The 144,179-nt window shown below is 44.4% G+C and overlaps 3 protein-coding genes, 1 long non-coding RNA gene and 1 pseudogene across 9 annotated transcripts; 3 read left to right on the forward strand and 2 right to left on the reverse strand.

Moving 5' to 3' along the window:
* Window positions 1-9,288: 9,288 nt before the first annotated feature.
* Window positions 9,289-13,885, reverse strand: LOC142748709 (uncharacterized). Of its 2 annotated transcripts, none has more exons than XR_012882289.1 (2): window positions 13,792-13,885; window positions 9,289-10,174 (listed from the first exon to the last, which is right to left on the reverse strand). It is a non-coding gene; the product is annotated as an uncharacterized LOC142748709 (long non-coding RNA). The 2 variants fall into 2 exon arrangements; XR_012882288.1 differs by lacking the exon at window positions 13,792-13,885 and adding an exon at window positions 13,557-13,779.
* A 1-nt stretch (window position 13,886) lies between these two features.
* MRPS33 (mitochondrial ribosomal protein S33) lies at window positions 13,887-25,796 on the forward strand. Of its 2 annotated transcripts, none has more exons than XM_075855891.1 (3): window positions 13,887-13,993; window positions 18,509-18,743; window positions 25,466-25,796. In XM_075855891.1, exons 2-3 carry the CDS (start codon window positions 18,529-18,531, stop codon window positions 25,569-25,571), a joined length of 321 nt encoding a protein of 106 aa, XP_075712006.1. In that variant the 5' UTR covers window positions 13,887-13,993; window positions 18,509-18,528; the 3' UTR covers window positions 25,572-25,796. The 2 variants fall into 2 exon arrangements, with proteins under 2 accessions (XP_075712006.1, XP_075712007.1); XM_075855892.1 differs by lacking the exon at window positions 13,887-13,993 and adding an exon at window positions 14,017-14,102.
* Window positions 25,797-35,608: 9,812 nt separating this feature from the next.
* Window positions 35,609-111,317, forward strand: BRAF (B-Raf proto-oncogene, serine/threonine kinase). Of its 4 annotated transcripts, none has more exons than XM_075855873.1 (20): window positions 35,610-35,813; window positions 51,260-51,361; window positions 52,956-53,207; window positions 54,008-54,111; window positions 54,469-54,571; window positions 55,362-55,510; window positions 56,796-56,915; window positions 61,654-61,807; window positions 62,666-62,705; window positions 68,441-68,560; window positions 70,263-70,402; window positions 70,488-70,605; window positions 71,228-71,312; window positions 73,098-73,274; window positions 73,362-73,408; window positions 73,672-73,790; window positions 74,180-74,311; window positions 76,031-76,165; window positions 77,034-77,187; window positions 111,239-111,316. In XM_075855873.1, the coding sequence occupies exons 1-20, from the start codon at window positions 35,691-35,693 to the stop codon at window positions 111,280-111,282; spliced, it is 2,418 nt and encodes an 805-aa protein (XP_075711988.1). In that variant the 5' UTR covers window positions 35,610-35,690; the 3' UTR covers window positions 111,283-111,316. The 4 variants fall into 4 exon arrangements, with proteins under 4 accessions (XP_075711990.1, XP_075711988.1, XP_075711989.1 ...); XM_075855874.1 differs by lacking the exon at window positions 111,239-111,316 and adding an exon at window positions 82,002-85,106; XM_075855875.1 differs by lacking the exon at window positions 68,441-68,560 and having other exon boundaries at window positions 35,609-35,813; window positions 111,239-111,317.
* On the reverse strand, window positions 95,661-98,318 carry LOC142748697 (E3 ubiquitin/ISG15 ligase TRIM25-like; annotated as a pseudogene).
* Window positions 111,318-136,947: 25,630 nt separating the features above from the next.
* Window positions 136,948-139,110, forward strand: LOC142748696 (E3 ubiquitin/ISG15 ligase TRIM25-like). Its single transcript, XM_075855879.1, has one exon. It carries the CDS (start codon window positions 136,967-136,969, stop codon window positions 138,566-138,568), a length of 1,602 nt encoding a protein of 533 aa, XP_075711994.1. The 5' UTR covers window positions 136,948-136,966; the 3' UTR covers window positions 138,569-139,110.
* The last annotated feature ends 5,069 nt before the right edge of the window (window positions 139,111-144,179 follow it).

Raw genomic sequence — 144,179 nt, forward strand, 5'->3', positions numbered from 1 at the left:
CACAGCGAAAAGGTAAGTAACCCAGGATAGGACAGTGTATACCAATTTGGACGTGAAGCCAAATTATGCAAAACGTCAAAAACAACGTATATTTCAGTATAACGCACATATAAACAGACAAATGTGAATGAAATATAACATTATGACAAAAGACAACTTGAAGAAGCATGAATGCTAAATAACACTGCGGTGAAGAAATGATGAAATAATGTGATCCGTGAAGTGATACTGAATGAATTTTAATGAATCGTGAGGAAGAAGACAAATGCACTGAAAAACAGTGCGTAAGTATTAGAAGCAAGAAAAAATGAATAATAAATAAATTCCTGCGTCAGTAGGGTGATAAATAATGAGTACATACAAAAATACGTGAAGAAAAAGTATATGAATGAAAATGAAAAATATATTAAGTGAGGGAATGTGTGTATGTGTCTGTGTATGTTGTGAAAAAGTAAGTGAAAGTGAGTAGAGTGAATAATGCCCAATGAATGAGCAGTGCAATAGCAGAGAAAAGAGAAGAATAATTGCGTTTATATGTATGTGTTTATAAGCACAAAAATGAGGTAAATAAATATTGAAAAAGTGACAATATAGAATTAAGTTTAATCTAACATCTTTTAATAAAATAGGTTAGAGGTGCACAAAATATTACACTAATGGTTGTATTGACGAAAAAACCAAGATGACACACAAGTGTAGATGAAAATTTGTATGAATAACTGGTCACTACGCATCATGAGTAAACGAAGTCGATGGAGAAATATGCTGGCATCCCAAGGAGTGGAAAACAAGGAATCCAAGTAATAAAAGGAAGAGAATCACATCAAAGATCTAATCTGTAAATGAATAAAGAAATGTTAAAATCATATAAACACATAGGATCCAATATAAAAAGATGAACTCCAACACCATTAAAAGCTGCTGACAGTCAGAGAAACGATGAATATCCAGCGGTCTCATTGAGACCTGCGGGGTACATAGTTTGGAGTCTCCATATCCATTTGCACTCACGTTGCAATAAACATTTTTTGAGATCACCCCCACGCATCCCAAGATTAATATGGTCAATGCCCCTGATTTTAAGCATCTTGGAGTTACAGGCATGGTGTGATCGGAAGTGCCTAGGGATTGTCTTGAGCTGCTCGATATTATCAGCCGTTTTCGCATTCTCGATATCCCGTACGTGTTCCCTTACCCTCAACCGAAGCTCACGGGTAGTCATACCTACATATATTTTCGGACAGGGGCAGAGAGCATAGTATATGACACCCTTAGTACCACAAGATATGGGCCAACAGATTTTGAAATCTTGTTTACCACTAGAGTCCGTGAAATTTCCTATTCGTTCGATATTAGGACAACTGATGCAGTCACCGCAAGGTTTGCAGCCCCATTTAGGTCCCTTAGTCCCGAACACCCTACCAGGTTGAATAGGTGAAAGATAGCTACGTACCATGGCATCACGCAGATTGGGAGCTCTGCGGGGTGCCATGGCAGGATAAGGAGGAAGAACTTTCGACAAAGTGGGATCGCTCAACAATATAGGCCAGAATTTATACAGGACACTACGCATTTCTGTCCACCGAGAATTGAAGGTGGTAACAAATCTCACCTTAGGTTCTGTGCCCGACCTTTGGGTAACTTGCAACAGTTGTTGTCGGTTGGTCTTAGACGCTCGATCCCGAGCTTTGCGTATACTGCGTTGACTGTAACCCCTTTGAGTAAATCTGTCGCCTAGTTCTTTAAAGCGAAATTTGAGATCTTCATTGGTAGAGCAAATTTTCTTTACACGTAAAAATTGACCCACTGGAATAGCATCGATAGTATGGCGAGGGTGCGATGAAGTGGCATGCAAAAGTGAGTTGGTTGAGGTTTCCTTACGGTATAAATCCGTCTGTAAGAAACCATTGCCATCTTTCTTGATTAGTATGTCCAAAAAATCGACCTTAGAGTAACTCCACTTATATGTGAGTTTGATATTAAGTAGGTTACAATTCAGAACTTTAATGAAATCCGAAAGATCTTCAGGAGTGCCCTGCCAGATCATGAAAATGTCATCAATGAACCGTGCCCAAAAGGGGACACGACTCATTGACGGCCCATGATCTGACAGGAAAAGATCTCTCTCCCACAGCCCCAGGAAAAGATTGGCATATGAGGGTGCACAGGCTGCCCCCATCGCCGTCCCCTGGAGCTGTAGGAAAAACGATCCATTGAAGGTGAAAAAATTATGTTTGAGTGTGAAATCCAACAACAGCAATATGAGTTGAGAAATTTCACCTTCAATGTCACTCATGGATAGGAAACTCTTGACTGCATGTAGACCATCGCTATGTTGGATGCTAGTATAAAGGGATTCAACATCACATGTGACTAATAAGTGATCTGAATCAATGTGAATCGCTGGATATTCATCGTTTCTCTGACTGTCAGCAGCTTTTAATGGTGTTGGAGTTCATCTTTTTATATTGGATCCTATGTGTTTATATGATTTTAACATTTCTTTATTCATTTACAGATTAGATCTTTGATGTGATTCTCTTCCTTTTATTACTTGGATTCCTTGTTTTCCACTCCTTGGGATGCCAGCATATTTCTCCATCGACTTCGTTTACTCATGATGCGTAGTGACCAGTTATTCATACAAATTTTCATCTACACTTGTGTGTCATCTTGGTTTTTTCGTCAATACAACCATTAGTGTAATATTTTGTGCACCTCTAACCTATTTTATTAAAAGATGTTAGATTAAACTTAATTCTATATTGTCACTTTTTCAATATTTATTTACCTCATTTTTGTGCTTATAAACACATACATATAAACGCAATTATTCTTCTCTTTTCTCTGCTATTGCACTGCTCATTCATTGGGCATTATTCACTCTACTCACTTTCACTTACTTTTTCACAACATACACAGACACATACACACATTCCCTCACTTAATATATTTTTCATTTTCATTCATATACTTTTTCTTCACGTATTTTTGTATGTACTCATTATTTATCACCCTACTGACGCAGGAATTTATTTATTATTCATTTTTTCTTGCTTCTAATACTTACGCACTGTTTTTCAGTGCATTTGTCTTCTTCCTCACGATTCATTAAAATTCATTCAGTATCACTTCACGGATCACATTATTTCATCATTTCTTCACCGCAGTGTTATTTAGCATTCATGCTTCTTCAAGTTGTCTTTTGTCATAATGTTATATTTCATTCACATTTGTCTGTTTATATGTGCGTTATACTGAAATATACGTTGTTTTTGACGTTTTGCATAATTTGGCTTCACGTCCAAATTGGTATACACTGTCCTATCCTGGGTTACTTACCTTTTCGCTGTGTCGCTCCTTCTGATTGGTAGAGGGGTGCCCGGCCTCCGTTCCGCCCTCATGATGCGCCGGGTTTCGGATCCACGTGACCGCGTCCTCTGACGCGATGGCGTGCATCCGACCCTGGCCTCTCGTGATTGGCGGTCCTGGTAGGTGCGGCCACCGGCTTCACCACGAGGTAAGCGACCGGTAAACATGCAGCGAAACATGTATTATTACATGTTTATACTTGGGCTTCTCCCCCCTCTTTTTTATTCTACGATCGGCTGGTCCATCCTCATATATAGTGGCATACACATCATTTAAAACGCTACCCCCAGACGAAGGCAGTTGCGCCGAAACGCGCGTTGGGGCAGACACATCGCCGTGCTTCCATCCGGTTGATCTATGGGTATGTGCTTGATGTTCACATATTTTCTTGCATTTTTTCATTAATGTTTCATTTCATACTCATGCATGTATGTACCCTGATTATTAGATCATATCTCTTGGTTGTTATTATTACACGTCAACTTCAGACGTTACCTTCCTTATACATTGTATGGCGGTTTGGTCTTTTTAACCTGTTGGTTCATGGATTCTTTTTATCATTCTTGTATGTATATGTTATTTTGAATAAAATATTTTGCTCATTTTTCTAAATGTTCTTGTGTATTGGCATTTGTTCTCTTCTCGGTCATATATTATGTTTTGGATGCCTTATGGGTATACACCCCTGGATCTGGTTCATATTTAACATGCTTGCTGACAGCCGCATTCTTACTTTATTTTGAACCATTCTGGATCCATGCTGTGCTTTTTGGTCATATCATTTGCTTTGTTTCTGTTTTTTACAGATATTTCCAGCAATCCAACCATGGATTTTCGGGCCAGGGAACAATCCTGGCTTTCTCAAATTTCTAATGTTTTTAAAGACGGATCCATGGCCACAGGTGCTGGCAGTCAGAGAGATGTCAGGGAGTCTCAAAATTATTTTAAGAATCTTATGCACAAAAGAATGAAGATATGGTGGAATCGCGCTTTTCTTCAGAATTATTTGCAGTACAATCTTATACCGAGGGGCCTGAGGGTCCAGGTGTTCCCATCGTTTCCCATTGAGGATGAGTCCTTCACATCCTCATGGGAAAACAATTGTAACGCCTGTTCCCGTAAGATGATGGAGTTGCTCATTGACCTCAACACTAAATCCATTAATACAATGGATGTTGAGCTAGAATTGATTCAGTCACGCTTTAAATCGGAGATGCCTAGGGAAAGTCTTGAGACTTTTAACATCCATTTGGAACAACAATGCACCATCTGGGAGAAGGAAATCGAATCAATTAAAACTAAAAAGTTGATTCGTGATCACGATGATTTCACTCAAAAACGGATGTATAGATGGAACCGCCGTGGACCTTCTTTGAACACTAGTCGCTCTCCGTCTGTTTCATCCGCATCATCCCTTAGTGATCACTATGATATAACTACACACAATACAGGCCCCGGACGTATCAATACCAGACAAAAACGCAAAGTCAACTATACTAATTCAGTTTATCCAAAAAGAAGAGTCAATAGAGAAACTGATTATAACTCTAGACAAGTGCATTCCACTTTTACTCCGGCTTCCAATTTGGGTCCTCCACAGCTTAAGGTAATTAATCTGTCTCAACACTCACTCACATCAAGTGACATGTCTCTTTTGGAAAGGGGGTTAACTTTTTCCCCCGCCTCTTCTTTTGATCATTTTTCAGCAGTAAAGGATCTGCAACTCTTCGGCAGATCTCTGATTTTTAAAAAATGGTACTTTAGAGAGGAGGACAATATCTTTACGACAGTACAAGAAAAGGAGACATTGCGTATCTTAGAAGAGTTACTTGATCAAGATGAGAGTACATCCCGAGGTAAGATACCATCATGTATTAGGAATAAGTCAACCAAATTTCCCCCTTTGTCCATTTGTCCAGCAGTTGACCTATTCGTCAAACTTGTTTCTAAGGATTGGGGTATCATACCTAGTGGCATCGATCATGACAATCTGAATCGGTCCGAGCGAGCAAGTCTCAAGAAAATGAAAGCTTGGGACGATATTTTGATAAAACCGGCGGATAAGGGGGGTAACGTGGTACTTTGGCCCCGCCAATTATACATTCATGAAGCTAACCGCCAACTAAGGAATATAACGTGTTATCAAAAGCTTACTTACAACCCCTTGTCTTCCTTTAGATCAAAGTACTATGGAATTTTGCAAAATGCTGTGGCAAAAGGCACTATTACAAAACCTTTGAGTGAGTCTTTATTCGTATCAGACCCTACTATACCAACGATGTACTTATTGCCCAAAATTCACAAGGATGCCAAGAACCCACCAGGTAGGCCTATTATTTCGGGCACCGGAGGCCTTATGGAAAAAGCATGTAGGTGGATTGATTTTCATCTGAAACCCCTTGTTGAGTGTTTACCATCCTATTTGCGTGACTCTGCCGATCTTTTATTGAAGGTCGAGGGGATTCACATTGATTCAGATCACTTATTAGTCACATGTGATGTTGAATCCCTTTATACTAGCATCCAACATAGCGATGGTCTACATGCAGTCAAGAGTTTCCTATCCATGAGTGACATTGAAGGTGAAATTTCTCAACTCATATTGCTGTTGTTGGATTTCACACTCAAACATAATTTTTTCACCTTCAATGGATCGTTTTTCCTACAGCTCCAGGGGACGGCGATGGGGGCAGCCTGTGCACCCTCATATGCCAATCTTTTCCTGGGGCTGTGGGAGAGAGATCTTTTCCTGTCAGATCATGGGCCGTCAATGAGTCGTGTCCCCTTTTGGGCACGGTTCATTGATGACATTTTCATGATCTGGCAGGGCACTCCTGAAGATCTTTCGGATTTCATTAAAGTTCTGAATTGTAACCTACTTAATATCAAACTCACATATAAGTGGAGTTACTCTAAGGTCGATTTTTTGGACATACTAATCAAGAAAGATGGCAATGGTTTCTTACAGACGGATTTATACCGTAAGGAAACCTCAACCAACTCACTTTTGCATGCCACTTCATCGCACCCTCGCCATACTATCGATGCTATTCCAGTGGGTCAATTTTTACGTGTAAAGAAAATTTGCTCTACCAATGAAGATCTCAAATTTCGCTTTAAAGAACTAGGCGACAGATTTACTCAAAGGGGTTACAGTCAACGCAGTATACGCAAAGCTCGGGATCGAGCGTCTAAGACCAACCGACAACAACTGTTGCAAGTTACCCAAAGGTCGGGCACAGAACCTAAGGTGAGATTTGTTACCACCTTCAATTCTCGGTGGACAGAAATGCGTAGTGTCCTGTATAAATTCTGGCCTATATTGTTGAGCGATCCCACTTTGTCGAAAGTTCTTCCTCCTTATCCTGCCATGGCACCCCGCAGAGCTCCCAATCTGCGTGATGCCATGGTACGTAGCTATCTTTCACCTATTCAACCTGGTAGGGTGTTCGGGACTAAGGGACCTAAATGGGGCTGCAAACCTTGCGGTGACTGCATCAGTTGTCCTAATATCGAACGAATAGGAAATTTCACGGACTCTAGTGGTAAACAAGATTTCAAAATCTGTTGGCCCATATCTTGTGGTACTAAGGGTGTCATATACTATGCTCTCTGCCCCTGTCCGAAAATATATGTAGGTATGACTACCCGTGAGCTTCGGTTGAGGGTAAGGGAACACGTACGGGATATCGAGAATGCGAAAACGGCTGATAATATCGAGCAGCTCAAGACAATCCCTAGGCACTTCCGATCACACCATGCCTGTAACTCCAAGATGCTTAAAATCAGGGGCATTGACCATATTAATCTTGGGATGCGTGGGGGTGATCTCAAAAAATGTTTATTGCAACGTGAGTGCAAATGGATATGGAGACTCCAAACTATGTACCCCGCAGGTCTCAATGAGACCGCTGGATATTCATCGTTTCTCTGACTGTCAGCAGCTTTTAATGGTGTTGGAGTTCATCTTTTTATATTGGATCCTATGTGTTTATATGATTTTAACATTTCTTTATTCATTTACAGATTAGATCTTTGATGTGATTCTCTTCCTTTTATTACTTGGATTCCTTGTTTTCCACTCCTTGGGATGCCAGCATATTTCTCCATCGACTTCGTTTACTCATGATGCGTAGTGACCAGTTATTCATACAAATTTTCATCTACACTTGTGTGTCATCTTGGTTTTTTCGTCAATACAACCATTAGTGTAATATTTTGTGCACCTCTAACCTATTTTATTAAAAGATGTTAGATTAAACTTAATTCTATATTGTCACTTTTTCAATATTTATTTACCTAATTTTTGTGCTTATAAACACATACATATAAACGCAATTATTCTTCTCTTTTCTCTGCTATTGCACTGCTCATTCATTGGGCATTATTCACTCTACTCACTTTCACTTACTTTTTCACAACATACACAGACACATACACACATTCCCTCACTTAATATATTTTTCATTTTCATTCATATACTTTTTCTTCACGTATTTTTGTATGTACTCATTATTTATCACCCTACTGACGCAGGAATTTATTTATTATTCATTTTTTCTTGCTTCTAATACTTACGCACTGTTTTTCAGTGCATTTGTCTTCTTCCTCACGATTCATTAAAATTCATTCAGTATCACTTCACGGATCACATTATTTCATCATTTCTTCACCGCAGTGTTATTTAGCATTCATGCTTCTTCAAGTTGTCTTTTGTCATAATGTTATATTTCATTCACATTTGTCTGTTTATATGTGCGTTATACTGAAATATACGTTGTTTTTGACGTTTTGCATAATTTGGCTTCACGTCCAAATTGGTATACACTGTCCTATCCTGGGTTACTTACCTTTTCGCTGTGTCGCTCCTTCTGATTGGTAGAGGGGTGCCCGGCCTCCGTTCCGCCCTCATGATGCGCCGGGTTTCGGATCCACGTGACCGCGTCCTCTGACGCGATGGCGTGCATCCGACCCTGGCCTCTCGTGATTGGCGGTCCTGGTAGGTGCGGCCACCGGCTTCACCACGAGGTAAGCGACCGGTAAACATGCAGCGAAACATGTATTATTACATGTTTATACTTGGGCTTCTCCCCCCTCTTTTTTATTCTACGATCGGCTGGTCCATCCTCATATATAGTGGCATACACATCATTTAAAACGCTACCCCCAGACGAAGGCAGTTGCGCCGAAACGCGCGTTGGGGCAGACACATCGCCGTGCTTCCATCCGGTTGATCTATGGGTATGTGCTTGATGTTCACATATTTTCTTGCATTTTTTCATTAATGTTTCATTTCATACTCATGCATGTATGTACCCTGATTATTAGATCATATCTCTTGGTTGTTATTATTACACGTCAACTTCAGACGTTACCTTCCTTATACATTGTATGGCGGTTTGGTCTTTTTAACCTGTTGGTTCATGGATTCTTTTTATCATTCTTGTATGTATATGTTATTTTGAATAAAATATTTTGCTCATTTTTCTAAATGTTCTTGTGTATTGGCATTTGTTCTCTTCTCGGTCATATATTATGTTTTGGATGCCTTATGGGTATACACCCCTGGATCTGGTTCATATTTAACATGCTTGCTGACAGCCGCATTCTTACTTTATTTTGAACCATTCTGGATCCATGCTGTGCTTTTTGGTCATATCATGGACACTTTGTTTGCTGCTTGCCGTTATCGATGCATTTGTGTTAATGTTTCATTTTGGTTTTCAGAAATTTTAATCCAGAATATTTGATAATCTGGCACCTATCAAGTCCTGGTGGTTCCGGAGTAATGGACTTGTATGTTCACACTGAGTTTTTTGCAGGCAGAAAATTGTGCCTGGAAAAATCAGCTCCGTTTTTTTTAAGTGGTTTTGCACAACAGCCGTTTTTTAACGCGTCAAAAAATGTGTCAAAAAATTGCGTCAAAAAGCTGCATTTAATTCTGTCTCCCATTGAAAACGATAGGGCCGGAGATCCATCTGATGTCACTTGTGATGGCGGGAGATCCGTCTGATGTCAATTGTGATGCCCGGAGATCCGTCTGATGTCACTTGTGATGGCCGGAGATCGGTCTGATGTCACTTGTGATGGCCGGAGATCGGTCTGATGTCACTTGTGATGGCGGGAGATCCGTCTGATGTCACTTGTGATGGCCGGAGATCGGTCTGTCACTTGTGATGGCGGGAGATCCGTCTGATGTCACCTGTGATGGCCGGAGATCAGTCTGATGTCACTTGTGATGGCCGGAGATCGGTCTGATGTCACTTGTCATGGCCGGAGATCGGTCTGATGTCACTTGTGATGGCCGGAGATCCGTCTGATGTCACTTGTGATGGCCGGAGATCCGTCTGATGTCACTTGTGATGGCCGGAGATCCGTCTGATGTCACTTGTGATGGCCGGAGATCCGTCTGATGTCACTTGTGATGGCCGGAGATCCATCTGATGTCACTTGTAATGGCCGGAGATCGGTCTGATGTCACTTGTGATGGCCGGAGATCCGTCTGATGTCACTTGTGATGGCCGGAGATCGGTCTGATGTCACTTGTGATGGCCGGAGATCCGTCTGATGTCACTTGTGATGGCCGGAGATCCGTCTGATGTCACTTGTGATGGCCGGAGATCGGTCTGATGTCACTTGTGATGGCCGGAGATCGGTCTGATGTCACTTGTAATGGCCGGAGATCCGTCTGATGTCACTTGTGATGGCCGGAGATCCGTCTGATGTCACTTGTGATGGCCGGAGATCCGTCTGATGTCACTTGTGATGGCCAGAGATCCGTCTGATGTCACTTGTGATGGTTCTAGAAGACACATCAGACATTATTATAGTCACGTCATGCAAATTTTCTAAGAATTTCATCCAACTATTGCACAACAAATCTATCAATACCAGATGTGATGAAAAAAAGTTGACTATTAAGGCTATGTTCACACAGGGAGGATACGCTTTGTAAAAATTACACAGCGTATCTGCCCTGATCCCCACAGGGAATTCCAACCGAAAAACCACACCAAATTGTGGTGCAGTTTTTCATCCAGAATGTCCGCTGCAGAAAACAGCATGTAAAAAAAAAGCCTATACTTACCCATAGCCATGGCGACGCGTCCCACTGCCGTCCTGGCCTCCTGGGATGATGGTTGCAGCAGTCACATGGGATGAAACGTCATCCCTGGATGTCGGGCTGGACGAGAGTTCTGGGTAAGTATAATCTTTTTGTTTTCTGAGTTGCGATTTTTGCGGCGGAATCACAGTTTTTCCGTCGCAAAAATGGCAACGTCTGCTATTTGTTGAGGGTTTTACCTCCCCATTTAATTCAATGGGGAAAACCCACAACAGAAAACCAGCGATTCCGCAGCATAAATCGACATGCTGCGGATTAAAAAAACGGACCACAGGTCAATTTATGGACTTCTTTTCGGCAAGTTTTTTATGCAACGTGTGGATAAGATTTGTTCAAATGTCATCCACTCTGCTGCGGATTTTCGGCAATGAAACCCGTTGTGGAAAATCCGCCGTGTTTAAGCTACGTGTGTAATTACCCTACGTGTTGACTTCTCGGGATAAAAGTTGGCTGAAGCGGATGATTTTGGCCATTTTGACAGACCATTGTTTAAAAAATTTACGTGAATGGCCAACGGTATTTATGTCTGTCGAAAATGTGATTTGAACAGATTGGAACATTTTGGTTGTGGCCGAAACTACACGTGTATGACATTTCTCTCTATACTGTGCATAGGCAGAGCCTGTCAGTCAGCGGCGGGGGAGCCGCAGCTCGTGAACACCGAGGACGACACAGCGCGCACTCATCATCGAGCAGACAAGCAGCGCTGCAGCAGACAGACGGTCTTTATATAAAAACTACAGCAAGAAACCCAGGAAGTGACCCAGCGCTGGAATCAGGGTCTGACACTACTTGATGCTGCCCTCTGATCCGGCAGAATAAACCTGGTGACAGAAACTTCTCAGATCATTACAGAGCTTGACCAGCAGGGGGCCCTCTGATTATTATGACCTGATTGATGAATAAAATACTGGTTAGGCCTCATGCACACGACCGTATTTTTTCCCACCCGTAAATACTGGCGTAAATACGGGTCCGGTGTCACACGTATTCGACCCGTTTTGCACCAGTATTTACGAACCCGTGCCCGTAAATATGGGTCCGGTGTCACCCGTATTCCACCCGTATTTACGGGCACGTTTTTGGCAGCCCCTTCTCTCTATCAGTGCAGGATAGAGAGAAGGGACAGCCCTTTCTGTAATAAAAGTTAAAGAAATTCATACTTACCCGGCCGTTGTCTTGGTGACGCGTCCCTCTCTTCACATCCAGCCCGACATCCCTGGATGACGCGGCAGTCCATGTGACCGCTGCAGCCTGTGATTGACCTGTGATTGGCTGCAGCGGTCACATGGCCTGAAACGTCATCCAGGACGTCGGGCCGGATGTCGAGAGGGACGCGTCACCAAGGCAACGGGCGGGAGACGGGACTGGAGGAAGCAGGAAGTTGTCGGTAAGTATGAACGTCTTCTATTTTTATTTTTTACAGGTTTATACTGATCGGTAGTCACTGTCCAGGGTGCTGAAAGAGTTACTGCCGATCAGTTAACTCTTTCAGCTCCCTGGACAGTGACTATTTACTGACGTCGCTTAGCATCGCTGCCGTAATGACGGGTGCACACATGTAGCCACCCGTCATTACGAGAGCTCCATAGACTTCTATGGACTGTACATGCCGTTATTACGGCCTGAAATAGGACATGTTCTATCTTTTTCAACGGCACGGGCACCTTCCCGTGAGAAAACGGGAAGGCACCCGTCGCCAATAGAAGTCTATGAGCCCGTTATTACGGGTCGTAATTACAACCCGTAATAACGGGAGTTTTTACGGTCGTGTGCATGAGGCCTTAGAGGTAGAAGGCAAAACGTGAAAAATATAAGACCACCACTTGTAACCGATGCGGATTAACCCCTTCCCGCCGCAGCCCTTTTTCAGAATTTCATTTTCGTTTTTTCCTCCCCACCTTCCAAAAGCCATAACGTCTTTATTTTTCCATCAATATAGTACTACGAGGGCTTGATTTTTGCGGGATGAGTTGTAGTTTCTCGTAGCGACATTTATTTTGCCGTATAATTTACTAGGAAACAGGAAAAAATGATTTGTGGGATAGAAAATGAAAAAAACAGCGATTCCTCCATGGTTTTTTGCGCGCCGTTTTTACGGAATTCACTGTGAAATTAAAACAACATGTTAACTTTATTCTGCGGGTCAATACGATTACGGCGATACCAAATATATGTAGTTTTTTCTATATTTTACTACTTTTATAAGCAAAAACCTAAGTGTAAAAAAGAAAATTTATTTGGCGTCGCCAAATTCCGAGAGCCGTAACGTCTTTATTTTTCCGTCTATTAAGTGGTATGAGGGCTTATTTTTTCCGGGATAAGCTGTAGTTTTTAATGATACCATTTTGGGGTACATGCGACAGTTTGATCACTTTTTTTTGTGGGAGATTAGGTGACCCAAAAAATAGAGATTCTGGCGTTTACAATTTTTTTTTTTTACGGCGTTCACCGTGCGGGTTAAATATTGATATGTTGTAATAGTTCAGACTTTTACGGACGCAGCGATACCAATTATGTGTATTTATTTTTTTACTATGCTCTAGGGGGAAAATGGGAAAAGGGGGGTTTTTGAACTTTTAATTTTTTTTACATCAAAAAAAAACTTTAACTAATTTTTACCTTTTTTATTAGTCCCCCTAGGGGACTTCAACCAGCGATCGTTAGATCGCATGCACGATATACTGTAATACTAATGTATTGCAGTATATCGTGATTCTGCCAGGATTCTATTAAGCGCTGCCGGAGGCTTAATAGGTGTACAAAGATGGCGGACCTGGGGGTCCTCATTAGGCCCCCAGGCAGCCATAACAACTATCGCCCCCCATTGATTGCATTGCGCCCCCCTTTTTCTAACTATTTAAATGCTGCGGTCGCTATTGACCGGAGCATTTAACGAGTTAAACGAGCGGGATCGCACTCGAGCGCGATGCCGCTCGTTACTCTGAAGTGTCGGCTGTAACAAACAGCCGACACCGGCATCGTATGGATACGTCAAATGTCAGGAAGGGGTTAAGATGTGATTTAGGCAGATTTCTAATGACTTTGGATGCCCCCTTACCTGAGCGGCAAACATTTTCTCTGATGCCAAAAAGCACAGTGTCCCCATAACAGCACAAGTCACAGTGCCCCCATAACAGTGCCAACAACTCCTATCTCTGCACCACCTATAGCTACACCTATCTAATCTATCTAATCTATCTATCTATCTATCTATCTATCTATCTATCTATCTATCTATCTATCTATCTATCTATCTATCTATCTATCTATCTATCTCTATCTATCTGTCGCACATCGTGTATTCAGAGCCAATCACGTGATCGCATTGCCTGACGTCAGCTCAGCTGTGATGCAGCGTCGTTAGGAGAATCCGTTGCCCGGCAACATCGGCCGCCGCCAAGTGACAGATCAGCGCATGCGCATTGCTGAAATCCGGTCAGGGAAGCACTTCCGGGGCAGGCTGGCTGCATGTGAGTCTGTGGAGAGGTCACCCAGGTAAGAAGTGGTTGTAGGGCAATTAATTAACCCGTAGTATGCTGGAAGACCTGTTAACCTTTACCATGCTGGCATAGTGCGGGCAGCAGAGGTGACTGCAGGACACTGGGTGAGTGAGACTTATAATTGCATGGCATTGGGTCCTGATGCTGAGTGACACCGGCTGTAGCATCGTGCAGGAGGATCCTGTGTCTGCTGACATGTTTATGATCTGTCAGTCATTATTGGTCATGTCATATGTTTTGGGACACCTGATGTTTATAAATCCATTCACTCATTTGATTCTCTGGATCAGCCGAAGCGTTTCAATTATCTTTTCCAATGACATAAGTATAAAAGGATAATAGAGTGGTTGTCCAGGATGAGTAAAATATGGCTGCTGTCTTCCATAAACCGCGCCACACCTGTGCACAGGATGTGTGTGGTATTGCAGCTCAACCCCATTTACTTCAAAGGAGCTAATATGCAATATGAGACATAACCTGTGGACAGGTGTGGCGCTGTTGTTGGTAGAAAGCAGCCATGTTTTTCTAATCCTGGTCACTCCCTTTAATAAGTATTGTATCGTCGTGACACCATTAACTATTTCATGGTGCTGCAGATGAATAAGTGTAAAGTATTTAAAGAGAACCCGTCACCTCTCCTGACATGTCTGTAAATAATTGTATTGCCCTGTAATATAAATTCTGGAGCATCTTTTCTTAAAACTTGTGTTGTCCCTCTGTTATTCCTCCTAGAAATGTATAAATAAATTGACAACTGGGTGTTACCAGTTGGGGGGGGGGGCTGTCTACACAGACTGACAATGTCCAATCAGTGCTGGCAGAGAGAGACTATGTAGGGAAGCGCCCCTTTTGACAAAGGGAAATGGTAACAGCCAGTTGTCAAGTCATACATTTATAGGAGGAATAACAGAGGAACGGCACAACACAAAGTTCTAAGAAAAGATATTCCAGAATTGTTATTTCATGGGGAATACAAATATTTCCTTAAAACAAAAAAAGCTGACAGTTCCTCATTAAACATCATCTGTTTAAGGACAAGTGCCCTTTAAATATGGTTGTCTTAAAGATGCTTATAAAGGGTTAAACTAGCAGGTGCCCACTACATAGTCCCTGAGCCACAGTCTGAGGGGCTGCACACTTCTATTGACTTTTTATGGGTGGTGCACTGAGAGGGAACCCATGCCATGAGCTTGCCCAGCCAGGATTGCTGATGCTGATTGGCCAAGAGCCCGGAGATCGAGAGGGAGCAGGAATACACAGCTAAAAGTTGGCGCTACATCCATCTGCCCCTAATTTCACGAGCTGCAGAACTGTTTCAATTACTCTCCTATCTGGACATATGACTATGCTCATCCTGAGCGTCCTGGTGAATGAATATAATTCCAGAACTACAGTAAACACTGACACTTGCACAGGCAAGCACTGAGAAAGTGCGAGCAGATGTGGAATGTAATTCTATCTTGCATTGTAGACTTATATGCTATTCAGGGTCAGTGGAAAGCTGGATTGCAACTCCCGTAGGGCCCTGTAATCACAAGGCAAGAGCTGATATCGCTGGGGAACTGCCCTGTGACAGAAGGAGCATCACAAGTAATGAAACTATAAACAGCGTCCATGGGTGTCCATAGATTTCAATACACGCTGTCACGCAGGAGATGCTGTGCGTGGCTCCTTATCAGAAGGATGTAAGGAATTGACCTTCAAAACGCACTTTGACCTTGGAGGTACACAGCCCAAGGCTACATGCACACGACCGTTTTTAGTTTGCGGCTCGCAAACAATGGATCCGATGTCCGTCTTTGCGGTCCGCGTGTCCTCCGCATCCGTTCCGTATGTCCACAAACACAGCCCAAATGTCATCATTCATGGATCCGCAAAAAAAATGGAAGGCAGGAAATGATGTCAATCGCTTGTCCCAACCCCAAGAAGGGTATGTGATCCCCCGTCGCCTAGCAACTCACCCGCAAAAAAAAAACCGGCATTCATGTGCCGTCCATAGTTTTCACGTCACCATAGACTTGAATGACCGAGCCGCAAACAAGGACCGGAATAGGACCCGCTCTGAGTTTTGTGGCCCGGTCCCACAGCCCCCCTGTGAAAAACATGGTAGTGTGCATGGGGTCATAGAAATGAATGGGTCATCGTGCTATCCGTTGAAAAAAACGTATAGCACACTGACGAAAAAATGATCGCGTTCTTGTAGTAATATGAACGCTCCCGATTGTACGTCATTCCTAGACGAGGCCTGAATGTGTAGATTGCAGCCGTGCCCTTCACGTCTATGTGGCTGTGATAGTCTGTGATTGCGTCTTTTAAGACCTCGTCATTTCATAAATGGGAATCTCGCTTAGTTTGACGTTCCGGGAATGTCTGTAAATCCCGTCCAGGGCTCCACCTGCGTCTGCTTCACACCTTCCCAGTCATGGGCGTTCTGCTGATGCCACTTTTGATAGATTAGTGACAAATTTAAAGAAAATTCCTGTCGGCGTTCTTGTAAATGACTCATTTTATAGTTCGCCACCACTGATGTTTAGGGCCAGTTCACACGTAGGGTAAATACTGTGGATTTTCAGCAACGGATTTCATTGCGGAAAATCGGCAGCGGAGTGGATGAGACTTGAACAAATCTCCTCCACCCGCTGCGTAAACACTGAGCGGAGAAAACGTTCAGAAATTGACTTTTTTAATCCGCGTCGTGACGATTGTATTTGCGTAATCGCTGGTTTTGTGTTGGAGGTTTTCCCCATTGAAATCAATGGGGCGGTAAAAGATGTGTAGATTTTTTTCGGCAGAAAAAATGCGACAAAAATCACAAATCAGAAAAAAAACCACGTTTGGTTTTGATTAAAATGAGTAATAATAAAAAAAAAAGTAAATACTTACCTGCGGGTGTTGCTATAGCTACGCGTTCCTCTGTTCTCCGTCCAGGACGGCCTCTTGGGATGATGTTTTATCCCATGTGACTGCTGCAGCCAATCACAGGCTGCACGGTCACATGGACTGCAGCGTCATCTCAGGAGGCCGGGCTGCACAGACAGCAGAGGGACGTGTCGCCATGACAATGCCGGGGGGTACTTGTTAACTGTCCAGCAGTGATTCTGCCTGAAAATTTGGTGCAGCTTTTCAGTCAGAATTCTCTGAGAGTCCCAGGACGGATACGCTACATACTTTTACTCAGCGTATCCGCCCTGTGTGAACGTAGCCTTATTTTATCCGCATATCAAATCCCTTATGAATAACGTTTTATAATCTGTGTATTGTTAACTATTTGGCCGTCTCTTAGCTGTACGAAGTCCTTCTGAAAAAGACGGGTGTAAACCAATATGGCCGCCATTATCGTTTCAATGGGGGATGTCACCAAACCTTCCCATAATTCAGCCGAGGATGTTCCGCGTATAACCAGACAAATTTGCCATTCAGGAGTCTGTAAAAGCTGGGTGACCATCTCGATGGAAACTTAAGGCCTCATTCACACGGCAGGGTTTCCCGGCCGGGTGCCGGCCGTTCATAAATCGGCCGGCACCCGGCTGCATTAGGAATAATAGACCCCTAATGGGGCTATTCACACGATTTTTTGACGGCCGGAAAAACTGGCCGTCAAAAAATAGGACATGCTCTATCTTCGCCCGGGTACCCGGCCGCCCGGCTCCCATAGAAGTCTATGGGGTCGGGTAATACACGGCCATGACCGGAATGTGTTCCGAGTGATGGCCGGGTTTTCCGGCGCTTGCGCTCTATCTCCTCCTCCTCACAGCGCAGAGTGCATGTGAGGAGGAGGAGTTGATGCCATTCTGACGAATGGCATCGCTGTACACGGTGTGGCAGGGCCGGGGTGTACAGCAGGTGGAAGGGAGCGCTGCGCTGGCTCCCTTCCCCTGCTTGAAAAGCACCCTGGCTCGGCGACACCTTCGATGGCGCCGCTAGCAGCTGCTGCTGCTGCGGCTGCTACTACTGTAGCGACGCCACTATAGCAGAGCAGGGCAAGGTATCTCCCCGCTCTGCTATGTGCTAGCCGCACTTTAGCTCATTGAAGGAGCGGAATCCCCGTGTTTTCGGGGATTCCGCTCCTGGACAGAGCGCTTGATGTCTCTGTCCATATCTGGGCAGTGACATCAGGGGAAACTCCTGAAGCGGAATCCCCGAACACATGGGGATTCCCCTTCAGGAGTTGCCGCTGATGTCACTGTCCGGATCTGCCCGGCCCGGCACGGATGCAAAACTGAATGCAAACCGGCCGGGCAAAATGGCAGATTTTACCGGCCGACACTTAGGCTCGGGAACGACCCGGTCGTGTGAATCCCGCCTTAGGGGCTCACCATCTTTCCCTGAAACGGATCAAACCAAAACTTCTAATGACATAAGGATTTATTGCAGTCACACCCCATTCTCCTCTCGCCGGCTTATTATATCCGTATTTCCTAGGAATGATTGACCTCGGGTTAGAATATCTGTGATAGACATTTATATGCGTTGTCGCTCTGGCTGCTTTATGTTGTTCTCTGTTCCTCAGGGTGTTAACACACGGCCGCCATGTCTTCCCTGTCCAGTTACGCCATCCGCATGTCTCGTCTCAGCGCCAGAATCTTCGGAGAGGTAGTGAAGCCAACGAATACTTACTCGATGAAGGTGGTGAAACTCCTCAGTGAACAACCCCTGGCGAAAAAGAAAGGGGTTTACGACTGGTACCCGCCGCACCACATCTATGTGCCACTCATGCGCAACCTGAGATTTCTCGGCCTTTATAGGTAAATTATTAGTGAGCGTCAGGCAGGGGTGTAGCTATATGTGGCTCAGAGAAAGCGGTCACACCGGGCCCTGGTGTCAGAGTGTGGTCCCTGTGCCACATAGGAAGACACCAATATTATATATGACATGTGGGGGGCCCGAATACAGATTTTGCGGAGCTTCAAGCTACGCGTTTGGCTTTGGTAGCTAGTTTATACCTAAGCAGCATAAAGGGAAAGTATCACCTATTTTCTCTTTTTCCAATCTGTTTTTCTTTTCTTTTCTGTACATGATTATGGGGGCGGCCATCTTGTTAACAGCATTTAGACAGATGCTTTACAGCAACCACATGGAGCATGGGAACTTGTGAACAGGATGGGATCCATTGATTTCTATGGTAGAGTGTTGTGGGCATGCTCTGTGACCTGTACAATGGTCATGGTGTAGGAGAGGAGCTGTGTCCATCACCTATTGTCAATGGTTGATCCTGTATTCTCTATATAGAGGTGCTACCCGGCATTGTAAAATAAAGAAAAATCACCAACAATTCTTATAAAATATGTTTAAATGGATTATGTGGAGACCAAAAGTTGTTAGCAGTGTAGTCACCGCAGTATGTCATACACCCGCTAATATACATGCCGGTCCCCCGTCACGCTGATTCTGAAATGTTCATAGATTTTAATAGCGCTGCCGGGGGACCGGAAGTCTAGATGCACAGTCCTCTTTGATGACGATACGACTCGTCTTCATGTGACTGTCCCCGCTGTACTCTATGTACGAGCAGTAGTGCTAATACAGCGAGTACATGGAGTACAACGGGGTTGGTCACATGGCGAAGAGTCGTGTCATCATGAAGGAAGACTGTGCAACTAGACTTCTGGTCCCCCGCCAGCGCTATAAAAATCGATGATAATTTTAGAATGAGCACGACAGGAAACGGAATATATATTAGCGGGTGCACTCACATACTGCAGAGTGTAACATCCACGGCCGCGGACCGTCTGGACTACTCGCCCCCAGACGGCTGCAGCCATGGACTTGTGAGCGCTGGTCCGCATCGACTCCCCAGGAAATGCCAGCGCTCACTTCCGCTCCACTCTGCTGTGGCCAGTAGGGCCAGTGCGCGCACATGTTTAACATCACTAATTAGCCCATAATCCCCCTGGACTTAAGTAGGGCCCTTTTGCTCATTGCCTGAGCGTTGTTCGTATTCCTCTGTTAGTCTTGCAAATGGTCCCTTAGTGTTATCCTGTTCCCGTTATTCCCGTGCCCGGCTACCTGTATCCCGTGTTGTAGTTGTTCCTGTGCCCGCTATAGCGTTGGACTCGAGTTCTGCCATGTTTGCTGTGTTACACCTCGTCTGGTGTCATCTGTCCCGTCTGCATCACCTGCCGTCAAGATCCCATCTGTACCTGCAGTTGCTGCTGTCTGGACCATCACAGGTTCCCTTGTGCGTGGACTATATATGTTAACTTGGTACACTGTAGTTTGGCCAGCTGCCATCCCGCTACGGTGGTGCGGCCCAGTGGGTCCACACACCCACAGATCGTGACAGTACGCTCAGACCATGAACCCCGCTGGTCAACCCAAGACCATGACGATGTCACAAGCCTGGATGCGCAAGCTTCAACTGCCACAGCACCTGTACCTGCTCCTTTTGCTCCGGCCGTTCCTCCTGTCAGTGCCAGTGCCGACTTCCGATTCTCGCTGCCACTACCTACTTGCTACGACGAAAACGCGAGGTCCTACAGGGGATTTCTAAACCAGTGCCAGATCCACTTCAGCTTACGTGCCAGAGCATTTCCTTGTGATGGTGCTAGGATTGCATTCATAGTCTCTCTCCTAGCTGGCAAAGCCCTGGCATGGGCAAATCCCATCTGGGAACGTCAGGGACCAGAGACCACTGACTTACAGTGCTTACTACAAACTTTCCGCACAGTATTTGAGGAACCTGGACGAGTCTCTCCAGCAGCTGCATCCCTGCTGACCCTGCGCCAAGGAGACACCTCTGTGGGCGAGTACTCCATTCTGTTCCGTACCCTGGCAGCCGAGCTGAACTGGAACGACGACGCATTAGTGGCCACATTCTGGCAGGGTCTATCCTCTGAAATCAAAGACGAGCTTGCTGCTCGAGACCTGCTCTCTACCCTGGATGACCTCATTCTTCTAGCCACTTGGATTGACATGCGGATTCAGGAACGGTCTCAAGAGCTACGTCGCTACAGAAGACTTCCTAGGCTGGCTCCTACATTTCAGCAACCCCTGTTGCCCTCATTAGCTACTCCACCTGAGGAGCCTATGCAAGTAGACTGCCTCAAATTGTCTGTCCAAGAAAAACAACGCAGACGCACTTCGGTACTATGTCTGTATTTCGGCCCCGGAGGCCATTTTGTGCGTCTGAGCCCCCCAAAAAAACTCCAATGCCTAGGTTTGGTTGGAGAGACAACCCTAGGTGGAAGGGCGCTAAATAAAAGACTCTCTCCCAAATTGTCCATCCCCGTGACCATAGTGTCTGGAGAAAAGATGCGTCGGGTCTCTGCCTATCTGGACTCAGGATCTGTGGCAAACTTCATTCAGCAGGATCTAGTGTATCATCTCCAGTTGCCCACTGTTCCTCTGGAGACGTCTTTGGCTGTTGCCTCGTGAATGGTCTTCCTCTGCCCAATTCGATCGTGTCTGAGGTCAAGCCACTGAAGCTCCAAGTTGGAGCTCTTCACACAGAATTGTTTACATTCCTTGTCTTGCCTAAATCCGTAAATCTGGTTTTGCTGGGTCTGCCTTGGCTCCAGTTGCATGCTCCAGTCCTGGATTGGAATTCAGGAGAAGTTCTCCAATGGGTCCCCAAATGTCCCGATCACTGCTTGGTACAAATCCAGCCTCCCCTGCCTCAGTCATTAGCGGGATTACCCACTCATTTTTCCCAGTTTGCAGACGTCTTTAGCAAAAAGAAGGCTGAGATGCTCCCTCCACACCGGTCTTACGACTGTTCAATTGAACTGGTTCCTAGCACTTCTCCTCCCCGTGGACGGGTATATCTTCTCTCCTTGCCAGAGACTCAGTCCATGTCGGCCTATATAAATGAGAATCTGGAGAGGGGTTTCATACGAAAGTCTTCCTCCCCGGCCAGAGCCGGGTTTTTCTTCGCTAAGAAGAAAGACTGATTCTTCGACCCTGCATTGACTACCGTGGTCTCAACCAGATCATGGTCAAGAACAAATACCCGTTGCCACTAATATCCGAACTCTTTGACCGTTATACGAGGAGCCAGGATTTTCTCGAAACTAGACTTGCGTGGGGCTTACAATTTGTTCCGAATCCATCAAGGTGACGAGTGGAAGACTTCATACAACACTCGAGACGGGCACTACGAATACCTGGTGATGCCCTTCAGTCTGTGTAACGCTCCCACGGTCTTCCAAGAATTCGTCAATGATATCTTCCGAGATCTCCTCTATGTCTGTGTTGTGTCTATCTCGATGATATTTTGATGTTCTCTCCAGATCTGACGACTCATAGGAAGCATGTTCGTCAAGTTCTGCTGCGTTTACGGGAGAATCGCCTGTATGCCAAACTGGAGAAGTGCGTCTTTGAAAAAATTCTCTGCCCTTCCTGGGCTACATCCTCTCGGATCTGAGAAAGTATAGTCAATCCCGGAATGGCCACGTCCTCAGGGCCTGCAGTCCATACAGCATTTTTTGGGGATTCGCCAACTTCTACCGGCAGTCTATCCCAAACTTCTCATCACTGACGGCTCCCATCTCTACCCTTACCAAGAAGGGTGTGAACGCCAAGGTGTGGACCCCAGTGGCAGAATCTGCATTTAATAGCCTTAAGAATGCCTTTACCTCAGCCGCGATCATCCATCATCCTGACGTCTCTCGACAGTTCTCGTTGGAGGTGGACGCCTCCTCTGTTGGTGCAGGTGCACTTCTGTTCCAGAGAAGCTTCAAAGGAAAGGCAGTGGTGTGTGGCTATTACTCTAGACTTTTTTCCTCCGCTAAGCGCAATTACTCTATTGGGGATCGCGAGTTATTGGCCATCAAATTGGTTCTGGAGGAGTGGAGACATCTGCTAGAGGGCGCAGCGCATCCTATCCTGATATACACCGACCACAAGAACCTCACTTATCTCCAGTCGGCTCAACTGCTAAACCCCTGTCAATCCAGGTGGTCGCTGTTCTTCACCCGTTTCCAATTTGTGCTCCACTACTATCCTGCTGACAAGAATGTGAGGGCCGATGCCTTATCCAGGACGTTTGAGACAGAGGACATTGTGGAGTCCCCCCATTGTATCATAGACCCGTCCTGCATTATTACGGCTAATCCCCTGCAAGTTAGAGATATCCTACCGGGTAGGACTTTTGTGCCTTTGGCAGACATGAGGAGAATCCATCACTGGGGACACCGCTCCAAACTGACTGGACACGCGGATGTTCGTAAGACTCGAGACCTGATAACTCGTCATTTCTGGTGGCCCACGTTGCCCAAAGATGTTATGGACTTTGTCTCTACCTGCACTGTGTGTGCTTCAAGCAAGTTTGCTCACTCCAAGCCTGCCGGCGGATAGAAGAAGGAAGCTGCCCCAGTATTTTCCGGGTACCACAGTCTGGCTGTCCTCCAGGAATATCCGTCTGAAGGTGCCTTCATGCAAATTTGCTCCCAGGTTCCTCGGACCTTTTGAGATCCTGCAACAGATAAACCCTGTCTCCTATAAGCTTCAGCTGCCTCCTACCCTCAGAAGCCCCAACTCCTTTCATGTGTCCCTCCTGAAGCCTGTGGTCCTGAACTGCTACACTAAAACCCCTAGCCCTGCAGTTGCTCCCAGCGGTTCGTCCGATGTGTTTGAGGTAAAGGAGATCCTGGACTTTAAGAAAGTAGGAGGAAGAACTTTTTATTTGGTGGATTGGAAGGGGTTTGGTCCAGAGGAGAGGTCCTGGGAGCGAGAAGAGAACCTCAATGCCCCTACCCTCATGAAGAAGTTCCTCTCTCGCTGTGGCCCCAAGAAGAGGGGGCCTAAGAGGGGGGATACTGTAACATCCACGCCCGTCGGGACTACTCACCCCCGATTGCTGCAGCCATGGACTTGTGAGCGTTGGTCCGCATCTCCTCCCCAGGAGACGCCAGCGCTCACTTCCACTCTGCTATGTCCCGTAGGGTGTGCGTACACGCTCGCGCCCGGGCTTAAAGGGCCAGTGCGCGCACATGTTTAACATCACTAATTAGCCCATGATCACCCTGGACTTAAGTAGGGCCCTACCCTTTTGCTCATTGCCTGAGCGTTGTTTGTATTCCTCTGTTAGTCTTGCAAATGCTCCCTCAGTGTTATCCTGTTCCCGTGCCCGGCTACCTGTATCCCGTGTTGTAGTTCCTCCTCTGCTGTGTTACACCACGTCTGGTGTCATCTATCTCGTCTGCATCACCTGCCGTCAAGATCCTATCTGTGCCTAGCAGTTGCTGCTGTCTGGACTATCACAGGTACCCCTGTGCTTGGACTATATATATTAACTTGGTACACTGTAGTTTGGCCAGCTGCTATCCCGCTACGGCGGTGCGGCCCAGTGGGTCCACACACCCACAGATCGTGACACAGAGAGTGCACTGCTAATAATTTTTGGTCCCACCTTTAACATAAAAAATAGATTTAAACTATAGGTCATTTCCTGATGGTACATTCCCTTGAAAGGGATTGTCTAATGAAAACAACCCCTTTTCTATCTCCGTGGGTCTGACTTCTCTGACCCCTGTCAATCATCTTCGCTTGTCTATATATTTCCCTTAGGCCGGGTTCCCACGTAGCGTAAACGCTGCGGAATTTCCGCAACAGAATTGTGTGCGGAAATTCCGCAGCATTTATAGTAGCAGCAAAGTGGATGAGATTCAGAAAATCTCATGCCCACTCTGCGGCAAAAAAAACGCAGCGCAAATGTTAATGAATTGACCTGCGGTGCGGAATTTACTTCCGCACCATGTCAATTTATTCTGCGTTTTAGTTGATTTTACGCTGTGGGTTTTCCCCATTGATTTTAATGGGGATGCAAAACCCGCAACAGAAAGCCAAGTGTTGTGACTTTTGCGGTGTATTCACCGCGATTACGCTGCAAAAATCACAACTACGGAAAATAAAAATCATACTTACCCAGAATGCCCTCCTTCCTGCAGTCCGGCCTCCTGGGATGACATTGCATCCCATGTGACCGCTGAAGCGTCACATGTCCTACAACGTCATCCAGGGAGGCCGGAGCGGACGTCAGAGAAGGGAGGGGATAAGTATGAGCGGCTTTCTTCTGCAGCGGAATTTCCGTCCGAAAAATCACACCACAATGTGGTGCGATTTTTCGGACGGAATGACCTGTGGGTTCCAGGTTGGACGCGCTGTGTGATTTTTTTTTTTTATGCAGCGTATCCGTCCCGTGGGAACCCAGCCTTAGGCTGAGTTCACACGTTGCGGATTTTGTTGCAGTTTTGATACAGCTCTCACTCTTTTTGCATTCCAAAGTGTAAAATCTGTGCTGAAAATCGGCGTCAAATCCGCGACGTGTGAACCCAGCCTTATAGCGCCCACTTTATGCATTATGTAGCATTACATGCCGGTTAGTCAGTGTAAAGCATGGACCGGTCCGGTCATCCAGAGTAAGACGTCTCTTAAAGAGCAGCTCTCTAATCTGGTTCCTCTATGACGTCATTATACCCTTGAAGGGCAGGGTTGGTTGCGTGTTGAAGTAACTTGTTACCCTTTTCAGGGATGAACACGAGGACTTTAAAGAAGAAATGAAGCGTTTGCGGCGACTGCGCGGTAAAGGAACACCCAAGAAGGGTGAAGGCAAGAGAGCGAAGAAGAAGGCATAGGCTCCACACTGCTTAGACGCTGCAGTGACTGACACTTAAAGGGACGGTATTTGCAGTGGCACTCTATGTACATGAAGCGCGGTGCAGAGCTGCCCTGAGAACATGAAGCTTTTATATAGAAGAGATGTTACGTAATATTGTACAAATGTCACTTCTCCATGTTATATTGATCTGTTTGACAAAATGGAGAAATGTTTCCCTCGAAGAATAAAGAGATTCTACATATTTGAACATTTCATTACTTATCTGACGTACACCATAACTGACATACCCGCCCCACAGTCCCTTAATTCCCGGACGACAGAAGAGGCGGGGTGTATGCACTTGTGAGTTGGGGGCATTTTGTGTTGTACAAGGGAGGGGCATCTACACTCTCACCGTGGACAATTAAAGAAGTTGTAAATACCCATACATGTACATAGGGGGCAGTATTATAGTAGTTATATTGTATATAGGGGGCAGTATTATAGTAGTTATATTCTTGTATATAGGAGGCAGTATTATAGTAGTTATATTCTTGTATATAGGGGCAGTATTATAGTAGTTATATTCTTGTATATAGGGGGCAGTATTATAGTAGTTATATTCTTGTACATAGGAGCAGTATAATAGTAGTTATATTCTTGTATATAGGAGCAGTATTATAGTAGTTATATTCTTGTATATAGGAGCAGTATAATAGTAGTTATATTCTTGTACATAGGGGTCAGTATTATAGTAGTTATATTCTTGTAATATAGGGAGCAGTATTATAGTAGTTATATTCTTGTATATAGGGGCAGTATTATAGTAGTTATATTGTACATAGGAGCAGTATAATAGTAGTTATATTCTTGTATATAGGAGCAGTATTATAGTAGTTATATTCTTGTATATAGGGGCAGTATTATAGTAGTTATTTTCTTGTATATATGAGCAGTATTATAGTAGTTATATTCTTGTATATAGGAGGCAGTATTATAGTAGTTATATTCTTGTATATAGGGGGCAGTATTATAGTAGATATATTCTTGTGTATAGGGGGCAGTATTATAGTAGTTATATTCTTGTGTATAGGGGGCAGTATTATAGTAGTTATATTCTTGTGTATAGGAGCAGTATTATAGTAGTTATATTCTTGTATATAAGGGGCAGTATTATAGTAGTTATATTCTTGTATATAGGGGGCAGTATTATAGTAGTTATATTCTTGTATATAAGGGGCAGTATTATAGTAGTTATATTCTTGTATATAGGAGGCAGTATTATAGTAGTGATATTCTTGTATATAGGAGGCAGTATTATAGTAGTGATATTCTTGTATATAGGAGGCAGTATTATAGTAGTTATATTCTTGTATATAGGGACAGTATTATAGTAGTTATATTCTTGTATATAGGAGGCAGTATTCTAGCAGTTATAGTCTTGTATATAGGAGCAGTATTATAGTAGTTATATTCTTGTACATAGGGGGCAGTATGATAGTAGTTATATTCTTGTATATAGGAGCGGTATTATAGTAGTTATATTCTTGTATATAGGGGCAGTATTATAGTAGTTATATTCTTGTATATAGGAGCAGTATTATAGTAGTTATATTCTTGTATATAGGGGCAGTATTATAGTAGTTATATTCTTGTATATAGGGGCAGTATTATAGTAGTTATATTCTTGTATATAGGGGCAGTATTATAGTAGTTATATTCTTGTATATAGGGGCAGTATTATAGTAGTTATATTCTTGTATATAGGAGGCAGTATTATAGTAGTTATATTCCTGTATATAGGGGCAGTATTATAGTAGTTATATTCTTGTATATAGGAGGCAGTATTATAGTAGTTATATTCTTGTATATAGGGGGCAGTATTATAGTAGTTATATTCTTGTATATAGGAGCAGTATTATAGTAGTTATATTCTTGTATATAGGGGCAGTATTATAGTAGTTATATTCTTGTATATAGGAGCAGTATTATAGTAGTTATATTCTTGTATATAGGAGCAGTATTATAGTAGTTATATTCTTGTATATAGGGGGCAGTATTATAGTAGATATATTCTTGTGTATAGGGGGCAGTATTATAGTAGTTATATTCTTGTGTATAGGGGGCAGTATTATAGTAGTTATATTCTTGTGTATAGGAGCAGTATTATAGTAGTTATATTCTTGTATATAAGGGGCAGTATTATAGTAGTTATATTCTTGTATATAGGAGGCAGTATTATAGTAGTGATATTCTTGTATATAGGAGGCAGTATTATAGTAGTGATATTCTTGTATATAGGAGGCAGTATTATAGTAGTTATATTCTTGTATATAGGGACAGTATTATAGTAGTGATATTCTTGTATATAGGAGGCAGTATTATAGTAGTTATATTCTTGTATATAGGGGGCAGTATTATAGTAGTTATATTCTTGTATATAGGAGGCAGTATTATAGCAGTTATAGTCTTGTATATAGGAGCAGTATTATAGTAGTTATATTCTTGTACATAGGGGGCAGTATGATAGTAGTTATATTCTTGTATATAGGAGCGGTATTATAGTAGTTATATTCTTGTATATAGGGGCAGTATTATAGTAGTTATATTCTTGTATATAGGGGCAGTATTATAGTAGTTATATTCTTGTATCTAGGAGCAGTATTATAGTAGTTATATTCTTGTATATAGGAGGCATTATTATAGTAGTTATATTCTTGTATATAGGGGGCAGTATTATAGTAGTTATATTCTTGTATATAGGAGCAGTATTATAGTAGTTATATTCTTGTATATAGGGGCAGTATTATAGTAGTTATATTCTTGTATATAGGAGCAGTATTATAGTAGTTATATTCTTGTATATAAGGGGCAGTATTATAGTAGTTATATTCTTGTGTATAGGGGGCAGTATTATAGTAGTGATATTCTTGTATATAGGAGGCAGTATTATAGTAGTGATATTCTTGTATATAGGAGGCAGTATTATAGTAGTTATATTCTTGTATATAGGGACAGTATTATAGTAGTGATATTCTTGTATATAGGAGGCAGTATTATAGTAGTTATATTCTTGTATATAGGGGGCAGTATTATAGTAGTTATATTCTTGTATATAGGAGGCAGTATTCTAGCAGTTATAGTCTTGTATATAGGAGCAGTATTATAGTAGTTATATTCTTGTACATAGGGGGCAGTATGATAGTAGTTACATTCTTGTATATAGGAGCGGTATTATAGTAGTTATATTCTTGTATATAGGGGCAGTATTATAGTAGTTATATTCTTGTATATAGGAGCAGTATTATAGTAGTTATATTCTTGTATATAGGGGCAGTATTATAGTAGTTATATTCTTGTATATAGGGGCAGTATTATAGTAGTTATATTCTTGTCTATAGGGGCAGTATTATAGTAGTTATATTCTTGTATATAGGAGGCAGTATTATAGTAGTTATATTCCTGTATATAGGGGCAGTATTATAGTAGTTATATTCTTGTATATAGGAGGCAGTATTATAGTAGTTATATTCTTGTATATAGGGGGCAGTATTATAGTAGTTATATTCTTGTATATAGGAGCGGTATTATAGTAGTTATATTCTTGTATATAGGAGGCATTATTATAGTAGTTATATTCTTGTATATAGGGGGCAGTATTATAGTAGTTATATTCTTGTATATAGGAGCAGTATTATAGTAGTTATATTCTTGTATATAGGGGCAGTATTATAGTAGTTATATTCTTGTATATAGGAGCAGTATTATAGTAGTTATATTCTTGTATATAGGAGCAGTATTATAGTAGTTATATTCTTGTATATAGGGGGCAGTATTATAGTAGATATATTCTTGTATATAGGGGGCAGTATTATAGTAGATATATTCTTGTGTATAGGGGGCAGTATTATAGTAGTTATATTCTTGTGTATAGGGGGCAGTATTATAGTAGTTATATTCTTGTGTATAGGAGCAGTATTATAGTAGTTATATTCTTGTATATAAGGGGCAGTATTATACTAGTTATATTCTTGTATATAGGAGGCAGTATTATAGTAGTGATATTCTTGTATATAGGAGGCAGTATTATAGTAGTTATATTCTTGTATATAGGGACAGTATTATAGTAGTGATATTCTTGTATATAGGAGGCAGTATTATAGTAGTTATATTCTTGTATATAGGGGGCAGTATTATAGTAGTTATATTCTTGTATATAGGAGGCAGTATTATAGCAGTTATAGTCTTGTATATAGGAGCAGTATTATAGTAGTTATATTCTTGTACATAGGGGGCAGTATGATAGTAGTTATATTCTTGTATATAGGAGCGGTATTATAGTAGTTATATTCTTGTATATAGGGGGCAGTATTATAGTAGTTATATTCTTGTATATAGAAGCAGTATTATAGTAGTTATCTTCTTGTATATAGGGGGCAGTATTATAGTAGTTATATTCTTGTATATAGGTGGTAGTATTATAGTAGTTATATTCTTGTGTATAGGGGGCAGTATTATAGTAGTTATATTCCTGTATATAGGGGCAGTATTATAGTAGTTATATTCTTGTATATAGGAGGCAGTATTATAGTAGTTATATTCTTGTATATAGGGATCAGTATTATAGTAGTTATATTCTTGTATATAGGGGCAGTATTATAGTAGTTATATTCTTGTATATAGGGGCAGTATTATAGTAGTTATATTCTTGTACATAGGAGCAGTATAATAGTAGTTATATTCTTGTATATAGGAGCAGTATTATAGTAGTTATATTCTTGTATATAGGAGCAGTATTATAGTAGTTATATTCTTGTATATAGGGGCAGTATTATAGTAGTTATATTCTTGTATATATGAGCAGTATTATAGTAGTTATATTCTTGTATATAGGAGCAGTATTATAGTAGTTATATTCTTGTATATAGGAAGCAGTATTATAGTAGTTATATTCTTGTATATAGGGGGCAGTATTATAGTAGATATATTCTTGTTTATAGGGGGCAGTATTATAGTAGTTATATTCTTGTGTATAGGGGGCAGTATTATAGTAGTTATATTCTTGTATATATGAGCAGTATTATAGTAGTTATATTCTTGTGTATAGGAGCAGTATTATAGTAGTTATATTCTTGTATATAGGAAGCAGTATTATAGTAGTTATATTCTTGTATATAGGGGCAGTATTATAGTAGTTATATTCTTGTATATATGAGCAGTATTATAGTAGTTATATTCTTGTGTATAGGAGCAGTATTATAGTAGTTATATTCTTGTATATATGAGCAGTATTATAGTAGTTATATTCTTGTATATATGAGCAGTATTATAGTAGTTATATTCTTGTATATAGGAGGCAGTATTATAGTAGTTATATTCTTGTATATAGGAGCAGTATTATAGTAGTTATATTCTTGTATATAGGGGCAGTATTATAGTAGTTATATTCTTGTATATAGGAGGCAGTATAATAGTAGTTATATTCTTGTATACAGTGAAGGAAATAAGTATTTGATCCCTTGCTGATTTTGTAAGTTTGCCCACTGTCAAAGACATGAACAGTCTAGAATTTTTAGGCTAGGTTAATTTTACCAGTGAGAGATAGATTATATAAATAAAAAAAACAGAAAATCACATTGTCAAAATTATATATATTTATTTGCATTGTGCACAGAGAAATAAGTATTTGATCCCCGACCAACCATTAAGAGTTCAGCCTCCTCCAGACCAGTTACTGCTCCAAATCAACTTGGTACCTGCATTATAGACAGCTCTTACATGGTCATCTGTATAAAAGACTCCTGTCCACAGACTCAATTATTCAGTCTGACTCTAACCTCTACAACATGGGCAAGACCAAAGAGCTTTCTAAGGATGTCAGGGACAAGATCATAGACCTGCACAAGGCTGGAATGGGCTACAAAGCCATAAGTAAGACGCTGGGTGAGAAGGAGAGACAACTGTTGGTGCAATAGTAAGAAAATGGAAGACATACAAAATGACTGTCAATCGACATCGATCTGGGGCTCCATGCAAAATCTCACCTCGTGGGGTATCCTTGATCCTGAGGAAGGTGAGAGCTCAGTCGAAAACTACACGGGGGGAACTTGTTAATGATCTCAAGGCAGCTGGGACCACAGTCACCAAGAAAACCATTGGTAACACATTACGCCATAAGGCGGGATTCACACGACCGGGTCGCGTCCGAGCCCGAGTGCCGGCCGGTAAAATCGGCCATTCTGCCCGGCCGGTTTGCATAAAGTTATGCATCCGTGCCGGGCCGGGCAGATCCGGACAGTGACATCAGCGGCAACTCCTGAAGGGGAATCCCCATGTGTTCGGGGATTCCGCTTCAGGAGTTTCCCCTGATGTCACTGCCCAGATATGGACAGAGACATCAAGCGCTCTGTCCAGGAGCGGAATCCCCGAACACACGGGGATTCCGCTCCTTCAAGGAGCTAAAGTGCGGCTAGCACATAGCAGAGCGGGGAGATACCTCCCCGCTCTGCTATAGTGGCGTCGCTACAGTAGTAGTAGCAGCAGCAGCTGCTGCAGCTGCTAGCGGCGCCATCAAAGGTGTCGCCGGGCCAGGGCGCTTTTAAAACAAGCAGGAGAAGGGAGCCAGCGCAGCGCTCCCTTCCACCTGCTGTACACCCCGGCCCTGCCACACCGTGTACAGCGATGCCATTCGTCAGAATGGCATCAACTCCTCCTCCTCACATGCACTCTGCGCTGTGAGGAGGAGGAGATAGAGCGTAAGAGCCGGAAAACTCGGCCGTCACTCGGGACACATCCCGGTGATGGCCGGGTATTACCCGGCCCCATAGACTTCTATGGGAGCCGGGTACCCGGGCGAAAATAGAGCATGTCCTATTTTTTGACGGGCGGTTTTCCCGGCCGTCAAAAAATCGGTCGTGTGAATAGCCCCATTAGGGGTCTATTATTCCTAATGCAGCCGGGTGCCGGCCGATTTATGAACGGCCGGCACCCGGCCGGGAAACCCTGCCGTGTGAATGAGGCCTAATGGATTAAAATCCTGCAGTGCCCGCAAGGTCCCCCTGCTCAAGAAGGCACATGTACAGGCCCATCTGAAGTTTGCAAATGAACATCTGGATGATTCTGAGAGTGATTGGGAGAAGGTGCTGTGGTCAGATGAGACTAAAATTGAGCTCTTTGGCATTAACTCAACTCGCCGTGTATGGAGGAAGAGAAATGCTGCCTATGACCCAAAGAACACCGTCCCCACTGTCAAGCATGGAGGTGGAAACATTATGTTTTGGGGGTGTTTCTCTGCTAAGGGCACAGGACTACTTCACCGCATCAATGGGAGAATGGATGGAGCCATGTACCATCAAATCCTGAGTGACAACCTCCTTCCCTCCACCAGGACATTAAAAATGGCTCGTGGCTGGGTCTTCCAGCACGACAATGACCCGAAACATACAGCCAAGGCAACAAAGGAGTGGCTCAAAAAGAAGCACATTAAGGTCATGGAGTGGCCTAGCCAGTCTCCAGACCTTAATCCCATCGAAAACTTATGGAGGGAGCTGAAGATCCGAGTTGCCAAGTGACAGCCTTGAAATCTTAATGATTTACAGATGATCTGCAAAGAGGAGTGGGCCAAAATTCCATCTAACGTGTGCAAACCTCATCATCAACTACAAAAAACGTCTTTCTGCTGTGCTTGCCAACAAGGCTTTTGCCACCAAGTATTAAGTCTTGTTTGCCAAAGGGATCAAATACTTATTTCTCTGTGCACAATGCAAATAAATATATATAATTTTGACAATGTGATTTTCTGTTTTTTTTTTAAATATAATCTCTCTCACTGGTAAAATTAACCTAGCCTAAAAATTCTAGACTGTTCATGTCTTTGACAGTGGGCAAACTTACAAAATCAGCAAGGGATCAAATACTTATTTCCTTCACTGTATAGGGGCAGTATTATAGTAGTTATATTCTTGTATATAGGGGGCAGTATTATAGTAGTTATATTCTTGTATATAGGGGGCAGTATTATAGTAGTTATATTCTTGTATATAGGGGCAGTATTATAGTAGTTATATTCTTGTATATAGAAGGCAGTATTATAGTAGTTATATTCTTGTATATAGGGACAGTATTATAGTAGTTATATTCTTGTATATAGGAGCAGTATTATAGTAGTTATATTCTTGTATATAGGGGGTAGTATTATAGTAGTTATATTCTTGTATATAGAGGCAGTATTATATTAGTTATATTCTTGTATATAGGGGGCAGTATTGTAGTAGTTATATTCTTGTATATAGGGGGCAGTATTATAGTAGTTATATTCTTGTATATGGGGGCAGTATTATAGTAGTTATATTCTTGTATATACGGGCAGTATTATAGTAGCTATATTCTTGTATATAGGGGGCAGTATTATAGTAGTTATATTCTTGTATATAGGAGCAGTATTATAGTAGTTATATTCTTGTATAGAGGGAGCGGTATTATAGTAGTTATATTCTTGTATATAGGAGCAGTATTATAGTAGTTATATTCTTGTATATAGGGACAGTATTATAGTAGTTATATTCTTGTATATAGGAGCATTATTATAGTAGTTATATTCTTGTATATAGGGGACAGTATTATAGTAGTTATATTCTTGTATATAGGAGCATTATTATAGTAGTTATATTCTTGTATATAGGGGACAGTATTATAGTAGTTATATTCTTGTATATAGGGGCAGTATTATAGTAGTTATATTCTTGTATATAGGAGGCAGTATTATAGTAGTTATATTCTTGTATATAGGGGGCAGTATTATAGTAGTTATATTATTGTATATAGAGGGCAGTATTATAGTAGTTATATTCTTGTATATAGGAGCAGTATTATAGTAGTTATGTTCTTGTATATAGGAGCAGTATTATAGTAGTTATATTCTTGTATATAGGAGGCAGTGTTATAGTAGTTATATTCTTGTATATAGGGGGCAGTATTATAGTAGTTATATTCTTGTATATAGGGGGCAGTATTATAGTAGTTATATTCTTGTATATAGGGGGCAGTATTATAGTAGTTATATTCTTGTATATAGGGGCAGTATTATAGTAGTTATATTCTTGTATATAGGGGGCAGTATTATAGTAGTTATATTATTGTATATAGAGGGCAGTATTATAGTAGTTATGTTCTTGTATATAGGAGCAGTATTATAGTAGTTATGTTCTTGTATATAGGAGCAGTATTATAGTAGTTATATTCTTGTATATAGGAGGCAGTATTATAGTAGTTATATTCTTGTATATAGGGGGCAGTATTATAGTAGTTATATTCTTGTATATAGGGGGCAGTATTATAGTAGTTATATTCTTGTATATAGGGGGCAGTATTATAGTAGTTATATTCTTGTATATAGGAGCAGTATTATAGTAGTTATATTCTTGTATATAGGGAGCAGTATTATAGTAGTTATATTCTTGTATATAGGGGGCAGTATTATAGTAGTTATATTCTTGTATATAGGGGGCAGTATTATAGTAGTTATATTTTATTATAGTTATTGCTGGTAGGTCACAACTCGGTCAGGTTGTGAGGGCAAGTATTAACTATGTAATTACTGTTTTTTGTATGTATTGTGACTGGAATTGCCCTTTAATGTTTGTAACCAGGAGTACAAAATAGGCTGTAAAAAAACAAAACAACTGCATCTGTGACAGAATGGAAGAATTAGGATTCGGACTCCCGTGGATTTCCATGTTATTAAAATAATCTGACTGTTCCATAAAGAAGCAATGGAGATAATGTATAAACACCTCTGTCTATACCCCTCTCTGCCCTGGGTCTACCTGCTGTGGACGTGTCTGTGTCCGTCTTATCCTCTGTCTATCAGAAAGTGAAAAGAAGAACTGTGACGTCACGGCCGCAGGGTACAATGACGTCAGAGCCGCAACGGGGACGCGCTTACTGCACCTGAGTGGGGGGCGGGACTAGCGATCGAGGGTTTCCCCTTGCGTGACGTCACCAACACATCTCTGATCACGCCCCCCTCGTCTCCGATTAGTCCAAGGGCTACGAGAGCGCGTACGCTGACTGTTCGCCTCTCCCCTTCAGGTGACGCACTGGACAGCTGGGCCGCTTGTCTTTCGTGCTCGTTCCCGCGGCTCCGGATCTCTTCAAGATGGCGGCGCTAAGCGGGGGTTCGGCCGAGGGGCCCTCACTGCTCAACGGGGACCTGGAGTCCGAGGCCGGGAGCTTGAGCGGAGCCGGGGAGATGTCAGCGGCTGGGGGTTACCCGGAGGAGGTGAGGGGGGATGCAGGGGAGAGTACCCCAAACCAGCGGGGACCTGTCTGTCAGATGCTGCATAGATAGGATGCCCCTGCATGTCGTGACATGGGGGTTACTGTACACTTGTGTGTTTTCTTATGTCGGTGTCGTTACCTGCGGGGATCTGTCATCACGGTATTGTTATTGTATGTGACATGTTCATTGTATCTATAGGACGTGTAATAGCATCTCATCGTGTAGTATTACGTGCTATCGTGACACCGGTGTATTGTTTGTATGTTGGTTGTAGTTTTTTTTGTACATATCGTGACATAATCGGTGTCTGTGACGTATTCATAAGGCTTGATAGTGTGTTATGTCCCCCTCTATTTTATATATATATATATATATATATATATATATATTACATCGCTACAATGTCATGACACAGACACACACACACACACACACACACACACACACACACACACACACACACACACATTTATTTCTTTTGTCTGTCATGAACATTGTAGTATTGTCTATGGTATTTGTATATGTCATGACATTGTAGCGCTGTATTGTCTATATCCTGTTTTCTTTTGTGTATTTCATTATACTGTAATATTTTCTTGTGCTTTTGTGTCATGACGCTGTGTTTGTGTGGCTACATCTCGACCGTCTACCGGTATATATGGAATACGTCATGACATTAAAATGGTGTGCGCGAGACCTGTTATAAAAGTGATTTTGTAGTGTTTGAGGTATCACAATAGCACGGTATTGTGTGTAACAGATTTAGTTGAAATGTTTTTGTATGTCATGACATATAGTATTTTGTGTTTGTGACAAGTTAAAATCTGTTTTGGGTCATAGAATGTGATGTGCCCGTCATGACATGCTGCTGTTGTACATGTTTGTCATGATATCTAAGTATAATCCATGATACAGAACATATCATGTGGTGTTGTATTGCAGGCCGTCATGATAAGCAAATCTACTAAGTATTGTCATCGTGTGATGCTGTTGTACCGATATCATGACATTGCGGTATTACATCTGTCCTGTTATTATATGATGATGTAGTATTTATTGTGTGTGGGTTTGACAGCTGAGGCTGCATATATCATGACATTATGTTTTGTGATATATCTATATTTTAATTTGGTAATTGCGCTAAAAATGGCGGCATCCGTAACGCTTAACTAATTTATTCCCAGCAATTACCGGATTATCTTTTTCTTATTGATGGTTTCATTGCTTATAGTTTATAATCATTCCGTCCTGCTTATGGTGGAGAACTGCTCTCCATGCACTGACTTCCTGCAGGGGGGAGAGCTTGTGCTGATACACAGGAGCCAATCAGAACAAGCAGAGCTGCAGTTTAAGTCCAGGAGGAGGAACAAAGCATCAGCTTTAGCCGTGGATTTGAACCTACCAACGATGCCATTAAACAATGCAGCTACTGTAGATCCTGATCATAAGCCGTGCCCTAAGGATCTAACACAGACTAAATGTCATTGTTGCTTATAGCAACCAATCCGAGCACAGCTTTCATGTTCAAACCTGCTCTGGAATAATGAAAGCTTGGATCTGATTGGTTGCTATAGACAACAGTGATATTTTTGATCTGCACTAGTTTTATGCAGGAGGTCAATTCTGAGGAGGCTGTGGCCTTGTTGCCCATATCAACCAGTCATCGTTTCATTTTTCCATTACTCGGTCTGCGCCTTTTGTCTATGAGCTGGGACCCCCGCCGTCACTACAATAAGCAGGATACGTGACAGCGACAGGATTAGTGTCAGATTGGTAAGGATCTGACTGCTGGGACCCCCACCAATCATGAGGGTCCCTGTAAATGGAGGGGTGATCGAGCATGCGCGCTACCTCTCCATTCAAAGTCTATGGGACTACCGGAGAAGAGCGATGTAGTCCGGTGTCTCCGTCAGTCCCAGAGACTTAGATGAAGCGGCAGCTCTGCCTCCACTTCATTCCAACCAGGAACACGGAGCCTCCTGATCGGTGGGGGTCCCCACGGTTTGACCATCACTAATCAAACATTGATCACCTATCCTGTGGATAGGCAATTTTAGTTTCATTCTTGGGCCAAAATCTTTTACGGGTCCATAGATTGTATTTTGGACCCCCTGGTCCTCCTGTGAGGCCTCCTCTTCTTTCCTAGAGGTAGTCCTATGTGACCTCCGTAATACGCCGTGCATTGGAGCATACAACACGTATATATTGCAGGCAGGCTAATTCAACAAATTCTGAGTTAATAGAAAAAGGGGTGTCCACCATTCAGGACCCTCCTCTATTACCCAGAATGCATAGCGACTGCAGAGGATCACTGGTGGGCTCTGCGTGTCCGTGTAGTACATGGACAGTCCATTGATTTCAATGGGAACTGTGTAGTGCTCTATTTTCCCTGTGGTGGCGCTGCAGGGAAATCGAACAATTGCTGCCCCGTTCCCGCACAGATTACAGGTGATCGGCTCGTCAGTGGAGCCATCTACCAAACTGGACAACCCTTTGGTTTTAAGAGCGCTGTCTGTATTTGTTTCCAGGGGGTCGTGCTTTGCTTGACTGGGGAGACCAGTTTGGCCCGTGGTATCTCATGGGTAATGGGTCAGATCCAGCCTGTGCACTGCATCATGGGAAATATGGTGGAGTTTTACTTGTACTATCATGTCGTTTCCACAGGTGACGAGCGGCGCCAGTTTTTGTCTATAATTGCTCTTGTTACTGAGCTAATAATTCTTCCTGGCCCCCGGTGTGGTCAAGTTGGCTCTGAAGATCTACAGAATTTTGCCCATTTCATATTTATATGGCATTTTTAGTCTTGGGCACATGCCCATGTTGGCGACCAGTAGAGATGAATCAAACCTCCAACCTATAGAATACAATGGGGGAAGCTCCAAATATTGAATGTAACCCAATGGCTGTACAGCCCGAGCTACTTGGTGATGTCAGACGGTCGTTGTCGTTCTGGGTGGCAATGCAGTAAGTTGGAGGTTGTCCAGTTTAGAAGACCCATTTCCATTCCCCCTATTTGGGAATTCTGAGTTAATAGAGGGGGGTCTTCTGTTCAAGATCCTCCTCTCTTGTAACAAAGAGTGATATGAATGGACACTATGTAAGGGCCTGTTCACATCACCGTTCGCTTTCCGTTCCGGGGTTCCGTCTGAGGTTTCCGTTGTGTGAACCCATCAACGGAAAGTGGAAGTGACAGCAGGTTTCAGGTTTTCCGACGGAATCAATAGCGTAGTCGACTCTGCTATTCCGTCGGAGAACCGGAAACCTGCCGGAATGGCGACGAACGGAAACCATTAGCGATGTTTCCGTCACCATTGAGATCAATGGTGACTGAAACGGAAGCTGTGCTGTCACTTTCACTTTCCGTTGCGGGGTTCACCCGACGGAAACCGCCGACGGAACCCCGGAACGGAAAGCGAGCGGTGATGTGAACAGGCCCTTATACTTCATTTCCCCCGTGCTGGCGCTGTTGGGAAATCGAACCCTTACTGCCAGGCTTCTCCACAGATCACAGCTGATCAAGCTGGGGGGCCGTTTTGTGATCTTATTGTCAAGAGACCCTTCTAACAAGTGGAGAACCCCTTTAAGCTAGGGTATAAATGCTTCTTTGTTGGCGTGTGGCAAATCTGAACTTGCAAAGACTTGTGCAGTTCTTGGCATATGGCTGCCATTCGATGGTTCTTTAGGCCATGTTCACACGCTGAGGATTTAGGAACGGATCCGCAGCATGTTCATCATTGAATCTGCATGTGAATGGTCTTCACCCTCTCTGCTTGCTGTTACTTAGTAGGAACATCAATTGTTTACTTCTGAGGGATAAAATTCTGTCCATAGTCGTGTGATGGCCACTCGGGTGCATCGCTCGCTGCAGGGTCATGAGATGGACACGCAGGTGCATCGCTCGCTGCAGGGTCATGAGATGGACGCGCAGGTGCATCGCTCGCTACGGAGTCATGAGATGGACACGCAGGTGCATCGCTCGCTGCAGGGTCATGAGATGGACACGCAGGTGCATCGCTCGCTGCAGGGTCATGAGATGGACACGCAGGTGCATCGCTCGCTGCAGGGTCATGAGATGGACACGCAGGTGCATCGCTCGCTGCAGGGTCATGAGATGGACACGCAGGTGCATCGCTCGCTGCAGGGTCATGAGATGGACACGCAGGTGCATCGCTCGCTGCAGGGTCATGAGATGGACACGCAGGTGCATCGCTCGCTGCAGGGTCATGAGATGGACACGCAGGTGCATCGCTCGCTCCAGGGTCATGAGATGGACACGCAGGTGCATCGCTCGCTCCAGGGTCATGAGATGGACACGCAGGTGCATCGCTCGCTCCAGGGTCATGAGATGGACACACAGATGCACGGTTCGTTACAGTGTTGATCAGATCGGTGTTTTCAAAGGATCCCAGCACCTGTGTGCACGTCACATGACCATGGACAGAATATTATCCACTGGAAGAAAACAATGTTCCTACTGAATAACAACAAGCAGAGATATTGAAAACTGGATAGCCTATTGGAAAATGTTATAACTTTTTTAAAAATAACAATTTGCTGAAAGTGGAATATCCTTTTAAGACTGTTGGACCATAAATTTCATGGTGTTTAAAAGGTGGAGATTCGCTTTTTAAATACAAAATATTTTATATAAAACCTCTGTATTGTATCGTTTCTGCATTTTTCTAATATACTTTTTATATCAATTCTTCGTATTGAAGATCTCTGCTTGCTTTCAAGAAAAGGGGATGTTCTAAAAAATAATTTATCCAGTCCACACAGGCCTATGGATGTATTTTACATGTGACATTTTGTTTTGTTTTTATTGCCGATTTTTACCTGCACTAATACATTGTAACAAACTCTCAGTTTCTTAAAGGGGAAATGCACTTAAAAGACCTGACAACCCTTGCGGAAGTTACAGAAGCGGCTACAATGGTAGTTGTCAAGAAGTATAGTCCCTCTCCAGCTAATTATTGCCTGACCGGGTTAATATACTCACCAACCTTTTGAGTTCCAAATCGTGGTGCGTATTAAACCCCACCCCTTTTCTATTCGACAACACCCCAAAATTATAGAACTGCCCTTTAAATGCAAATTAGCATAAACCCTGTCTGCTTTGTGAGACCTTCGTGATGATATTGGCGCGGTGACTCCCTGTGATGGATTTGGGGAGTGCACATAATACGGTATGATTCCATTAATCCAGCATTAAAGGTACCTCCATCGATGCCAGATTATCAAGTTTTTTGACGCTCATAGAAAAGTAAATAAAGATCTCGTATGGGCAGAGCTCCTCTATAAAGCAAAGCCGGATAACGTGCTGTTCCGATCACCTTTGTTCGATGGCGTCTCCTCGTTGGTTCTCTGCTCAGAACCAACGAGGAGACGTCTTCTGGTCGTGTGAGATTCCAGATCATCTTCTGTGACTGTCAGCATTTTTGGACTATTGGATGCTGGATGAAAGGCATTTTAACGCTAGTATGAAGATAAAACTGCAGATGTAGCAGAGCTGAGTTTATTTGGTTCTTTAGCTGGTCAGTTAATGTCTATGGAGAACGTTCGACGCTCCCATGATGTTGGATGACAGGGGGCTGCTTTGTTACGCTACCCAGGTAGTCTGGACGCACTAATTGGGCACCGTCTGCCACCGTTGCCATGTAATTATATGCTTGGTCTCCAGGACAGGTGCCGGTAGAGTATGCGGCACAATTATTCTCCATTATGGGACTGTATTCCTCTTTGTATCCATGTTGCTTCCACGGATACTCCCATTGGGATCCATCGGCACTTGGGGATAAAACGGTTTATAAATGTGAGATACTGGGATTCTGCTCTCCACTCCGGAGATCTTCTGAAGACCAAGAAAGTGTCTAGATCTAATCCAAAATGCCACCTCGGGTCTCAATCAGGTGGGTGACCATCGTAGTGGTTGTCCATTAGTGGTTGACTTGAAGGACCGAGATTACTATAGATGATTGAAGTTAGTCTATGTCTCCAACGAGGGGGGCGGAGGCGGGGGGCACAATCTACCTTCCCTCTTTCGTCATGTATTCACTGGGAGCCATGTAACCTACAAGGATAAATTTGAAGTGTGAAATACCTGGAGGAAATATAAGGCCCTGTTTACACTGAGTTTTTTGACACGGAAAACGCGGCAAAAACGGCCAAAAACTCCTCCCATTAATTTCAATGGGAGGCGGAGGCAGTTTTTTCCCGCAAGCGGTAAATCCGGCTCACGGGAAAAAGCGACATGCCCTATCTTTGGGCGTCAAACCGCATGCAGCCAGATTATGACCAGATGGAATTTTGAGGTAGATTTTTCTGCCTGCAAAAAAACTCTGTGAACAGGGCCTAAAGCATGAGAAGAACCCAAAAATTCATGAAGACAAGGAAAAGTATTTAATGCTTTAGCGAAGACTTTGAGAATACAACGATGAGGTTCCTTGACCACATGAAGTTGAACATAGAAGCACACCTGACCGGATTGAAGCTTAAAGGGGTTTTCCAGGATTAGAAAAACATGGCTGCTCTTTGACTGAAACAGCACCACACCAGTCCACGGGTTGTCTCTGGTATTGCAGATTGGTTTTATTAAAGTGAATGGGTCTGAGTTGCTAAAGGTGTGGTGCGGTTTTTGGAAAAAAGCAGCCATGTTTTTCGAATCCTGGACACCCCATTTAGGCTACACGGCCACTTTGGTCGCACAAACTATGTGGCGGCCAAAGAACTTTGTGTTGCCCAAAAGTCAATGTGGTCCTCGGGTACCTGTGACACCACAGTCGGAGGGAATTCAGACCCACAGGACGCGAAGTGACCAAATTAGTGAACGGGTTCTTCGTGCTGGAGTGGCGGGCACTTCAGGGGGTGAGTATCTGCTAGTTTATTATGCAATGCTATCCCCTGCCCTGATAAGTCCTGGATAACCCCTTTTACCCATCATCATCTGTTAGGTCTCTCAAGCTTTGTGTGCGATTCCAATGGTGGACATCTCCGGGAAGCTCCCCATGGGTTCTAGAGTATTATGGAGCTCCCATGACCTAATTGATTTAGAATTACCCAACGCCACTGATGGCATTTTCTGATGTCTGTTATGCCGATATCCTCGTTTGGCCAACAGCTATTCCTACCAACTCCACCATTAACGGGCACCAGTGGCTGAACGTTCATGTTTTCCAATAGGGAGAGGGAAGTAAGTCACTGCCAGAGTCCTTTGGGCCGTGAGAACAAGAATCAGGCGTTTTGAAATCCAGCGTTCCCAATCCTTCTTACCTCCCACCTCTGCCGTCAAAGGAAGAGTCGTAAGGCCCCTTACTCATTAGTCGGCCATTCCCGTTGGGTTCGGACGACTTAATCTAAACGTGCAGATAACACTACTAGATAAACCGTAAAGGCCCTTTTACGCGGGCCAATGATCAGGCAAACAAACGTTCATATGATCGATCGGCCCTGATCATTGCCCTGTGTACCTGTTATCGATCACATCTAAGTTTCAAACTCTGAGACACGCAGGACCCGCTGCCACTGAACCGGTCAGTGCCGCTAAACTGATGGATACAGGTTTCAGTGGAAGATAGAGCTGCTGTGTATCCAGGTTACAAAGCAGCTGTATCTCAAAGTAAATTCTTATTTTTTTTTTACTAAAAGTGCCACCAAACACAGACATTTTTATTGGTGTACATGGCCTTTAATGTTTTCACTGGAAATTAAAATAACCATATGGCAATCCGACTATTTGGCAGTTCATGAGTCACGGATATTCACACGAAGGCCGGATTTACATGACCGAGTGCAGTTTTTCACGTCCGAGTTGGACCCGTTTTCACAGATCCCTCATAGGCTTGAGTCGATCGAGGGATCCGTGAAAACTGCAGAAAATAGGAAATGTCCTTTTTTTCAAGGGACCCTTCAAACGGTCTGTCAAAACAACGGCCCTGTGAACGTCCCCATTGAAATAGGTGTCTGTGTGACGTATACAACGTTTGTGTGAATAAGCCTTATAGTGTAGCTAAACGTTTGACAAACTTCTGAAATGTCATAGTGACATGTCAGAAGTTTGTATTGGTGGGGGTCCGAGCACTGAGACCCCTACCAATAGCTAGAATGAAGCTGCTGAAGCGCTCATGTGATCGCTCAGCTGCTTCGTGTCTGATCGGCTTTTTCCGGAAATAAATGTATCGAAGTACAGACTCAATAGAAAGTCTATGAGCCTGTACTTCGATACATCGGCTTTACGGAAAAAGCCAAATAGACACGAAGCTGCTGAGCCCTTACGCGAGCGCTTCAGCTGCTTCGTTCTAGCGATTGGTGGGGGTCTCAGTGCTCGGACCCCCACCAATACAAACTTCTGACATGTCACTATGACATTTCAGAAGTTTGTCAAACGTTTAGCTACACTTTAACTAGAAGATCTGTCCGCATCAGAAAACCTGCTTGATGATGGTTTCCACACAGCAACCGGTTCCTTGCTGCAGTGTAACAACAAACATTTCAACATTTTATTTAATGTTAAAACAAAGCAAAATGTTCAGGTATTCTGAAATTAATATCTGTGCCTATGAGTGAAGTTGGCACCTAGTAATCTGGAAGAGTCACACGCAGTAACTATTTGCCTTTGTGAAGAAAACTACCCTGTGCCTTATTAGGGCACATAGACGTCATAGAGGAGGGTTCCCCACTTGAGGCACCCCCTCTGAGCCAGAAAGGAGATTATATATATATATATATATATATATATATACACATGGTCAGCCACCACTAAGCCCAGGGGAAGCCCGTGAAATAACAGCTGATTATAGGGGGTTAGAGACGCTCCACCACAGAACCCTATGATGGCCTAAATTTGGTTTAGTAGAACTGCAGCCATAACGTGGACGCTAAAATGGAGCTACACTATATGGAAAAAAGTATTGGGACATCTCCACGTTACTCTACAGGAGCTTTTATGACATCCCATTCTAAATCCATACACATTAATATAGAGTTGCCCCCCCCCCCCCCCCCTTCTTCAAATAAATCAGCTTCCACTCTTCCTGGGGTTTTCTACAAGATTTTGGGGCGTCTGTGGGTTGTTGTTGTTTTTTGCCCACTCCTTCTAAAGAACACTTGTGAGATTAGACACTGATGTTGGAGGAGAGGTCCGGGCTCATAATCTCCGTTCTAGTTCATCCCAAATGTGTTCGATTGGGTTGTGCTCAGGACTCTGTTCGTCCAGTCAAGTTCTTCCACACCGAACTCCCCCAACCAATCAACCAGCTATGTCTTTATGGACCTTGTGCACTGGGGTCAGTCATGCTGGAACAAAAGGACGAACCCAAAATGTTTTATATGCTGAAGCATCAAGAGTTCCCTTCACTGCAACTAAGGGGCCGACCCCTGAAAAACACCCCCATAGCATTACCCCTCCACTAAACTTTACAGTGGGCACAATGCAGTCAGGCGGGTAACGTTCTCCTAGCATTCACCAAACCCAGACTCAACATCAGACGTGAGACGGGGAAGTGGCACCCCGCGGATCACGCGAGACGGGGAAGCGTCACCCCATAGAACACTTTTCCACTGCTCCCGAGTCCACTGGCTTTACACCCCTCCACCCGACGCTTAGCATTGTGCTTGGTGATGTAAGGATGGCATGCAGCTGCTCGGCCCCCATGCCATGAAGCTCCCGGGCACAGTTTTTGTGCGGAAGTTAATACCAAGGGAGGTCTGTTCTGTGTACTCTGCAGTTATTGGATCAGCAGAGCGTTGGTGACTTTTCTGCACTTGCTCCTCGGCGCCCCCGCTCTGTAACGTTACGTGGTCTGCACTTTGTGTCTGAGTTGCTGCGATTTCTTCCACTTTACAATAATATCACCCACAGGTGATGTCCGATTTCTAGGAGGGAATAACTTTCCGGAACTGACTTGTTACATCGGTAGCGTCCTATTACAGGACCGCGCTGGAATTCAGTGATCTCGTTATTACGACCCGTTCTATCACTGATGTCTGTAAAGTGACTGCAGGGCGAGGGCCGGGTGTTATACACCGGGGGGATGGGACTGAAGGAAACACCTGAATTCAATGATTAAGATGTAGGACACCTACTTTTCTCCATATACTCTATTGCCCCCATTTGAAACTGGAGGGGCCGCACTGGATACATTTTGTGCATTTGCTCTACATATAACTTGGAGTTTGAGTTTTTTTGTTTTTGTTTTTTTATTTTTTTACGTTTCCTTGGAGTGAAGTTGTTTGTAGTCTCTAATAAAGTGCAGTGCTTTGTGGATCGTCCCTCTGAGCTTTGCTGCTCTGTATTGCTGACAGAGGCCTCACCGGAGGGGGGAAAAAAGCGCTGACAATGGGGCTGGCAGCTGTAATGATCTTGGGAATAGCGAGCAGCAGCGTCTTTAACCGCCCGTCCTCCTCAACCAACCTGGATCCACCCGCAGCTGAAACTCTGACTATTAATCCTTCAGCCAGACACAAAAGGTGTCAGGTGTTGTGTCCGACGCTCCATTGTGTCTGCAGAATCTCACCTCATCGTAGAAATCTCCAAAACCGATCAGACGGAAAGATCTTCCCTTTATACGAGGAGTGTCCATAAATATAGACTGGTTATTATATGCCAGTCTGAATGATGCCTGAGGCTGGGTTCACACGACCTATTTTCAGACGTATACGAGGCGTATTATGCCTCGTTTTACGTCTGAAAATAGGGCTCCAATACGTCGGCAAACATCTGCCCATTCATTTGAATGGGTTTGCCGACGTACTGTGCAGACAACCTGTAATTTACGCGTCGTCGTTTGACAGCTGTCAAAAGATGACGCGTAAATGGACTGCCTCGGCAAAGAAGTGCAGGGCACTTCTTTGCCACGTAATTTGAGCTGTTCTTCATTGAACTCAATGAAGCACAGCTCAAGATTTACGAGCGTCTCAGACGCCTCGTAAATTACGAGGAGGAGCATTTACGTGTGAAACGAGGCAGCTGTTAAGTCTGTCTTTTCACACGTAAATGCCTCTCATCGTGTGAACATACCCTTATGATGATCACCGTGGTATAAAATCTGTATTGATCTCCCAGCACAGGACTGTGGCATGAGGACCTGTGAGCAGAATTGTCCATCACATTGCAGTCCTACATTCAGCTGCTTTGATTCTTGCGAATGCCGCCATTTTACCGTGTATTTATTGGCGACTCCATGACGCCCTTTAGCCCTAGCCTTTTAAAGGAGTTGTCTCGCTAAGGCTAACCCCAGTCCATATGCCCAATTGGGGTTTATGGAAATCCTGGAGGGGGCACCTGCTCAGGGCCACCTCTAGGCACCAGACGAGAGCCGCTCATGCTCTGGACCCGGCCCATCCATGTATTACGTTTATTTACTTGGCATCTACTACTACATTTTACCTACAGCGGCATTGGTTTCCTCACTGATTCACATGGCATCCGAGAGAAAAAGAATTATGAATGTCGTATTACTGAGGTTTTAGGGGAGACTTCAGTACCTTTATGGTGACACATGGGGTGCCTATCCATCATACAAGAACCATAAGGACTCTGTTAGGACCGTCCTAAGGTTGGATTGTGCCACTTTATTGTATGCCCCCTGTCTTATGCTGTACATTATAGTGCCCTGTAGCCGTATTCTATGCCTGTAACTTTTATAGGTTTGGGCACCAAATGTATGATAAGGGGTGCAAGCATCAGAACCACTGGTGCCCCCTTTAGTGGTAAGTGATCCCCCTGAAGTCGGCCCTGGACCCTGTGTGCAGACGGCACTGCCAAATACATGGACCCTTAGAGAAAAAAAGTTTATGAAATTAAGTTGACTTGAACCACTAACGAAACACATGGGATTATCCCACATTGGGCAGTAGAGCGGTTAGCCTGGCAGCGGTGCGTTATAAACCAGCCCCAAGTATCAGGACACTTCTCACCTGGTGATACGTCGTCTTCCTTTGGGCAGGTGTCATTTAGAAACTCCTAATCCTCGTGACGCCTACGATGCTGCGGGGCCTGAAACCTGGAGCATGGAACTAGTATATCTGGTTAGTCTCAGCAGACTCATGTGTGAGAACGACCCCAGGAATCCTGAGGAACTCAACCATTACAGCTCATGCAAGGTCTGCTGCTCATATAAGTATCATTGTGAATCTGAGAGAAGCAGAAAGGGCCGCAGCCCCTTCTCTCTAGGCGTCAGTGGGGATCTAAGCATTCAGACTTTGTCATATCCTAGTGGTATGCCCTAAATGTCTGTGCGGAAAAACTTTAAAGCGTCTCTGTCACCACATTATAAGTGGCCTATCTTGTACATGTGATCGGCGCTGTAATGTAGATAACAGCAGTGTTTTTTTTATTTAGAAAAACGATCATTTTTGACGGAGTTATGACCTATTTTAGCTTTATGCTAATGAGTGTCTCAATGGACAACTGGGCGTGTTTTACTATATGACCAAGTGGGCGTTGTGGAGAGGAGTGTATGACGCTGACCAATCAGTGACAAATCAGCATCATACACTTCTCTCTATTCATTTACACTGCAGATAGCGATATAGCTATATCACTATCTTCAGCCACATACACACACACTATAACGTTACTGCAGTGTCCTGACGGTGAATATACATTACCTCCAGCCAGGACGTCATGTGTATTCATTCTCCTGACCACTTCTGTAGCGTCTCTGTGATGCACAGCACAGCGAGATCTCGCTGTGAATGACCGTTTACAGCGTAATCTCGCGAGACTACACCTGCTATGCTGTAAATCACAGAGACGCTACAGAAGTGTCAGGATTCTGAATACACATCATGTCCTGGCTGGAGGTAATGTATATTCTGATTCTGATTGGTCAGCGTCATACACTCCTCTGTACAACTCCCACTTGGTCAAAAAGTAAAACGCCCAGTTTTCCATTAAGAAACTCATTAGCATAAAGCTAAAATAGGTCCTAACTCCGTCAAACATGATCATTTTTCTAAATAAAAACACTGCTGTAATCTACATTACAGCGCCGATCACTTCATGTACAAGATAGGCCACTTATAATGTGGTGACAGAGACTCTTTAAGACCATCACATGCTTTAAATGATCAAGTCAATACATTTGCTAAAATAAAGGGTGTGTACATTTTTGCAGCCCTTTTTCTTCATAGCTCCAATGCATTTAAGGCTCCATTTACATCTTGTTATTGCCGTACGTCTATCGTGTACGTCAGGAAAGTCTCGATGTACACCATAAACGTTTTTATAGGGCTGCATTATTCAGACGGAGACTAAAAGAGTGTCCTTTTGGCGTCTTTAAGGCTGGAATAACGTCGGTATAACTTTTTTGAAGGATGGAATAGTGTGGTAGACTGCGCTATTCCATCCTGAGGGATCCCACAGAAAAAAAACAAACACCACACGGTATAACTTTTTTAACATGATTGGCTATGGGTGACGGATGCCATGCCATTATATGTATACCTTGGGGAGCTCCCGACATCACTGTCCATATATGGACAGTGATGTCAGGGGGTTCTCCAGAACCGAAATCTGGGGCCAGAGTGCTGCTGACGCTCTGGCCAGGGATTCCGGCTTGGAAAAGCTCCAAACGGCACTGTCCGTAAATGGACTGACCTCACTAGCAGTGCCTGAGTCCCTGGCAGAGCGCTAGCTGATCTACCTGGGGACTCCAGCGCTAGGGAAGCTCCTGATTTCACTGTCCTTATATGGAGAGTGACTTCAGGGGGTTTTCCCCACGCCAGTCTCTGGGCGATGTGTCTCACTGTATGCCATACAGAGGAATACATCTGGGCCTCTAGTGAGAGGTATACATTGGGAGTCTTCCCAACATATACCTCCGTCGGAAGACCTAAATGTGATGTGAATGGGGCCTAAAATCTAAATTTAAGCAACTTTGCAAATAGAAGAAAACTGACTCCGGTGCCATCTACAGGTGACTATCCTAAAAATTATTGTGAAACGATTCTTGAAACAAACCTCTATTTATTGGCCACAACAAAGACATCCATAATGTAGATGGAACAGTTTTGGTGTTTTTGCTCCTTGTCAGTACAGGGTAGGGATCTCATTTGCTGTGTGAGAGGTACCAATTCTGCTTGTGGAGATTCAACTAGTAAGAGGAGTATTTAGGGCATTGCTCCCTGGGGGGGGGGGGAAATAAACCAAAAAACCTAGACAACTGTTTCTCTAGTACCACCTATAGGTCACTACCAAGCCAATGTCCAACCTTTTTTTTTAAGGGGGTATACCAAATCAAGACATTTTATGGCATGTTCATGGGACCTCTGGGATCCGCAGCGACGTAGAGTACAGGGGTTTGCCCCCTCCGTCCCGCATGGTGAGGTGGCTGCCGCACGCAGGTGTAGAATTAATAATGTAGAGGTGGCCATTCATTTATATGGGGTAATGGAAACATTAGAGCACATTTGCTCGGCTGTTGTCGTAACTCCTAAAGTTCAGAATGGGGAAACCCACAAGGGACAAGGATTAGGCGAGCTCCATTCTTAATTCCGGAAGAGGGCAATCTTGCATAATTTTTTCCCAGGAAGCATTGCCCTTAAGACACCCAACTAGCTGGATCTCTGCAAGGAGAATCTGTACCAGGGGTAGAAACGTGTTTGTATGGGATGGGGATGATCTGGAGACTCGCGTTGTCGTGGAGGTACCATGATCCAACTCTTTGTGGGACTATTGAAGTGTAAGGACCGTGCCTGTACAATTGCCGCTTGTCTGTCAGCACTGGTTGCGTGAGTGGACTCTGCCGGATAAAACCGCTCCGTGACAAATGTGTTTATCACTTTCTGTTCTCTCTCCGTTCTGCAGATCTAAACACGATGAGATGTCTCTTGGCTTCAGTTTTATTTATATTGACCTTTAATCCTTTAGTGATTCCTATCATGCAAAACAAAGATCAAGGGTACTTGTCTTTCTACGCACAACTGAGCGAACATCTGTGCAAATAGTCTCCTATTAATGTCATTCCAAGGCTTTTATATTAAAATTTGTGTTTTTAGAAGCGTTGGGAGTATTAAAAGGGTTGTCTGGTTTAGAAAACCTTTTTCAAATATTTCCTATTAGGGAATTCTGAGGATCAAAGAATGTCTCTCACTCTGGAGGACCCGACGTGTATTATACAGACAGCCTATTGATTTCAATGAGAACTGTGTAATGCTTCATATTTCCTGCGGGGGCATTGCTGGGGAACTTAACACTTGCAGCCAGGTCCACGTCCCCCCCTTACAGTTGGCTGCCGATCACTGGGGTATCCTAAGAGTGGGACACTCTGCGATCAGCTTTTCCTTAGGGCACCCGTCTAATAGAAGGGGAGGTTCCAAAGTGGAGAGCCTGTTTATAATGATTTAATTTATGGCCGCTGCAATGAAGAACACTTATTACAGGACTATAAAACTTTTTTGTTCAGGTTTTTTTTAAATCTTTTTTTTTTATTTTTCTTCCTTTTCAGATCTGGAATATCAAGCAGATGATTAAGTTAACGCAAGAGCACATTGAAGCCCTCCTAGACAAATTTGGAGGCGAGCACAACCCCCCCTTAATATATGTAGAAGTAAGTGAAAGATCATCACCAGGGCTGACATCTATTTTTTTTTTTTTTTTTTTTTTTACAGCTTCCATATTGTAAAATATTGCTTTTTGTATTCGTGTAGGGGGTCACTATTTTTGAGGCCCTGTCAATGTGTCATATAGGGAGGTCCCCTGCTCAGCACGTCACCTATATGAGCCAGAGCAGAGAGCCACTTAAAAAATGTGGCTTTCACACTAGTACATGTATGCTATGGATGGGAGTTTAATGGGTTTTCCAGTTTAGAAAACCCATTTCCCTATTCGGGAATTCTAAGGCAATAGAGGGGTCTTCTCTGTTCAGGATACTCCTCTTTGTCAGAGTGGAGAGCGGTTATAAAGAGCGTCTTTCCCTGTCCTGTCCTGTCCTGCATTACATAGACCGCGCATTAAGATGAATTGACACTGTGTAATTCTTCAACTTACCTGTGGTGGTGCTGCAGAAAAAAATGAACGCTTACTTCCAGGTTTCACCATAAATCAAGTGGTCCCAGCAGGGGCTCCCTCTGTGATCTGCTTATTGTCAAAGAGCCCCTTCTGACCAGTAAGGATTGTCCAAATGGAACAACCCCTACTTTAACCCCGTAGAGGCAATTACAGGGGAAATAAGCAGCAATATAAGCTGATGACTAGGGGTCTCGGGTGCTGGACCCGGGCTGATCAGCTGATAACTGCAGCATCTCTCATTTACAACGGGGTTGTGTCTGATGAGAGAATCCCTTTAAGCACCTAGTGCTCTGATCCCACTAGTATATTTCCTTTACTATTCCAAATTAATTGGCGTTCTGGACTATTGGGTTACAGATTATTGGATTTTCTTTTCTTTTTTTTAAGATTTGCATTCATGGTCAAATACTAAACGAAGACCAAGAGAAATCCTCTGCAACCAATCCAAAAAGCTGTCACGGATCCAGTATTTCTCCCTCTGTGTTGTGGAAACTGCGGCAGAAACTTTTCATAAAAACTGTTTGGAGTTTCCAAACAATTCTGCCTCATCCTTCAACTTTTTTATCTCCCCGGACAGTTTGGCCGAGCCGCCTGTTTACTGTCTGCTCGCCTCCCACCTAGTCCACTGTTATACTGCAAATTTAAAGGGCCACTAACACTAAACTGCAGCAGTATTATATCCTGCCGGAGTATTAGAAGAGAAGTTGCTGATATCCATCATCTATGTATGGAACTGACAAAGTAGGATTTATGGGGCCAGGGATTATTCCGGTCACTACAGCGGCCTCTCTACAGCCTGAAATGATACTGTATTAAACTTCACTAAATGGATCAATGCCAGGTTTATGTAAATGCCGGCTGGCTTCTGTATATGGACCCCACTTGAGGTCTTAGGGTGGGCCTTTGATTTGCAGACTGTCGCAGCCAATTGCCTGCCTTTAACCCAGAGGTTAGAGAAGCGTGATCGGCTGATCGCCGCAGTGGATTCCATTATTAAACAGGATCGGTCTTAATCAGGATAGAAATATTGTTGCTGCCTTTTCTTCTCCTATTTTTGTATTAGCAATTGTTTCATAAAGTCTTTTTATGTGTAACAATGACCAGGTGTTTATTTTTAATTGCTCCTCTCACAGGCTTATGAAGAGTACACAAGCAAACTCGATGCCCTCCAGCAGAGGGAGCAACAGTTACTGGAGTCAATGGGGAATGGAACGGACTCCTCTTCCCTGTCTTCAGAAATGACTCTCTCATCTGTCCCCTCCACCTTGTCTCTACCTTCATCTTTATCCGTCCTACAGAACCCCTCCGACCTTTCCCGAATTAACCCTAAATCTCCTCAGAAACCGATCGTTAGAGTCTTCCTTCCTAACAAACAGCGCACAGTGGTGAGTGTCGTCCTGACTTCAAACCTGAGCAAACGCTAAATTATACATTGGAAACCTGAAATGCAGCACTTGACTTCATCAAAGGGGTGCACATGCCATAGGGCCAGGTCAAGGGCCAGTAGGGTTATTGACAATGTCCAGGAAAGTCTTTGCCCCCTTTGATACTGTGTTACTGCACAATTGAAAGATATTTTTAGCAACTGTTATATTCATTCTTAAAGGTAACAAAACTTTTGACATGTCAGGGGTTTTGATGGGTGGGGGTCCGAGCACAGAGACCCACACCGATCGCTTAAAAACAAATCGGCAGAAGTGCTCGGCTGAGCGCTGTGCCGCTTATCTTCTGATTTTTTTCAAAACGGTGTTCAGACTTGCTATTGATATCATACACCGCTCCGAGGAAAGCCGATCAGAAACACAGCGCTCACCCGAGCTCTTCTGCCCCTTCGTTTTAGCGATCGGTGTGGGTCTCTGTGCTCGGACCCCCCACCGAAACTTCTGACAAGTCAAAAGTTTAGTTACGCTTTAAGAGAAGTCATCAATATCTGATCGATGAGGTTCCGACTCCCAGCACCATCGCCGATCAGCTGAGGCAGCCGGGAGAACTCCAGGCACAGCGCCGTACATTTAGTTGTGGCTGTGCCTGGTAATTCACTTGCAATCCTTTATACTGTGGGAGTTACTATTCATGTATTATAAGCCTCCCAATCAGCAGGTGGGATCTTAACTCTATGGATGAAGCCGAGTGTGCTGCTTCACGATGTCCTACATCATAGCCAAGAATTTTTTTCCCATTCCAGGTACCAGCCCGATGTGGGGTGACCGTACGGGACAGTCTAAAGAAGGCACTGATGATGCGAGGTCTCATCCCAGAATGCTGTGCAGTGTACAGAATCCAAGACGGGTAAGGATTTCCTCTTCTAAACAATTGTTTAATTTTCTCAATGGGGTTTGCGCACCTCAAACGCCCTGCAGGTATGTCATAATTGTCTGATAGATGGAAGTCTCATCATTGGGAAGCCGAGGCAGGAGACCGAATGGAGAGGTGGCATATATGAGGCTTTCTCCATTGAGGTTTGTGTGACATCACCCATTTGGTCTCCAGCTATATACAAATGTCGCCTGAGCTTCCCAGATAGGGGGCAGGGCACCCACGTTCTACCAGAGGTGGAACCTCCACCTATTAATTAAAGTATATTCGGTAGGTTAGTCGTAGATGTCTTTTATACCCGTGTATAAAATCTCTCCTTTACCCCAACAGGGAAAAAAAGCCAATCGGCTGGGACACCGACATCAGCTGGTTGACCGGGGAGGAGCTGCACGTGGAAGTTCTGGAGAACGTTCCGCTCACAACCCATAACTTTGTAGGTACCGTGGAGGAGTGTATAATGTAGACCAGGGGTCAGCAACCTTCGGCACGACAGCTCTTATAAAACTACAACTCCCATCATGCACTGAGAGCCGAAGGCTTTATTATTCCAGCCAAAGCCTGTTAGGGCATGCTGGGAATTGTAGTTTCACAATGGCTGCAGTGCCAAAGGTTGCTGACCCCTGATGTAGACAGTACAACAAATATACCACTGATATGTCCAGTAAATAATGTCAGGTCCTGACTACTATGCAGAGATGAGCGGCGCTACATAGACGCTGCTCCTCTTTTCTTGCGTTAATCTATCACAATCCTTAACATTTAGTGCTACCACATCATACAAGCACACCTCGGCTGCTGCAGAACGTCATAATTTACCTCCGATTCTACAGATCTTTGAAATGGATTAGTATTTCATGTCCATTAATAAGGGAACAGAATCTTTCCTTTACTCTTCAAAAACAGGTTCTGCAGCAGCTGAGGCGTGTCTTAAAATTCTTGTCCCAAGATTGACCTTTATCACTTATCCATAGGATAGCTGATAAATGTCTCATCGCTGGGACCCCTACCAATAACTAAAATGGAGGTCTCGCACCCTGTGTCCCTCTGCGGTGCTCCTCCATTTAAAGTCTATGGGACTGAATGAGACCGCTGAGTATTTGTCAGCCCTGTAGACATTGAATGAAGAGGCGGCACATACTCCACTTTTCTCTATAGTGATTTTACTATGGCAGCAAAAAGTGTTTAGTTTTTTTATTATCCTGAATATAGGCTTGTGTTTCCAGGTACGGAAAACATTCTTCACTCTAGCGTTCTGTGACTTTTGCCGGAAGCTGCTATTCCAGGGTTTTCGCTGCCAGACCTGCGGGTACAAGTTCCACCAGCGATGCAGCACGGAGGTGCCACTCATGTGCGTTAACTACGACCAACTCGAGTAAGTCCTCACGAGGAGAATGCTGCCATTAAGTGATGGCTCGAAGTTCGAGTTACACTTTGTCAGAAACTCTAAGGATACGTTAAACATTAAATTGAATCTCCACTTATAACATTCTTGTTTTTTGGTCCAAAATACTAGGCTGGCTAGTTCATTCATATAGAGTTATAGCCATAACCGTTCTGTTTTGTTTTTCTTCTGGTACACAGCTCCAAATCCCCTGCATAGGCATTGTTAAATGATAACCTGCAGGATGACTGCTGTCACCACTAGGGGGAGCTTACTGCATGCTATTTATACAATGAACTTCATAACCATATACAATAAGCTCTTTAGCTCCCTCTAGTGGTGACTACAGGCAAACAGAATTGTATCATTTATCGGTTTATGAAGGGAATTTGGAGATCCGACTGCTATAAAGATATATCAAGAAACCTGCACAGAAATGGTGGACGTGCAGAGTCTGTCTAACTCTGTCGCCTTTACCTGTAAGGGTATGTTCACACGTAGCGTAAACACTGCAGATTTTCCACAACTGATTTCATTGCGGAAAATCCACTATGTATTGCAGTAGCAGCAGAGTGGATGACATTTGAATAAATCTTATCCACACGCTGCAGAAAAAATCAGCCGAAAAAGTGTTCCTAAATTGACCTGCAGTGCGTTTTTGTTTTTTTTTTCTAAATTCTGCAGCATTCAATTTATGCTTCGGCTTTGTTGCTCTTCTGTTGCTGGTTTTCCCAATTGAATTCATTTGGAGGTAAAACCCAAAACAAGTCGCAAGTAGTGTGATTTTTGCATTGGAAAAGCAGCAAATCTGCCACAGAAATTGCAAATCAGAAAAAAAGGTTCATACTTACACCGGGTGTTGTCATAGCGACGCTTTCTTCTATTCTCCGTCCAGGCCGGCCTCCTGGGTGACATTTCATCCTATGTGACTGCTGCAGCCAATCACAGGCTGCGGTGGTCACATGGACTGCAGCGTCATCGGAGGTCGGGCTCCACGGAGAACAGAAGAAAGCGCCTCTGACAACAGAGAACGGGGTAAGTATTTTAACTTTTTCCCTGCAGTCTTTCCGCAGTGGCGGTCCCGTCTGAAAAACCACCACAATTTGATGCGGTTTCTCGGCTGGAATTCCCTGCGGGTTCCATGGCGGATCGGCCGTGTGCTTTTTACGCATTTTGCCCGCCCTGTGTGAATGTCGCCTAACAATTTATTTTGCTGTGATTCAAAATCCGCTGGGATGTTGCGCAACTCGTGTCTCATTTTTGTTTTGTCTCACAGTTTGCTGTTTGTCTCGAAGTTCTTTGAACACCACCCAATATCTCAGGATGAAGGTCCTTTCGAGGAGGTCAATCCTGCCGTCGAATCCTGTTCACCCTCCCCCCCTCCAGATATCAGCGGGTAAGGTTTGACAGTATTCTTGTCCTGTAGAACGTCACACGTAGAGGACGGCGGGCGGCCCATCCCCAGCTCTTATATGCGGGGGGTTTTAGACCACCATGAACCGGTGCGGCCGTCGTCCTCCTCCCTTTCTGCAGATGCCACTGTTTATTTTACAAAGTGCTCCTTGCAGCTTCTATAATTCTGTTGTCTTAATACAAGGAACAGCCAAAAAGGCAGCAGGCTGGAAATACTGTTCCGTGTAATCTGTCGGAGGGCTGGCAGTTGCTGTGTAATTTGGGATTATCCCCGGCGCTCGGTTGAGCTGTGATCTGTTAATAGAGCTGTTTATCTGTTTGGATTTTCTCTAATGCTTGTAGAGAATAGTCCGGTGAGCCTGGTGTCGCCCTGGTGGCTCTGCTTCTTTATTACACTTGCCCCAAAGATAAAACCGCTGGCGGCACCAACTCGCCCCCATACCATCCCCCACTATTGTCTGACCTAAAAATTACATAATAGAAAACCTATCTAATAAGGGATAAAGGGTATAATGCTCCCCATCATCGTATGAGGTTGTTGGGCAATTTGTCAGGTTTCGGCCAGCTTTTACCTTGTGTATTGCAGCGCGTTTAGTCCTTATAGCTCCATACTCTGTAGGTATAGGCACTTGTACGATGCCATGTTATAGACAGATTCAACCTTAGAAGCAGAGGAGAATACCTCTATATGAAATTGGAGGCATGCGGAGGGACAGCATGTCCCCATAGACTTCTGTGCAACTTGGAGTTTGTACAGAGCTGTCTGCATGAGCCCTTAAAGGGGTTTTCCAGTCCCTAAAAATTGATGGCCTTTCCTCAGGAAAGGCCATCAATGATCGGTCAGGGTCCGACACCCGGGATCTCCACCAATCAGCTGTTGAGGGGGACTGCTTCTCCTCCATTTCTACTGACTCACTATGAGTCGCCTACACGGATGTAGCGGCGATTTACAGGCATTGCTGCCGCCTTCTCCTATTCACTTCAATGGGAGAACAGGCTGCAGTACCTGTGAATCGCTGCTACATCCGTGTCGACGATTCACAGTGAGTAAGAAGTGAAGAGGAAGCATCGCCCGTACGAGCGCTGCACCCCCTTCAAAACAGCTGATCAACGGGTGTCCCGGGAGTCTCACCCCGACTGATAAGCTATTGATCGCCTATCCTGAGGATAGGCCTTCAATTTTTAGGGACTGGAAAACCCCTTTTAAACTGACTATACATATTAGATCAGTGTTGGCCAATCCCATATATTTATGTGAGGATCAGTCAACTGTCTAATGGAATTTAGCTTGCCTGAGCCTTTTTGTTCTGTTGGGAGATAAGGCACCACTGGTGATACTTAGGGAATTTTGAGTTAATAGAGGGGGGGGGGGGGGTCCTCTGTTCAGGATCCTCATCTCTTGATCAAAGGGGAGAACGGTGACAAAGAGAGTCTCTCACGCTGGAGGACCTGTCCTGTATTACACCGACAACACACTGAATTCAATGAGTAGTGTGTATTGATTAATTTCCCCTGTGGTGGCGCTGCAGGGAAACAAAACACTTACCGCCAGGAGTCCCCACAGATCACAACCGATCTCTGGGGGTCCCAGTAGGGGGATACTTGGTGATCAGCTTATTAAGGATCCTTCTAACAAGTCGGGATTGTCCAAAGGTTTTGCTTTCCATTTTTGTACTATTCACTTTTTGCTCTTTACATCTATTTTGAGTCTCTAAACTTTGAAGCGATTGATCCCTTTCAGCTGCTCGTGTCCCTGTGATCCTGTGCTCTGGACACCTGGCTTGGCAGACTGTGGCTTGTAAAGATCAACATCAGATGCTATGCAAATTTATTAATGCAAATCCGGACCCAACTCCTATTGGCTATACATCTTCTATACTAACAATCACTTGTCTTGGGTTGTATTTATATAAAACTTTTTTTTTTTTTTTGGGGTGGGGCGTTTTGTTGCGTTTTTGCAAGTCTATACTTTTTCGTTTCTTAAAGGCTATGTAAACCTTTAAAAGGCAATTTTTAGAAAATACATAACATCTATCTAAAAAAGTAAACTTTTTTTAATAAACTATTTAGAAAGTTACACTAATCACACTGATAATTGCAATTTGAAGTTGTACATAGACTTTAAGGCCAGTGGGCGGAGGCTCACGTGGTACCTGTGGGGTCTGCATTTCGGTCCTTAGGCAGTCTTTTTTTTTTTTTTCCCAGGACACACCTGCACTTCTGTGGCAAATATTTCTACTGTTTTATAGAAATCGGTGATCGAGGTCACACACGTAAATGCAGCAGTTGCTTGGAATTGCATGTACGCATGTGATCTCGTGCGCCGCCATAGAGTAACACTAGCAGCGACAACCCATGATATCACGCGACTTGGCTGAGCGGTAGATTTAGTGGCAGGATACACCCGGTTTTGTAGCTTTGCTCCTGAATTCCTGTTCGCATCTGATGTGCTGAATTTTCACACTTACTGCCAGGTTTCCCTGCGGATTACATCTGATCAATGTGGGTTCCAGCAGGGGGTCACTGTGATCACCTTACATTCAAGAGACCCCTCTAAGAAGTAGCGGAGAGCCCCTTTAAAAAAATAAACTTTATTGATATTTGCAAACAGATGAATACCCCCCGTGTTACTTTTTTTTGTTCTTTGACCGTCCTCCACTAACTTTTGGAGTTCCACGCTCTGTGTTCAGCAAAAAGCTGCTCATCTTTCTAGGACAGACATAATGAAGTGCAGCCATTATAGAGGAGATCGTATTAAGTTTGAATCATTGCAGCAACATTCTAATTTATCACCGTGACAGCTCGAGTTCCCGGTCACCTGATTTCATTAGACAGTGGAACCTGCGGACCCATATCTCATTCTTCAGTGCTGACGAGCCCATACTTCACTGCAGTCTCATTACACATGTCCTCCATGCTGCAGCCCCTTGTCCTCAAGGAGCGTTCAGTTCTAGTTTTACGAAGTTTTAGATTCTAACCGTTTTTAGACCTCCTGATATGCAGTGTACAACCTGCTCCTAGTTTCAGACTTTTCTCATGTGGACGTGTCCCTCCAGTAATACATGCTGCATGTGAGTTCTGTGTGTCCAGGATGCTGCTGTTTTTCAATAGTTTTCATGTATAAGCACAGCTTCATCCTTGTACTGCTCACTCCTTCTTCTTCTTCTTCTTCTTCTACAGTCCATAAGGGATCTCTTCTCTTTTGTTGATGAACACTGATGCTGAAGATTGTGGGATTTCCCCCTGCAAAGTGTCTGTGGGTTTTCTCCGCTCCCTGTATACTGATATACAGCCTGTGTGATCTCTCACCCTGTAGATTGCCGTGTGTGTGCTTACCTCCCTATCTACTCTCAGCCTGTGTTATCAGCCTTCCATAAAGACTTGGATGCTTTTTCCCCTCTCTGAGCTGTACTACATCCTCCCCTTCCTGCTGATATCCCTAAGGGTATGTGCACACACACTAATTACGTCCGTAATTGACGGACGTATTTCGGCCGCAAGTCCCGGACCGAACACAGTGCAGGGAGCCGGGCTCCTAGCATCATACTTATGTACGATGCTAGGAGTCCCTGCCTCGCTGCAGGACAACTGTCCCGTACTGAAAACATGATTACAGTACGGGACAGTTGTCCTGCAGCGAGGCAGGGACTCCTAGCATCGTACATAAGTATGATGCTAGGAGCCCGGCTCCCTGCACTGTGTTCGGTCCAGGACTTGCGGCCGAAATACGTCCGTCAAATACGGACGTAATTAGTGTGTGTGCACATACCCTAACACTTAAAGAGCGGGGGGAAAGCAGATGATGTCAGCCTACAACAGGAGCATTGTGCTATTGGGTCTACGTCAGAAGCTGCAGGACAAGCAGCTACGTACCGGACTTTACAGCAGCAACATTTTAGTAAATTTGTAATCAGGACTAATTAAAATTATTCTTAATTTGGAATTTAGGAATCAAATGAAGAGTAAAAAAAATAAACATTTCAGTGTAAAGGTGTACATAGCCTTCACTCCCCTAGTTTAATAGCAGTCGCTCAAAGGAGCCAGTCTATTTATCGGCATCCAGTAATAGTCATTGTACTGATACAACTGGGAGTGACAATGTAGAGGCCAATCCATGTTTTTAGCACCGAGTACATATATCGTTTGTACCCATCCATATTCGAAGTTCCAATAACTCTGTACGCTATCCCAGCAGGTTACTGGCCCCAGTTAATGCCGGATTAGAGGAATTTTACTACACAGTCGTTTAGCCTCCTACATTTTTACTGTTAACCAAAACTAGATTTCAAAGAGCTCCCTCTGCTCCTCAAGACGTTTGCTGAGATGTTAACACATTAAGTTGCAGGCCCAAAGCCTGAGGCTGCACTACTGAAAGAATCTGATATGTTGTCATCCTAGTCTCTCAGTAGTGCAGCCTCAGGCTTTGGACCTGTGACTTCAAGTGATCATATTCAGCATATTGATTGACATTTTATCAATTTTCATGTTCACTTGACAGCCCCTTATAAGCACCTTCTGGTAGGTTTCCGTTCATAAAGCCGTGCAGTAAGTGGGTACAATATATTGAATTGCCCATTAAATCTCCCAATCGGGACCCCAGTTCAGGGGTTATTTTCCATCTGTTGCTCGAGGAGCTAATGCATTTCCCGCTTTTTTTCCTCCGGTGCCAGCACTGAATTTACAATAAATTTATATATATTTTTTTTTTTTTCCCCTTCTAGAGGTCTCCCAAGTAGTTCTCCGTCCAAGTCCATTCCCATTCCCCAGCCGTTCCGACCTGCCGATGAAGACCACAGAAACCAGTTTGGCCAGCGAGATCGGTCGTCATCTGCCCCCAATGTTCACATCAACACCATTGAGCCTGTTAACATCGATGTAAGTGACCAGATTGGACCAAAATATTCAGGGTAGTAGCCCACAACCCATATTTACTAATGGTTGTATCGTGACCTTGAATATTAAATCCAGTCTAGGAAATCCTATGATACGTATTACGGACACTGATACATTGTAACAAAGTATCAGTGACTGTCTATAATTGTAACAAACTCTCATCTCTGAGCTGTATCAGGTGTGCTCTGATGTTTAGCCTCTAGATGTAAACCAGAAAATTCCCATTCACTGACCGCAAGCAGAGATTTTAATAGGGATGAGGGATATAAACTCCAAGTATATTAGAAAGCTGCAGAACTTTTTCTTATATAATGATTAAGCTTTAGCACATAAAGCTGACAACGTTCTTTAACTTACAGGAGACAATGTTTTGTTAGTGTATTCTCTATGGGGAATTGACTAGTTATGTCTGCTCTCCATAGATGTGATAGTCCCTTTAGTTAGACATGGCCAGTTGATCCTGCAGGGACTGTAGGAGAATATAGGTGGACCCTGCTCTTAAAGATCAAAGGTTGATGACTGAATATTAAAGGGGTTTCCAGGAATTCCCACTATTGGTCTGTGCTTGGCATAGGCCATCAATGTGGGAATCTGACCCCCCCCCCCCCCCCACCCCTACGCAGTCCCAATCGGCAGATATGGCCCACCGTAATTTCTGGAGCACCAAAGATCTTTTAAGTGGTGTTCCAGACTCCATAAGTGCTGCAGTACCAGGTCCAGGACATGTATGGATGCTCCACTGTATCTGGGCTCCATCACCACCGTCCTCCAATATCTATGGCCAGAGTATGTCCCAAAACTTTTATAGAAACGCGTATGTCCTTCTCTCATCTCTTCTAGGACTTAATCCGGGACCAGGGCCTTCAGCGCAGCGAGGGAGGTAAGTGAATATATAAGTGTATCTGGTCTTTGAATATATTAAACAGGACCTGTCACCGCTCCTGACGTGTCTGTTGTAGTAAATACTTGTATTCCCCACGACAAATGTTTCAATAATTTGACAACTGGACGTTACCATTCCCATTGTGTAAGGACATACCCTATTAACAAGGGGCGCTTATGATCATAAACAAATTTTAGACCTCATAAAGGAATACTTTCAATTCAATTCGGGAACGGTACCGCAAGAGATACTGTGGGACGCGATGAAGGCATGGCTGAGAGGGGTGTTCATCCAGCACATTTCGGCAGTAAAAACACGGTCTAGACAATTAGGAGAAGCGCTGTTGGAAAGGGTAACGGAGACAGAAAGGCTACATATAATAGATAACACACCAGACACACTGAAGCATTGGGTGGAGGCGCAGCGGTTGTTAAAACAGCATCAGTTGGAGAGGGCAGATAACAAAAGGATGTTCTTAAAACGCCAATATTATGAGGAGGGGGAAACCACTGGACGGTTACTGGCAAGGATGGCGCAGGCTCAGAGGGAGAATAATTACATACACACTATTAAAGGGGAGGGGGGGAAGTTGGAGACGGATACAGGACAGATTTTGAAAGTGTTTCAGCAGTTCTACTCGGATTTGTATGCCTCTAGGGCAGAGCACACGCCTCAGCAGCTGGAAGAGTATATAGGGGAGATAGAACTTCCCAGGTTGGGAGGGGAGGAGAGAGGGACATTGGAGGAGCCCATATCTCTGGAGGAGCTCCAGGCAGCCATAGGGATACTGGCCAGTGAAAAGGCACCGGGGCCGGATGGTCTTCCGGTGGAAGTTTTTAAGGAATATGGGGAGGAGCTCGCACCGCAGTTATTGGCCACTCTTTTAGATAGTTTTGATAGGGGGCGGCTTCCGGAAACAATGTACGAAGCAACTATAGTCGTTCTGCCTAAAGAGGGGAAGGATCCTCAGCTCCCGGGCTCCTATAGACCAGTTTCTCTACTGACGGCGGATATTAAAATCATGGCGAAAGTATTGGCGCTTAGACTAGCTAAAGTAGTGGCTGGGGTGGTACATGGAGATCAGGCCGGCTTTATGCCATCCAAGTCGACGGCGGTGAATCTGAGACGGCTGTTCTTGAATTTACAAGTTCTGCCGGATAATCGTGGGGGGAGAGCCATAATGTCCTTAGACGCGGCTAAAGCATTCGATTGCGTGGAGTGGAAATATTTGTGGTCAGTTCTGGAGAAAATGGGATTTGGCCCTAATTATATAAAATGGGTAAAGTTGTTATACGTAGCCCCGACAGCAAAGATAAGGGTGAATGGGGTGCTATCGGATCGGTTTGCGCTGGAGCGGGGAACGCGTCAGGGATGTCCATTATCTCCATTGTTGTTGGCGGTGGAACCCTTGGCGTGCGCAGTGAGACAACATGAACATATTCAGGGGTTGAGATATGGGGGGGTGGAGGAACGAATTGCATTATACGCAGACGATATGCTGCTATTCATGGCGGATACCGAGCGCACTCTACCGTTAGTGATGGCCCTAATTAAGCGGTTTGGGAAATATTCAGGATTACTCATTAATTGGTCAAAATCGGCTCTAATGCTTATGGACCCGGGGGTTATCCAGACTGGGGAGGAGGAGGTGGAGATACCGGTGGTCACGGAGTTTAAGTATTTGGGGGTTAGGGTGACGGCGAAAGCACAGGATTATATGTCCCTTAATGTAATGCCACTGTTAACAACGATAAAAGCCAAAGTAGAGGCGTGGAATAAGTTACCGCTATCGGCTCTGGGTAGGACGAATCTGATTAAAATGATCCTCATGCCCCAGGTGCTGTATGTCCTACATAACTCCCCGGTATGGATCCCCAAATATTGGTTCAGGAGGTTGCATAACCTTTTTAGGGACCTAGTATGGAAGAAGGGGGTACCTAGGATTAAACTGGAGAAATTACAGCTGCCGAAAGAGGAGGGGGGCCTGGCTGTTCCCAATGCTTGGGTGTATTATTTAGCTGCCCAATGTCAGCATTTCTGGGGGTGGGAGCAGGAAGAGACATGGGGGTCCAGTGCGCGCATCCTATCATATCTGGGGGGGGGGGAGAACCCGTTGGTAGGACTGGAAGCGCACAGCTATAAACGGATGGCGAGTACCAGACCCACTCTGCTTCTCATTCACAAGGTGTGGTGGCAGTGCAAGCAATTGCTGGGGATAGGAGAGTGCACTAAATATACACCGCTCTGGAGGAATGCTTATCTGGGGGAATTGGGTAAATTGGAAGGGATGCAGGGGTGGGAGCAGCAAGGCATAATACGATTGAGCCAGTTGTACGAGGGAGACATACTCAAATCCTTTCAGCAAATAAGGGAGGAGTTTCAGCTGGACTCCCGCATGTTCTATCAGTACCTGCAGATTCGGCACGCTGTGCAGACACAAGCGGTCAGTGTAGACATGACAATACATGCCGCGGGGGTGTTGGAACATATTGCAAAAGCAGTAACGTCAAAAGGATTAATTTCATTGGTTTATCGCAGGTTATTGGTGGAACATCTGGGAGATCCTATGGCACCAGTGAAAGCTGTATGGGAGAGGGATGTGGGTCCTATTCCGACAGACCACTGGGAGGCGGTATTGGCAGCAACATGTACTTTGTCCATTAATGTAGCACAACGAAGATCGCAGTTGTTTCTGATACATAGGGTGTATAGGACCCCGTGGGTGCTGAAACAAATGGGATTAAGAGCAGATGCCAAGTGCCCTAGGTGCCCGGAGGAAAAAAGCAGACATCCTTCATATGTTCTGGACATGCGGGAGGTTGGGGATTCTGTGGACGGAAATATTGGAGCTAGTGGGGAGAGTGTTTGAGGTACAGATTCCATGGGATCCTGTGGTAATGCTGCTAGGGTATGTTGGAGATTTGGGGGGAGATAGGATGTCAGGGTTGGCAATCGCTAAAATACTGTATCAAGTTAGGAAAGGAATAGCAAAGCACTGGCTGGATGCGGAGTCACCATCAAAACAAGAAATCATAGGGGCACTTAACTCACAGGTTCTGATGGAATATAGGATATACTCCAAGAGGGGGTCCAGGGGCAAATTTGAAAAACAATGGGCTAGGTGGATTGATCAATCTGGGTATGCTTCTGCGGAGCTAATGACACTAAGGTCACATGTTCAGGTATAGGGCCACTGACGGGGGGGTACATACGGAGAGCAGGCGTAGGATGGGGAATGGAAAAGGGGAAGAGAAGGAGAGAGGATTGGAAAAGTGGTACTGAGAAGACCGGCTGGGGGGATACAAGGGGGAGTTGGGGGGAAGGGAATGTTTGGTTGGATATAAATAATTGGGTCTGTTGAAATTTGCTTATACACTGTATGAGAACGTACAATGACCTGTAATAATGTGAAGTTTGTTGAATAAAATTGAACTGATTAAAAAAAACAAGGGGCGCTTACTTGTCAGTTCAGTCATACATTTCCAGGAGGAATAACAGAGGAAGGGCACCATGCAAAGTTCTAAGAAAAGGTTCTCCGGAAATGCAAGTATTTACTAAATCAGATCTGTCAGGAGCGCAGACGAGTCCTCTTTAATGGGGTTGTCAAGGATTAGGAAAACATGGCTGCTTTCTTTCAGAAACCACGCTACATCTGTCCACGGGTTGTGTCTGGTATTGCGGCTTTGCTTCTTTTGATGTGAATGGGGCTGAGCTGCAATACCACACTCGACCTGTAGATAGATGTGGTGCTGTTTTTTTTTTAAAGAAATCAACCATGTTTTTCTAATCCTGGTCAACCCCGGTAATTCTAACTCAAGCGGTACAACATGAATTCACCTCCTCATGCGTATTCATCATTAGCTGTTAAGTAAGATTGTCTTTGTCTGTGTCCTCGTGGTCTTGGTGCATCCGGTTCCCAGACTTCCTGCCAGTCACGACCAGTAAAATACCGGCCATTCTGGCCACTCGATTAGGAATCCAATACATAGGGAGCTATAATTTACCAGCTGGTGTATCCCATTTCATTTATTCTTATTAAATATTTAACCCCTTTTAATACAAATTTTGACCCCCCCCCCCCCCCCCCCCGATTCTCTAGAATAGAATAACAAATTTTGACCCCCTCCCCCCCACCCATTATAAATAAATTGAGTCATTAGGAAAAATCCTATTCAGCTGTTTCTAGAAAAGCTGGATGACGTGTGAACGGCCCCATTGTAAAACGTATCCGTTTTGATGTCCGTGTGAATAAGGCCTTAGGGTGAGGATCTCGCTGGATGTTTGAAAGATTTGATGTGAAAGGGCTCTTAGGGCCCCGTGATGGAGGAGGAGGATGTGTATCGGTATAAGGCTCTGTTCACACAGTTTGTTTTTTTGTGGGCATTCAGGAAATGTGAGGCAGATTTTTACCAGCCTGCACTTTCTTGCCGTGAGTTTTGCAGCGTTTTTCGCCAAAGGCTGTTGAGCTCTGCGGGCAAAAAACAGTGAAAAACGATTTCTCTGCCTCCCATTGATGTCAGAGGCGGGACCGCGGCAAGAAAGAGCATGCTTTTTTTTATTTTTTCCCCGATGTTTCCGCGTCAAAATCGCGTTAAAAAAACTCTTCGTTAACTGATCTGAGCTAGGCATTCAGGAGTCTGGGAATTAGATGGTGAACGTATCTGTTGTCACCTGCCTTTTCCAGAAATAACTGCATTTTAATTGTCTTTAAAGGGTGTGTATACTTTTGCAACCAATTTATTTATATTATTATTCGTTTCAGATGCATCTAAAATAAAAAATTAGCCAAATGGTCTTGATTTAAAACAAAAAAACAACTTTGTTTTTTGTATTCCGTTACAACGCAGACCTATGTGTCTCCATGGTTACAGACTACAATCAAACCCTGTGTAGTCTGATCCTGCAGTTCTCTCCATCTGCTTGCAACTTTTTCGAAAGTATAATTGTAAGGCTATGTTCACACACTTAACAAAAAACGGCTGTAAAATGTGGAGCTGTTTTCAAGGGAAAACAGCCCCTGATTTTCAGCCATTTTTTTTTTATGCATCAGGCGTTTTTTTGCTGTGTTTTTACGGCCATTTTTGGAGCTGTTTTTCTATTGACCCAATGAAAAACAGCCCAAGACGTGACATGCCCTTCTTTTTGCGAGGAATGGAACGCCCATTTTCCCATTTGAAATCAATGGGCAGATGTTTGGAGGTGTTCAGCCTCCCTATTTTTAGCCACTTTTCGGGGGCGTTTACGGCCCGAAAAACGACTGAAAATAGGCCGTGTGAATATACCCTAAGAAGTAGGCGACCCATGATGACTACACAGGGTTTGTTTTTAGTCTGTAACCATGGAAGCCTAGGTCTGCATAGGAGCTGTATACACAAAACGTATTTATTTTCTTTTGGTTTTGTTTTTTTACAAAGTTGCAATATAAAAAATTGCCTGCAAAGGTGGACCTTCCCTTTTATTAAGTGTGTCATATTCTGTAGGTGTGACCCCCCCCCCCCCCTTCGCTTCTATGTAATTGGCCAGAGTTTAAAACTGCTGATTTTTATGTCTGCTTATTGGGAATATTTTTCTAATTATGTCTTTTGTTAATTCTGCCCTCCCACTCAAACTTTTTCTCCCCTCTTCCCACTACTACATTTTGATCCCCTTTTCTACTCTTTACTCCCCTCCCCCACCCCCATTCTCCGTTCTTTTTTTATTTTGCCTTCTTTATGCCTGTGTTTCTCCCGCAGCCCCCCAGGTCCAGCCGGCCCGCTGCCTTCGGAAATACCACTCTCGGAACCCCAGCCCACTCCTCCATTCTCTCCCCAGTGAAATAGTCTTTGATTTTGAGTCTGACCCAGTTTGCAGAGGTAGTTGGGCTTTTTTTTTTTTTTTTTTCTTTAAATAAACCTACCTTTTAAAATTTGCCCCCCTGATGGTGCTGTTTATTCCACGTCTCGCACACAGACTACGCTGGATTTTATTTTTGACTAGTTATGTGTGTTTTTATTGTACCCTGTGTATATTACAAAGCACAGTCCCGCTGCATGAGGAATCTCACATTGTCCCTTCTTTTTCTGTCACTAACTTTCCAGGCTACATGTCACCACGTGTCTGTATTTCCATTGTGCATGCTGCTATGTCACGTAGTAAATCAGGAAACCCCCAAACCAGCTAGAGACCCTGCAGAGCCATAACCCGTTCTCCGTACAGACCGTACATCACCAGAGCGCAGCAGGTTTTCAGTCCGTGGTGACGTCACCGCTGCGACCCCCTTAATTGACCTCTGTGATAACCGTATAGACGACATAACACTGATCCACAAATCATGGACAGTCCAAACTTTTTGCGAGCGTGTGCCCTGCCCCTTTATATAGGCCAAACTTCCCCTCCCTCCCAACCTTATGCCCGAGTACTACACAGGACTCTTTCCTCAGACCCCAAAATTAATTCATAACCCTATTAACCGCTGCGTTTAACCACACAAGCAGCAGGAGGGAGCGGATACAGGGCCGCTTCTCTACCGGCTCCCCATCCTCTCCAATGCTCCATGTGCAGTGCAAACTAGCCGCCATTACCAGTAGTGCGTCCTTGGAACGCCACAGATCCCGCCACAAAACAGGGGGAGTCACTGCTCCATATGAATTTTGGTGACCCCCTCGCGTAGCATCCTATAGCCGGTATGATGGAAAGGGACGCCTCATTTACGTATATTATATCTTCGGAGTAGTGCTGCTCCCTTTCCGCAGGTAGGATGACCTTCAAGCGACACATGACAGACTCGTGCCTTATTTGTTGTGTAATACAAAGTTTATGCAACTATCTCCTTGCTGTCAGTGAGTAGAAACTATCTTCGTTTGAATCCAGAGGCTGGAAACCCATCCTGCGCCTTACAGGATCAACTGGTTTTTATTCACTGAAAACAAACAGACGTATTGTATATTAGAAAGTTGCTAAACTTTTGATTCTACAATAACTAAGCAGCCCTTAAAGTGTGTGACTAAACTGTCAGAAAACTTCTGACATGTCAGAAGTTGTGATCGGTGGGGGTCTGAGCACGGAGACCCCCACCGATCAGAACTGAAGCGGCTCAGCTTAGTTTTAGCGATCAGCTTTTCTCGGTACGGGCCCATAGACTTTCTATTGAGTCCGTACACTGTTACATCTGCTTTCTGAGAAGAACCGATTAGAAATCAAGCGGCTCACCCGAGCACTTCTTCCGCATCGTGTTAGCGATCGGTGGCGATCTCCGAGCTCAGACCCCCACCAATCAAAACTTATGACATGTCAAAAGTTTTCTGAAAGTTTAGTTACCCTTTAAAGTTATGCTGGGCAATCCTGCCACAAGGGGGCAGCACCAGACTGAAGTTGAAACTGTTTTTGCCTTCCCATACGAACAGTCCCTTTCCAGCAGCTGATCACCCGGGGGTCTCCTAATTGGAAGCCCCCATGAGCAGTTACTGACTGCCAGTGATCATCACGCACACAAGTTTAGAACCCCCCCCCCCCCCCCCATTGTCATGCTGCAGATTTTGTATGTGTTTCTCATGTCTCTTTCTTGTGTGCTGACAGGCACCACCCCAGGTTTATCCGCTACCCCCCCAGCTTCCCTGCCCGGATCCCTCACCAATGTTAAGGCTCTCCAGAAATCCCCCGGTCAACAGAGAGAGCGCAAATCATCCTCTTCCTCCACAGAAGACCGGAGTCGGATGGTAAGTCGGCTTGAAAAACGATAAAAAAGCGTCGGTGTGGCGGTGACCTGCGCAGCTGCGGGACTGACTGACGTTTATTTTACAGAAAACCCTCGGACGCAGAGACTCCAGTGACGACTGGGAAATACCTGACGGGCAGATCACAGTTGGCCAGCGGATAGGATCGGGTTCCTTTGGGACGGTGTATAAGGGAAAGTGGCATGGTGTGTGCAGGTTTTAACCAATTTCAATCTTTTCTGATGTGAATCTTGCTGATCCCGTTGAATCTGTGTTCTCTTTACGGCAAGAATAGCGCAAAATGGAAAATTGGCCGGACCAAGCAGAAGTCTGGTGGTGGTGGTTGTTTTTTTAAAATTATTTTTAATTCTATATATTTTTTTATTTTTTTTTGCTCTAGTGCTAAAAACCTTTTTTGTATGGGGGGGGGGGATATTAAGCGATGTTACCTTTTTATATGGCCTTATCCGCACAACCATGTTCCTTCTGGGCCATAATGCGGTGTATAATACCCAATTCCCCTTCTCCAGGAGACTCGGAAATGGTTTGTGATCCATCATCCCGTGGAGCACGCTGTTTTTTTGGGGTTTGATTTGTTTTTTTGTTGTTTTTTGCTGCTTTTTCGTCTGTTTTATGCCGACTCTGCGTATAAAAGGCCTTGTGTGAAAACACTTGAAATGCATGACCACGTATTTGGATCTGTCCTATCTGAATCCGGTCGTCGGCACAAGCCCCCTGTGCGGTCTGAAGCATTGCCATATGGGGGAATGTGTATGGTGCCGCTTCACGTTTCCATCCTGTTATAACCGTTTTTCCCTATTTTCATAGGTGATGTAGCTGTAAAAATGTTGAATGTAACTGCACCGACGCCTCAGCAACTACAGGCCTTTAAAAATGAAGTTGGAGTGCTCAGGTAAATATTTCCATTGTAGTCTCTCTGTTATTCTTCCTGGAAATGTATCAATTGACAATTAGGTGTTACCACTACCCATGTTAGTAAGGTATATCCTACTAACAGTGTCAGTATGTAGGAACACGCCCCCCGACAAGGGGAATAATAACGTCCAGTTGTAAATTTATTCATACATTTCCAGGAGGAATAACAGAGGAAAAGCACAAAGTAGTAAATAAAGACGCTCCAGAATTATTTCAGTGGGAATACAAGTATTTACTAAAAAAAGACATGTCGGGACAGATTCTCTCTTACTATAGCACGAGCTGTACAACCCGCTCATTGTGTAAGTACAGAATCATTGTAATATATTTGTTTCAATTCCTCACCATTCTGAAGATCTGCTTGCTGTTAGTGAATGGAAACATTTACATTCAGATGCTTTGAAAACCCAACCTGATGTTTCACTGACACAGCTGCATGGCTCATTAGGACACAGAGCTCGGATGCACTTAATTTTAGGCCTCTGCTTGCTTTCAGTGAATGGAAATATTTTTGTTTACGCTTAAGCGATCTTGAAAATAGTGAAAAATTAAAGAATGGAAAGTTGCAGAACTTTTTCTACAATGATTACGCAAGGGCCGAAAAGTATTCACTCCTGGAGAAGAGCTGGGCTTCTCCGCTTCTACAAGCACATGCATAAAGATATACCATCTGATCATCCTCGGTACTTTAGGATCTTCGAGCATGTCCTTGTGTCCCATGCGCACAACTGTAGTTTTCATCCATAATTACGGCTGAAATTGCGGCTCCATTCATTTCTATAGGCCACGGACACCTCTCCGTATATTCACGGATGTGTGTCGGGGCTGTAGAAATGATCTGCAAAATATAGAACACGTCCTATTCCTGTCCGCAATTGCAGCGCGGACTCGTCTATAGGCGCTACCGCAATTGCAGGGCGCTATGGATGTGTATCTGTTGGATCTGTATTTTAGACAAGAAAAAAACCCTTTGCGGTCGTGTGCATGAGGCCTAAGGCCTTGTTCACACGGTGCTAAAAAAATACTTGTAAATGCTAGCGTTTTGCAAAGCACTTTTTAATGTCCAGGCATGGATGTTGACACGTTTTTGAGCGCGTAATTAGGACTCCCATTGACTATGGAAATTAGGAGCGTTTTGCACGCTAAGAGTTGACCTGACGCTGCTTTTTTTTTACACGCTGCGTTTTTGATGTCCATGGGAAGCTTTATTTTTCGGCACGTAAAACGCGTCTAATACACACCGTGCGAACAAGGCCTTAGGCTGGCTTCCAACATGCGTTTGTGTCCATATTTTCTTCGGAATCTGTCCGGTGGTTCTACCAAGAGGTCCAGGGATTGCGGCCGTGATATGGACTCTAATATGCGGCTGCACTGTAGATGTCTGGAGCCAGCTTGACCTATAGAGGACGTGTCCTAGGACAACCAGGTAGTTCTCCTTGTCAGTGGCCGTAGAGGAGGACAGTAAAGGCCATTTTACGTGGGCCAATGATTAGGCAAACGCTCGTTCATCAGCTGGTTGTAGTTACGCAGCAATAAATATTATCGTTGTCCGCATCACATCTCCTTGTGAAAACCGGGCGACGTGATGGAAATGTGTAGGGAAGAGCGATTGTAGTAATGAGCACCGTCCCCTTACGTTACCGATCATTGCTCCTTGTGACCGGCGCTCGTTTTTACAGCCCGTATTGGGACGTATAATTGGACCTTTAACTCATTGAGGTTTATTGAACTTCCCACTAACCTGATCCCTTTTGCTTTCTAGGAAAACACGGCATGTAAACATCCTGCTTTTCATGGGTTATTCCACCAAACCCCAGTTGGCAATAGTGACCCAGTGGTGTGAGGGCTCCAGCCTCTATCACCACCTTCACATCATAGAGACCAAATTTGAGATGATTAAGCTCATTGATATTGCACGGCAGACAGCACAAGGCATGGAGTAAGTGGCTCTCCCAGGACGTCTCCGGTCACCTCTCTCTCCTTTCTTCGCTCTTGCTGCAGTAATATATATTTTCTATCTTTTCAGCTACTTGCACGCCAAGTCGATCATCCACCGAGATCTGAAAAGCAATAGTATCCTTTGTCCGACGTTCCAGGACCTTCCCATTGATCCTGTAGGGTCTTCAAACATGGCGGAAGGTTAATTGGGGATCTAGGAGCTACGAACTACACAGATGTCCTTCAAGTGGGAGGCCTTGTGTTGTAGCCCCTCCATCCCCCTCTTAGGACATCTAATCACGAGGCAGATACTTTATAACACTCGGTTCAGTCACAGATCCGTCTTGTATTTCTCCTCCTGTCGGGTTCGTATGTCTCCTTAACCCCATGCTTTCTAGATATTTTTCTTCATGAAGACCTCACGGTAAAGATCGGTGACTTTGGCCTAGCGACAGTGAAGTCTCGGTGGAGCGGCTCTCACCAGTTTGAACAGTTATCGGGCTCCATTCTATGGATGGTGAGAACATGTTGTGTGAATCTTCTTACTATGAATCGAGATATTTATTTGATCTATTAATGGGGTTGTTGAGGATGAGAATTTTTTTTGAAAAATTTTTTTTTAAGAGGAACAGCGCCACTCTTGTCCATGGGCTGAGACTGGTATTGCAGTTCATCCCCATTCAAGTGAATTGGGCTGAGCTGCTGTACCGAACTCCGCCCATGGACAAGTGTGGCGCTGTTTCTGGAGGGGGTCTCGAGCAAGGGCCCAATCTATGACATCCATATGTCCTAAAAGGGCATCTGGACAGGGGTTGTCTTCGTAAGACAACCCCTTTGAGTGACTGGATCAGTACTGCTGTGTAAGTCTCCTTCTGCCTCTGTTACTGGCGTTTTTTCTTTCTATAGGCCCCAGAGGTGATTAGAATGCAGGACAAGAATCCCTACAGCTTTCAGTCGGATGTCTACGCTTTTGGAGTAGTTTTATATGAATTAATGACCGGGCAGCTACCTTATCAGAATATAAACAACCGAGACCAGGTGAGAGACCACCCGCGGGATATTACCTAAAACAATGGGAGCTTCTATTGCCCAATGAACGAGCTCCACCGCCACTCTTGGTCGCGGTAAAATCACCATTCCCTGTTAAGATTGTCACGATACCAGAGTTTGGACTTCGATACCGATACTTCATGTAGTATTGCGATACTCGATACCAAAACTATACTTTTGCCAACAATAATAATAATAATAATAAAAAAAAAGTTCTTCAATTTTCTGATGTGAGGCTCATGGTTGGATGAATTTTGAACCTCTGTGTGCCTCACATAATAGTAATTAACCCCATGTTCTTCAGTCATGATGGACAACATTGGGTTAATGTGTGATGTACATGATGTGGTTAATTACTATTAATGTGAGGCACATGGAGGTTCAAAATTAATCATTATAACACCTCGTGCCTCACATTAATAAGTGAAAGAAAGCGGTTTTTATTTTGTAACGGCGTAAACATCATAAACACTTTAATGTCCTGGTATATATATCTATATACTGATAGTACACAGGCAGTTGTTAGGACATACCTCAGCATGCCCTAACAGGAAATATGGTCAGACAGCCCTGGGGTCCTCCAATAGACTCTGGGCTGTCTGCCCATATATGGTATGTCCCTTGATCGTGTCACAGGAATTCCCTGTGACGGGATCCAAAGGGCATTCCCCCATCTCATTTATCTCTTGAATGCTGCGGTCAGCTTTGTTTGCAGCATTCAGGGGAATAGCGTTAGAGATGAGAGGTTTCTCTGATCTCCCCCGTTAGAGCGGGGCTGCGGCTGTGTAATACAGTCATTGCCCTGTTCCTGACATTCAGTGTGCACACGCGAATAGCATGATGTGATGCGGCCGGCGCTGCACTGACTACAGAACATGGGGGTGTTTTGCAGTGCGTCCGCCATGTTCTGTTTTCAGTGCCGGCAATCATTATTGCAGCGCTGGTCGTATCACATCCTGCTGAAAATGCGTGCACACCTGTCGGGACTCAGGAGCGGGGTGATGGCTGTATGCCACGGCCCCGCTCTAACAACATTCATGTGTTCCTGTACTAAGCTATGCGGCTGCACAGCTTAGTATCAAAATACATGAATTAATGGTATTGAACTGGTTGAGGGTGCACGGCATCTTAACAGTATCAAAGTTTCGATGCATCGTGCAACCCTATTCCCTATAGGCAGGGGGAGAATGTCAGAATTTTTGCGTTTGTGTAATTTTAATTTTTTTAATAAGGTGACGAGATCGTGAGGCCCCACAGTTTTACCATCATCATCGGTAGCTTATTAGGAAAAACATTGCACGACACAAGAATTTTGACTGTTTTTATTCATTGAGGGATCGATTTTACTGTAACTGCTGCGCAAAAATCGCCATGGAGCCCTAGCCTTATCTGTGATAAACTGTAAAACTTGTCCCTTTTATCTCAAGTTGAATAGAACTGGAGCGGCTGTGTTATGGAGCGGCTGTGTTATGGAGCGGCTGTGTTATGGAGCGGCTGTGTTATGGAGCGGCTGTGTTATGGAGCGGCTGTGTTATGGAGCGGCTGTGTTATGGAGCGGCTGTGTTATGGAGCGGCTGTGTTATGGAGCGGCTGTGTTATGGAGCGGCTGTGTTATGGAGCGGCTGTGTTATGGAGCGGCTGTGTTATGGAGCGGCCTGAAGATTTAGGGAAAATAAAAAATATATATATATTTATTTTTTCTTGCAGATTATTTTTATGGTTGGAAGAGGATATTTAGCTCCAGACCTCAGCAAAATCCGGAGTAACTGTCCCAAAGCAATGAAGAGGTTAATGGCTGACTGTCTAAAGAAGAAGAGGGACGAGCGGCCCTTGTTTCCACAGGTAACTAATTTTTAATATGGAGGGATTACCAGTGCATGTCCCCACACTTTGATTGGTAGCATGACCGAGAGAACCGCAGGGACCGCGCATGCGCGTTACTGACTATACGACAGAACAGCCCGTACATGTCACTAGTGATGTGTCGTATACCCGGAATAAAATTCATGATGAACACAGCGGCCAGAGAGGGACGTCACCCGTCATGTACCCAACAGCAGCATCTGGACATGGGGCCGATTTGGAAAATGTACGTACGTTACGAATGTGTTTACATTCATAAGTTACGAGCATTAACACATACTCGTTTTAACTCCGAAACCCCCTTTAAGCTCTGCCTCCATCTGCACTACAATTTACATTATTCTGTTCCGTCACAAGAACAGAATAACGTATGAAAAGGAAGCGCCGGAGCCGTCACGTGACTAAACCAGCGGCGCCTGACAGAACCCATTGACTTTAATTTCTGCAACGAATCAGACATTTCATTTATCATTCGTGTTAAAAACAATGGAATGACTTTTTTGCGACCAGAAATATCAAGTGTTTTCCACAATGAAAATTTCTACAACTTTCTAATATAATTTGTTTTAATTTCTCACCGTTTTCAAGATCTCTGCTTGCTATTGGTGAATGACCACTCTTTACATCCAGAGGCTGACAATTACAGAGCTGATACTTCTGGTTTACTAAAATTGTATCTGATCAATCCTCTGTGAGCTGAACAGCTTGGCTGATACATTGTAACAAACTATCAGAACTGGAGATCTGTGCTGCTTATGTGTTTAGCCGATTTCTGAGCTGTGTCTAGACTGCAGAAAATGTAAGCAAGCCCTCTATTAAATATTGCCCTTATTATTATCTTCATTAGATTCTTGCCTCCATTGAACTCCTGGCCCGGTCATTGCCAAAAATTCACCGCAGTGCATCTGAGCCGTCGTTGAACAGGGCCGGCTTCCAGACAGAGGACTTCAGTCTGTACGCCTGTGCTTCTCCAAAAACGCCCATCCAGGCCGGTGGATATGGTGGGTTCACGATACAATGACCGTACGAGCATCAAAGTCCCATGGGGCTAAAAAAATGACTTGTACCCCCTGCTGGCAGGAATTTGTAACTGAGTAATTGTTTGGTCTTCTGTTACGTAAGGAGAATGTATATTGTATAAATATACTGTTGTAAGTGTATATGTGCTATAAGGCGATCGCTGCCTTCTATTTTATTGATGGTGGTTTTTTTGTGGTTTTTTTTGGTTTGTTTGTTTTTGTTCATTTTGGGTTTAGACATGACATGAATAAAATCTTTAGCCAGGGTCCCCGCCGCTCCACTACTGCGTAGAATATATTTAAAAAAACGCTCACTGTTGTGTAGGGATGATCCGGGTTCAGTCTATTCGGTGTGTAAATTGATTCTTTATTATGATTTGAACAGGGTCTCTAACTTCAAAAACCCATTTTTATATACCCTATTTTGTAACCCTAAGCTAGTTTAGGACCATCCTCTTTTAACTGGAGTGAAGAGCATCTACAAAGAGTCTCCCTGGCACTGGAGGACTTGTCGTGTCCATGCGTTACACCTTGATTTTAATGGACACTGTGTAATGCTTAATTCCTCCTGTGGTGGCACTGCAGGGAAATTGAAGACTGGCTGCCAGGTTCCCTCGCAGATTCTATCTGATTGCTGGGGGTTCCGGTTGCGGGATAACTTGTGATCATCTTATCATCAAGGGGCCCTTATAACAAATGGAGACTGTCCAAAGTGGACCACCCCTTTTAAGATCTCCTTAAATGAAACCCCTTTCAGATAGAACGTATAGAAACTATTCTTATAGTTTCTGTGGCCCTCCCTAGGACTCAATAGGTCACACACTCACTTTTATAGACAACCATGTGGTGTTTAAAACAAATCTTTTCCTGGGTTCAATGTTCTTTGCTGATTAATTCCTCTATATATATTTTAGGGCGAGTTCAGTTTTTCTGATACAGAGCTCCCTATCGCCTGTATAGACAGTTAAAAACTTCTGCAGTCACCACTAGGGGGAGCTTACTGCATATAGATTTATTATTCTGTTCAATGTATTTGCAATGCTTTTGAGCTCCCTCTGGTGGTGGCTGCAGGTAGCCAGAATTTTATCATTTTGCTCTGTCTATACAGGGGATAAAAAAACACAATGGAATTCTCTAGAAAGAAAAGAATCCGGCATGTTGGATTTTAACATTGTGAATCCTATGTTCTCCTAGGAGATAAGCGTTGCTTGAGTTATCTGGCAGCTGCTTATCCCTCTCATTTAATCTTCGTTTGCATGTTTACAGGGTTGTTGGGGCTACGGTCAGCTTGCATATGTCTCGTATATGAATCCGTCTCTCCTGATAAGGCATTACTGTACTTGGTTGTCACACAGATCATGAAGGTCTTCTGTAACCCAGATATACGGGAGCAAAAAACGATGGCAGAAACGTTTTCTTAAAGCCTTGACAGGGACTGCTGTCGTTTTGTATGGCCAATATTCTGCGCTGATTTGGGACTGGATGATTTCCAAGTCTCCTGTATCGACGTAGAGTTACATGATAAAACTTTGACTACTTGCAGTCACCACTAGAGGGTGCTTATGCGTACATTAAAGGGGTTCTCTGGGACTTACTATGTCTTGGCTATCTTCCCCCGGCTGGCAGTTCAACACACTTTGTAAGTGTCTTTATTCTTCTGAAAACGCCCGGTTACCCAGATCGCGTCTCTGGTTACGTAACACTGACCCACTGCGAAATTCTCAATTCCAGTAATGTCCCGTCCGTCCGTTCCCTCCCAAAGCTTTCTTGCGGCCTCTGGAACATCATCACGGATGTCATGTACAGTGGCTTTTCTCATATCCTCGCCGTGCGTGTGCTCTAAACTTTATAATGTAAACCATTTTGTTGGGGCCAGAGGGAGTGTGTTTTTTTGCTGTACTAGATCAGTTTCCTATAAACCGGACGATCAGACTGGGAGTGGAGAGAAGAGGGCGTTGCAGCAGGATATAATGAAGGGGAGGCTGTGGGCTGGGTGTGCAAAGATGGCGACGGGAGGTGGAGTGGGCAGGCTGAATTTGACATAAGCCGTGCACTGATTTTCAACTGGCTGAACTGCCAGCGTGATGTAGATTGGGAGTTGTAGGATCGGAAGATAACGGGAAGCGGCTATGGACTGGAAGATTAGAAACAATACAATAATTAGAACAATACACAGCACCAAGGCCACTTTCAAAAACTAAAATCTGTGGAGGAAAACTCCCTTAAAGAGGCTCTGTCACCAGATTTTGCAGCCCCTATCTGCTATTGCATGTGATCGGCGCTGCAATGTAGATTACAGTAACGTTTTTATTTTTAAAAAAACGAGCATTTTTGGCCAAGTTATGACCATTTTTGTAGTTATGCAAATGAGGCTTGCAAAAGTCCAAGTGGGCGTGTTTAAAGTAAAAGTCCAAGTGGGCGTGTATTATGTGCGTACATCGGGGCGTTTTTACTACTTTTACTAGCTGGGCGTTGTGTATAGAAGTGTCATCCACTTCTCTTCACAACGCCCAGCTTCTGGCAGTGCAGACACAGCCGTGTTCTCCAGAGATCACGCTGTGTCGTCACTCACAGGTCCTGCATCGTGTCAGACGAGCGAGGACACATCGGCACCAGAGGCTACAGATGATTCTGCAGCAGCATCGGCGTTTGCAGGTAAGTCGATGTAGCTACTTACCTGCAAACGCTGATGCTGCTGCTGCAGAATCAACTGTAGCCTCTGGTGCCGATGTGTCCTCGCTCGTCTGACACGATGCAGGACCTGTGAGTGACGTCACAGATCTGCACTGCCAGAAGCTGGGCGTTCTGAAGAGAAGTGGATGATACTTCTCATCAGAGCGCCCAGCTAGTAAAAGTATTAAAAACGCCCCGATGTACGCACATAATACACGCCCACTTGGACTTTTACTTTTAAACACGCCCACTTGGACTTTTGCAAGCCTCATTTGCATAACTACAAAAATGGTCATAACTTGGCCAAAAATGCTCGTTTTTTAAAAATAAAAACGTTACTGTAATCTACATTGCAGCGCCGATCACAGGCAATAGCAGATAGGGGTTGCAAAATCTGGTGACAGAGCCTCTTTGAAGTGGTAATCCCATCTTGGACATTTATGGCATAAGTGTCCAATAGATACGGGTCCCACTATGTAAACCGTGTAGTTTGCCATGCTATGCGGTCGCCAAAACTCCCATTCACTCCTATGGGCATTACAGAGTGATCCGTAATTCCCGACCACCTCATAAGGAAGCGGCTGGGAAGGAGCAGCAGCTGGACAAAGTAGAACAGGGTTCAGGGGTGCTGTTTTATAGAGAGATGCAGATCCCAGAGAAGGGACCCGCATCTGTCGGACATTTATGCCATATTCTGTGGGTATGCCATAAATGTCCGAGATGGGAAAAACCCCTTTAAGTAATGGAGTATTTGTACCCACCCTATCGGTACACGTGATGATCAGCGGTTGAATGAGATTAACCCCCCCCCCCCCACCCACCCACTACTATTCCTCCTATTCACACATAACGACTTTGCTGCAGAAAGCCGCAGGCAAATTCCTCTTGGCCAATCTGCACCAAATCATGCAAACTTTCCTGCCGAGTATCTAAAAAAAAAAAAAGCAACTATACTCCCCTTCCCTGGCGCTCCTGGCAACTTCCCTGGTCCTCCGCCAATCTGCCACATGTGCCCGCAGTAGAAAATGTGTGCGTACAATTGGGTGGTCACAGACAGACTCTGCATCAATTGCCTCTAATTAATACTTGAACAAAGTAGCAACTCCTGGAACAACAGAGTTGATTGCAGATGGCATGGGGCCCCTTGTGCAAGAACTAGTTCTCGGCCCCCCATGCCTCTGAAGCAGAACCCCCACCACTTTGCTATTTTCTTTGTGCTCCGCTGGTTTGAGGCCCCAGTCCCTGGTATGGCCGCCGGCTGCGGTCAAAATGCGTTTGGTAGGTTGGATGCCAGGTCTCCTTTAAGGCCAGGACTGCACAGACATTTTTACTCTTCTCGGTTGTAATCCTATTGTAAAATTACCAAACGTGAGCTCAATGTTTCCCTATGAGAAGCCGGGTCCCGGGCGTCGTCCTGACCATCGCAAAAAAACAACTGGGTTGGACATCTTTAAGGGTCATCCTGACCTTGTTTGAGACCATAATAATGCTGCAATTTTACCGGGACTCCACCAAAAATTTCTGTGGCGCCCCCACCACCTCTAAAAGAGTATTCACATCTTGGGGCATTTATCACATATCCATTGGACCCATGAATTTTCACTGATTTAAAGCGACATTGAAATCCATAGACAGGTGGTCAAATATGTGCCTTGCTCTCTCCACTGAAGTTTGGGGGTTACAGGGAGAACTGAACAAGTAGCGTTCCACCTCTGGGATCCTCACCTATGAGGCATTTACAGCATATCCCGTGAATATGCCAGAAAGGCCCATGATAGGAGTATCCGTTTAACTAAACTTCCTATTAATAGGCTCTGGAGGGCCGGTTGCTAGGTCAAAGCAATAGTTTAAAAAAAATTATATATAAATTATTTATTTTTTTTTGTCAAAAAAAATAAAAATAAATCCCAAAAACTCTTTTGTAACATACCCACTAAACTCTTCTTGATGTCTCACCCTGTCTTGTGTGTACCGACTGCTCTACACCTCTGTCTCAATATCGGAGAGTGTCCTATGTTCTTGTGATTTTTGTGCTTGCATTAACCTCTCAAGCTTTTGCTTTTTCTTTTTGTCTATTTCTGCTTTTTAATAAATTTTGATTTCTTTTTGTACTCCCTCTGCAGGAGAATTTACAGCCTTCAAGTAACGGCACAGTCCGCACAAGCACCTCTGTTACTACTTTAAGTCTCGTGTTCCTCTAGTTTCTTAGTGCTGGGACTACATTACAAAAAAACAACATGCCGATAATACACCCATAGTGTAAGCGGGAGCAGCATGAACCATCAAAGGGAAAAAAACCGGGGGGAGAAGGGGTAGGAATCGGCCAAAGCGCTTGTGTTCCTCTAGGGAGTGGCTCAGCTCTGCTCTTCGGCACGCCCCTATTGGTGTGCACACACCCGAGGAGAGGTGAAGTCTTGCCAACCTGAAGGCGGATCATCTTCATTGCAGAGACTCTTTTAGACTGTCTAAAATACTAACCCTGAGGCCATTACGTTCCTTGTGGATTCTGCTCCAATCATGACGGGACTGTGTTTTGTTTTTGATTTTATTATTTCTGTCTTTTGGGAAATAAAATGCTGGATCTCCATATCCCCCTCACCAATCCGATCTTACCGGCACGGTACAAGTTCACCTATCCATCCCCTTACATACAAGCTAGACCAGCAATCAGTCCTTAAATTCACAACGATCTAAACCATGACCCCATAAGACCATTAAGTGATTGGGGCTGAGCTGCAATACTAGGCACAGCCAATAGACTAGTGACGCTGTTAATGGGGGCAAACAAAAACAAAGTACCCATTTCCTAATATACAATCCCCTTACTTACTGTTTTTAGGGAACACAAGAATACACTTCATTTTGGATGGTGACCCCCTCCCCTCCCACAACCCGGCTTGTGTCTACTTAATGCTTCCAATCGACTATTTTTGAATTTGACCTGGGCCCGCACGTGTCTGTCTAAAGCCGGCAATTTTTTGATGTACTTGCTGATATGTTTTTGTCTATGGTCGGCAGGAGGATGTGGCATCACCAAGTAATAGTTAACTACCGGTTGAAATGGAGATTCTGCATTTTATTTAATGTCTAACATCTTAATGCAAAAACTTTATCCCCCCCTTCCTTCAAAATATACATAATTTTTAATATCCCCACCCTCCTGGGGGTGAGGGAAATCTGCTTTGGCATTTCATTCCTATTGGCGAGGCCTTGCATGGACTGAAACGGGATTGTTTGTGTTTTTGGAATTTATTTTGTATCCTACAAGGTTAATACCCAGGAGTATGAGATTTACATTCTGCGCTGAATAATACGTGATCACCGTAAACCCCTCACCCTTTTTTCCTGTTCGGCAGCACAACTTCTCTCTTGTGCTGTTGTTTTGGAATCCCTGAAAGATTCGTCCTAGTAGAGCAAATGATTTCAATTCCCCCAATAGGAAAACAAATTTTTGGCTTGGCCAATGACACCTCTAAAGACTGGCCAGATTTTAGGGTTTGTGAGTGTTCTCGCTACTGGTATCAATGTTACGACTAAATATTTATACTCCAAAGCCTAAACCAGTAGCTACTGACTAGGTCATATTTTAATGTTTCTTTTTGTACAGTCAAATTGTAATTTTTTTTTTGTTTTTTTTATTGCTATTTATTTAATTTATTTTGCTTTGTAAATGTGGAACGCTTTGGAGTTTGGCCAGAGTTTGTGTATGAAAACTAGACCAGTTGCTTGTATAATGATCTCCCCCCTCTCCTCCTGTATTTGCCTGTCCTCGTCGCTTCGACACTTTATGTTGGGTTCCGTCTGCGGGACGGACGCCATGCTGTGGCCACGAGATAAACTGCCCCACTTACCAATGTACATACCTTTTTAGAAAGAATTCATACAGTATATTCAGATATTCACTACTTTGAAGCACTTTTTCGGAAGAAGAATCCTTTTTTTTTTATTATTTTTTTAGTCACCAAACCCACAGTTTTTTTTTTTTTAATTAATATTTTTGAGGCTTACAAATACTAAATTAGTGGATGGGTTCATATAATTTACTGTTATTAATCAAAGCCCGGGGGGGATTAAGACTGGCGTTTCATACACCAGTTTTGTTTATTATTATTATTATTATTATTGTCCACCCAGAAACATATTTTTTTATTTTTTATTTACTGTTTTTGTTTTTTTGTTTTTAGTTCTGTGGAGCCAATGTTTTCTACTGTCTGATTGAAACTTGTGCCTAATACCTAGGGACATTAATAGTCATATAAGGCCTTGGTCGGCCGCATTTCCCGGACCGAACACAGTTCAGGGGGCCGTTCGCCTAGCATCATAGTCATCCATGTCGCTGTGAGTCACTGCCTCTCCGTGGGACTACCATCCTATATCGAAAACATGATTACAGTATGGGACATTATTCCAACGGGGAGGCAGGGACTCGTAGCACCCCGGCTCACTGAACTGTGTTCGGCCAGGGAAATGCGGCCGACATACGGTCCATAGATCACGGACAAACCCGGTCGTGTGCATGAGGCCTTATGCTCAACCTATAGACCGCTCAACCATATAATTCACCCCGTGTAAAGTGTTCAAAGTCTATAGGTTCTACAGAGTTCAGCTTTTCTCAGATGAACGTGTCAAAACGGCCGTAAAAAACCTTCGTCTGAATAAACATATGCCCTTGAATCAGGACGTTACATCTCCTTCATCACTCCGGCGGAAAAAAAAATATTAACATACAAGACTAAAAAATGTCCCTCTTTTTGGTTATTAAGCACACGAAGGCGAGAGGCTTGATTTGATTACATTTGCGCGTCAACCAGAATATAATTTTTATTTTTTTTCCTTCTATAAGTGTTTTTTTTGTTGTTTTTTTTTTATCTTAACCTTTCTAGGAAAAAATTCAAAAGAATGTATAAATTTTTTTTTATTTTTTTTTTTAAATGAAGCATTCTGCAATTTTCCCCAGGGCGCCATGGACAAATAACACATTTCAGAGTCTTCTTCCGGTGTGTGTGTCTGCATATCGCACGTCTCCAGCACTGGGTCTTGTATCAGAAGGTTCTAATAATAATAACGATGACGATAATAATAATAATAATGCACCCGTAAAAACCGAGTTCTATGTTGCTGTACATAACGGTCAGTCACTGACTTGCAGTGCACATTCAGGTTGGAAATACTGGGGGATATGTATAAAAGTGGTGTGTAAATGATAATAAAGACCATATTTCCAATTGTTTACATTGTGTCCATTACCCCACCTTTTAAAGCGCACTCGTCTCTATGCGGGAGCTTTTTTACTTGTTTCAGGCATCGGTTCCTTTCATTCAGACGTCTAATAATAAACATTCCAGATGTATTCTTGGGCCTAACGATATTCTTAACTTAAATTGTTTACTTTTTTTTTTTCTTCTATTTTGCTGATCTAACATTCCCTTCTCGCAATAATGCCACAATTCTACCGTAACTTAACCGAAAGTTTTAGTGTTGCCCCATCTTGGGACGTTTATGACATATTTATAGGACCCATGAGCCTTTCTTCACTGATTTTAAAGCGACATTGAAATAGAGAGGTGGCCAAATATGTGCCTTGTTCTGTCCACTGAAGTGTGGGCGGGTTACAAGAATAGCTGAGCGAGTAGCGGTCCACCTCCTGGGCGCCCTCACCCATGAGACATTTACAGCATATCCCATGAATATGCCAGAAAAGCTTATGATAAGAATACCCCTTTAATTGTACTTCAGAACAGGGATAATCCAGTAGTTTGATACAGACTGGTTTCTATGGATATACTGCCTAACAACACAGCCTATTATAAGTGGTTGTCAAGCAACACGACCCTAGCAACCAATCTGTCCTTGTGAATATGTTCAAGACCCATTGCACTGAAATAAAGGCAGTAAAACGGCGATTAGGCTTGGCAGGACTCGAAAGACCCTTTTACACAAACATCCGATCACTGTCCTGTGTCATTGGCAACGATCCGCCAATAAACGATCAAACGCTTGTCCATCGACGGATCGGCTCATTTTATGCAGCATTAAATATTATCGTTGGCAGCACATCTCCGGGAGACGCTCTGCCTACATGATGGAAATGTATGGGGACATACGAACGTAGCAACGATCCCTAGTCCCCCATATATTACTGATCGTAGCTCCTTGTGAAAGGAGCAAACGAGCGCCGATCAACGAGCTGCATTGATCGGCGCTCATTTTCATGGCCCAAATCAGACCGTGTAATAGGATCCGAAAATATGTTTCTCTTATTGCTAAATAAAGCTTTTTTTTTTTCAACTGTACTTCCACCCGTTCCTAGAAATGATATGAAGGAAATGGACTGTCGTTTTACCGCTGGCACTTAACAAGTCCTATGATGCTATACAGACTATTTGAGGGAATGAGATGGAAAATAACCATTTTTCGGAATAGTAACACCAGCAGCCATAAAAAAAACTAGCCCATTACAAAACATTTAAAAATATGTACAGTAACTTTGTGCAAAGGGGGATGCATACATTTTATCTACATGGGCTGTCCTGTTGAATGCAATTTATTGTTCCCAGTTATCAGACATTTTGGGCTGAGACGAGGCTAACTAGTGTTCTTCAATGGGATGAGTGACAAAATGTCCAAAAAAAATCCCTGCCCTCGTTATCACTAATTTGTCACATATCTCCAGTGCAGGTAAACTCCAAAAACCTTGTAAATTAGTAGAGTTCACAAGATTATTATGGCTGGGCCATCAACGTGAAGGGGCTTTGCAGTGCCCAAAACATGTTACTGTGTCTCATCAGTATAAAACTGGCCATACATAATGCGGATCATTAAAATTCTTACATCTATGTTCAGCTTCAGACGTCTGTTTTGGTTGCATCAGCTTTTTTTTTTTTTCTGTAACCCAAAGTTTTATATCAGCTCTTGAAGCAGAAGCCTGGCATTGAGCACTAGCATTCATTGTACATTATATGCATTTTTATATTGGTCACTCCTTTTTAGATTGCCCTAATTTTTTATTACTACAACATGACAAAAGGCCAATGCCAGTAGGGTCCCTGCAAGCAAATATCAAGAATGTTGTAAATTATTTTTTTTAAAAAATGAACTTTTCCATGAAATTGCAAAATGCGCATACGGTGTGCCAATAATTTTTTTACAGCATTTTTGAAAATGGAATTCTGGTTGCTATGGGTTGTTACCTGTGCATTGGTTTCGTTACACATTTTTTAAGGGTGTTTTCATTGTTCTGTGTACATTTACCCTCTTGTAAAAAACGGTCTGGGGGGGAAAGTGCCCTTGTTGCCCATAACAACCAAATAGAATTTGGACTCCATTCTCTGGACTACACTTGAAAATAAAACATGGATGCCGGTTGGTTTCTATGGGAAACAACAGATTTTTTTTTCTAGACCCATTCTCCCAAAATATCAAATTTTTCTTGTATCTTGGTTACCACGATTTTCTCTTTCAGGAGTGATCAATAAGCTAAAAGTTTACTCGTGATTTACCGGCTACTTCTGCCCATACAGCTCCTTTTATAATATTCGTGTTGGGATAATTTTGAATATTTCCTTGGAATGTATATGGCGCTATCTCTCGTCCTTGAGTCGTCCTCTGGTGTTTCTAATTTTCGCTGTTTGTAGGTAAGATGGGTGACAACCATTATGGTCGTTAATACAGACTCGACAATGCTGGGTCTACCTACTTAGGCTCTGATATGGGATTGGGGAATAGATCTCTGCATAGTAAGGTAGATTTGCTATTCATGTCTGAAAAAGTTGTAATAGCAGCGATTTTTCATCACCCTGCTTTCCCAGCAACCGATAGAAGTACAAAAGAACTGGACAGAACGGAGTTTAAAGCGTATCTGTCACTCGTTTAGTAATGCCCTATCTCCTACCTAATCTGATAGGCGCTGTCACACTGATAATACTAGTGAAAATTGTGTCCCAAAACGTTTATTATTTTGAAAGTTATGAGCTTTTGTTCTAAATATGTAAATGAGGCTATACTAGCCAAGTGGGAGGTAACAGCATTCTCCTGAGGTGGAGCCTCCTCGCAGCCCCTGACACCGTCCAATTAGCATGAAGCTGCTTCATAGAGTGTGAGAGACTGAGGCTGGAGGGAAGGGGGAGCACTTCAAATAGCCTTATCTCTGGCTGTGGACAACCTAGAACAGCGGTTCTGATGGCATATGAAAGAGGAGATTCTAAGGATCGCAGTTCTAGCTGTGAAATAACCGGAGATATCACCAGTTGAATACACAGTCGGGAATGGAAGCTGTATACTATATGATCACACTGTGCAGGGAAGGGGAGAAGCTGATTGGACAGAGTCATATAGAAAAACATTACACCACACAGAGTGAAAAGAGTCACCTCCCACTTGGCAAGTACAGCCAAATTAGCATATTTAGAAAAATGTTCATAACTTCAAATAATAAATGTTTTTGAAAAAAAATTACACCATAGTTATCAGCATCATAGCACCTATTAGATTAGGTAGGGCAGTAATAAACTAGTGACAGATACGAAATTCTCTTTAAGGGCACATTGGCGGTCTAATTTGGCTTTGCGGGTTATTCCGTTTATTAAATGTTGATGTACAATATGTGTATATATTTATCTCTCTTCATACAGTAAAGTTTTCGTTTAGAACATAACTACAAGTGCAATAAAAAAACAAACCCTGAGCAATTAAACATCCGTGTGCGGGGGGCGTGGCCTAGCGGTGAATGTGAGAGGACGTGTGTGACCGGAGCTCCTGCTGTACTCATCCTATAAGGTCCATATATCCCGTAAAATTCGGGGAAAATAGCTTCCCCAGGGTCTTACCAGAGTCTGGAGGTGGAGGAGCACGAGTACCCGGCCATAATGACGCGCTCCAAGAAGCAGAAGTCGCCGCCAGCGAGTCCCGGGTCCCGTGCTCAAGATGGCGCCGAGGAGAAGGAAGGCCGCAATAGAGGCCTCCGGCAGGAAGTTGTGGAAAAGCTGGAGAGGTTCGCCCGCACGCCGAGAGCAGGGGGGGCGGCTGCACAGCAGCGAAAGTCGGCTGGAGAGCAGGCAGCAGGAGGCCCTTCTTATGGATCCAGGTACTCTCCTTTGGCGGGGGACATGAGAAGTGAGGAGGAGGAGAAGGAGGAGATGAGTGGCGCCATGCAGGATCAGCCAGGTGCTGGAGGGAAAAGTGGAGTGAGGAAGGAGGAACCCTCCCTAAAGGACATTTTGGCAGCGGTGAAGCAAAATTCTATGGTCCTTAATACCTTAGCAAGCCAGATGGGTGGATTGAAGGAGGACATTTTGCTGCTCAGGAATGATTTGCAGAAAGTTGCGGAACGCACCACTGCCGTGGAAGGGAGAGTCTCAGACATGGAGGATGCGATTCCTCACATAAAGCAGGATGTGCAGGCACACTCGCAGGCAGTGGCGACATTGCTGGCTAAGACAGACGATATGGAAAATCGGCTGAGACGGAATAACGTTCGCCTTGTGGGGGTTCCGGAAAGAGTGGAGGGAACGAATCCGGATGACTTCTTTGAAAAGTGGCTGATGGACACATTTGGCAGAGAGGAATTGACCCCCTTATTTGCGGTGGAGAGAGCGCACAGGGTGCCGACCAGACCTGGCCCTCCGGGAAGGCCGCCGAGACCGGTGCTGATAAAGATTCTACACTATAAAGATAGAGACAAGATCCTGAGGAAAGCTAGAGAACGTCAAGACATCTCCTTTAATGGGGTGAAAGTGTCCTTCTTCCCGGATTTCTCTATGGAAGTACAACGGAAAAGATCACAGTTTATGGATATAAAGAGACGCCTAAGGGCGTTACAAGTGCAATATTCCATGATGTATCCTGCCCGGCTGAGAGTGGTGGCGCTGGGCACAACTTCCTTTTTCGAGACACCGAGAGAAGCGGTTAGATGGTTGGATACCCATGAAAGTCAGCTGAGACCGGCAGAGGGACGGCGTTGATCCGGAACAGACCGGCTGACAAAAGGAGGCTGGGGTTGCGGGACTGAACCAGGTGTCGTAAAAAGTTGCAAGATATGGCATTGAGGGTTTCTGGTCATGTTTGGACTTGGAGCTGGAGGGCATGGTTGCGGTGAACGCGGAAGACCGGAAGAGGAGGAATGTGTTTATGGACATTGAGGGGTACCGATATGTTGAAGGGATGGTAGTTTATTTGCAAGAAAATGGCAGCGGGAGGGATGGTCAGTTACGCGGGAAAAGTGCATAACGAGTTATGGTATTGTTGAATGTACGGTGGGCGGAGTTGACCTGCCGACGCTTGTTATGGGTAATGGCAGATACGTTCTGTCGCCCCAACCCTTGGAAAGGGGTAGGTTTACGGGGGAGGTTACAGGGGGGGGAGGGGAGGGAGGGAAAGAAGACCCAGCCGGTCGGATATGTACAATTACGAGAACAGGAAAGGATGTGTTGGGATATGTTGAGGGATGATGGGATCACTTAATTGTTTGTCCTGGAATGTACGGGGCCTGCGGGAAGCCAGGAAAAGACAGGCGGTATTTGATTTTATTAGGAAACAGGAGTCGAGGGTGATAGGATTACAGGAGACGCATATGACTAGGGATTCAGTTTCCATGTTGCATAGGGCCTGGGTAGGCCATAGTTTTCATTCTTACCATACTACATATTCAAGGGGGGTGAGTCTTCTCATACATAGGGCAGTGCCATTTATATGTCACGACTCCTTCCAGGATGGGGAGGGGCGGTATGTGGGGGTACACTGTACGATGTATCATTGGACTTGTGTGTTGGTGGTGTTGTATGTCCCCCCTCCATTTTCTAGCGGATGTATCAAGAAAGTGGTGGAGGAACTGGCTAGGTACCCGGAGGTGCCGCTACTAGTGATGGGGGATTTTAACGCAGTATTGAATACCAATATGGATAAATTCGGCATGACAGGGGGAGGTTTAACAGCGTTTGGCCATCTTGTTGCTGAAATGGGTTGGCGGGACATATGGAGGGATAAACATCCAAATAGCTATCAGTATTCTTGTGCGTCTTCCACGTATCAGTCTTTATCCAGGATAGACCTAATCTTGTGCTCACCGGCAGCGGTACCCTTTATAGCCCAGATAGAATACTTGCAAAGAGCGTTATCAGATCATTCTCCTTTGTTAATGAAGGTAGAGACGGAGGGGAGGACAGGGCGGGGGCAAGGGTGCTGGAAACTCAATGCCTTTTGGCTGAAGCTGATAGATAATAAACAAATTTTAGACCTCATAAAGGAATATTTTCAGTTCAACTCAGGAACGGTACCGCAAGAGATACTGTGGGACGCGATGAAGGCGTGGCTGAGAGGGGTGTTCATCCAGCACATTTCAGCAGTAAAAACACGGTCTAGACAATTAGGGGAAGCGCTGTTGGAAAGGGTAACGGAGACAGAAAGGCTACATATAGTAGATAACACACCAGACACACTGAAGCATTGGGTGGAGGCGCAGCGGTTGTTAAAACAGCATCAGTTGGAGAGGGCAGATAACAAAAGGATGTTTTTAAAACGCCAATATTATGAGGAGGGGGAAACCACTGGACGGCTGTTGGCAAGGATGGCGCAGGCTCAGAGGGAGAATAATTACATACACACTATTAAAGGGGAGGGGGGGAAGTTGGAGACGGATACAGGACAGATTTTGAAAGTGTTTCAGCAGTTTTACTCGGATTTGTATGCCTCTAGGGCAGAGCACACGCCTCAGCAGCTGGAAGAGTATATAGGGGAGACAGAACTTCCCAGGTTGGGAGGGGAGGAGAGAGGGACATTGGAGGAGCCCATATCTCTGGAGGAACTCCAGGCGGCTATAGGGATACTGGCCAGTGAAAAGGCGCCGGGGCCGGATGGTCTTCCGGTGGAAGTTTTTAAGGAATATGGGGAGGAGCTCGCACCGCAGTTATTGGCCACTCTTTTAGATAGTTTTGATAGGGGGCGGCTTCCGGAAACAATGTATGAAGCGACTATAGTAGTTCTGCCGAAAGAGGGGAAGGATCCCCAGCTCCCGGGCTCTTATAGACCAGTTTCCCTACTGACGGCGGATATTAAAATCATGGCGAAAGTATTGGCGCTTAGACTAGCTAAAGTAGTGGCTGGGGTGGTACATGGAGATCAGGCCGGCTTTATGCCATCCAAGTCGACGGCAGTGAATCTGAGACGGCTGTTCTTGAATTTACAAGTTCTGCCGGATAATCGTGGGGGGAGAGCCATTATGTCCTTAGACGCGGCTAAAGCATTCGATTGCGTGGAGTGGAAATATTTGTGGTCAGTTCTGGAGAAAATGGGATTTGGCCCTAATTATATAAAATGGGTAAAGTTGTTGTATGTAGCCCCGACAGCAAAGATAAGGGTGAATGGGGTGCTATCGGATCGGTTTGCGCTGGAGCGGGGAACGCGTCAGGGATGTCCATTATCTCCATTGTTGTTGGCGGTGGAACCCTTGGCGTGTGCAGTGAGACAACATGAACATATTCAGGGGTTGAGATATGGGGGGGTGGAGGAAAGAATTGCACTATACGCAGACGATATGCTGCTATTCATGGCGGATACCGAGCGCACACTACCGTTAGTGATGGCCCTAATTAAGCGGTTTGGGAAATATTCAGGACTACTCATTAATTGGTCAAAATCGGCTCTAATGCTCATGGACCCGGGGGTTATCCAGAATGGGGAAGAGGAGGTGGAGATACCTGTGGTCACGGAGTTTAAGTATTTGGGGGTTAGGGTGATGGCGAAAGCACAGGATTATATGTCCCTTAATGTAATGCCACTGTTAACAACGATAAAAGCTAAAGTGGAGGCGTGGAATAAGTTACCGCTATCGGCTCTGGGTAGGACGAATCTGATTAAAATGATCCTCATGCCCCAGGTGCTGTATGTCCTACATAACTCCCCGGTATGGATCCCCAAATATTGGTTCAGGAGATTGCATAACCTTTTTAGGGACCTAGTATGGAAGAAGGGGGTACCTAGGATTAAACTGGAGAAATTACAGCTGCCAAAGGAGGAGGGGGGCCTGGCTGTGCCCAATGCCTGGGTGTATTATTTAGCTGCCCAATGTCAACATTTTTGGGGGTGGGAGCAGGAAGAGACATGGGGGTCCAGTGCGCGCATCCTATCATATCTGGGGGGGGGGGGAGAACCCGTTGGCAGGACTGGAAGCGCACAGCTATAAACAGATGGCGAGTACCAGACCCACTCTGCTGCTCATACACAAGGTGTGGTGGCAGTGCAAGCAATTGCTGGGGATAGGAGAGTGCACTAAATATACACCACTCTGGAGGAATGCTTATTTGGGGGAATTGGGTAAATTGGAAGGGATGCAGGGGTGGGAGCAGCAAGGCATAATACGATTGAGTCAGTTGTACGAGGGAGGCATACTTAAATCTTTTCAGCAAATGAGGGAGGAGTTTCAACTGGACTCCCGCATGTTCTATCAGTACCTGCAGATTCGGCACGCTGTGCAGACACAAGCGGTCAGTGTAGACATGACAATACATGCCGCCGGGGTGTTGGAGCATATTGCAAAAGCAGTTACATCAAAAGGATTAATTTCATTGGTTTATCGCAGGTTATTGGTGGAACATCTGGGGGATCCTATGGCACCAGTGAAAGCTGTATGGAAGAGGGATGTGGGTCCTATTACAACAGACCACTGGGAGGCGGTATTGGCAGCAACATGTACTTTGTCCATTAATGTAGCACAACGAAGATCGCAGTTGTTTCTGATACATAGGGTGTATAGGACCCCGTGGGTGCTGAAACAAATGGGATTAAGAGCGGATGCCAAGTGCCCTAGGTGCCAGGAGGAAAAAGCAGACATCCTTCATATGTTCTGGACATGCGGGAGGTTGGGGAGTCTGTGGACGGAAATATCGGAGCTAGTGGGGAGAGTGTTTGAGGTACAGATTCCATGGGATCCTGTGGTAATGCTGCTAGGGTATGTTGGAGATTTGGGGGGAGATAGGATGTCAGGGTTGGCAATTGCTAAAATACTGTATCAAGTTAGGAAAGGAATAGCAAAGCACTGGCTGGATGCGGAGTCACCATCAAAACAAGAAATCATAGGGGCACTTAACTCACAGGTTCTGATGGAATATAGGATATACTCCAAGAGGGGGTCCAGGGTCAAGTTTGAAAAACAATGGGCTAGGTGGATTGATCAATCTGGGTATGCTTCTGTGGAGCTAATGACACTAAGGCAACAAGTTCAGGTATAGGGCCACTGACGGGGGGGTGCATACGGAGAGAAGGTGTAAGATGGGGAAGGGAAAAGGGGAAGAGAAGGAGAGAGGATTGGAAAAGTGGTACTGAGAAGACCGGCTGGGGGGATACAAGGGGGAGTTGGGGGGAAGGGAATGTTTGGTTGGATGTAAATAATTGGGTCTGTTGAAATTTGCTTATACACTGTATGAGAACGTACAATGACCTGTAATAATGTGGAGTTTTTTTTTGAATAAAATTGAACTGATTAAAAAAAAAAAACATCCGTGTGCACCATTACCATTGCCGTCCATTGTATCTCATTTCATGTAAAATACTGTGTGGCTTTTTTTATACACTGTATGGAGAAAAATAAAGGGACATCTCCACATTACACCTACAGGCTAACATTCCCACAGAAAGCCCCCAGAAGAGTGGAAGATGTTTTATCTACAAATGGAGGACCAAATCCATATTAATGTCCATGGATTTAGAATGGAACGTCATAAAAGCTCATGTAGAGTAATGTACAGTTGTCCCAATACTTATGTCCATATAATGTATATGCATAAATTACTGGAATTCCACAACTCAAACAGGATGGTATAACTTTTTTTTTTTTTTAATTTTTTTCCTTGGTCAGACTTTGGTTGTCACATGACTGTGCGATTATCGTGCAGACGATTGTTCATATAACGCTCGGTGCCGATAATTGCCCTGTGTAATCGGGAACAATCAGCAGATAATCGTTTTAGAAAAGTAAAATATCGTTGTCGGCAGCACATCTTGGTTGTGTAAACAGGGAGACGCGCTGCCGACATGATAATAATGTATGGGGACGAGCGATGGGAGTAACGACCGCGGGTCCCCATCCATAGCTCCGTGTGACGGGAGCAAACGAGCGCCGATCAACGATGTCTCATTGATCAGCGTTCGCTGCACCGGCCAATTGTCGGCCCGTGTAAAAGGCCCTTTACTGCCGAGGGAAAGGAAAAAATCGCCATAAGGGGTGGGGCCTGACACGTGTTAAACTGATTACAGCTACAAACTGCTACAATGTTGAAATCGTACTGTAAGGGCTTGTCCACATGTAACGAAATTCCGTTGAAAGTAGCAGCCGTTTTTTACTGCAGAAAACGGCAGATTTTGCAATTCAATCCACTTTCCGCAGCAGGAATTGACATGCTGCGGTCTGAAATATACGCACCACAGGTCAATTTCTGCTCGGAATATTTACACAGCCTGTGGATGAGATTTGCTACATTACATCCACTAAGCTGCTACTGTATTCTGCTGCGTATTCTGTCCGCAATTCCGCTACGTGTGGACAAGCCCTAACAGTGGACGCCATGTGCAGGTAAGGAAGACTTGCTTAAAAATTGCCGTATAGGGGTGATAATAAGCAGCACGATGACAATTATCCTCTCGGACACAACTGAACTGGACGTGTTGGTATCACCGTATTTGTACCAACCCATAGAAAAAATGAACGTGATATTTTTATTGCACAATAAACAGCAAGAAAATAAGTTTCAAAAAACTATTGTAAAAATGACGATTTACAATGACTTTTTTATTGCATGAAAAAAAATAATAAAAGCTCATCAATACATTTATCTTGCCCGGTGCCACTGAAAAATACAACTCATCAGGAAAACAACCAATCCCTCACCCGCAGTAATGACCGAAAAATAAAAAAAGTTCTATGAAAAACGACAAGATTTCCAGCCATCGTTTAACATTTTTCCCGTAAATCAATTGTACAAGCGAATATAAGAAACTTTATAATATATCTTGTTAGAGAAAATACCTCTTCCTCCACTTATCTCCCCCACCCATCACTCAGGCCTTGTTCACACCACTTATTTTCAGGGGTATTTCAGACTAGCGATGTCACGATAACAGAATTTGGACTTTGATGCCGATACTTTGTGTAGTATTGCGATTCTCGATACCAAAACGATACTTTGCCAGCAATAATAATAAAATTGATTTGTGAGGAAAAATTAAAAAGACGGTTACGCTTTAAGGGGTTAAAAGGAATCTGTCAGCAGTTTTGAGGCCTGACAGAACAATATAGGGGAGGCAATGGGCAGTGGTAACATAACTTTTGTCCTGGTCACGTAACTGAGAAACTGACATTTGATTCCCCTGGCGCGGCGGTCACAAGATCCACTCTGCTCTGACTGATGGCTCTAGTGGCCAATCAGGAGACAGCTAGAGCCATCACTCAGAGCAGAGGGGTGGGGCTAGACAGCGTGGAGTGCAGGAATATTTGCACATCAATTGTCGTCTTTCTGGCACTTACTGGGGAATTAAATATTACTGCGTCATGTAACTCATCACCGAGACAAAAGGTTTACACTCCCCTCCCCCTATATCGCTCTGCCAGTATCTGAGAGGCCTTAAAACTGCTAACAAATAATTCCCTTTAAACAGTGTCAATGAGGACTACAACTCCCAACAGTTTATATATTAAATCTCACATCTACCCCCTATATATGATAATGAAAAGAAAAACAGAATTGCTTTATAGATTATACGTCCTACTATATTATCCTGTCCATCCATTAGATGGCGCTCTCTGTGATGTCACCAGTCTCTGGCCGGATTTCTCAGGTTATGATGGTTTCTCCCAGTTGCTGCCTCCCCCCTGATATCTTTATAGAACCTTCCCCTACCCATAATGCAGCATGAAGGGGCTCTGTGAAGGTGGCAGTGAAGGTGTGTAAGTGTCTGATGGGGTCACACAGCTCATAAAAGGACAGCTGCCCGGCCTCATAATCCAGACATATCCTGACTCTACCACTGGAGATCTTGGCACGTAACCGGATCTCTTTACTGTCATGTCTCACTAAATACTGATTATTATACCTCCCCAATATCCAGGACTTGTTATTATTTCCAATGTATGACTGACGCCCCCTCCTGTCTATACTGGGGTAACACATCCCCACCATCCACCCCCCTGATCTACTGCCCTCCACATCCCAGTAATGTCGCCCTGAGGGAAATCTCCTGCCGCTTATCACCTGACAATACTGGAATCTCTCTGCTGTTTCTGGACGATTCTGCTCCTCTTCTGTCCTGGTTGCAGTTTTCAGGTCGTCTGATATATGGATATAATTACCAGCTGTGTTTACATCCAGTAATATGTCTGCAGGATCCGCCACATAGATCCCACTCCTTATACCTGATATTATGTCACATAATGTGTGTAATGTGTCTGAGATCAGAGCCACATCCAGATCATCCACATCACGGAGCTGTTTATCACGTCTCCCCGTGTCCTCATCCCCTCCCCCCTCCTCAGGATCACACAAGTCACCTGTGTCTGGTCCCTGTAGGACAGTCAGTGGATCAGTCATGTTACACCGCTCCTCAATGTCCCTCATCTTCCCGGACAGCTCGTCCTTCTTTATTTCCAGCTGTTGGATCAGAGCGGAGAGTGAGAGTGACTGTTCCTCCTCCTGCCTGGAGATCTCACTCAGGACCCTCTTCTCCAGGTCGTCCAGCCGCCTCCTGAGGTCTGTAAACAGGACAGTGACTCTCTCGGCTTCTCCAGCTGCTTTTTCTTGATCTTTTCTCCAGCGCTCCTCCAGACTCTGGACTCTTTCCTCAGTCTCCTCTCTCTTTGTGGTCAGTTTCTGCAGAACATTTCTCAGTTTCTTCTTCTTCTTATTGGAAGCCTCATCCAATGACTCCATTTTATGTCCATTATGTTCCCCAATCAGACTGCAGGACACACAGATACAAGCCGCGTCCACAGTGCAGTAATATTCCAGGATCGTCTTATGGACAGAACATTTCTTGTTCTCCAGGGAAGTGCTGGGTTCAGATAAGACGTGTTCTGCTGCCTTGCTGTGAACTCTCAGGTGTTTATCACACAGAGAAGCTTCACACATCAGACAGGATTTAACAGCAGGTACAGCAGAGTCCACACAGTAAGTGCAGCAGATCCCGGTCTGTTCTTTATCTGGCTGAGTAAACAGGAAATTCCGCACTATATTACATAGAGTTATGTTCCTCAGCAGTGCAGGCCGCTCCCGAAACTCTTCTCTGCATTCAGGACAGGAATAAAGTCCAGACTCGTCCTTTGTATCCAGCACACGATCAATACAGACCCGGCAGAAGTTGTGTCCACATCTCAGCATTACAGGATCGGTATAAGTGGTCAGACAGATGGAGCAGTCCAGCTCGTCTCTCAGATCAGCAGACGCCATGACTGGCAGGAAGAGAGAAACTAAACTACAATCCTCTGAAGCTCAGGAACCAGAGGGCGGGTTTAACTATTTATACTCCGGGTGCGGCTAAACTAACAGTATTCACTCCGCTCTGCACATGTATTGTGTAACTGAGGCATCATTTACACGAGCGTAATATACGCGCGTGCTTTTCATGCGTGTCGTACGCACCTATTATTAGGCTATGGGGCAGTGCAGACAGTGCGTGAATTTTGCGCAGCGCGAGTGCGTTGCGTAAAACTCACGACGTCCTTTCTTTGTGCGCTGTTCGCGCATCATGCACCCATTGAAGTCAATGGGTGCGTGAAAACCACGCATGCCACACGGAAACACTTCCGTGCAAACTGCGTGGTTCGTGCAACAGCTGTCAAACTCTGAATGTAAACAGAAAAGCACCACGTGCTTTTCTGTTTACAAACATCCAAACGGAGTGTCATAATGATGGCGGCTGCGCGAAAATCACGCAGCTGCGCATCATACACTGATGACACACGGAGCTTTTAAGTGCCTTTTGCGCACGCAAAACGCAGCGTTTTTTGCATGCGCAATACGCACACGCTCGTGTAAATAAGCCCTGAATGTGATGTTTGTAATAAGTTTGTGTGTATGTGGGTTTATATCTATAGTGCTGTGAGTCGCCATGACTACTGCTGGGTTCAGGGTTACAGATAGGATGTCAGAACTGAATATCGCTTCCTATCCCTGACATCACGTCTGAATGGATGACCGGACACTCGTTTTACACGGTTTTGACAAACAATAATTCTTAGATCCAAATGGCAAATCATTCTCCGTGTGAGGCCACACCCTAAACCGCACCGCTTTTTTACCTCTTCCGCTTTTTTGGGCGGGGGTTCAAAAATTTACTTTTAATAATTATTCCTATAATAGGTATACTAACTAACAAGACAAACAACAAAAAAACAAGGTGAGGTCGCTCCAGTGTCATTCTATTGAGAGACCCCCCCACTGACTGTATGACATCGGCGTGCAACAATGGATACGTATATGTCTGTATTACCAAACATGAACTGCAGCACAACAATTATTAATACATACTGAAAAAATGGGTGGATCTTATTCACACGTAGGTACAGCATGCCATCCTCGCCCGAGTTTTTGAAAAAGGGTTCAGATGTTTAGGCCAACATTGAGCTGCAGTTTGAAGAGACAGTAGAAACCACCCCTAACTCACCGCAAGGCTACATTCACCCGAGCGTGACAGATTTACATGCATAAAAAACACGCATAACTCTGTCCGTGTGCGCTGCGTTTTGCATCAGTGTGCTTTGCGCGTGGCATGTGTTTTTCACGCACTCGCAAGCACTGCCTTTTTTTTTCAATGTAATTGATGCATAAAACACGGACAGCACACGGATGTGCATCCGTCTGCTGTCCATGGTTTTCCCGCACCCATTGACTTCAATGGGCGACTAGGTGCGTGAAAACACTAATTTAGGACATGCAGTGAGTTTCACGCAACGGACACTCACTCCGTCAAAACTCCCGCATGTGTGAACAGCCCTATTATCCCGTTATTTCAACGCACAGCACACGGATGAGAATCACGGTTGTGTGAATGAGCCCTAAGACTAGGAGAACAGCAGGGCAGATATTCAGTCCTGTTTACTGACTCTAGACTGGAAATTGGGCCCCAACCCTGCACTAAACACACCCTACATATAGACGTATCATCTCAATACGTTTCATCCCTCCTGGGATTAACGTGGAATATATCTAGAAGATTCGATGAAGACTTCTTATATACAACAATTTTTCAAGAATTTTCTAAAATAATTTGTTTAAAAACACAAGGGATCCCTTGGAGACCATTTTACTCTATATTCACCCCATCCAGAGAGTTATAAGAACTGCAGGGGGTCACAGCACTCCAGAGGGTAATATGCCAGAAAGGAATCCGAAAATCCACAATTGCTGTACAACCAAGATAACAGCACGGTATATGACAATGCAGAGCTAGGGGTTAATACCAAGTGCAGAAAGTATATACTATTACCGCGTGGGCTACAGTGTGAATTACATCAATACAGCGGCAAGTCAATAAGGGGCCGGGATTCAGTAGAACCACAAGTCTAGAAGGACACAAAAAAGCTGGCTGGGTTTTCAGAAAGCTTAAAGAGGCTCTGTCACCAGATTTTGCAGCCCCTATCTGCTATTGCAGCAGATCGGCGCTGCAATGTAGATAAGAGTAACGTTTTTATTTTTAAAAAACGAGCATTTTTGGCCAAGTTATGACCATTTTTGTAGTTATGCAAATGAGGCTTGCAAAAGTCCAAGTGGGTGTGTTTAAAAGTAAAAGTCCAAGTGGGCGTGTATTATGTGCGTACATCGGGGCGTTTTTAATACTTTTACTAGCTGGGCGCTCTGATGAGAAGTATCATCCACTTCTCTTCAGAACGCCCAGCTTCTGGCAGTGCAGACACAGCCGTGTTCTCGAGAGATCACGCTGTGTCGTCACTCACAGGTCCTGCATCGTGTCAGACGAGCGAGGACACATCGGCACCAGAGGCTACAGATGATTCTGCAGCAGCATCGGCGTTTGCAGGTAAGTAGCTACATCGACTTACCTGCTAACGCCGATGCTGCTGCAGAATCAACTGAAGCCTCTGGTGCCGATGTGTCCGACACGATGCAGGACCTGTGAGTGACGTCACAGATCTGCACTGCCAGAAGCTGGGCGTTCTGAAGAGAAGTGGATGATACTTCTCATCAGAACGCCCAGCTAGTAAAAGTATTAAAAACGCCCCGATGTACGCACATAATACACGCCCAGTTGTACTTTTGCAAGCCTCATTTGCATAACTACAAAAATGGCCATAACTTGGCCAAAAATGCTAGTTTTTTAAAAATAAAAACGTTACTGTAATCTACATTGCAGCGCCGATCTGCTGCAATAGCAGATAGGGGCTGCAAAATCTGGTGACAGAGCCTCTTTAAGTCCATAAGACGAGCTCTAAGTCCTGTAGTGACAGGCAGTACGAAACCATTCAAAGATGAGCGCTCTACGGCGACATTTGTTTGTCTTATTTAAATGTTCCTCAGCTCCACCTACTGTCCGTGCTTAATAGTGTAGAACAGAGGGAGGGAGGAGGATTACGCATGCACACGGCGTAAGACGTAGGCAGAACCACGTACCATGTGTCATTGCCATGGTACTAGTACGCTAACACAGACGGGCTAAGCAGAGGTGATCGTCTGTGCTAAAAGGACGGAGCAGCTACTTACGGTCCGGCTAATTCCCAGACAGTCAGACAACGCAAAGACTGAAGAGGCTGTTAGTCATTATGTGGGGGGAGGGGTGGCGGCACTGGTGTGAGGTACTCAGAGATTCCCAAGGTACACTGGCACACCTCCATTAACGCACACAAGGGCCACAAAGGACAAATTATGTCATGCCAAATAAGTATGAATATGACGGCTGGAATCGTGTAGGGAACGATAAAAGGGGACAATGGATAATTCTAAATAAAGCAGCCAAAATTGATTTGCTCATTCAGCTCTGCTGGTGCCACCGTCCCCAGTCTATAAATCCATTCAATTTCCCTCTGAAGCACTTTTTTATCCCAGTTACCCCCTCTCACGGAAGGAGCAACAAGATCTCAGGCCATTAGTGTCACCATTATGCACAGTATTGATATGTCTAGAGATAGGGGTGGTTAATGATCCCCAAATCTTCTGCAGAACTCACACATTTTCTTTCCCACATACTCCATTTTATATGTGCCTTCTAGATAACCCCACGTGATCTGCAGTTTTTGAACGTCTCAAAAACCTTTTGCCGCATTGTATGAATTTCCTTGCTATACAGCCACTACACTTGAAGCAGCCTTTGATTTTTCTATCCAACCACGTCCCTTTCTTGGTTTCAGGGGGAAAATGGCTATGGACCAATCAGTCCCTTAGGGATCGACGCTTTCTGAATGTAATACAGAAGGCCTGGGCCCAACACTTCTCTGATGTCCCCAGAATGTTCCAATATTTTCTGAAGATTTGTATTTGCTCCATTGTCAAATGTTGTAATCATCCGAATCATATCACAACCCTCACTAGTTTTCATTTTAGGAGTAAGCAGTTTATGTTTTTTGGAGAGTGTCATCTGAAAAGCCGGTCTGAGTACATCATCAGGACATCCTCTGTCCCTAAAGCGCATAAATCCACGACTCGATGAACAATTTCTCCGAAGCCTGAGGTATTGTCTCCTTGGGATACCTCGTTTTAAAGAGAGGGGGTGGTTGCTGTCCCATCTTAGAAGGGAATCGGTAGCCGTCGGTTTCCTATATACCTCAGTCTGAAGTTCACCCTTGTTTGAGGTACTATTGAGTACATCCAAGAAAGGCAACGAGTGTCCATCAATCTCATAGGTGAACTTAAGATCAATCACATTTGTATTGAGCCACTAACAAACTCAACAAATTCCTCCCTAGTGCCACGCCAGATGACAAAAATGTCATCAATGTATCTTGCCCATAGCTCAATCTTATCAATCAACGGTATAGCCTCATCGCCATAAGACCAGTCTCCTCCCACCAGCCCAAGAGCATGCGAAATGGACACTAGCTTTGCAAACAACTTAGGCCTTATTCACACAAACGTGTGCGTTTTGCGCGTGCAAAAAACGCAGTGTTTTTTGTGCGTTGCAGTTGCGTGTGTCATCAGTATGTGGTGCGTGGCTGCGTGATTTTCGAGGATATGACATCGTTATGACAGAAATGAAGGAGTTGCTTTCATTTGTCCCTTCATTTCTTTAGCTGTTGCGCGAATCACGAGCGCAGCACACGGAAGTGCGTCCGTGTGCCGCGCGTGATTTTCACGCACCCATTGACTTCAATGGGAGCGTGATGCGCGAAATACGCCCAAGTATAGGACCTGCAGTGATTTTCACGCTGCGTTAAAATTACGGACTGTCTGAACGGCCCCATTGAGTTACATAGGTCTGTGCGACGCGCGTGATTTTCACGTGTGTACCACGGCCGTGAACTACGTTCGTGTGAATAAGGTCTTATGCTGATCTGATGGTGTACATGATATTAACCCCTTAGTGACCAGCCTATTTTAGACCTTAATGACCAAGCTATTTTTTACGTTTTCCATCATCTCATTCAAAGAGCTATAACTTTTTTATTTTTGCGTTGACATAGTTCTATAAGGTCTTGTTTTTTGCGGGACAAGTTGTAATTTCTAATAGCACCATTTTGGGGTACATAGAATTAATTGTGTTTCACTGGATGAATACCAATGGGAATTTTTTGGTTAGAACCTAACCTTTAATGTGAGATTTATTTCTTTTTTTAAGCAATTTCAGATAGTGATACAATTGTATCCATAAGGTTCGTTCACTAGCGCTTGCGCACTTTACATTGACATATGTAATAAGTTCAGACAGGACAAGGATGAGATTTAAATGGTTAATACCATCACACTCTAGTATTTATAATTTATTTTAGCATTTTCCTGGTTTTTATTTATTTTTATATTTTTATATTTTTTTATAGTTATTCAAAAAATATTATGTTTAAATATTTTTGTTCCAAGTTGGGACCGGTACCCTCCTTGTCACAAGGTGTGTGCCAGGAACTGAAGCAACATGAGCAGCTGCTCTAGGAGTTCCTCTAGATGAATCTCTTGTATTTCAGCTACTGCTGCTATAGAGATGTCTGTGCAGCTCTCTTATTAGCAGATCAGCTGCTTTATCAAGCCCAGTGTGTGCCAGTAGCTGATACAGCTTCAGCTGCTGCTGCTGTGGATTCCACTGTGAGGATCTCGTGTTTAGCAACACACTAATCCTGCCTATCTGTAGTTATCTAGCCCTACGCGTTTCCTTACTCATAAGTAACTCTGCAGTAATTCATCAGGGGCTCACAGAGTTAATAGATTAGACCTTCTGGCATTCCAGAGGTCTGTGTAGACAATGCACTGATTCTATGATCAAACGTGGACATAGTTGCTAGCCACTGTCAGTGGCAAAGTGTTCTGTCTTTTAAAGGAACAGTGTCATCACAAATTATTTTTTTATATGTTAAAGATGTTAGTGCTTTATTAAAAACGTTTATATTCATTTGTGTGTTTGTGTTTTACTTTTTCTTATTTTTACACTTTTTCTTCCCTATGGGGGCTGCCATTTTTTTTCCATTTCTGTCTGTGTCGATTAACGACACATACAGACATGGAATACGGCAGCCACAGTCCCATAGGGACTGCGAACGGCTCCCGTCCCATTGACTTCCGTGTACGGCGTCTGTGTGGGAACTGCGCATGCGCCGCTCCCACACAGTCCAATTCGAAATTGGCGCCGTCCGGCGCCATTTTCCTGTGGACCGGAAGTCGCGGCCGGACAGTAATATTACTACTTCCGGTCGCGGCTTCCGGATTTGTGCACTTGGACCAGCGGCAGCAAACGGAGCGGACGGGCCGGAGGGAGCCGCGGCGGCAGGAGCAGGTAAGAGATTTCAATGTATGTTCGTGTTTGTGTGTGTTTACTACTGTATGTAAACCTACTACACTGTGTGTTAGCTCAAAAAATGGCGACACACAGTGTAGGAGGTTACACCGTTCAAACCCCTCGTTTATCCCGGCACTAGCCAGGATAAAGGAGGGGGGGATGCTGAGAGCTCACTAGAGCGAGGGCTTTTAACCCAATGTTGCACTGCTGCAATTTTGGGAATAGCTCCATCTAGTGACCAAAAATGGGTAGTATTATAAATTTAGAATTAATTTATAATATTTCCTGACTCGTGAAAAAAATAAAAAAAATTTGAACAATGCTTAATCACCCACACACTAAATGTTTAATTTTTAAAAAAAAAACATGTTTTTCTGGCAACACATTCCCTTTAAAGACCGAGTACCCTCCTCCTCATGAGCTCACTGTTATCTTCAGCCAATGATCTGGCATCACGTCTTTGCTAGAATCCCGCCCCGATTTTTGGGGGTGTGGCTGTGCTGGCCAATCAATGGTCTGCACCCTTGCAGCCTCTCTTGATGTCATGAGGGGGCGTGGTCCGAGTACCAGAGTCAGCCCTGTTGGAAATGGGCATGCCCTGTCTCTCCACACTAAACTGCAGGAATGTGCTGTACAGACTGTTCCTCCACGTTAGAGCAGAGGGACAGCACCAGGATTCGGGTTCGGGGCGGGATTCTAGCAAAGACGTGATGCCAGATCATTGGCTGAAGATAACAGTGAGCTCATGAGGAGGAGGGTACTCGGTCTTTAAAAGACAGAACACTTTGCCACTGACAGTGGCTAGCAACTATGTCCACGTTTGATCATAGAATCAGTGCATTGTCTACACAGACCTCTGGAATGCCAGAAGGTCTAATCTATTAACTCTGTGAGCCCCTGATGAATTACTGCAGAGTTACTTATGAGTAAGGAAACGCGTAGGGCTAGATAACTACAGATAGGCAGGATTAGTGTGTTGCTAAACACGAGATCCTCACAGTGGAATCCACAGCAGCAGCAGCTGAAGCTGTATCAGCTACTGGCACACACTGGGCTTGATAAAGCAGCTGATCTGCTAATAAGGGAGCTGCACAGACATCTCTATAGCAGCAGTAGCTGAAATACAAGAGATTCATCTAGAGGAACTCCTAGAGCAGCTGCTCATGTTGCTTCAGTTCCTGGCACACACCTTGTGACAAGGAGGGTACCGGTCCCAACTTGGAACAAAAATATTTAAACATAATATTTTTTGAATAACTATAAAAAAATATAAAAATATAAAAATAAATAAAAACCAGGAAAATGCTAAAATAAATTATAAATACTAGAGTGTGATGGTATTAACCATTTAAATCTCATCCTTGTCCTGTCTGAACTTATTACATATGTCAATGTAAAGTGCGCAAGCGCTAGTGAACGAACCTTATGGATACAATTGTATCACTATCTGAAATTGCTTAAAAAAAGAAATAAATCTCACATTAAAGGTTAGGTTCTAACCAAAAAATTCCCATTGGTATTCATCCAGTGAAACACATATATTACTCAAGGGAAAAACCACGTATATTTACTATTGCACAGTGAATAATTACATAGAATTAATTGATTAACTTTTATTATTATTTTTTTAGGGGGGGGAATAGAAAAAAAAACTGCAATTTTCGTCACACTTTTTTGCGTACCATTTTGATCACTTTTTATCATTTTTTTTAAGGCTGGATTCAAAGAAAACAGCAATTTTTGAATTGTTTCTTATTTAATTTTTTACGGCGTTCACAGTGCGGGTTAAAAGATGTAATCTCTTTATAGGACGCGGCGATGCCAAATATGTGTAACTTTTTTACTTTTATTTTATTTTTTTTAATAATAATGGGTTTTTCATTTTTAATTTTGTTTTTCCTTTTTTTTTTTTACTAGTCCCACTAGGGGACTTTACTATGCGATCATCCGATCGCATTTATAATACGCTGCAATACCTTTGTATTGCAGTGTATTACTGCCTGTCTGTTTAAAACGGACAGGCATCTGGCTAGGACATGCCTCTGGCATGAGCTAGCAGGCATACACTACAGGCAGACCTTGGAGCCATACCTCCCAACCGTCCCGGATTCCGGGCGCTGTCCTGGGTGGCCGGGGGTATGTTCCACTATCAAACTAATTCTGAAGCAGGGAACCATCAGCTCCCTGCTTCAGAATTAGTTCATAGCGGAGGAGCAGAGGGAGCTCTTCTGCTTGCCGAGGGCTCCCCGGGCACAGTGCTACTTTAAGCGCTGTGCTCGGGGAAGCCCTTGACGTTACTGCATACCTCCCAACTTTTGAATTCGGAAAAGAGGAACATTTTTAACCCACGCCCATAACCACGCCCAATATCACTGCCAAATCCTTCTTCAAATATCAAGATCATATTCTCACTGCGGATCTCTAGACTTACAAAAAAAACTATGGATATCACCGATATTATGGATCAGGTTATATCGCCTTTGTGTTACTTTTCCTAACTTGGGTATAACATTTGCTCATCACGGCAGCAGCTGCAGGACAAACCAAAAGGCTGAGAACAATAAAAGTCAAGAGGGAGATCCTGTGGTTGATGACTTTTCAATTGACAGGTAGCAGAGTTACATGAAGGTTTTTTTTTTTCCAGTTGTGTAACTCTGCTACAGGTCAATGGAAAAATCATCCACCAGAGCCCCCCTGTAAATAGCGCCACACATAGCCCCCCTGTAGATAGCTCCACACACTGCCCCCTGTAGATAGCTCCACACACAGCTCCCTGTAGATAGCTCCACACACAGCCCCCCTATAGATAGCTCCACACACAGCCCCCCTGTAGATAGCGCCACACACAGCCCCCCTGTACATAGCGCCACACACAGCCCCCTCTTCTACATAGCGCCACACACAGCCCCCTCTTGTACATAGCGCCACACAACCCCCTTATACTTTGTGCCACAATGCCGCCAGAGCGGTAGAGGTAGCCTACTGCTGCCACTCTCCGCTCTGCTTTGTAGATAGCTCCACACACAGCCCCCCTGTAGATAGCTCCACACACAGCCCCCCTGTAGATAGCGCCACACACAGCCTCCTCTTGTACATAGTGCCACACAACCCCCTTATACTTTGTGCCACAATGCCGCCAGAGTGGTAGAGGTAGCCTACTGCTGCCACTCTCCACTCTGCTTTGACGTCACTCACCGTCAGAAGACGGCAGGAGTCTTGCAGCGGCATTCTCACCTGTGTCGATGCCGGCCCGAGAGTGGACCAGTCCAGTCACCTGACCTGCCACACAGCCCCCTTGTAGGTAGCGCGACAAAGCCCCCTTGTAGGTAGCGCCACACAGCCCCCTTGTAGATAGCACCCCCCTTCCTGTAGATAGTGCCACTGTAGCTCCCTGAAGGAGCAGAATCCCCATGTGGCCCGGGGATTCTGCTCCTGGAGCGCTCCGCTTAATTTCTCTGTCCATATATGGACAGTGACATCAGGGGAAACTCCTGAAGCGGAATCCCCGTCCACAGCGTTGCCGAAGCTGTGACCGGGGATTCCACTCCAGGAGTAGCTCCTGTCGTCTGTGTCCATTTATCCCACACAGGATTGCGCTCCTCCTTCAGGGAGCTACAGTGGCGCTAGTAGATACTTCCCTGCTCTGCTATTGTACCGTCGCTACCGCTGTAGCAGCCGCAGCAGCTGCTAGCGGCGCCACCGGCCTCATGCCCGGTGTCGCCGCTATCAGGACCTGTCTGAGGTGGGTCGTCATAGGCTTCCGAACATGGCAGATCCGGAGGCCATTCTCAGCAGACCGCGCGACCATGATGTGCCGATCTGCGACCATGATGTGCCAGCCGTCTAGCTTGTGTCCCAATCTGGGGACCAGCCGTCCAGCTTGTGTCCCCCCACAGACGAGAAACCCTGCCGTGTAGCTCGTGATTATCTCTCCGTGGCCCATAGCTATGACTCCATGTGTGTGAAGTGCCGCAATCCCGCCTTACAACACAGAACATTACAACAAAACTTATGCTTTTCCCTGTAAAAAAAAACAAAATTAGCCTGCTCTCCTTCATATTACCTGCCTTAAATCTTCCTACACTATTCCCCTTACCCAATTAACTTTACTTCCTCCTTAATTTCGTCACCCAATTGCCTTACACCTACCTTTAGGTCCAAAACCATCCCCTATTGTTCCTTTACCTTCCCCTTAGGCTGGATTCACACGAGCACATTACGTCCGTAATGGACGGAACGTATTTCGGCCGCAAGTCCCGGACCGAGCACACTGCAGGGAGCCGGGCATCATAGTTATGTACAATGTTAGGAGTCCCTGCCTCGCTGCCGGACAACTGTCCCGTACTGTAATCATGTTTTCAGTACGGGACAGTAGTTCCATGGAGAGGCAGGGACTCCTAGCATCGTACATAACTATGATGCTAGGAGCCCGGCTCCCTGCAGTGTGTTCGGTCCGGGACTTGCGGCCAAAATACGTTCCGTCCGTAATGTGCTCGTGTGAATCCAGCCTTAGACTACCTGACACCACAAGCCATGTGGCCAGCTTAATTTTGGACAAAGCAAGAAACCCTTAATCTGCATTATCCCTATTTCTACCAAACTATCTAAGGTTCCCAACTACAATCCCTTTCTTCCTGGGGGCCACCTGGCCCTCCTTATGGGCATTTTGCCCATTCGTCACTCTTTCAATCTGTTCACATGTTGCGGTATTGTTTGTTGCTGTAGTGCTGCACTTGTGGAGGGACGTAGCTCAGAGCCAAGGAGGCTTGGTGTGGCCCGGCAACATGGGTGTTTTTTGGCCTCTGGGTTTCTCCCTCCGCAGGAGCATTGTTGAAGTGGCAGTGAGAGGCCATGTGGTGCTGCAACCAATAGAGTAGAGACCCACTTAACAGAGGTCGCCGTGAAGAACCACATGTTCATGTTTACAAATTTTTGCCTAGCAGCTATAGACCAAAGTATAACAAGTGGATGTGCAGTCCATGTCTAGTTTTACAATACTGATATATATATCAGAGGTGTAGCTAGGTGTTACGAAGGGTCTGTGGACTAGGCAGCAGGTAGACGTGGAATACAGCACGACACGACTTTGGCATAGCACAGTGCTCGACCAGGATGGTATGGAATGCAAGGAACAGGAAACACACTAGGAGGCCATCACATAGACAAGCTAGGAAACATCAACAACGCTCAGGCATAGAAGCAGGGGACTGGACCCCTCTTATAGTCCAGGCACTGGCGTAGCTATAGGGGTCGCAGCGGTCGCAATTGCGACCGGGCCCCGAAGCCAGGGGGGCCCACGGCCCCCCGCGCCACATCAATAAAAAGTTACTATAGTAACTCGGGCCGCGGGCCCCTGTTACTATAGTAACATACTTTACTTACCTTCCTGGTTCCGGATCGCAGCGGAGGTCCTGACGTCAAGCGCTGTGCGCAGTGCATGACGTCACAACGCTATGCCGCCGCGCACAGCATCGAGACTACAGAACTCCCGCTGCGGCCGAAGAGGAAGGTAAGGTAGCCCTGACTGGCGGGGTCTGACTCCCGGGACCCGCCAATCAGCTGTTTTGAAGGGGCCGCAGCACTCGTACGAGAGCTGCTCCCCTTCATTCCTGTCACTTCATTCCGGTCACACTGTGAATCCGTGTCGGCGATTCACAGTGTGAGCGAGTAGTGAAATGAAGGGGAAGCAGCTCTCGTACGAGTGCTGCGGCCCCTTCAAAAAAGCTGATTTGCGGGTCCCGGGCGACACATCAGCTATTGATGGCCTATCCTGTGGATAGGCCATCAATGTTTAGGGACTGCACAACCCCTAAGCCTACGATGTAGCAGGCCCATGAGACAGGATCCTGTCTGTCAGGATCCTGTCTGCTGGGCCCTGTATCTAAGCCAATCACATGCGTGATCCTGTCTGCTGGGCCCTGTATCTAAGCCTACCAAACTGTAGGTTTAGATACAGGGCCCCAGCACACAGTAATCTTATACTGTATAAGATTACTGTCTGCTGGACCCTGTATCTAAGCCTACCTTGTGGTAGGCTTAGATACAGGGTCCCACAGACAGTATCACACATGGGCCCTGTATCTAAGCCTTAGGGTATGTGCACAGACACTAATTACGTCCGTAATTGACGGACGTATTTCGGCCGCAAGTACCGGACCGAACACAGTGCAGGGAGCCGGGCTCCTAGCATTATAGTTATGTACGATGCTAGGAGTCCCTGGCTCGCTGCAGGACAACTGTCCCGAACTGTAATCATGTTTTCAGTACGGGACAGTTGTCCGGCAGCGACTCCTAGCGTCGTACATAAGTATGATGCTAGGAGCCCGGCTCCCTGCACTGTGTTCGGTCCGGTACTTGCGGCCGAAATACGTCCGTCAATTACGGACGTAATTAGTGTGTGTGCACATACCCTAACACATGTGTTACTAATCATTTTTTGTGTGTTTTCTTACAGGTTCGGTCGTTGGACTACGGCGGATTCCAGGACTACTTCGATGACAGCTTTTTTTTTATTAATAAAATGGTTAATGAGGGTTGTGTGGGTTTTTTTTTTATTTCAATAAAATATTTTTTCTATGTCTTTGTGTTTTTTTTTAAACTATATTACTACCGCTCACTGAAATGACAACTAAGTAAAAAATACCTTTAATAGTAACTTGTTTAAAAACAGGGGTAACACACCACTGTGACATAAGCCCCACCGTGAAAATTAAAAAATGTATTAAACAAAAAACACTGAGTCATTATGATACCTATATCTCTGTGTTTGTAACGATATTTTTAGGAATAAGCATATATCCAGGGCACAACAGTAGTACAAAACCCTAAATAAAGCACAGGTGTCCGAAATAAATCGGATCTCCTAGCGCTGGGTGTAACACAATATAATTGTCCCCAATGCACACATTCCATAGACAATAAACGACCCTACGCGTTTCAGATACTCATCCTCAGGGGTCCGTATCTTGGTAACTCTGGCCTCATCACCAGCGATAGTAGTATTCAACAGCAGATATTCTGCTGTGCGTCACGGGAAGATGCACGTATCGATGTCAACGGCATACTTCATTGCAGGCGCTGGGTTACTATAAACGCTAAACTCCACCCATCGTATTCGGCGGCAACACATGAACTGACCAATCACAACACCCTCTCGATTCGTGACACCTGCCCATGTGACCCCCCGCCGTCAGCTGACAACCAGGGGTCATCATCGGCCGCATCATACCGAACGCGCAGGCGCAGTAGAAGCCAAGGACGTATCGCCCGGACTGCCAAACACGAGGAAGGTAAGCGCTACACGATAATATGTTATAAGTATATCTTGCGGGACAGTATAACACCGCAAGTGGACTGCCTCACAAAGCAACTCAAAAGTAAATAAACACATGTGAGGTGGACAAGGTTACTGAAGTCCCTAATCTTTAGAAAAACTGACAAACGATCTCTTTATGTGTTGGCTGATCAATATAGCCATCTCAAAAAGTAGTGCATAATGCAGATAAACACTCACCCACCCCAAGGTAAACCAGTAAGCCACCTATAGGGGGATGGTATCGCACATTTAGATAAAACATGTATAATTAGTCTGCTCATTTAGACCAGCTGGTTGTAGACATTCCAGTCTATGGATCCATTGTGCTTCTTTCCGTAAAATCAGGTTGTCCCAGTCCCCTCCTCTTTTAGGGGGTCTGACAAGTTCAATTGCTTGAAACTTTAAACATGCTGCCTGGCCTTGATGTTTAGCATGCACGTGCTTGGATATTGGGGTGTCCCTACCATGGATAATATCTCCAACATGCTCCCTGATACGACGACGAAATTGTCGTGCTGTTTTACCCACATAATTTAGGGGGCATGGGCATGTAATTAGGTAAACTACTCCTGCTGTCTTGCAATTGACATAGTCCCGAATATAGTATTTTTTCTGTGTGAAAACACTGGTGAAGCTATTCCCTTTAAAAATGAAATCACAGGCTTTACAGCTACCACATCTGAAAGTGCCTGGTATTTGTCTATCCAGCCACGTACCCCTAGGTGAAATGGGGTCGAAACAGCTGTGCATGACTCTGTCCCTTATGTTTTTCCCTCTCCGATACGTGACAGATGGCCTCTGTGTGATCTGGTCTACTAGATCTATATCAGAACTGAGAATACGCCAATACCTATTCAGTATCTGCATAATGTCATTTTGTTTAGAATCATAGGTGCCTATGAGTCTCGTAACTTGTTCTTCTTTCCGTTTTTTAGGGACCAGGAGACATTGCCTATCTGCATCCCTTGCTCCCTCATAGGCCTTCCTAATGACACTCTTGGGGAAACCTCTATCCTTCAATCTTGTTTTGAGTTCCTGGGCCTGGCACTCAAAATCACCCATAGAGCTACAATTCCTGCGTACTCTCATGAATTGGCCTTTCGGAATGCCACGTTTGAGGGAATAAGGATGACAGCTATTCCATTGCAAGAAACTATTAGTTGCTGTTTCTTTCCGATGTACCTTGGTGCGGATTGTACCTTCTTCCGTTTTTGTGATTTTCAAGTCTAGAAAAGACAATTCTTTCTCACTGATCTCACATGTGAACCTAAGTCCTACATCATTATTGTTGAGGGCTGCTACGAAACTATGGAACTCGTCTGCTGTAGAGTTCCAAAGAATCAGCACGTCATCAATATATCTAATCCATAATCCAACGGATGAAGTCCAATTGACAAATTTGTCCCCAAAGACAATTGTCTCCTCCCACCAGCCAAGAAATAAATTAGCATAGGTGGGAGCAGCGGGACTCCCCATTGCAGTACCACATTGCTGATGAAAGATCTTGTCTTCAAAAATAAATATATTTTTTTCAAGAACAAACTGTAATAGCTGCAAAACAAATTGGTTATGGGCAGCAAACTGTGTACCTCTTGATCCCAGATAATACTCGATCGCTTTATAACCACATTTGTGAGGTATGGATGAATACAACGCCTCAACATCCAGACTAGCCAGGATTGTATCTTTCTCCAGAGAAATACCATCAATCTGTTTCAAGACATCCATGGTGTCACGTACATATGATGTGAGACTCAAGACAAAAGGGCGCAACACCTGATCAACATATGTACTCACATTTTGAGTTAAATTATTAATGCCTGAGACAATGGGTCTGCCACGTAAGGGAGGATACCCTTTGTGGATTTTGGGCAGGCTATAAAAACACGCCATAACAGGAAATTGTGGATACAGGAACCCAAACTCTCCTGCACTAATCAAAGATCTGCTCTTTGCATCACTCAGAATGCTCAGCAACTCCTTCTTGAATAGTGCTGTGGGGTTATCCTTTAAAATGGTGTAACAGTCATGGTTAAACAAAATGTCCTCACACATTTTTTTTTATAATCATCCCTACTCATGACCACAATGTTCCCACCTTTATCAGATGCCTTTAGAACAATGTTCTGTTTTTTCTCTAGAGTGGTCAGAGCTAGTCGTTCGGACCAAGACAAGTTATTGTCCATGCCCCTACTGTCCTGACTAAGATTTTTGATCTCATCTCCCACCATATCCACAAATAAATCCACGTTGGTAAAGTCTCCTATAGGTGGCAGCTTTCTACTCTTCATTTTTAGGTTGGTGAAGGGACCTAGACCTGGAGCTCTTCCAGATTCCTCTAATAACCCCTCCAAGGCTGCAAGGCCTTCCATATCAGACTCTTCCAACCCTAGTTCCATACATTTTTTTCTATTGTGGTGTTTGAAAAATTTGATCCATTTGAGTTTACGAGCAAATAAATTAAGATCTTTAATCCACGAGAAAGAGTCAAATTTAACTGTGGGGACAAAGGAAAGTCCCTTTTCTAATAATGTGTTCTCTGATGCACTCAAATTGTATTCAGATAGGTTAATAATTTGTAGCCTATCCATATTTTTTCCCTTCACTAATCCTTTTGTCCCCTCAGCATATAGCGGGAAATGGGAGGATTGTTGGCTAAAAAATTGTTGCCACTGTTAGAAGAGGCTCTACCACGGCCTCTATTTCTACCTCTTGCTCCTCCCCTAAATTTTTGTTTCCCACCGCTACCACCGAAAAATGGGCCCACTCTTTCAGAGTCTGTTGTTTCACTCTCTGATGTGGAAGGGTCAGATTCCCTCGGCCCCCTATTGGTCTGTTGATATTGCTGTTGTTGTGTATTAACAAAATCGTACGCTTTTTTCTCCCTAAATTCCTGTAGGTCTCTCTGGAATTGGAAGTGTTTACGTTCCTTTAGATGATTGGTAAACCTTTCTAAAGTTTGTTGGAGAATTTTGTCCCGTTTATCAAAACCAGGGGTATCTACCAAGGACTTGGCTGCCTCAATCTCTTTTTTAAGCTCAGCACTAATAGAGTCGAACTGAACTTTTTCTTCCTCTACCAAAATCTGCATCAGCCTAAGTGAACTCCCTGTAATCTCCTGTTCCCACCTTTCTTTTATATTAGCAGTTTTTAATCTTAATGCTGGGACAATGGGGACCCTGAGGCCTCTGGGAACTATCTTGTTCTTTAAATAGTTTTCCAGACTCTGGATCTCCCACCAACTTCTAGTATAATCTTTATGCAGTCTATTAAGGTTTTTGAAGGTAGATTTAAGAGATGCACCCTGAACTGTATACACCAGTTCACATTCAGAAAAAACGCTTTTGGCCTCACTCATCCACCCTTCTGTGTTTAAATCAGAGAGTGCAAAGGCTGCCATACCCAGATATAACGAAATTATTTACTGTATGAATTAAATATAATTTCACTGTATAGTTTGATAGAAATCTAATTGTGCTCCCACAATATAAAGAAAATTAATTATAAGGTTCACTGAAATGACAACTAAGTAAAAAATACCTTTAATAGTAACTTGTTTAAAAACAGGGGTAACACACCACTGTGACATAAGCCCCACCGTGAAAATTAAAAAATGTATTAAACAAAAAACACTGAGTCATTATGATACCTATATCTCTGTGTTTGTAACGATATTTTTAGGAATAAGCATATATCCAGGGCACAACAGTAGTACAAAACCCTAAATAAAGCACAGGTGTCCGAAATAAATCGGATCTCCTAGCGCTGGGTGTAACACAATATAATTGTCCCCAATGCACACATTCCATAGACAATAAACGACCCTACGCGTTTCAGATACTCATCCTCAGGGGTCCGTATCTTGGTAACTCTGGCCTCATCACCAGCGATAGTAGTATTCAACAGCAGATATTCTGCTGTGCGTCACGGGAAGATGCACGTATCGATGTCAACGGCATACTTCATTGCAGGCGCTGGGTTACTATAAACGCTAAACTCCACCCATCGTATTCGGCGGCAACACATGAACTGACCAATCACAACACCCTCTCGATTCGTGACACCTGCCCATGTGACCCCCCGCCGTCAGCTGACAACCAGGGGTCATCATCGGCCGCATCATACCGAACGCGCAGGCGCAGTAGAAGCCAAGGACGTATCGCCCGGACTGCCAAACACGAGGAAGGTAAGCGCTACACGATAATATGTTATAAGTATATCTTGCGGGACAGTATAACACCGCAAGTGGACTGCCTCACAAAGCAACTCAAAAGTAAATAAACACATGTGAGGTGGACAAGGTTACTGAAGTCCCTAATCTTTAGAAAAACTGACAAACGATCTCTTTATGTGTTGGCTGATCAATATAGCCATCTCAAAAAGTAGTGCATAATGCAGATAAACACTCACCCACCCCAAGGTAAACCAGTAAGCCACCTATAGGGGGATGGTATCGCACATTTAGATAAAACATGTATAATTAGTCTGCTCATTTAAACCTGCTGGTTGTATACATTCCAGTCTATGGATCCATTGCGCTTCTTTCCGTAAAATCAGGTTGTCCCAGTCCCCTCCTCTTTTAGGGGGTCTGACAAGTTCAATTGCTTGAAACTTTAAACATGCTGCCTGGCCTTGATGTTTAGCATGCACGTGCTTGGATATTGGGGTGTCCCTACCATGGATAATATCTCCAACATGCTCCCTGATACGACGACGAAATTGTCGTGCTGTTTTACCCACATAATTTAGGGGGCATGGGCATGTAATTAGGTAAACTACTCCTGCTGTCTTGCAATTGACATAGTCCCGAATATAGTATTTTTTCTGTGTGAAAACACTGGTGAAGCTATTCCCTTTAAAAATGAAATCACAGGCTTTACAGCTACCACATCTGAAAGTGCCTGGTATTTGTCTATCCAGCCACGTACCCCTAGGTGAAATGGGGTCGAAACAGCTGTGCATGACTCTGTCCCTTATGTTTTTCCCTCTCCGATACGTGACAGATGGCCTCTGTGTGATCTGGTCTACTAGATCTATATCAGAACTGAGAATACGCCAATACCTATTCAGTATCTGCATAATGTCATTTTGTTTAGAATCATAGGTGCCTATGAGTCTCGTAACTTGTTCTTCTTTCCGTTTTTTAGGGACCAGGAGACATTGCCTATCTGCATCCCTTGCTCCCTCATAGGCCTTCCTAATGACACTCTTGGGGAAACCTCTATCCTTCAATCTTGTTTTGAGTTCCTGGGCCTGGCACTCAAAATCACCCATAGAGCTACAATTCCTGCGTACTCTCATGAATTGGCCTTTCGGAATGCCACGTTTGAGGGAATAAGGATGACAGCTATTCCATTGCAAGAAACTATTAGTTGCTGTTTCTTTCCGATGTACCTTGGTGCGGATTGTACCTTCTTCCGTTTTTGTGATTTTCAAGTCTAGAAAAGACAATTCTTTCTCACTGATCTCACATGTGAACCTAAGTCCTACATCATTATTGTTGAGGGCTGCTACGAAACTATGGAACTCGTCTGCTGTAGAGTTCCAAAGAATCAGCACGTCATCAATATATCTAATCCATAATCCAACGGATGAAGTCCAATTGACAAATTTGTCCCCAAAGACAATTGTCTCCTCCCACCAGCCAAGAAATAAATTAGCATAGGTGGGAGCAGCGGGACTCCCCATTGCAGTACCACATTGCTGATGAAAGATCTTGTCTTCAAAAATAAATATATTTTTTTCAAGAACAAACTGTAATAGCTGCAAAACAAATTGGTTATGGGCAGCAAACTGTGTACCTCTTGATCCCAGATAATACTCGATCGCTTTATAACCACATTTGTGAGGTATGGATGAATACAACGCCTCAACATCCAGACTAGCCAGGATTGTATCTTTCTCCAGAGAAATACCATCAATCTGTTTCAAGACATCCATAGTGTCACGTACATATGATGTGAGACTCAAGACAAAAGGGCGCAACACCTGATCAACATATGTACTCACATTTTGAGTTAAATTATTAATGCCTGAGACAATGGGTCTGCCACGTAAGGGAGGATACCCTTTGTGGATTTTGGGCAGGCTATAAAAACACGCCATAACAGGAAATTGTGGATACAGGAACCCAAACTCTCCTGCACTAATCAAAGATCTGCTCTTTGCATCACTCAGAATGCTCAGCAACTCCTTCTTGAATAGTGCTGTGGGGTTATCCTTTAAAATGGTGTAACAGTCATGGTTAAACAAAATGTCCTCACACATTTTTTTTTATAATCATCCCTACTCATGACCACAATGTTCCCACCTTTATCAGATGCCTTTAGAACAATGTTCTGTTTTTTCTCTAGAGTGGTCAGAGCTAGTCGTTCGGACCAAGACAAGTTATTGTCCATGCCCCTACTGTCCTGACTAAGATTTTTGATCTCATCTCCCACCATATCCACAAATAAATCCACGTTGGTAAAGTCTCCTATAGGTGGCAGCTTTCTACTCTTCATTTTTAGGTTGGTGAAGGGACCTAGACCTGGAGCTCTTCCAGATTCCTCTAATAACCCCTCCAAGGCTGCAAGGCCTTCCATATCAGACTCTTCCAACCCTAGTTCCATACATTTTTTTCTATTGTGGTGTTTGAAAAATTTGATCCATTTGAGTTTACGAGCAAATAAATTAAGATCTTTAATCCACGAGAAAGAGTCAAATTTAACTGTGGGGACAAAGGAAAGTCCCTTTTCTAATAATGTGTTCTCTGATGCACTCAAATTGTATTCAGATAGGTTAATAATTTGTAGCCTATCCATATTTTTTCCCTTCACTAATCCTTTTGTCCCCTCAGCATATAGCGGGAAATGGGAGGATTGTTGGCTAAAAAATTGTTGCCACTGTTAGAAGAGGCTCTACCACGGCCTCTATTTCTACCTCTTGCTCCTCCCCTAAATTTTTGTTTCCCACCGCTACCACCGAAAAATGGGCCCACTCTTTCAGAGTCTGTTGTTTCACTCTCTGATGTGGAAGGGTCAGATTCCCTCGGCCCCCTATTGGTCTGTTGATATTGCTGTTGTTGTGTATTAACAAAATCGTACGCTTTTTTCTCCCTAAATTCCTGTAGGTCTCTCTGGAATTGGAAGTGTTTACGTTCCTTTAGATGATTGGTAAACCTTTCTAAAGTTTGTTGGAGAATTTTGTCCCGTTTATCAAAACCAGGGGTATCTACCAAGGACTTGGCTGCCTCAATCTCTTTTTTAAGCTCAGCACTAATAGAGTCGAACTGAACTTTTTCTTCCTCTACCAAAATCTGCATCAGCCTAAGTGAACTCCCTGTAATCTCCTGTTCCCACCTTTCTTTTATATTAGCAGTTTTTAATCTTAATGCTGGGACAATGGGGACCCTGAGGCCTCTGGGAACTATCTTGTTCTTTAAATAGTTTTCCAGACTCTGGATCTCCCACCAACTTCTAGTATAATCTTTATGCAGTCTATTAAGGTTTTTGAAGGTAGATTTAAGAGATGCACCCTGAACTGTATACACCAGTTCACATTCAGAAAAAACGCTTTTGGCCTCACTCATCCACCCTTCTGTGTTTAAATCAGAGAGTGCAAAGGCTGCCATACCCAGATATAACGAAATTATTTACTGTATGAATTAAATATAATTTCACTGTATAGTTTGATAGAAATCTAATTGTGCTCCCACAATATAAAGAAAATTAATTATAAGGTTCACTGAAATGACAACTAAGTAAAAAATACCTTTAATAGTAACTTGTTTAAAAACAGGGGTAACACACCACTGTGACATAAGCCCCACCGTGAAAATTAAAAAATGTATTAAACAAAAAACACTGAGTCATTATGATACCTATATCTCTGTGTTTGTAACGATATTTTTAGGAATAAGCATATATCCAGGGCACAACAGTAGTACAAAACCCTAAATAAAGCACAGGTGTCCGAAATAAATCGGATCTCCTAGCGCTGGGTGTAACACAATATAATTGTCCCCAATGCACACATTCCATAGACAATAAACGACCCTACGCGTTTCAGATACTCATCCTCAGGGGTCCGTATCTTGGTAACTCTGGCCTCATCACCAGCGATAGTAGTATTCAACAGCAGATATTCTGCTGTGCGTCACGGGAAGATGCACGTATCGATGTCAACGGCATACTTCATTGCAGGCGCTGGGTTACTATAAACGCTAAACTCCACCCATCGTATTCGGCGGCAACACATGAACTGACCAATCACAACACCCTCTCGATTCGTGACACCTGCCCATGTGACCCCCCGCCGTCAGCTGACAACCAGGGGTCATCATCGGCCGCATCATACCGAACGCGCAGGCGCAGTAGAAGCCAAGGACGTATCGCCCGGACTGCCAAACACGAGGAAGGTAAGCGCTACACGATAATATGTTATAAGTATATCTTGCGGGACAGTATAACACCGCAAGTGGACTGCCTCACAAAGCAACTCAAAAGTAAATAAACACATGTGAGGTGGACAAGGTTACTGAAGTCCCTAATCTTTAGAAAAACTGACAAACGATCTCTTTATGTGTTGGCTGATCAATATAGCCATCTCAAAAAGTAGTGCATAATGCAGATAAACACTCACCCACCCCAAGGTAAACCAGTAAGCCACCTATAGGGGGATGGTATCGCACATTTAGATAAAACATGTATAATTAGTCTGCTCATTTAAACCTGCTGGTTGTATACATTCCAGTCTATGGATCCATTGCGCTTCTTTCCGTAAAATCAGGTTGTCCCAGTCCCCTCCTCTTTTAGGGGGTCTGACAAGTTCAATTGCTTGAAACTTTAAACATGCTGCCTGGCCTTGATGTTTAGCATGCACGTGCTTGGATATTGGGGTGTCCCTACCATGGATAATATCTCCAACATGCTCCCTGATACGACGACGAAATTGTCGTGCTGTTTTACCCACATAATTTAGGGGGCATGGGCATGTAATTAGGTAAACTACTCCTGCTGTCTTGCAATTGACATAGTCCCGAATATAGTATTTTTTCTGTGTGAAAACACTGGTGAAGCTATTCCCTTTAAAAATGAAATCACAGGCTTTACAGCTACCACATCTGAAAGTGCCTGGTATTTGTCTATCCAGCCACGTACCCCTAGGTGAAATGGGGTCGAAACAGCTGTGCATGACTCTGTCCCTTATGTTTTTCCCTCTCCGATACGTGACAGATGGCCTCTGTGTGATCTGGTCTACTAGATCTATATCAGAACTGAGAATACGCCAATACCTATTCAGTATCTGCATAATGTCATTTTGTTTAGAATCATAGGTGCCTATGAGTCTCGTAACTTGTTCTTCTTTCCGTTTTTTAGGGACCAGGAGACATTGCCTATCTGCATCCCTTGCTCCCTCATAGGCCTTCCTAATGACACTCTTGGGGAAACCTCTATCCTTCAATCTTGTTTTGAGTTCCTGGGCCTGGCACTCAAAATCACCCATAGAGCTACAATTCCTGCGTACTCTCATGAATTGGCCTTTCGGAATGCCACGTTTGAGGGAATAAGGATGACAGCTATTCCATTGCAAGAAACTATTAGTTGCTGTTTCTTTCCGATGTACCTTGGTGCGGATTGTACCTTCTTCCGTTTTTGTGATTTTCAAGTCTAGAAAAGACAATTCTTTCTCACTGATCTCACATGTGAACTTAAGTCCTACATCATTATTGTTGAGGGCTGCTACGAAACTATGGAACTCGTCTGCTGTAGAGTTCCAAAGAATCAGCACGTCATCAATATATCTAATCCATAATCCAACGGATGAAGTCCAATTGACAAATTTGTCCCCAAAGACAATTGTCTCCTCCCACCAGCCAAGAAATAAATTAGCATAGGTGGGAGCAGCGGGACTCCCCATTGCAGTACCACATTGCTGATGAAAGATCTTGTCTTCAAAAATAAATATATTTTTTTCAAGAACAAACTGTAATAGCTGCAAAACAAATTGGTTATGGGCAGCAAACTGTGTACCTCTTGATCCCAGATAATACTCGATCGCTTTATAACCACATTTGTGAGGTATGGATGAATACAACGCCTCAACATCCAGACTAGCCAGGATTGTATCTTTCTCCAGAGAAATACCATCAATCTGTTTCAAGACATCCATAGTGTCACGTACATATGATGTGAGACTCAAGACAAAAGGGCGCAACACCTGATCAACATATGTACTCACATTTTGAGTTAAATTATTAATGCCTGAGACAATGGGTCTGCCACGTAAGGGAGGATACCCTTTGTGGATTTTGGGCAGGCTATAAAAACACGCCATAACAGGAAATTGTGGATACAGGAACCCAAACTCTCCTGCACTAATCAAAGATCTGCTCTTTGCATCACTCAGAATGCTCAGCAACTCCTTCTTGAATAGTGCTGTGGGGTTATCCTTTAAAATGGTGTAACAGTCATGGTTAAACAAAATGTCCTCACACATTTTTTTATAATCATCCCTACTCATGACCACAATGTTCCCACCTTTATCAGATGCCTTTAGAACAATGTTCTGTTTTTTCTCTAGAGTGGTCAGAGCTAGTCGTTCGGACCAAGACAAGTTATTGTCCATGCCCCTACTGTCCTGACTAAGATTTTTGATCTCATCTCCCACCATATCCACAAATAAATCCACGTTGGTAAAGTCTCCTATAGGTGGCAGCTTTCTACTCTTCATTTTTAGGTTGGTGAAGGGACCTAGACCTGGAGCTCTTCCAGATTCCTCTAATAACCCCTCCAAGGCTGCAAGGCCTTCCATATCAGACTCTTCCAACCCTAGTTCCATACATTTTTTTCTATTGTGGTGTTTGAAAAATTTGATCCATTTGAGTTTACGAGCAAATAAATTAAGATCTTTAATCCACGAGAAAGAGTCAAATTTAACTGTGGGGACAAAGGAAAGTCCCTTTTCTAATAATGTGTTCTCTGATGCACTCAAATTGTATTCAGATAGGTTAATAATTTGTAGCCTATCCATATTTTTTCCCTTCACTAATCCTTTTGTCCCCTCAGCATATAGCGGGAAATGGGAGGATTGTTGGCTAAAAAATTGTTGCCACTGTTAGAAGAGGCTCTACCACGGCCTCTATTTCTACCTCTTGCTCCTCCCCTAAATTTTTGTTTCCCACCGCTACCACCGAAAAATGGGCCCACTCTTTCAGAGTCTGTTGTTTCACTCTCTGATGTGGAAGGGTCAGATTCCCTCGGCCCCCTATTGGTCTGTTGATATTGCTGTTGTTGTGTATTAACAAAATCGTACGCTTTTTTCTCCCTAAATTCCTGTAGGTCTCTCTGGAATTGGAAGTGTTTACGTTCCTTTAGATGATTGGTAAACCTTTCTAAAGTTTGTTGGAGAATTTTGTCCCGTTTATCAAAACCAGGGGTATCTACCAAGGACTTGGCTGCCTCAATCTCTTTTTTAAGCTCAGCACTAATAGAGTCGAACTGAACTTTTTCTTCCTCTACCAAAATCTGCATCAGCCTAAGTGAACTCCCTGTAATCTCCTGTTCCCACCTTTCTTTTATATTAGCAGTTTTTAATCTTAATGCTGGGACAATGGGGACCCTGAGGCCTCTGGGAACTATCTTGTTCTTTAAATAGTTTTCCAGACTCTGGATCTCCCACCAACTTCTAGTATAATCTTTATGCAGTCTATTAAGGTTTTTGAAGGTAGATTTAAGAGATGCACCCTGAACTGTATACACCAGTTCACACCTCACTCATCCACCCTTCTGTGTTTAAATCAGAGAGTGCAAAGGCTGCCATACCCAGATATAACGAAATTATTTACTGTATGAATTAAATATAATTTCACTGTATAGTTTGATAGAAATCTAATTGTGCTCCCACAATATAAAGAAAATTAATTATAAGGTTCACTGAAATGACAACTAAGTAAAAAATACCTTTAATAGTAACTTGTTTAAAAACAGGGGTAACACACCACTGTGACATAAGCCCCACCGTGAAAATTAAAAAATGTATTAAACAAAAAACACTGAGTCATTATGATACCTATATCTCTGTGTTTGTAACGATATTTTTAGGAATAAGCATATATCCAGGGCACAACAGTAGTACAAAACCCTAAATAAAGCACAGGTGTCCGAAATAAATCGGATCTCCTAGCGCTGGGTGTAACACAATATAATTGTCCCCAATGCACACATTCCATAGACAATAAACGACCCTACGCGTTTCAGATACTCATCCTCAGGGGTCCGTATCTTGGTAACTCTGGCCTCATCACCAGCGATAGTAGTATTCAACAGCAGATATTCTGCTGTGCGTCACGGGAAGATGCACGTATCGATGTCAACGGCATACTTCATTGCAGGCGCTGGGTTACTATAAACGCTAAACTCCACCCATCGTATTCGGCGGCAACACATGAACTGACCAATCACAACACCCTCTCGATTCGTGACACCTGCCCATGTGACCCCCCGCCGTCAGCTGACAACCAGGGGTCATCATCGGCCGCATCATACCGAACGCGCAGGCGCAGTAGAAGCCAAGGACGTATCGCCCGGGCTGCCAAACACGAGGAAGGTAAGCGCTACACGATAATATGTTATAAGTATATCTTGCGGGACAGTATAACACCGCAAGTGGACTGCCTCACAAAGCAACTCAAAAGTAAATAAACACATGTGAGGTGGACAAGGTTACTGAAGTCCCTAATCTTTAGAAAAACTGACAAACGATCTCTTTATGTGTTGGCTGATCAATATAGCCATCTCAAAAAGTAGTGCATAATGCAGATAAACACTCACCCACCCCAAGGTAAACCAGTAAGCCACCTAAACTCAAATGGATCAAATTTTTCAAACACCACAATAGAAAAAAATGTATGGAACTAGGGTTGGAAGAGTCTGATATGGAAGGCCTTGCAGCCTTGGAGGGGTTATTAGAGGAATCTGGAAGAGCTCCAGGTCTAGGTCCCTTCACCAACCTAAAAATGAAGAGTAGAAAGCTGCCACCTATAGGAGACTATACCAACGTGGATTTATTTGTGGATATGGTGGGAGATGAGATCAAAAATCTTAGTCAGGACAGTAGGGGCATGGACAATAACTTGTCTTGGTCCGAACGACTAGCTCTGACCACTCTAGAGAAAAAAACAGAACATTGTTCTAAAGGCATCTGATAAAGGTGGGAACATTGTGGTCATGAGTAGGGATGATTATAAAAAAATGTGTGAGGACATTTTGTTTAACCATGACTGTTACACCATTTTAAAGGATAACCCCACAGCACTATTCAAGAAGGAGTTGCTGAGCATTCTGAGTGATGCAAAGAGCAGATCTTTGATTAGTGCAGGAGAGTTTGGGTTCCTGTATCCACAATTTCCTGTTATGGCGTGTTTTTATAGCCTGCCCAAAATCCACAAAGGGTATCCTCCCTTACGTGGCAGACCCATTGTCTCAGGCATTAATAATTTAACTCAAAATGTGAGTACATATGTTGATCAGGTGTTGCGCCCTTTTGTCTTGAGTCTCACATCATATGTACGTGACACTATGGATGTCTTGAAACAGATTGATGGTATTTCTCTGGAGAAAGATACAATCCTGGCTAGTCTGGATGTTGAGGCGTTGTATTCATCCATACCTCACAAATGTGGTTATAAAGCGATCGAGTATTATCTGGGATCAAGAGGTACACAGTTTGCTGCCCATAACCAATTTGTTTTGCAGCTATTACAGTTTGTTCTTGAAAAAAATATATTTATTTTTGAAGACAAGATCTTTCATCAGCAATGTGGTACTGCAATGGGGAGTCCCGCTGCTCCCACCTATGCTAATTTATTTCTTGGCTGGTGGGAGGAGACAATTGTCTTTGGGGACAAATTTGTCAATTGGACTTCATCCGTTGGATTATGGATTAGATATATTGATGACGTGCTGATTCTTTGGAACTCTACAGCAGACGAGTTCCATAGTTTCGTAGCAGCCCTCAACAATAATGATGTAGGACTTAGGTTCACATGTGAGATCAGTGAGAAAGAATTGTCTTTTCTAGACTTGAAAATCACAAAAACGGAAGAAGGTACAATCCGCACCAAGGTACATCGGAAAGAAACAGCAACTAATAGTTTCTTGCAATGGAATAGCTGTCATCCTTATTCCCTCAAACGTGGCATTCCGAAAGGCCAATTCATGAGAGTACGCAGGAATTGTAGCTCTATGGGTGATTTTGAGTGCCAGGCCCAGGAACTCAAAACAAGATTGAAGGATAGAGGTTTCCCCAAGAGTGTCATTAGGAAGGCCTATGAGGGAGCAAGGGATGCAGATAGGCAATGTCTCCTGGTCCCTAAAAAACGGAAAGAAGAACAAGTTACGAGACTCATAGGCACCTATGATTCTAAACAAAATGACATTATGCAGATACTGAATAGGTATTGGCGTATTCTCAGTTCTGATATAGATCTAGTAGACCAGATCACACAGAGGCCATCTGTCACGTATCGGAGAGGGAAAAACATAAGGGACAGAGTCATGCACAGCTGTTTCGACCCCATTTCACCTAGGGGTACGTGGCTGGATAGACAAATACCAGGCACTTTCAGATGTGGTAGCTGTAAAGCCTGTGATTTCATTTTTAAAGGGAATAGCTTCACCAGTGTTTTCACACAGAAAAAATACTATATTCGGGACTATGTCAATTGCAAGACAGCAGGAGTAGTTTACCTAATTACATGCCCATGCCCCCTAAATTATGTGGGTAAAACAGCACGACAATTTCGTCGTCGTATCAGGGAGCATGTTGGAGATATTATCCATGGTAGGGACACCCCAATATCCAAGCACGTGCATGCTAAACATCAAGGCCAGGCAGCATGTTTAAAGTTTCAAGCAATTGAACTTGTCAGACCCCCTAAAAGAGGAGGGGACTGGGACAACCTGATTTTACGGAAAGAAGCGCAATGGATCCATAGACTGGAATGTATACAACCAGCAGGTTTAAATGAGCAGACTAATTATACATGTTTTATCTAAATGTGCGATACCATCCCCCTATAGGTGGCTTACTGGTTTACCTTGGGGTGGGTGAGTGGTTATCTGCATTATGCACTACTTTTTGAGATGGCTATATTGATCAGCCAACACATAAAGAGATCGTTTGTCAGTTTTTCTAAAGATTAGGGACTTCAGTAACCTTGTCCACCTCACATGTGTTTATTTACTTTTGAGTTGCTTTGTGAGGCAGTCCACTTGCGGTGTTATACTGTCCCGCAAGATATACTTATAACATATTATCGTGTAGCGCTTACCTTCCTCGTGTTTGGCAGTCCGGGCGATACGTCCTTGGCTTCTACTGCGCCTGCGCGTTCGGTATGATGCGGCCGATGATGACCCCTGGTTGTCAGCTGACGGCGGGGGGTCACATGGGCAGGTGTCACGAATCGAGAGGGTGTTGTGATTGGTCAGTTCATGTGTTGCCGCCGAATACGATGGGTGGAGTTTAGCGTTTATAGTAACCCAGCGCCTGCAATGAAGTATGCCGTTGACATCGATACGTGCATCTTCCCGTGACGCACAGCAGAATATCTGCTGTTGAATACTACTATCGCTGGTGATGAGGCCAGAGTTACCAAGATACGGACCCCTGAGGATGAGTATCTGAAACGCGTAGGGTCGTTTATTGTCTATGGAATGTGTGCATTGGGGACAATTATATTGTGTTACACCCAGCGCTAGGAGATCCGATTTATTTCGGACACCTGTGCTTTATTTAGGGTTTTGTACTACTGTTGTGCCCTGGATATATGCTTATTCCTAAAAATATCGTTACAAACACAGAGATATAGGTATCATAATGACTCAGTGTTTTTTGTTTAATACATTTTTTAATTTTCACGGTGGGGCTTATGTCACAGTGGTGTGTTACCCCTGTTTTTAAACAAGTTACTATTAAAGGTATTTTTTACTTAGTTGTCATTTCAGTGAACCTTATAATTAATTTTCTTTATATTGTGGGAGCACAATTAGATTTCTATCAAACTATACAGTGAAATTATATTACTACCGCCTTAGTAATGGCCGCCGGCTGATTGACAGCATCCATTGCTAAGGCGGGGCTTAGTGTTAGCGGATGCAGAGGCTAACACTAACCCCCTTTATTACCCCGGTACCCACCGCCACCAGGGGTGCTGGGAAGAGCCGGGTACGATCCAGTACCTGACCATCTGTAGTGATGGTCGGCCACTGGGGTGGCCGCAGGCTGGTGTTATCAGGAGGGGAAAGGCCAAAAACAGTGGCCCTTCCCATCCTGGTAATGCTGCCTGCTGCTGCTTTATTGTATCTGGCTGGTTATGAAAGTGGGGGGGACCCCACGTCATTTAAAAAAAAAATAATAATTGGAAAGAACGATGTCGGGTCCCCCCCAATTTTCATAACCAGCCAGATAAAACAGCAGCAGCAGGCAGCATTACAAGGGTGGGAAGGGCCACTGTTTTTGGCCTTCCCCAGCCTAATACTACCAGCCTGCGGCCACCCCGGTGCCTGCCCATCACTACAGATGGTCGGGTACTGGTTTGTACCTGGCTCTTCCCAGTACCCCTGGTGGCGGTGGGTACCGGGGTAATAATGGGGGTTAGTGTAGCCTCTGCACCGGCTAACATTAAGCCTCGCCTTAGTAATGGAGATTGTCAATCAGCCAGCGGCCATTACTAAGGCGGTGATAATAAAGTTTAAAAAGATACAAGCACATAGAAAAAATATTTTATTGAAATAAAAAAACAACCCTCATTAACCATTTTATTGAGAATAAAAAAAACGCCGTCATTGAAGTCCTCGTATCCGAAGTCCAACAACCGAACCTGTAAAAAAACCACAAACACACAAAAATAATCAGTAACACATAAAGAAGCAAAATTATTATTCTTACCTATCCTGGGTCCAGCGCTGGAGCCGCAATGTCAGCGAGCTGGGCCCTGTATCTAATCCTATCATGTGTGATACAGTCTGCTGAGCTGTGTATCTAATCCAATCATGTATGATACTGTCTGCTGGGCCCTATATCTAATCCGATCATGTGTGATACTGTCTGCTGAGCCACTGTATCTAATCCTATCATGTGTGATACTGTCTGCTGAGCCACTGTATCTAATCCTATCATGTGTGGTACTGTCTGCTGAGCCACTGTATCTAATCCTATCATGTGTGATACTGTCTGCTGAGCCACTGTATCTAATCCTATCATGTGTGGTACTGTCTGCTGAGCCACTGTATCTAATCCTATCATGTGTGGTACTGTCTGCTGAGCCACTGTATCTAATCCTATCATGTGTGATACTGTCTGCTGGGCCACTGTATCTAATCCTATCATGTGTGATACTGTCTGCTGAGCTGTGTATCTAATCCTATCATGTGGGATACTGCCTTCTGAGCCACTGTATCTAATCCTATCATGTGTGATACTGTCTGCTCAGCCACTGTATCTAATCCTATCCATAGTTTATAGGGTCGTAGTGCTATAGATATGCTATGCTGTCTCATATACACACTTTTTTTTGGGGCGGACACATATGTATTGGGGCTATTTCCCGGACATTTTAAGCCCTGAGGGTATGTTCACACGACAGCGTCTGTTACGGCTGAAATTACTGTGCTGTTTTCAGGAGAAAACAGCACCGTAATTTCAGCCGTAATGGCATGTGCAGGCGTCTTTTGCTGCGTCCATTACGGAAGTAATTGAAGCTGGTTTTCCATGGAGTCCATGGAAAACGGCTCCATTTACGTCTGAAGAAGTGACAGGCACAGAACATCGTAAGACCCATTCAAATGAATGGGCAGATGTTTTCCGACGCTTTTGAGCCTCATTTTCAGACGTAATTCAATGCTAAAACGCCCGAATTACGTCCGTAAATAGTGTGTGTGAACCCAGCCTTAGTGACGCCCCGGCTGCTAGTGCTGCATTGTTGGGTCACTTAGGAGACCCAGCGATGCAGCTGAAAGCGGACCGTCGGCCATGAGAAGTTTGCAGGGGGGGGGGGGGGCCCAGTAAGAATTTTTGCATCGGGGCCCATGAGCCTCTAGCTACGCCCCTGAGTCCAGGGTACTCACGGGTCAAAGTTCAACAAAAGTTCGGTACGCGCGCTGCCCCTTTAAGAGCGGGCATGCTACGGGATCCGGCTGAGGTGAGTGAAGCGAGCGCTGGTGTCTCCTGAGGAGGAGGCTGGGGACAGCACTTGCCGACTCGTGGCTGTGGCTGTCAGGAGGGGATTTGAGCTGACAGCCCGCAGCCACGGACATTACACTAGGTTCTCCAGCACACGGGTCAAAGATTCAGTTTGGCGCCCCGCCCAGAACCCCTTTCCCGTCCCGACATCTCCTTCCCCCACGCCATGTTTGCTTTCTCTACCAATCAATAAGATGTCATTTTTTTTTTCATCTCTTTTTTTTTTTTTTTTTTTTTTTTAGGTAACTCGAGCATAAAACCATTTGTACATTTTACAAGCAATATAGTTCTATAGGGGAGTTATCATAACAATAAATTAAAAGAAGACAAAGAGGTCAGTGCCGGACTAAAACAGATTGTATAACTGAGGCCAATGACACTATATGGTGACATCTTTAGATGGTGCCACATACCCCCCTGTAGTTACTGCCACCCCCCCCCCATAGTTAGTGCCACACACCTCCTCTTGAAGATGCACACAGCCCCCTTGTAGATAGTGCCATACACCCACTAGTAGATAGTGCCACACAGTCCACCTTGTAGATAGTGCCACACAGCCCCCGTTGTAGATGGTGCCACACAACCCCCCTTGTAGATAATGCCACACACACCCTCTTCTAGATAGTGCCACATCCCCTTTTAGATAGTGCCACCCCCCTTGTAAATAGTGTCACACAGCCCCCTTGTAGATAGTGCTACACACACTCTCCTGTAGATAGCACTGCACCTTCTCCTCCCTGTACATAGCACCATTCGGTCTCCCTAGAGGAGCCTCTGATATCACTGTCCATATACGGATAGTGACGTCAGGGAGCGAAATCCCCGGGAAGAGCGTCGGCAACGCTTTGGCCAGGGCTTCCTCCATACCTCCAAACTTTCAAGTATAACAAAGAGGGACCACCGATGTGGCACACATAGCAGCACAGTGTGATGCCCTCTAACTGCCACCATAGAGTATAATGACCCTATAGCTGCCACCATACAGTATGCCTCCATAAATGAACCCACAAGTATAACGCCCACACAGATGCCCCCATGTAGTATAATGCCCAATCAAATTCCCCCTTATAGCATAATGCCCCTATAGCTGCCAAAATAGAAGATTTTGCAAATACCCTCTCATTTATATTATATGGAGTGGGTAATAGGAACCACAAAGGTGTATACCACCAGTATTGTACAAGTATTTATTGTGGAAGGGGAAAGAAGGGAATGTCTTTCCCCTTCCACAATAAATCCCTATAGCTGCTCCCATACGGCATAATGCCCCTATAGCTTCCCCCATACAGTATAATGCCCCTATAGCTTCCCTGTTAAGGATCTGCCAGGCACAGCTTCTGTATCCACGCCCATAGGTAATCAGTCTGCACCTGCTTCTATGTCTGTGAGACTGACTCCATCTTCCACCACTCAGGATGGCAGGCTTAGGAGTGGGAGAGCCTATCACAGCCTGGCCAGACGGAGCTAGCTCCCGCCCTCTGTCTATTTATACCTGCCTTTCCTGTTCCTCCTTGCTTGTGATTCTTCTCTGTTGGTTTCCTGGCCCTGCTGCAGCTTCTTGAACTACTTGTTCCTGCTTCGTATTGACCCTGGCTTACTGACTACTCTTCTGCTCTGCGTTTGGTACCTCGTACACTCCTGGTTTGACTCGGCTTGTTCACTACTCTCCTGCTCTGCGTTTGGCACCTCGTACTCTCCTGGTTTGACTCGGCTCGTTTACTACTCTTGTTGCTCACGGTGTTGCCGTGGGCAACTGCCCCGTTTCCCTTGGTTCTGTGTTTCCTTGTCTGGTTGTCTGTCGTGCACTTACTGAGTGTAGGGACCGTCGCCCAGTTGTACCCCGTCGCCTAGGGCGGGTCGTTGCAAGTAGGCAGGGACTGAGTGGCGGATAGATTAGGGCTCACTTGTCTGTTTCCCTATCCATGTCATTACATTCCCCCATACAGAATAATGCCCCTACAGCTGCCCCATACAGCATAAAGCCCCTATAGCTTCCCCCATAAAGTATAATGCCCCTATAGATTCCCCCATACAGCTTAATGCCCACATACAGTATAGTGCCCTATAGCTGCCCCATACAGTGTAATGCCCCCATACAGTATAATGCCACTTTAGATGCCCCATACAGTAAAATGCCCCCACAACTGCCCCATACAGTATAATTTCCTTTTAGATGCACCTAGTGACAGTTCCCATGTAGATAGTAACCACAGTACCCATGTAGATAGCGCCAGTGTCCCCTATAGTGCCCCTATATAGTGCCCATGTAGCTAGTGCTACACCCCCTTGAGGATAGAACCATTGTCCCTGTAGATACCGCTACCCCCTCCGCCCTGTAGATAGCACCATTGGGACTCCCTCTAGAAGCGGAAACCCCAGCCACAGCATAGGCCGAGGATTCTGTTCCTAGGTACTACTGTTCATATATGGACAGTGATGTCCATATATGGACAGTAACGTCAGGGGCTGCTCCTAGAGAGGAATCCCCTGCCATAACGTCGGCAACGGGGAATACTCTTCAGAGGAGCCACTGATGTCACTGTCCATATATGGACAGTGACGTCAGTGGCTTCTCTGAAGCGTAATCCCTGTTGCCGACGCTTTGGCAGGGGATTCCGCTCCAGGAGTACCCCTGATGTTACTGTTCATAAATGTAACGTCAGGGCCATAGCGTCGGAGACGGGGATTCCACTTCAGAGGAGCCACTGATGTCACTGCCCATATATGGATAGTGGCGTCAAGGGCTTCCCCGGGCACAGTGCTCTAAGTATTTCTGTGCTCGGGGCTTCATCAGCGAGCGGAGGAGCTCTCTCTGCTCCTCCGCTCTGAACTAATGCAGAAGCAGGGAGGTTACGGTTCCTTGCTTCAGCATTATGTTCAGGTGTACATGCACCCGGCCTGGCGCCCCCTCTACTTTTTCTCCCAGTTGCGCCCAGGGCATATGCTATATATATATATAAACCGTATTTTTTGGGACTATATGACGCAGTTTTTAGCAAGAATAAATCTTGCTTAAAAAGTCCCTGCGTCTTATAGTCGTCCGTCAAGGGACCTGGCTGCGCCGGGCCCCCTTGGCCGCTTCCTTACTTACATCCTTATCCCACCTCTGGGACCCACACCTATCTCTAGAACGGGGCCCCCTAAACCCTGTTCTAGCTTTTTGTGCTCTCCCGGCCAATATGGAGAGTTAGGAAACAGCATAACTCGCTGAGCTACGCTGTTTCTTTAACTCCCATAGAACTGAATAGTAGTTACGATAAAAGAATAGCTTGCATGCTACGCTGCTTCCATAACTGCCATTCACTACTATGGAAGTTACGGAAAAAGTGTAGCTCAGCAAATTACGCTGTTTCAGTAACTCATCCATGTATTGCAGTGTATAGTAGCAGCGATCTAATGATCGCTGGTTCAAGTCCCCTAGGAAAACTAATAAAATGTGTAAAAAACAAAGTTTGATACATTTTCAGGAGTATAAAAAAAAAATTAAGATGTTAAAAGTAAAAAAAAAAACCTAGAACTGATTGTGTCTCGTCTGAAACAGTTATTAGTTCTTGAGAGGGTGGAGGTGGAAAGACGGAAGGAAACGGGAACCAAGAAGCTATTCGCTAAGTGGCAAATATTCATGGAATCGCAGTGCACAGCAGCTGAAGTAGCGGAAATTGTTACGCCTTTCAGGCACACAAAGTGGTACTATACGCAGCTCTTGGCAGGCACTCTAGGGGGTTTGCAACTTTGATTTAGTCGGGGGATAAATGATAAGTAGATACTCATTGATGACCTAAGTCGTGTCGGGGATGGGGGAAGTCATGTTTTCAGTCTATATGAAGATCGACACTTATGCCATGTTTGTATGTTGTTATGTTGAATTTAATTCAAGGTTACTTCAATGACAGTTGAGTGCTGCGCACTCATGATGCAACCTTTGCGTGAAATGTTTGTAAGAAAATGTGAAAACTGTTAATAAAAATTATGTTCTAAAAAAAAAAAAACAAAAAAAAAAACCTTTTCCCATTTGTTCCCAAGCACAATGTAAAAAATAAAAAAAATTGGTACCATTCCGTTCGTAAAAGTCTGAACTATTACAACATATCATTATTTAACTTGCACTGTGAGGGGGGGCGGAGCTTGTCGCTGACTGAGATGGCGGTGTGAGACAAGTCCTCCTGCACAACTTGTAGCTAACAAGCGGCTCACAGCGACAGATCGCCTTGTAAAGAAGCGGAATCACGAGGGTTCCACTCCTTAACCTTCCTAGCACCAGGGAGCATCATGACTAAGAGAAGGGGAGCGAAGGTAGAGCTGAAAAAGCTCTCGGACTACTTCCCAGTGACGGACCGCACCCAAGATGGCGCCGGCTCGCCTCCTGAGAGGGAGGAAGTGCGTCCCTGTGCCTCATCAACGGCCAGCTCAGGTCAGTCTGCAGAGAGGGACATAATTCCCCAGGGGAGCTCAGACGATGTGGGTAACTCTGCCAAACGGGGGGCGACTCGCTCAGCACCCTCCCCGCCTAACAGCATGAGCCCGGTGCATGAGAAAGCACATTCCCCCTCTCCATTAACGGCCCACGTGGGCGGCCTTACAGCTACTACTGTCCCTAAAGTGACGGCTATCCCAGACGATGCTCCCCTTACCACTGCTATTATGAAGGGGTTAATACAGTCGTTACAGTGCTCAATATCGGAGACATTACATAAAATGATGTCACAGATTCAAACGTCGGTGGATGAGCTGGGGTGCCGCACTGACCACATTGAACGCAAAATGGGAGATTACGCTGCAGCCCATAATACGCTTATAGATGCTCACTCTGCCCTTAAAGATGAAGTGGTATGGCTGAAGTCCAAACTAATGGATCAGGAAGACAAATCCAGACGAAACAACCTGAAGGTACGGGGGTCCCAGAGACCGTCTCCCCTGGGGACTTGCAGAATTATCTACAGGACATGTTTAAAGCTTTGTTACCTACGCTCGCTACTCTAGACCTGACTCTAGATAGAACGCACAGGATCCCTAAATCTCGCTCAGCTCCTACCGATTCTCCAAGGGATGTATTAACGAGAGTACATTTTTATCAAACTAAAGATCGTATCCTTCAAGAGTCCAGAAGATTGGGGAAACTCCCTGAGCCCTACACCCAAGTCTCGATTTTTCCGGATTTATCTGCTTCTACGCTGATGCTTCGCAAGCAATTCCAACCAATCACAGTTACTCTCAGGGAGCACAATTTCAAGTATAAATGGGGATTCCCGGTCAAGTTGATCGTCAACAAGAACGGATCCACTCATGTGATATCTTCCCCTTCTGACGGCGTATCGCTGCTGCGACAATGGAATATCCCGATCACCAACACGGCGGTCGTTCCCTCAAGAGCATCTCCACGTCGCATTTCCCCCGAATGGGAAACGGGTTAAAGACACCCGACGGATTGACTCTCAAAGGTGACTGTCTGACCATAAATACGCGATACATGCTACCTTGATGCCTTTTTCTCTCCCCCCATGGTGGTTCTTTCGGCGCAGTGTAGGCGCCATGTGTTTTTCATTTATGTTTTAATGTTCTTGGTTTTTATGTCTAAAGTTGCCAGGTTTTGTCCATCCAGATGTCTTGCTTGGATCACCCGCAGCCAGCGGGCGACAACCAGGTATTTAGCCCTCATTAACGCACCTTCAGATAAAATGTTATGCCTTTTACAATATCCTCCCTGAATGTTAAAGGGCTTAACAGCCCTTACAAGCGCCAAATGATGTGGAAAGAGGCATTAGATTTGAAATGCAAGGTTTTTTTTGCACAGGAAACACACTTCTCGCAACTCAACCCCCCTAAATGTACACACTCCAAATTTGCGCATGTTTATCAGGCTAGTAGCTCCAAGAAAACTAAAGGAGTCCTTACTGCAATTAAGGAATCGGTGGTTTTTAAAGAGCACGAGGTGATCTTAGATCCCCAGGGTAGATTTTTGATCCTCATTTGTGATATTAATCATATAACGTATACTTTGGTTAATCTATATCTCCCGAACTCTCATCAACTCAGGGCCTTCCATAAAATTCTCCGTAAAGTTCGGAAAGTGGAGAAGGGATTACTAATTATCGGCGGCGATTTTAATGAGGTAATGCACCCTATAATTGACTCCTTAACTTGCACTGTGAATGGTGTAAAAAAAAAAAATTTAAATCCAGAATCGTTGTTTTCTGGTCACATTAGCGCTAAAAAAAATTAAATAAAAAGGGATTGAAAAATCATATGTACCAAAGAATGGTGCCAATAAAGAACTAAAGTTCGTTCCACAAAAAATAAGCCCTCACACCGCTCAATCAATGAAAAAATATAAAAGTAATGGCTCTCAGAATGTGGTGAAACAGAACAAATTTTTGTTAACAAATATTTTTTTTTGTAAAAGTAGTAAAATATTAAATAATTGTTTCCTATTTTCTGTTGTCTAAAACCGGGGTGCGTCTTATAGTCCGAAAAATACGGTATATATATGTAATATATTACAAACATCACATTCAGTTACACAATACATGTGCAGAGAGGAGTGAATACTTGTTAGTTTAGCCGCACCCTGAGTATAAATAGTTAAACCCGCCCTCTGGTTTCCGAGCTTCAGAGGATTGTAGTTTAGTTTCTCTCTTCCTGCCAGTCATGGCGTCTGTTGATCTGAGGGACGAGCTGGACTGCTCCATCTGTCTGACCACTTATACCGATCCTGTAATGCTGAGATGTGGACACAACTTCTGCCGGGTCTGTATTGATCAGTTCCTGGATACACAGGACAAGTCTAGACTTTATTCCTGTCCTGAATGCAGGGAAAAGTTTCGGGAGCGGCCTGCACTAATGAGGAACTTTGCTCTACGTAAAATAATGGAGAGTTTACTGTTCACTCAGCCAGATAAAGAACAGACCGGGATCTGCTGCACTTACTGTGTGGACTCTGCTGTACCTGCTGTTAAATCCTGTCTGATGTGTGAAGCTTCTCTGTGTGATAAACACCTGGGAGTTCACAGCAAGGCAGCAGAACACGTCTTATCTGAACCCAGCACTTCCCTGGAGAACAAGAAATGTTCTGTCCATAAGAAGATCCTGGAATATTACTGCACTGAGGATGATATCTGTATCTGTGTGTCCTGCAGTTTGGCAGGAGAACATAGGGGACACAGGGTGGAGATGCTGGATGAGGCCTCTGAGAAGAAGAAGAAGAAACTGAGAAATGTTCTGCAGAAACTGACCACAAAGAGAGAGGAGACTGAGAAAAGAGTCCAGAGTCTGGAGGAGCGCCGGAGAAAAGATCAAGAAAAAGCAGCTGGAGAAGCCGAGAGAGTCACTGTCCTGTTTACAGACCTCAGGAGACGGCTGGACGACCTGGAGAAGAGGGTCCTGAGTGAGATCTCCAGGCAGGAGAAGGAACAGTCACTCTCACTCTCCGCTCTGATCCAGCAGCTGGAAATAAAGAAGGACGAGCTGTCCGGGAAGATGAGGGACATTGAGGAGCTGTGTAACATGACTGATCCACTGACTGTCCTACAGGGACCAGACACAGGTGACTTGTGTGATCCTGAGGAGGGGGGAGGGGATGAGGACACGGGGAGACGTGATAAACAGCTCCGTGATGTGGATGATCTGGATGTGGCTCTGATCTCAGACACATTACACACATTATGTGACGTAATATCAGGTATAAGGAGCGGGATCTATGTGGAGGGTCCTGCTGACATATTACTGGATGTAAACACCGCTGGTAATTATATCCATATATCAGACGACCGGAAAATTGCAACCTGGACACTAGAGAAGCAGAATCGTCCAGAAACAGCAGAGAGATTCCAGGATTGTCAGGTGATAAGTGGCAGGAGATTTTCCTCAGGGCGACATTACTGGGATGTGGAGGGCAGTAGATCACGGTATTGGGGGGTGGGGATGTGTTACCCCAGTATAGACAGGAGGGGGGATCAGTCATACATTGGAGATAATAACAAGTCCTGGATATTGAGGAGGAATAATAATCACTATTTAGTGATACATGACAGTAAAGAGATCCGGTTACCTGACAAGCTCTCCAGTGGTAGAGTCAGGATATGTCTGGATTATGGGCCCGGGCAGCTGTCCTTTTATGAGCTGTGTGACCCCATCAGACACTTACACACCTTCACTGCCACCTTCACCGAGCCCCTTCATGCTGCATTATGTGTATGGGAAGGTTCTATAAAGATATCAGGGGGGGGCAGCAACTGGGAGAAACCATCATAACCTAAGAAAACTGTCCAGAAACTGGTGACATCACAGAGAGCGCCATTTAATGGACAGGATTATATAATAGGATGTATCATCTATAAATCAATGTCTGGGTTTTCTTCATTGTCATATATAGGGGGTAGATGGGAGATTGAATCTATAAAGTGCCTACTGCTGGGAGTTGTAGTTCACATTTACGCTGCTTATCTCATACAACACGTAGGTCACACCACAATTCCATTATATGAACGGCTCCCACGTGACTGGTTACATTTGTGTAATGATTATGTATTCTGTGATTAGAGATGGAGATAACGGGATATTACGCTCTGTGCACCCTCCGGGTTGTGCTATGTAATATGGCAGCCATAGCGTCTATTATTATATATTACATTATGATATAACCCGGGTCCTTCTCTGTATTTTCTTGTATTTCACAGTTTAGTCCGGAGGGTTCTGCAGGGAGAAATTTCCCTTCATATAGAGAATTGTTAATCTCGTTCCTCCTATTCTGTACCTGTCGCATTGATTGTATCGTACCTCCTATATGTCCCTCTTCTAGAGGAATTCATCAATAAATCATTATTAAATCTCCATAAAGAGCGCACAGTCCAACATTACTGCCTCAGAACAAACACAGCCGGACTTTAGCCGATATTTAGCAAAACTGGAAGTTATTATTAAGCTGTTGTGAGTACGCAGCACAAATACTCTGCAGTTAGGCCCGCCTGCCTTATTGGCACAGTCCAATGTGTAGGTTGTCTTAGGCTCCATTGACATTGTGCTATACAGCGTTTCCCGACCCGTACCTCTGACGGAAGGCTGCGACGTATGCCACTGTATATCACCAATGGCCTGCCACAACAACAACAAAAAATATAGTGCGTATAGGACATTCTTTTGGAATTCGCTGGATGAATGGAAACCTTTAGAAATATTTAGCATATGCCAAAACCTAACCTAGGACTCTAAACGAGATGTGAAAAGAGACTAAGGCTATGTTTCCATCTGCATTGGGTATTTCCGTTGCTCTGCTCAGTCACACACCGGTTCCACAACAGACACCACCGGCAACCGACCGAATGCATTAACTTTAATGGGTTCTGTTAAGTTTCCGTCGGGGTGTCCGTGGTCTTACTGCTGCGCTATTGTTTCTGGTAATTTTGGCTGCGAACGGCACTTCCAACGCAGATGTGTAGGAGGCCTTAGTGAGACAACAGTAAACCTGTGTATATTCACAAGTCACTATTAATAAAAAGAAATTATATACGTCTAGAATTGTAATTGCTCCTTTTTCTACGGGCAGAAATTCAATAGGGCTGGATTCACACATGGCAGATTTTGTTGCAGAAATTTCTGCAAATGAAAATCCGTTCCATTCATCTGAATGTGGTTGTTTCTGCAGCGGGTGCATGGATTTCTGCAAGTTCTATTCAGAAGAATGTAAATTATTTTCAGGGGCAGAAATTTCTGCAACAAAATCTGCCGCGTGTGACTGCACCCTGACCCAGCAACGAGGGCTCGGGCTTCCTTATAGCTTGTCTGGATTCCCCGGCTTTTATGGGACAGTATATGTCTATTGCACTACTGGCTAAAAACAATTAGGGTAACGTTGGGGACTGCCCTATTATTGGATCTCATTTGCTCATAAATTTCAATAGCAGTAGAGAAAGTATATACAACAATCAGTCATAATATTATAAAACCTGCCTAATATTGTGTAGCCCCTGCCCCCTGTGCCACCAAAACAGCTCTGACCCGTCGAGGCATGGACTCCACAAGGCCTCTGAAGGTGTCCTATGGTATCTGGCACAAGACGTCAGCAGCAAATCCTGTAAGTTGTAAGGTGCGGCCTAAATGGATCGGACTTGTTTTTCCAGTATGTCCCACAGATGATCTATCGGATGAAGATCTGGGGAATTTGGAGACAAGTCATCAGCTTGAAGTCTTTCTCATGTTCCTCAGACCATTGCTGTACAATGTTTTCATTGTGGCACGGGAATTATCCTGATGAAAGAGGGCACTGCCATAAAGGGGGTACTTGTCTGCAGCGATGTTTATGTAGGTGGTACGTATCACATCCACATGAATGCCAGGACACAAGGTTCCCAGCAGAACATTTTCCAGAGCATCACACTGCCTGCAGCGGCTTGTCTTCCTCCCATAATGCATCCTGGTGCCATCACCCCCCCCCCCAGGTAAGCGCCGTACGCGCACCCGATGTCCACATGATGTAAAAGAAAACGGGATTCATCAGACCAGGCGCCTTCTTCCATTGCTCAGTGATCCAGTTCTGATGCTCACGTGTCCATTGACTGATCTGCGGCTATACAGCCTCATATACAGCAAGCTGCGATGCTCTGCGTGTCCTGACACCTTTCTATCATAGCCAGCAGGAACTTCTTCAGTAATTTTTACTACATTATCTCTTCTGTGGGATCGCACCAGACGGACTAGCCTTCACTCCTCACACACATCAATGAGCCTTGGGTGCCAATGACCCTGTTGCCAGTTCATCGGTTGTCCTTCCTTGGACCACTTTTGGTAAGTAATAACCATTGTATACCGGGAACCTCCCACAAGACCGGCCGTTCTGGAGATGCTCTGACCCAGTCGTCTACACATCACAACTTGGCGCTTGTCACAGTCGCTCCGATCCTTACACTTCTCCATATTTCCTGCTGTCAACACTTCAAATTCAAGAACTGACTGGTCACTTGCGGCCGAATATCCCCCCCCCCCCCTTGTCAGACGCCATTGTAACGAGATCATTAATGTTATTCACGTCTCCTGTCAGTGGTTTTAATGTTATGGCTGATCGGTGTATGTACAATATCATGAAGCCATCACGTTGATAATAAATGATCCTATTAACGATGAGATGTGTAGATATTGTCTCATCCTCTGTAATTTCATCGGGTTTTAGCACAAGTTATTTTTTAGGAAGTTCTGAATAAGTAGAACAAAGTGTGGCTACAAAGAGGGTCTCTCTCTGGAGGACCTGACTCCTCTCTACATTACAGGGACAGCTCATTCATTTCACTTGGCAGCATGTAATTATTTATTTTCTATATAGCGCCAACATATTCCTCAGCGCTGTACAGAAAAGGTCAGCACTCAATGTCCCCAGTGGGGCCTACAATTTCCTGTAGTAGTAATGCTTAATTTCTCCTGTGGTGGCGCTGCCAGGGATTTGAACACTTGCTGCCAGGTTTACCTAGAGATTACTGGTTGTCCAGCAAACAGCTGTAATCTGTTTATTTTTAGGGGACCCTTCTAACAGAAACTAATTATCTAAAGCGGAGAACCCGTTTCATTCCTCCTGACTCCAGCAGGTTTGTTTTAAATTCTCTCAAAGCAAAATAACTCCTTAACCACCGAACATCATCTTTTGACAGCAGACGGTGCAGGTGCTTTGTCTACAGTGATGTATTTTTGCGTCGCTGTAGAAGAGGCTGATGAGCGCTCCTGTGATCTCATCCTCTAAGCAGGAGCTGTAACTTACAGCTCCTGAACTTAGTGCAGCCTCCTGAACACAGCTGGGATTGGAAAACATTCTGACACCAGTTGTTTAATCGCCGCGTTCCGTGACCGCATGATCAAAGGAATCTCCCCTCTTTGATTGCGTCACTGGAAATCCGGTGACGCGATCGAAGACTGGGAAATGCATCTGCAGTTAGCCCTGGGCTAAGAAAGGACCCCAGGGCTGTCATAGTGACACAGTGTAATGTATTAGTATACAAGAGTCGCTTGTATACTACTTCACTGACGGCTCCCATCTCTACCCTTAGGCCTTATTCACACGAACGTGTTATACGTCCGTGCTACGCGTGTGATTTTCACGCGCGTCGCACGGACCTATGTTAATGAATGGGGCCGTTCAGACTGTCCGTGTATTTCCCGCAGCGTATGTGCGCTGCGTAAAACTCACGACATGTCCTATATTTGCCCGTGTTTCTCGCAGTACGCACCCATTGAAGTCAATGGGTGCGTGCATATCGCGCATGCCACACGGAAGCACTCCCCGCTGCCGCGCGTGATGCGCACTACAGTAGTAAAATAAATGAATGAATGAAAACAGAAAAGCACCATGTGCTTTTCTGTTTGTAAACATAAAACCAGAGTGTCATAATGATGCCGGCTGCCTGAAAATCACGCAGCCACGCACCATATGCTGATGCTACACTGACCTTTTGCGCGCATAAAACAGTTTTTTTGCGCGCGCAAAACTGACATGTCCGTGTGAATAAGGCCTAACCAAGAAAGATATGAACGCCAAGGTGTGGACTCCGGAGACAGAATCAGCATTCAATAGCCTCAAGAATGCCTTGACTTCAGCCTCAATCTTCCATCATCATGACGTGTCTCGTCATTTCTCGTCGGAGGTGGACGTTTCCTCTGTTGGTGCAGGTGCACTTCTGTTCCAGAGAAGCTTCAAAGGAAAGGCAGTAGCATGTGACTATTGCTCTAGACTTTTTTCCTCCGCAGAGCGCAATTACTCTATTGGGGATCGGGAGTTATTGCCCATCAAATAGGCTCTGGAGGAGTGGAGACATTTGCTCGAGGGCGTAGCTCACCCCATCCTGATATTCTCACACCACTGAGAAGAATCTGACCTCTCTCCAGTCGGCTCAACGGCTAAACTCCCGTCAAGCCAGGTGGTCGCTCTTCTTAACCCGTTTCAAGTTTATGCTCCACTATCGTCCCACTGACAAAAATGTGAGGGCCGATGCCCTGTCCAGGTCGTTTCAAACAGCGGATACTGTGGAGACTCCTCAATATATCATAGACCTGTCCTGCATTGTCACTGCCAATCCTTTGCAAGTTAGAGACATCCCTCCGGGGAGGACTTTTGTTCGGCTGGCAGACAGCAGGCGAATTGTTCGCTGGGGACACAGCCCCAAACTGGCTGTGCACGTTGATGCTCGTAAGGCTGGGTTCACATGAGTATGTTACGTCCGTAATGGACGGAACGTATTTCGGCCGCAAGTCTCAGACCGAACACACTGCAGGGAGCCGGGCTCCTAGCATCATAGTTATGGTACGATGCTAGGAGTCCCTGCCTCGCTGCAGGACAACTGTCCCGTGCTGTAATCATGTTTTCAGTACGGGACAGTAGTTCCACGGAGAGGCAGGGACTCCTAGCATCGTACATAACTATGATGCTAGTAGCCCGGCTCCCTGCAGTGTGTTCGGTCCGGGACTTGCGGCCGAAATACGTTCCGTTCATTACGGACGTAATGTGCTCGTGTGAACCCAGCCTGAGACTTGAGACCTGATAACTCATCATTTCTGGTGGCTCATGCTGCCCAAAGATATTGTGGACTTTGTCTCTTCCTGCACTGTTTGTGCTTCTAACAATGTTGCTCACTCCAACCTCTGCCTGTACCCAATGCCCCCTGGCAGCACATTGCGATGTACTTTGTCAGAGACCTTCCTCCCTTAGCAGGATGCAAAACTGTCTGGGTTGTGTTGGATCGGTTCTCGAAGATGGCACATTTTATCCCGCTGACCGGTTTACCTTCTGCTACTCTTCAGTACATCTTTCATTTGAATGGCTTACCCCTTCACATCGTGTCTGATCGGGGGGTTCAGTTCACCTCAAAATTCTGGAGAGCCCACTGTA

This window comes from Rhinoderma darwinii, chromosome 3 (assembly GCF_050947455.1).
Source record: "Rhinoderma darwinii isolate aRhiDar2 chromosome 3, aRhiDar2.hap1, whole genome shotgun sequence".
Classification (NCBI taxonomy): domain Eukaryota; kingdom Metazoa; phylum Chordata; class Amphibia; order Anura; family Rhinodermatidae; genus Rhinoderma; species Rhinoderma darwinii.

Bases quoted from the DNA above. Each gene is read 5' to 3' on its own strand.
- MRPS33 (XM_075855891.1), top strand. From the start codon at position 18,529: ATGTCTTCCCTGTCCAGTTACGCCATCCGCATGTCTCGTCTCAGCGCC. The intron at 18,744-25,465 runs GTAAATTATTAG...TACCCTTTTCAG, and splicing joins AGATTTCTCGGCCTTTATAG to GGATGAACACGAGGACTTTA.
- BRAF (XM_075855873.1), top strand. From the start codon at position 35,691: ATGGCGGCGCTAAGCGGGGGTTCGGCCGAGGGGCCCTCACTGCTCAAC. The intron at 62,706-68,440 runs GTAAGTGAATAT...TTTCTCCCGCAG, and splicing joins CCTTCAGCGCAGCGAGGGAG to CCCCCCAGGTCCAGCCGGCC. The intron at 77,188-111,238 runs GTGGGTTCACGA...GTTTTCTTACAG, and splicing joins CATCCAGGCCGGTGGATATG to GTTCGGTCGTTGGACTACGG.
- LOC142748696 (XM_075855879.1), top strand. From the start codon at position 136,967: ATGGCGTCTGTTGATCTGAGGGACGAGCTGGACTGCTCCATCTGTCTG.